Raw genomic sequence first — 129,498 nt, forward strand, 5'->3', positions numbered from 1 at the left:
ATATCAATAATCAGTTTATTCTCTCACCTGGAGTTACTAACACAAACCCAGAGCTAGAGTGCAAGGCTTTCTGTGCCCAATATACTGCAACTGTGGAGGGTCAGAAAACTCTTTTCTCCAGTCATACAATACCATATTTAAATACTCCACTATGGTACTTACTAATACAATCCTACTATGGTATCCTCAAAGCATGGGACTCTGTGCTGGATCCTGCAGATATTATTCACACACATATCACAGTCACCATGCTTATTCTCTTCTGGATGAGGACTGTGCCCACTGTTCCTTCACTAGCTGACATCAGCTAGCTGGCCTTGCCAGGTCTGCTTGCTTTCTTATTTCCCTGGTGACATCTCTGACAGTGGTAAACTGTTTCAGACCCCTGGAGTTATCTCTCATGCCAGGAGCCAGCCACAATGGCTATGTTCTGCTTCCCTGTGTCCAATCAGTCATTCCATCTAACTCACCAAAGATGCCATTTCTTGGTATGATGCAGAGTCCCTCACTGTGTTATGCATGCTAAGGCACCATATGTATGCATGCAAGGCTCAGGGCAGTATGCATGCTACTCATTCCTGGGGTCATATTCCTCTATTTATTACTTTGTTGTCATCAGTCTATTTCTCTGTTCAATACCTATTTACTCAGATATCTTTCTTTGGTTCTCAGTTCTCTGTTCTAAAGCATGTCCCATCAGTGCATCAGTGGCTGTGCATCTTTGATCAATGTGATCAGACTTGCTGATCAGGTTTTGATTATAGTCTTTTTATTTTTAGCATGTCCTCTCATAATAGTATTGGCACATTTAGGGCCAAGTGCTGGGATCTCACATGCAGCCTAACCCCTCTGGTATTAATCTGTTACTAGGCTATGCACTCTGCTTATTGTTACTTCAGTTTTAGCATTATGATAGCTAGATTTCTGTGTGCTCTAGTCCTATATTCTGTTACATGCTTACTAGACTGGAATGCAGTCCATATATTCACAATTTTCACAATTTTACATGCCTGAACATGGAGAGAGCATGTCAGTGGTGTTTGTCATATTGGGCTTTCATTGTTGATGCAGCCTTTTTGAGAGCTGTCTGGGTTTTTTTGTGGATTGTTGCCATAGTGGCAACAAAGTCCTTGGATGTAGGTGTGGTGGTTCGATGTTGGTCCATCTGTGCAATATGGGGGTGTCAGCCATAATTGATGAAGAATGGGGTTTTTCCTGTTGCAGAGTGGACTTGGTTATTGTGTTGAAAGGTGGCAAGGGCCAACCACTCAACCCAGTCATCTTGCTGATAGTTTATGAAGAGGCAGAGATATTTTTTGACCTCTTGATTCACTCATTCTGTTTGACCATCTGTTTGTGGATGGTATGTGGTCAACATGTTTCTTTTAATGTTTAGGAGTCTATAGAGGTCATTGAGGAATTTGGAGACAAATTGTGGTCCTCAGTCAGAGATGACCACCTGGGGCATGCCATATTTGGCATACACTTTGTTGCATAGGATCTTTGCCTATCCTTCAGAGGTCAACTCTGTTGAGCAGGCAATTGGGATGATGGCTTTAGAAATCAATCACTGATGATTATGATAGCATCATAGCCATTACAGTCTGGAAGCCCAGTAATCATGTCCACTGAGATGTGGATTCATGGTGCTGACAGGATCTTGTTTGGGTGGAGAGATGCAGCCTGGGCTTGTGTAGAGGACTTTTCTCATTGGCAAACTTCACAGGCTTTGACATATGCAGTTATATCATTGCCCAATTTGGGCCACCAATATTCCCTCAGTACCAACTCCTTTGTTTTGGTGATGCTGGAGTGACCGAGGGTTGCATGGTTGTGGTAAATGGCAATGATTTCACCTTGGAGAACATAGATCCACCTGTCATAGCAAATTAGCCCTCCTTCCTGTATTAGTCTCCATTCATGATTAAGAGAAGGGGCAATTCATTGGTCTCATTTGTGGCTGTCCCATGTTGCACTTTTGATGCACTCATAGATCTCCTCCTCCATGGGCATTATCATAGCTCTAAAATGTTCAGGTTTTAACAATGTTACTCTCTCATTGTTGTCCTCCTCCTGGTTATGGTCTGATCATCAGCTGAGGAGGTCAGCTTTTTTGTTTGCTGTCCCTGCCTTATGGTGCAGCATGTATTGATATTGGCTGAGCTCAGTGATCCATCTGGCCTGTCAGCAATTGAGCTTTTGGAGTTGTCAGAAGTATCAAAGGTTTTGATGATCAGTCCAAATTTCGAAGACCTTCACAGCTCTAATCAGATAATGCCACCATTCCTTCAAGGTGAGCATGATAGCAAGAAGTTTCTTATCATAGATTTCATAATTCCACTCTGTGATGGTGAGAGCCTTGGAAAGAAATGCCACTGGTCACCATTTGTTGTTCTGCTCTTAGGATAATACAGCTCCTATTGCTCCCTCACTGGAGTCTGCCTCAACTTGGAATCTCTCCTCTTGGTCCAGAATGGTGAGAACTATATCCTCAGCTAGTCATTTTTTGAGGTTGTTGAAGGCAATCTGCTGTGATAGTCCTCACCCCCAAGGAGCATTCCTGGTTAATTGCATTATGAGGCAGATGATCTTGCTGTAATCTTGGATGAAGTGCTGATAGAAATTCATGAACCCAAGAAACAATTGTAGTTCCTTTTTCTTGACTGGTACTGGCTATTCTGTTACTCCAGCTATCTTGATGGGGTCTATTCAAATGCTTCTCTTGCTAATGATGACCCTGAGGTACTTAGTCTTGAGTACCTCAAATTCACACTTCTCCACCTTAAGGAACAATTTGTGCTTCCTCATTAGGGCTAGCACTTGTTGCACTAATTTTCTGTGCTCCTCCTTAGTTCTGGACATGATTAGGATGTCATCAAGATAGATGGTGATCTTCCCAGTGGAGATGAGTTTCTTGAAAATATCATTCATCATCCATTGGAAGGTCACTGGTGAGTTGGTGAGCCCAAAAAACATGACTGTGGGCTCAAATAGTCTGCAATTTGTCCTGAAGGTGGCCTTCCATTTGTTCCCCTCTTTGATGCAGATGTTGTTATAACCCCATCGAACATCTAGTTTGGTGTAGTATCTGGCACCACAGAGCTTGTCCATTAATTCTGAGATCAGGGAAAGGGGATAACAATTCTTGATTGTCATCTTGTTAAGCTTTTGGTAGTTCTGAATGGATCATAGTTTACCATCCTTCTTTTTGATGAAGAAGAAAGAGGAAGCCATTGGGGACTTCAATGGTCAGATTCACCCACTGGACAAGTTTTCATTGAGGAACTTATTGAGCTCCTGTTATTTGTTGATTCCAAGGGGGTATGTTTTACAGTCGAGATTAGCATTGGTGTTTGAGATCAGCTTAATTGCATGATCCCATATTTTTGGCTTTGGCAACTCATCAAAGCTCTCCTTCTTGAATAGGTCCTTGAAATCTCATGCCTACTCTAAAACCATTTCCTTGAAGGTCCTCTCCTCCTTTTCTTCATTTGCTTTAGTGGCTAGGTTATTAGCATGATCAATGGCATGGATGTGAATCTTATGCTGCAGATCAATGGTGAGAATGATCTCTCCATCCTCCATCTCTTCATCCCATTAGTCCTCTGGATTCTCATCTGGTAACTCAAATGGTATTTTTCAACATCAGCATCTGGCAAATGTGATCCTTCCCATCTTCCAATTGATTAATGGGTTATGATGTATTAAACAATCATGGCCAAGAAAGATCTTCTTGGTTCCCAGATCAGTGATGGCCAAATCGATCTGCTCAGAATGATACCTGATTGTCAGTTGAAGTTCAACAAATTCAGTGATTAAGCCAGCCTGATTCTTGGTCCCATTGGCATTATAGATGGGGATTGGGGCTGCTGTTGTCCTTTTTGGGAGTTAGTGCTTGTTGACAAAAGCATGATTGATTGAGCTCCCAGTGCAACCACTGTCAATCAGAGCGGTTATAGCATGGACAGATCAGATTGTGAGGGTCTTGATTTGAGCTTTGGTGATTAAATCTCATCCAGGGGTTTTGGATTGTCAGATGAACTTTCATGGTCTATGGAGCTCATTGAGCTATTCTAGGGTCTGACATCACTCAGCCTTCTTCATCCCTTCTATTACCTCATCAGTGACTTCTTTGTTTCTTGTGCAGTGAACTCAGTTTTGGAGGACAGCTTTGGCTGCTAGCTCATTCCTGGCATCCCTAATTGCTCTCCAAGTCCATTCAGTGTCAAATGGTTTAAGCCATGTGTCAGAGCCTTCTGCCCTGATTTGGCCTGTAGGCAGTTGAGTGTCATTTTGCAATTCTTCAGTGTGTGGGATTAATAAACATGGTATATTCAAATGTGTATGTAATGCATGCATAGGCATAACTACAGAGACTGTTTTAGTCTGACTAGCAGCTATGAGAGACACACCATGAAGTCCTTGGCCAGGTGCAGTGGAATTGCTCACTGGCCAGCCACATCTTTTACTTCCTCAATCTTTGTTTCCTCTCTGAGTCCTTCTTCTTCTTTCTGCAGCTCAGCAATCTGGGCTCAGATGTCTTCCTGGGTTTGCTTCTTCTTTGGGCAGTCCTTGGCCATATGGCCCTTCTGTCTGCAGTTAAAACACTTTCCTTCCTTCTTCATATGATCTATATCCATTGGCTTGCCTGTTCTGGTGTATGTCATGCCAGTTCTGGTCTTTTGTGTGCTGTAGGCCATTGAGGGTTCTGATGATTTCCCAGCAGTTGTCCCTGATGATTTGTTCAGGGTTAGTGGTGTTGACTTTTTCATGTAATCTTGCAGCATTGTGGATTCCACTTTCTGCCTTTGTCGCTTCTTATACATTTTGATGATCTGTTTCTTCCACTCATCATAGCCACTTGGCATAAGGGCTTAAATGCCAATTGCTGAGATCATCATAATGTAAGAGGAGGGGACTCCTCACTTGAGGGCCTCCACCATTCTTCTGTCATTGGCAGTGTCATCCCTTATCCCAGTGAGCTTGGCTAATCACTCAAGCTCATTGAAATAGTCTGTGGCTGCCTTATCAGCCATCTTGTACTCCTTGATCTTCTGTTTATGTACCTCCTGTACTGCTGGGTCAATGAACTTGTTGTGAAGCATCTGCTTGAAGACTGGCCATGAGGAGTATCAGTAATGCTTCCGAGTCAATGATCAGAAGTTGGGCAAAATAAGAATCCACCAGGTTTTTGCCTTTTCCTCAAGGTAGGAGGCAGCAAAAACAACCTTGTTCATGTCTGTCCTGAGGTATCCAATGTAGACCTCGAAATACTGCTTGCAGTCTACAAGGAATTGATTGATACTGTCTGAGGCCCCTTTAAAGGGGCAGGGCTTTTGTAAGAGGTTGGGACAGCATTGAAGTACTGCAGCATCATTTGGCAAGGCACTCATTGGATTTGGCCATTCTGAAAATGGGAGCTGCCACCACTCTTGAGGTGGTCTGGGAAACAAATAGAGAGAGTTGTCATCAGTGACTGGGCTTCTCCATGGTATTTCCTCTTTTCGGATGATGATCCCATCTCAGATTGTAAATCCTAGTCAGACTGCTTCAGGATCATCCCATACTGGTTCTTTTTCTGTGCCACTACTTGTGGCCTCATCAGGTGGTGGCTGGACTGCCAACAACCAGCTTCCTTTGCCAGTCCAGGAGTTTTGGTATGAGGCTGGTGGTGTTTTTGGCATTGCTCAGGATTGAGAGAGCCGATGATATGCAGGCTACATGTCCAGCCCTATAATTTGCAAATTCTGCATAACACACTAGAATATGCTAGTAACTGAGAATCATTAGCCAGTAAAGGACTATGGCTGAGGCTCCAAGCTGATAGTCATGCTAGTCACCAATACTAAGTCCAAAAGGGACTTTGTAAAATAACATGGCCTAAGGATAAAAATCCTAAGTCAGGTTTGAACTTAGAAAAGTTCAGCACCACACCTTGGAAAATACTAAGTCCAAGTTGGACTTAGAAATGGTACCTCAAATGGGGCCAATTCTACATGCCACTAAGACAAGTATATTCTAAGACAGCTAGAGGTATAATACCATAGCCAGTTGTGGAGTATTGAGTAGAGATGGCATCATCCAGGAGCAGTAAGAAGTGAGACCCAATGATCTGTGGCTAGCACTGTGAGTTTTGACTCAAATGCCTAAGTCCAAATTTCCTAGGTATCAGGTGACCTAAGGGACTTAGAATTGAGAGGAATAGAGTGGATAGAACCGGTTGACCAGGCCTGACCAGGCCTGATCAATCGAGCTACTAAGAATAACTCAGAGGATTAAAACTTTGAGTAGACAGAAAGGAGTTAGGTACCCACAGGCACTGTAGGCTTAAAATAAAGCTGTGCAGTGGCCAGGCAGGTCTGGGCAAGCCTAGGGGAGTCCAGGAGTGCCGCCATTCCAGAATAATGGCGTGATTCCGCTTTAAACAGGAGAAATATTGTTTTGAATGCTTTATTTATAGATTCTGTATCTGTTGTTGGTGTATAAAAGAAGGGAATGGGGGGAAAATAGCAAGCAAGCGACCCACCCCCACGTTCAGGCCTTCTAACCCACTGTAGCTAGTCCCTGGGACAACGGATTTTGAGTTCTGCTTCGACTTAGTGATTTATTTAAGTTGCTTTGTCACTTAGAGAGGATTGGATTGGAATAATAACTGTATTTTGGGTTTTGGATTAATTTGGGTTCCAAACTATAAGGGTTTCAGCATCAGAATACAAGTTCTTCGGTTTTGAGGACTGCTAGCCAGCCAAGAGTGCAGCTAGTCAAGCCTAAGTGCTTGATAAACTTAGTATTTGGGTTTCAGAGTTCATTGGATTTTGGAATATTCTAAGTTGATTTGGAGTGCAATTTGGCATTGATTCTAAGTCCTAATTATACTTAAACATTGCTATAAACTACTCTCACGAGTATTGCATCTTTGAAAGCAAGATAGAGTTGAATAACTGTCTTTATTGACTGTTTCTTTGATTTTATTTAAGACTGCAAGAGTGCTTCTATCATACTTGAAACAACCAACCTCAACTGTATTTGGTGATTGTATATTGAGTGGTTAGGTGTTGGTGATTGAGATTTCATTCCTCATTCGCCTCTCTTAGTCACTTAGCTGTTACCAAGCACATCAATGTTTTGCAGGATGTGTTGAATGTGTTGAAACTCATTGTAGTGTCTGATGGCCCAAGCAGTGATTGAATGGTGTCTCTGGCACAGCTGGATGATCACCAATAATCCCAACAATTTTCTGACAATAGAAGCAAGGAGTTTGAAGAACTTGTAATTGAAGTTCAGATCTGAGGAATTGATAGAGGGCATTCAGTTTTCTTCACACTAATAGGTGTGAGGAAAGAGAAGATAAAGCTTTGAGCTAATTGTTAGGCCCAAGTCACATGTGACTAGTAACATGTGATAAATGACTGCTACCTTGTCTTTGGATACAATGATCAAGTTTAGTGATACTGGTTTTGATGCAGTCAAGGCATTTGCAGGTTGCTCAAGATGAAGTGGTAAAAATAAACTTTAGCTCAAAGCTGGGGTTTACCAGCAAGAGTGAGCCTTCTTAAATACTGTACAAGTCCTGTGCTAAATATATTACTACTAATTGTATGTTGCTTGGTCCTTTATGCTCTTTGTCCTTGAGCATTGCTATCATTTATAAAAGGATGATTGTGTGTCATCAGGCAACACTGTTGCATTGAAAGACAATGACTGACTTGGCTGTTTGTGATGATCAAGCCTTGTCTCACAGTCCTAAGCGCCTGCTCTAGCACCTTAACTAAGCATAGATAGGGGTCAAAAGTAAGAAAAAGAGTGATAAATCATAACATTGAGGGTTGTCATTGCATTAGAAGACAATAATAGACTCAGCTTGTTTGTCATGACTAAGCCTGTTCCACAGTCTCTAAGCACTGGTTTAGGCACCCTGACTAAGCATAAATAGGGGTTGAATAAGGAAAAGATAGAAAAATCATAACATTATCCTCTTCTTAAGACTATCATTCCAATAGCTTAATTCAGGGATAATTCATAGTCTCAGATGGCATCATCAGCATTTATATATTTTCATTGACCCATTGATTAGATTCAGGGCTGTAGCCCTTCTAATTAACCAGATAATTGATGGTTGTCATTGTTTTCCCACCATGTATGTGAACTTTGCATAGCCAATAGTTAAGTACTTGATTGATCTTGTAGTGTTCTTCATCATCAATCAGTTCAGATGCTAGTGGTGGAGGTCATTCTTGATTTGGGAATCTGAGAGCAATGAAGGGTGTGAGGAGCATTTCATTAAAAACATCATGAATTTTCCATCTGGTAGGGAGATGGAATTGATACACAGAGGCACTCACTTTTGCTGTGATGGTGAATGGGCTAGTGTTTTTGTTGGTGAGTTTTTGCTTGAGTCTTGAGAGGTGTAGGTTGGTTATGTCCAACCAGACTTTATCATTGATGTTATAGGAATGAGCAGGAGTCTGATGTTTGTCATATTGCTTCTTTATAGCAGTTGCTGCCTTTTCAAGCAGGGATCAGATTTTATCATGGATTTTTGACATTTCCTGTGCAAAATCATGTGAAGTGTAGGTTGACATGAAAATTCATTCTTTGTGGGAGATGTTAGGGTGTCAGCCAAAGTTGATAAAAAACAGAGTTTTCTTAGTGGCAGAATGTGTTATGATTTTCTTATTCTTTTCACAGTTTGACCCCTATCTATGCTTAGTCAGAGTGCTAACACAAGCACTTAAGACTGTGGAATGAAGCTTGGTCATCACAACTGAGCCAGTCAGTCATTGTTTTTCAATGCAATGGCATTGCTTGATGATGCACAATCACTCTTTTATGTACAGTAGTGATGCTCAAGAACAATAGACACAAAGAGCTCAGCAACTCACAATAGGTAGCATTATTAATAGCCATAACTTGTATAGTATTTAAGATGGCTCACTCTTGCTGATAAACCCCAGCTTCATGCTAAAGTTTATACACCTCATTCTATCTCAAGCCAATCTCTCAGGTCTTGTGTTGCTACCAAGTCCAGCAGTACAGTGGATCCAGTTGATCACCCAAATACAAGATGATATCTGCCTACCACATGATATTGCTGTTCATATGACACTTGAGTCTAACAATTAGCTCAAAGCTTTCCCTTCTCTTTCCTCACATGCTATAGTGTGAAGGAAACTGAATGCCCTCAGTTACCTCATCAGACCCAAACTTTGACTGAGAGTTCTTTGAACTCCTCTTTTCCATCATTGGAACATTGTTGGGATTATTGGTGATCATCCAGCTGTGCTGGAGACACCATTCAATCACTGCTTGAGCAATCAGGCATTATAACAAGTTCTAACATATCTGACAGATTCTATGAAATGTGACCTCCGACCTCCCACTCTTTGACATTCCTGAATCCCAAAGAACATCTCACCAGCCCCTGGTCAGCCCTCTACCAGAAGTCAGGCCTAGCAGCATACATCAGGGGTGTGATCAAGAAGAAGAAAGACACTAATACTCCCTCCTCCCTGACCAGTCAGCAGAAACAGCAATGATTGCCTCACAGAGTTTAGGAACCCTTGGCAGCAAACCCCCATCTCTAACCACAAGGACAAGGACCTTCCAGCAGACTTCTTTCAGCAGTCTCCCTCTTCCAACCATTTCAGGACCTCTCAAACCCCTGAGATTGGTAACCATGCCAGAGATTCCCTCAGTCCTGCTAGGATGGCTGCAGGACCCCACCATGTGACACCTTGAAGCCAGTCTCATAGCCCTGCCCTGTCTGTCCACCACTCAGTTGGAACCAGCAGCAGGCTGGGGAGGTCACCCTCAGACTGGCTCAATGACAAGTGATAAATCTGAGAAAACAGAAATGAGATCATTTATCAACTTTTCCCTACATGAGACCTCAATGTCACATTCAACTATGATGAGGCCCTCTGACAAGAGGAACAAAGACAGCAAAATATTTTCTAGCCACCCCAAAGTGAGCTTGAGGAATGTCTTGTCCTTCAAGGCCAGGCCAGAAGGGTGGCTGAGCATGACTGCCAACATTGGGAGGAGCAGTGAGCCATTCAAAGGGCTCAATTGGTGAGGATTGACATCTCCAACTGATATGAACTCTGGCCCAAGGTCACATCCATACTTGCACCAGTCCATGCCAACTGCTCCCTCTCAACCCTGGTCTTCAGGAAACCTAGTACTGACTCCAACCCCTGGGACCCACTCTGTTGGAGAAATGCAGAAGTCCTCACTGCCAACAAAGCCAGAGAGAGGAGCAATGAGACTCCTTCCTGAAGCAATGCTCCAAAGTCTCCCCAGTGCTCTCTAACCCTGCAATATCCCCCTCTCTGAAGAACCTCTAGCATCGACACTATATTTGGTGACAACAAGTCTGTCCTTGGGCACTATGGACTATGAGTACCTGGGACTGCCTATGTCTCTGCCTGAGCACTCTGAGGGTTCCTCAGGAGTCAGATGGTCAGGCAGCTCCTCAACGATGGGTACAGAAGAAACATCCAGCTCTATCATGAGCAAGTGGAGGTGGCAAGAGCAACAGGGGGAAACCAGTATGACTCTAATATTGGAAGTCAGCTGGCTTCCACCTACCTCAATGCTTCTGAATTTTTGGGTCCTACAGCTGGACCTAGTACCCAGCCAGGACAGTGGGTCGATGGCATGACTGCAAGAGGGTATGGTGACATGCCCTCTCCATGTTCAGGCATGTAAAATTGTGAAAATTGTGAATATATAGACTGCATTCCAGTCTAGTAAGCATGTAACAGAATATAGGACTAGAGCACACAGAAATCTAGCTATCATAATGCTAAAACTGAAGTAACAATAAGCAGAGTGCATAGCCTAGTAACAGATTAATACCAGAGGGGTTAGGCTGCATGTGAGATCCCAGCACTTGGCCCTAAATGTGCCAATACTATTATGAGAGGACATGCTAAAAATAAAAAGACTATAATCAAAACCTGATCAGCAAGTCTGATCACATTGATCAAAGATGCACAGCCACTGATGCACTGATGGGACATGCTTTAGAACAGAGAACTGAGAACCAAAGAAAGATATCTGAGTAAATAGGTATTGAACAGAGAAATAGACTGATGACAACAAAGTAATAAATAGAGGAATATGACCCCAGGAATGAGTAGCATGCATACTGCCCTGAGCCTTGCATGCATACATATGGTGCCTTAGCATGCATAACACAGTGAGGGACTCTGCATCATACCAAGAAATGGCATCTTTGGTGAGTTAGATGGAATGACTGATTGGACACAGGGAAGCAGAACATAGCCATTGTGGCTGGCTCCTGGCATGAGAGATAACTCCAGGGGTCTGAAACAGTTTACCACTGTCAGAGATGTCACCAGGGAAATAAGAAAGCAAGCAGACCTGGCAAGGCCAGCTAGCTGATGTCAGCTAGTGAAGGAACAGTGGGCACAGTCCTCATCCAGAAGAGAATAAGCATGGTGACTGTGATATGTGTGTGAATAATATCTGCAGGATCCAGCACAGAGTCCCATGCTTTGAGGATACCATAGTAGGATTGTATTAGTAAGTACCATAGTGGAGTATTTAAATATGGTATTGTATGACTGGAGAAAAGAGTTTTCTGACCCTCCACAGTTGCAGTATATTGGGCACAGAAAGCCTTGCACTCTAGCTCTGGGTTTGTGTTAGTAACTCCAGGTGAGAGAATAAACTGATTATTGATATCATTAAGAGTGCTGTGAGAACTAAGCGAGGCATTGAAGCTCGCAAAAGACTTGAGCCCAGTTTGATAACAGGTTTTGGATTGTGCTTTAATCTGAGAATAAGAGAGTGGTGTCTGAAGGACATCATCTTGAGTTTTTGAGGTATTCGTGATGTGTGATGCTACAGGTGGCAGAGGTTCAAACCCTTTGGTCTGTTGGACAGTGTTTTATTGTGTTTTGTGTCTCTGGATTGTATAGGTTTGAATCCTGTGGGTCTATGATCAGTTTGGAAGCTGGTAAACAGAGATCTGTGCTCTTTGGCATTTGTGGACATGTTTGTGACTGGTTTCTTTTCCTTAGAGCATGAAGCTTTGAGTTGTGTATTGTGTGTGTTAGGGATTTGAGTTGATCTGAGCTGTGCTTGGGACCATTTGAGAGTTTTGAAGGAGTGTTTCAATGTATTGTATTGAGTTGCAGTACCCTTTGCCCTGAGGCCTGGCAACACCTGTTGCCACCTCTTGTTTTGATAAAACAAAAAGCTTTGGGACTTAGAGAGACCTTGGATTGTTGTAAGCATGCTATTACTGTTCACACACTGTGATCCCATTAAAGAAGACAATTATATTTGTTGATTGCTACTTTTATCACATTATAATCCCCCCATGAACTAAGAGTTTTGTGTGTGTGTTAGTGTGAGCGTGGTCAGTGGATAATGCTCTGCTGGATCCATTTTCACCTTGCACATGCTCAGATTCTCTTCACTGCTGCCCTTCTCACACATACTCTGTAGGTGACAAGGTGTGGCTCGATACAACCAACCTTCATCTTCTGCACCCAAAACACAAACTAGCTGACAAGTGTACTGGACCATTCTCAATCGTATCCAAAATAGGTGCAAGCATCTATAAACTCAAACTACCAAACACCTGGAAGGTCCATGATGTCTTCAACAAGATGTTACTAATGCCCTATGTCACACCTGCATTCCCAAACCAAGGACAGCCCCCCCCTCTGCCACCTGACTTGATCGATGATAAGGAGCACTACGAAGTTGATCAAGTCTTACACTATAAATTATGCAAAGTCAAAGCAAAAGGGGGAGGTACAACAACAACTGTGGACTACCTGGTCAGCTGGAAAGGATATGGGCTGGAATCCAATCAATAGGTTAACAAAAAGCTAATGAACACTGATGATGCCATTCATGACTATGAATTATCTCTAAATTAAGCCATTGGGATGATGGTCTTACTGAGGGGGTAATGTTATGATTTATCACTCTTTTTCTTACTTTTGACCCCTATCTATGCTTAGTCAAGGCACTAGAGCAGGTGCTTAGGACTGTGAGACAAGGCTTGATCATCACAAACAGCTGAGTCAGTCATTGTCTTTCAATGCAACAGTGTTGCCTGATGACACACAATCATCCTTTTATAAATGATAGTGATGGTCAAGGACAAAGAGCACAAAGGACCAAGCAACATACAATTAGTAGTAATATATTTAGCACAGGACTTGTACAATGTTTAAGAAGGCTCACTCTTGCTGGTAAACCCCAGCTTTGAGCTAAAGTTTATTCTTACCTCTTCATCTTGAGCAACCTGCAAATGTCTTGACTGCATCAAAACCAGTATCACTGAACTTGATCATTGTACCCAAAGATGAGGTAGCAGTCATTTATCACATGTTACTAGTCACATGTGACTTGGGCCTAACACTCAATGATGCACAACAACTCTTTTGTAGACAGTAGTGATGCCCAAGAACAATGGGCACAAAGACTCAGACAGACACAATAAGTAGTATTATATTTATCTCAATGAACAAATAGTATATAAGTAAGCTAGCTCTCACTGTATATCTCCAACTTCAAGCTAAAGTTTATTCTTACCACTTCATCTTGAGCTGACTGTCTACAGGCCTTGCAGCTTTTGATCAACAAACACATACAGTGAACTCTGATGTGACTGTATGAACTCAATACAGCATCAGTTTATCATGTGTCCAGATTATGTGCAACCTGAGCTTAACACCTGAAGAGGAGATAATATCATGATTTTACCTTTAAATTGTGATCTGCCAATGCTTACCAATCCTGACTTTACAAAGGATGACAATGCTATGATGACACTATAACTACACCTTACTCATTGGCACACAACAGATGGGTGAGAACAACACAACAACAGTCACTGTCTCATGTCTTTGTCATAATAAGAACTGCAGCATACAGAAAACTCACTATAATGATGGCATAGCAGAATAATAATGACAAACAAAAGCAAGGGCACAGTCATTGTCATCTAAATGATGAGTAGGAGACATGGAAATCAGACAATAGTCACCTGTAGGGCAAAAGGTTCTCTTGACAGTATTTAAGACAGTAGCATACATCAATGTACTCCAGTCTCAAGCTAAGGTTTAATAAACCTACTACACACTCTCTGATTACCTGGTGTGAGTACCCTCACCAAAATGGCAGACTATCTCTATCAGCTTCACTCTTTCATACTCTTAGCACACATTATCATCACTTATCTCATTATCCTCATCATACTCTTATACCAACAACAAACCCTCAACCAGAACCCAGGATCAGACTCCAGCAGTAGCAGTGCCAATCATTTGTCAGTGTTTGATAGAAGCATAACAATAAGATTAGATAGTCACAATTTAGGGGCAAAAATCATGACAGACCTGGCAAATATAATGGGATGCAAACAATTCATACTGGAAGGCTCTTTTAGGCAATGAAAGCCAGGAGGACATGCTAGGATCATGAGAATCAATACCAAGGAGAAGAGAAGTCCATCAAGGATGCAATTTCATTCTAACAATGAATGTCATTCCCTGCTAGCATTCATGATCCCCCCAACAAAAATCTCCCAATATGATAATTATCTGTTTCCTGCTGATACTGAAGAGAGGGGGAGGGAAATTGGCACCAGGTTTGTTAAACTTCAAGTGAGACTATTATATGGATACTAATCAAGCATCAACCTGGATACCTTTTTCTTGAAGCCAGCCATTTTTGAAGCCATCTGTATCATTACTCTGAAAATTTACTTATTGATACAGCTATCATGTTTTGTAGAGCAACCATGCTATGGCATGTTCACTACTACCTATTAATTTGTGATTGAAAATGGCAAGACAAGAATGGGACCATCTTGAGAGTGTGACAGACATAGCCATTTTGGGTTTTGTTGCCTGCTATTAGGGTGTGTTCACCTGAGAAATATTCTAGCAACAAAAATACCATCACAATCCCTGAGTTTTTGCTCAAAGACAGACCCTAACTATAATGATCATGATGGCAGTAACATTCTTCAAAGTCCACAGTTGCAGAATAATAACATTCATTTGTGCCACCTTGTTGATGTCTTATAGATGCTCTATTTCTTGCTGATATATTTGGAAGATGATGTTCATTTTGCAATGAATTCAAACAGCTTTGCTTCATCTGCAGCAATGGTCATCTATAGACAATGGATAAGCAGGATATTGTGAATAGTAGACAGGAAATACCCACCTCCCATAAGTCCTAGAGGTTGTGATGCTTGCTCATTGAATTCTCCTGTCAATGATATAGTCAGTAACCATAAAAAGTATTGGGCACAAGTATTACTAAATGATGGCCTGGTATTCTGCCAGTGGTGTCATATTCTTTGTATTAAATGACTCCTCAGAAGCATGCTGGGCCATAACTTGGAGTGACTGAAACATCAAATCAGCTGTTATACACTTTTCCATGGCTTGACTGACCTCTGAATTGATATTCTGTTAGCAAGAACCAATGCATATTATTGCCTGCTCACTGATCATGACAGGGTTCATTCTTAAACAAGATCAGCATGAAGGGACTAATAGAGTGTGATTGCTCACCTTCAACTGTAAAAACAAGGGTGACCAGCCCCTCCATACATTTACCTCATCTTTGGGCCTGGAAACCTTCTCTAGCAAAGATAAATTGTGCAGCAACAGAGAAAAAAAAAGGTGCTGTACACACTAGGCATGATCATAGATACTGGAGACTTGATGCTATGAATAGCATAAATATCTGATAACTAATACATGAGGAGATGAAAAAAAGTTCACAGTCTAGAGCTAGATACCAAACAAATGCCATCTGTGACAAATTTATCACCAGCCTCCTTCTCCAGTTGCCACTGAAATCTCAAGGCCCATGAGTAATATCTATCTGGTGATGTGCTGGGCAACTGTACCTGGTGAAAAGTTGAATATATTTATTTTTTTCTACCAGGTTAGTCATTCTATGTCACAGTAAGAGATAATAAGCAAGTAATTACCTGGTGAAGGGCCAACTCCCTCAAAGGGCATCACCTCAGTATCTGGTGGCAACTGGGGTACTAGTGGGCCTTGCAATGAGCAAGAGAGATTCCCAGGCCTGGGAGACTTGTATGATCAGTATGCCAGTAAGGGCTGGGCAGAGTCCAGTCATCCAATTGGGCTAGCTGCAAATGAGCTCATATCTGCCCAACAACTGCATATGAGCTCATACTTGCCAGACTGTGCAAATGAGCTCATACCCATCCTGTGGCTGTAGATGAGCTCATATCTATCAGAGAATGAGTTTAGCCTCTTAGGCTGCATCAGCAAGCATATTAGTCAGTAGTCATTTATGTTAGTCAGCTATGGGTAGCTAGAAAGTATAAATACCAGGTCATATATAGAGGAAAGAAAGGTTTCTGACCCCCTCTGAAACACTACCAAGCAAACAGTAAGGGTTGTGTTAAGAGCTTTGAGTTGTAGACTCAACTTGAATAGTATTGTGGTGACCAGGTCACTTTGTTTTGTGCAAGAACCCCAGAAAGCAACTGAAAGTTTGTGTCAGACAGTCAGAATGGACCTGAGACAGTTCAGAACAGCCAGTATTTGTGTATAAGTCACAACCAGGCACATTGTATCAGTCCAGAAACTGCACCAGGCAGACCATTTGAGATAGATTTTGTTGTGTTCAGTGACACAGACAACTTTGTCCCAGTAAACTTCAATATATATATCATTGAATCACATTCTATTGCACCCTATCAATGTTACATTCTCTATATACTGAGAGTCCAGGTGTTACCATTCCTCCCTTAAACCACATGGTGACTTGGTGTTAGTGATTTCGTGGTGTGCATCTTGCACATTGCTGATTCATTTTAGTGCCACTTCTCAGCATTTCACTGGTTGTGAGATGATAAGCTACAATGGCAGTAGTAGACTTTAGGGCCTTGATTGCCTGCAGATCACAAGCTCACCTAAGACATTGAAATAATGATCCCATACCACTGGGAACAAAGGAGCAACGGAAAATTGATGGCAAAACATGTCCGCCACTGTCTGCAAGGCCACGTCCTCGCTGACGATTAGATACATCGAGCTCTTAAATTGACTTTCGTCTAGTGTTGCCGTGTGATCGAAGTATGCACCAGAAGATGTCGCCAAATAGGACCAAATGATCACTTATAGCAAGCGAAGACGGTTTTTCACAAACGACAGCGACCATGTCCGGGACAGAGCTGGGGGACGACTTCACTCACCCAAATCCGAGCTTTGTTAGCGCACATCGCCGCTGTCGTGAGGTGGAGAAGGACCTCATGGTCCAGGTCTCTCGCAATCCCTCCGATATGGTCTTGCGGAAACAGCTCGTCAATGTTCGAATCATGGGTCATCTCCTGAAAGTCGGTCCTACAGATGCAGCAAAGTCTCATATTTCCACCACCATCAATAGCGAAGCTACTGATGAAGCTCTCATCGCCCGAGGTGCATTCTATGATAGGTTCTTCATCAGGACATGTTGGTTGTATCTTTGTTACCAGGTCATACGCTGACACTTGTCTCTCTAGTTCGCAGGGTGAAGGGTCCTACCCCCCAGGAATCTACTGATCACTCGCGCCCTTCTTTCCGACAGACTCTGGCAGAAGTGCAGAAACAGCTTCAACGTTCTCCATCTGACCATCAAGAGGCGAAGAAAAGCGTGCGTTTTGCCTTCGCCTGAGCTTAACAAGGATATGCGGTTAACCAGATATAACCCCTTCAGGCCTTGGCTCGTGACAATTATCGATGTCTGTTGTCCGGCACCATGGACTTGAACTCATACTTAGATCACGATGAACTCCGAGCACAGTTACCGGAAGGGATGGTACCACTAACCACCTAGTGTGCCCACATCTTCTCTGAGTCCACGAACGTTGGTATGGATGATCCAATGAAGATATTTTCATCGTGTTCTGTTGTTTCATCTGACTTACTCTGTCCCAAGAAAGACTACGCTGCGAATGCATGGACTATCATCAAACATTTTGGATTCTCGAACATCCTCAAGGACCTTGAAGGCGGAAATATCCACAGATTGGAAAACATCTTGACCCTCCAATACGATCTTCATGTTCATTTTGACAATCTCGCTCTATGGTTGGAGCCCACAGTACGTTTTCCCCATTTCCTCCTTTCCCGGCTAACTAATTCCCAAGATATTGAAAATCGCTACAAAGTCGGCACAACGATGGATTACATTTTTGAGTTGAGGATAGTGCCTCGATTTGTTGATTTCACATCTACGCGAAGTGACTTGCCACTACCGTCGAAAGAGTACTTGTGTATACATGCCGCATGCTGCCGTGTGGCGCATATGTCCGGCGCCGTAGAGTATCTCAACTGCCTAGGGGATGATGATCCTTTCAAGTCCAAGGTACGGAGCTATGATCCCGTAGGTTCAGATTTTGGGGATGTCTTGGCAGCGCGGTTGTACGAAGTGAGCGAGATTCGTTCGGCGGCGTCTGTTGGAGCCTGAAGGTTTTATGGTTCATTTTCTAATTGTACTATTGTTCTTCTATAAAAACTGCGATGTATTCTCCGAAGTGAGGGATCACTGCCATGAAAGAGCAAGATGGCTTTGGTACGAGGCTCGAAACGAGGAGACCATAGTATAAAACACGGCGAAAGAGTGAATTTAAAACAACATCCTGATATCCGATACCGAATAAACTGCACAATCCGCAAGGAAAAATGACTGGTTAGAAATGTATGGGTGAGTAAAAAAGAGTCCATGCAAAGATCCAGAAAATAAATGGAAACAACTAGTCACCGCCGAACAGATTAGACTGTCTAGGCTGGGCAGCTCCAGGCAGTGGCGGCGGCAAAGGCATAATAGCTCTAAATGGATCCTCGTCGACGCTCGGTTCGCGAGAATGTCCACTCACCTCACGAGGAGGCGGCCACAAGGGGGGAGAAGAGACGGATGCGAGGCTGATCGAGGCACTGATGCTGGCTTGTTCGGTTCGTCCCTGTACCTCGTCGTATTGTCAAACTCATCGTCGAGTAGATCGACGGCCCCAGCGCGCTCGCCCTCCGACCTGATCTGTTTGATGGTCTCCTTGAACTCGATGCGCCTCTTCCGGGTGCGTTTCTGTATGAATACGACACCGAGGGAAAGGAAGGCGTGGTCGACAGCAGAGGTGGTGACGCCAGCGATGAGAGCGGTGCGGTTTATGTTTCCGGAGCCAGAGTTTCAGTCAGAGGTGGCGAGAGCTGTAGGTATGTTGGTAGTACAAATGGTGAGCTGGCCTGATATGGAGGTCCATGGTCGTAGTGAGAGATATCGTGCTCGAGTCAGAGGTCGTGGTTGTGTCTGTGTGGAAGGTGGTGGGCGCAGTCGAAGATGTTGTTGTGGGTGAGAGAGACATCATCGAGGGAACGGTAGAAGTCGTGGATCATGCGGATGGCATCGCAGACGTTATGGAGAATGTCGAGCTCAACGTGGACGTTGTAATAGCGGAGGAGCTGCTGCTAGTGGTTGTTCTGTAAAAAGATCAGCGCCAAACTCGATGAGAAGACGCCGCGCTCGTAACTGAAGTGACCGTCCCAGTGTCATCTGTAGTCAATACCTGGCCTGCGACAGCGGTAGTCCCAGAAGCGGGCTGCCCCAGCACCGGATGGGGGGAAGGGATTTAGTATGAGCTACGCCTGCCCAACTTGTGTATAGCAGCCGGAGCCACAGCTATTCAGAGAAAAATCGGCAGCAACCAGGGCTGGTGGTCACAACAAGGAAAAGACGCGTAGTTGATGGCGGACGAAAAGTGGGCAAAGTCGCAGCCAAAATTGGAAGGTCCGCGTATTAAGCCACTTGGCGCTCAACATGTCCCTCACTCGCACTGTCTTGCTCCCGGACGGCGCGATGAGCTCAAGAACGGCTGGGAGCATGTCAGTTGAAATACTGATATGCACTGGACAGTGCGTGTGAGGAGGCAGGACTGCATAAATCCACGTGGAAGTCGATTTGGCCAGTTGGTAAGTGATTTGGCTGCATATTTCGTTCTCGTGGTAACGAATTCGTTAGGTACCTCAGGCATAGTGGTAGCCCACCTAGAACAGCTTCAAGGCCTCGTATACGCTCCCTGGCGCTTGCGAGACAAGCCATTAGCTGTGGATGGAACCGACGACTTTTTTCTACCTCCCCAGATGCACGTCGAACCCATCAACTTTCTCTGGGACATCAAGCCTCCCAGAGACAATCGTTCATGCACCAACAAGCATATTTCTTGTAGCACTGACTGTTGTTGCTGTCCCTACAGCCTTCGTTCCCTCGCTGCTGCTGCCTTTCCCCGAAATTCCGGCCATACAACTTGTACAGTGACGACGACTTTCCCAGGACTCCCAGCCCTTCATGGACGGTATTCCCTTCAATAATACAACCCACTGCGACTGATGCGACCGATAATATGGTTCTTGCTCTCATTTTTCTGTCGCCGCCATTGTCTCTTCCCAGATACCTTCCACAACCAGGACTATGGCCCCAACGACTTTCTCCAGGGCATCAAGCGCCCTAGGACCGGTTACCCTATGACCATCAGCACCGTACCGTGCCACAGGGGCTATCGTTACGGTCTCTGCTATCTTCGTATTGCTGCGTCGTGCTGGTTTTGGTGTACTGTGCCTATGTAGGTCCTGTCTTATCCGACCTGGCTTTGCTCGGATAACGACCCCACACAGCTGTACTTTCAGTCCTTCTCGCACAAGCATTTCTTTGTGCATGACGAGCCAACATAGAAAAGATTCGCGCGAGTCAGCAGCCCGCCCCTCCTTCTCCTCCCAAAATCAAGATGAACCTCCCCACGTCGCTCCTCGTCCTAGTTCTCTGCACCTGTTCTAGCAGCCTACTTTACGGTCGAACACCTCGTTCTCATCCCTCGAAGACCTCGCCTCCTCCCACCGCGCATGGATCACTCTTATCATTATCCCCATTATCAGCGACGCCGCCGAACACACCACAGGCATCGTCGGGGCGGGGAGAGGCCAGCTCGATCTGGGGATGCACGTCGCAGTAGGGAGTTCTGTGCAGATAGCGCTAGGGGTCATCCCTGGGGCTCGTGTTGGTGGCGTGGGGGATGGATGGGTAGGCCCCCCCTGGGTATGGCGTTCGATGCGGTACAGACAGTGGTGCTCTTCTTTGCGGTTCTGCTTGGAGATGGGAGGAGTCATTATTTGAGTGAGGTGGTGCTCGTGGCGGTGTATGCGTTGGTGGTGGTTTGGTTTGGGGACGTTCCGGGGACGGGGGGTCGTCGTGCAGGGTGTCGAGGTTGGGTGTGGGGTGTAGAGGCCACTCTCGTGTATCTCACTGATCGTCCTCGCACGATTTTTATATTGTCCTCCTATCTCTCTTCTCGACATGCTTGCCTTGCAACATGGCGTATTTTCAATGCGCCTTTACTCTTTCTTTTTTTCGTTCACCGTACATCCTCCTTCTGTGCCGTCAAGATGAAACTTCATTTTTCCTTTTTTTGTTTGTGAACTTGAAATGCCACGCGGACAGTCGCACTTGTACTTTCATGAGAAAACATTGCATGAAGAATCATCTCGTGAGTATTTTTATCGGTTCTTACAATTGCGACATGTACTAAAGTCCCACTCTGTTCGCTGACTAGAGCGACGTCTAGCATCAGTTCGTGATTATAGCATTATTCCAGCAGCTGAGCAACCTAACCATGGGATTTAACAAAAAAATGACACGGGAAACAGATCCCTTTCCTTGACAGATAATTTGCGCGAGTCGGAAGTGAGTCCCACAATTCTTCGACGCTCGAGTTGCTTACAATCATGGACAGAGGATGGGGCTGGATTTAGGTACAGCGGACTAACAAGATGCTGAATCCATTGAACGGCGATCGTGGTTTTCGTATTAGTATAACGTTAAATGATGCTGCAGACGTGAGTGAATACGGATGTCACTAGATTCTCTGACTCTGGTTGAATACTATCCCCGCTGATATACCGTCTCTAGATCAACGGCAACTATCGTATATACAACAATACACATCAGTACAAGATGACATCTGTAGTCGAAACATCTTATGAATCTATGTACAAAGAAAAGCATGTGCGACAGTTGTCTTTATGTTTTGATTTTAGAAATTATATAGCTCGAGATGAAGCGCGAGACCGCTTTTCCGAAGCTTCTTCAAGTCCTTTTCGTCTTCTGATTCCAAACCATAAGTCCAATTCTCTCCTAACATCCTTAGATCAAGTTCAATGAGAGTGCCGGATCCAAGACATGAGTATCAGTAATGCTTTCCAACGTGATGCCAAGACTGCTCCGGGAAGGGACCAGAGAGTAGCCAGATTCCCCATCCACTAGTACAGCCTCTACCAGCTGCTCTACCAGAAATAAACTACACAACAGGCTTGGTGCAGAACAATAGTGAATCAAGCACTAACATATTGACATTCCATCAAGTTGTTTTAGAGATCTTTGTGAAGAAAAAGTTGGGGAACATTCCGATCGATGGAAGGAGCCGAGGATATCATTGGATGAAGGAATGTCCCTGATTAACAGAGACTTGACATTCAGTGCAACAAGATGGAAAACACGTTTGGATCATCTCCATGGATTCAAAAAAAGCAGAACTTTTTCCACATCATTCGGATACTAGGAATCGAACCCCAAGCTACCGCGCACACTCACAACACTCGGATGAAAAACGGTAACGTCAGCCACTACACCATATCCAATACAATAAATACGTGACTCCATACCCAAATCATTATCCTCCCAGTAATGAAATTTGATGGATAATTCCCCTAGATTGTCAATACAACCATCGTTGAAAACGATCTCATGGCCGTTTTCCGACTGGCGCCGCGTCTCGCCTGTCAGAAGATCAAAGGAGAACGCGGAAATTGGAGAAGACTGAGCGAAATGTTAAGGGATCGTGGAGAGAAACGCACTAAAATTGGAAGGAACAGCGGTATTCCCTCTCCCGGGATACATCAATCCCACTTCCTTCGCAATATCTCACTATTGGACCGCATCATGAATTGCCCATAAAGATAAATACGCGAAATCACATACCCCGGTGACATTGTCACATTTCCTTTCTTGCGGCTATATGTTGTCTCCTTATAATTCTTCGTTAATCTCTCTCTCGATATTCGATGCTTTGATATAAGCAGCAACCGACGGTTCGGGGTTTCCGGTCAATTCGTCGACATAATTGTGTTGTGGCAGCATGACATACAGACGTTCGGACAGGACGGAAGCTTAAGTGCACCTCATACACATTGGCAAGGGTCCATGAGAAACATAGAGCTAGCCCTGAGGGGGTTCAACAACAGCAAAGAGGCAGCAACCAAAGACGTACCTACGTCAGGCCCAGCCATCAACATAGTTAACTACTGGACGTCCTTCTTGTCTCCCGAGTACGGACCGCATCTATGCTGGGGGTCCTAGCCTTCAGGTTAGGTGGGCTACGCATTGGGTCATCAAGCCATTCCTAGGCTCCCGAAAGATATGAGAGGGTTGTTCGTGGATCCATAGCCTAGTATACTTTCAAGGAAGATAAATATGATGAGGCCTGAGCGTCAGAGAAGAAACAATAAAGTGAGGTCCCATGTCTGGCTAAAGAAGAGGTGTGGTACGCATCAGTCCCGCAGTACGTCTCCTACCAGCATGGACGCCGCATATGATCCCACATCCTCCCCATTAGATTTGATGCTCTGATCGTTGCAGCAAACTAGGTCCCGTTAGGCAATAAATTTCTAGCTAAAAAAAACGTACCCAATGGAAATATTCCGAAACAATTTCCCTTTGCTCATACTAGAATCGTTGGCGTTCATCGTAGCAGCCATCAAATCTTCATCGCTAGCCCCTGGCACGAAGCAGACCGAAAACATTCCTCGACAATGAGAATGCGCAACGCTATCCTTTATAAATTAGCCATGAATAAAGCCAAAACATAGCGCTACGTACTTTTGGGCTAACGTTCTATCATTCCTGTTGAAGACATACCTGTGGTGAATCAAGAAGGTAGGTAGAGTAATCTTATATTTCGGGCAACGAAGACCTACGGCGAGGAGTCGTGATTATGTGGCCATGGGGTGATCGCTCAACAATTCTGGAACTGATTTAAATCCTGCAGCCGGCCAGCTGAATAGTTGGAGCGGACATTTCCCAGGCTTCGTTTGAAGTGGTATATCACGTTCGCCCAGTGCCGGACTACCATCAAAGTCCTTTTTCAGAGGTGAGACGGCAGTATTTAAGGAAGAAAACGTAAGATAACAGACCAGAACATCGTACTCATGACTCATATATCCCCTTAAACAGGTAGCGTGCGCTTGGAACGGCGGTATCATTGGCGCAGAGCGGCAGATCCTTAATTCTGCGGACGGGGAGTCGCCATTCTTGCCCGCATGTTCGTGATATGTTGTCAGACTCTTGACCGGTGGGTAGTCTTCGCGTCTCGTAAAAGTGGATGTTAGAGGTGGAGGGCGGGTCCTCTGACTTAACGGCATATTCAGCATCATAGTATTGCGAGGTAAGGAGGATAATGGTAATGGAGTCGAGCAAGAGGGTGCTCTCCCAGGTTGTTTGTGGACGGGGAGGACGGGAAGCTCCCAGTGTATTACCTGATGTTGTATCTTAGGGAACCGAAACAAGTGAACGCATAGACTCCGGCTCACGATGATGGATATCCAGTCCCGCGACTCTGCATATATCCTCCCGAACACCCGCAGACTTCTATGCCACTTGATATCCTCTATCTAAGCCACAAAATACCTGGTAGCCATTGCAGAATAAGAACGCCTAGTACAAGACGATGTTGGGTTCGGACTGAACAGCCATTGAACCAACGCACCTCTGCCGGATCCAACGAGCTACACGCCTCGAGCTTAAAGTTTGATCTTGAGGGTTCGCACAGATTTCTCTCGGGAATGGTGAACTGTTTCATACCAGAAGGAACTGATGTCTCCCATGTCTCGTTTGTTGACCCCCGCTTCGTCGCTATGATCACATCACGCCACGAATCCGGCGCCCTCGTGAAACTCAAGCTAAGCATAGTCGGTTACGAGTGGAGTTCTGATTTGGATTCCAATAACAAGCATAATTTAGTGAAGCTCAGGGCCACCGGTCTAATGGTGCGCTTAACTCTTCTGCGAGGTTTCTACTAAAGAGTTGTTACCCATTTTCTTATTGTATGTAGAGTTTTGTAGCGATGCTTCAAATGCCAATGTCGTTTTGTATGTTGCATTGACCCTGATCGTTGTATAAAATTAGAATAATGGCCTCCGCCGTCAGTCCAGACACGGCCACTGCTCTATTGACACGACACATGTATAACCAATTGCAAGATATGTCAGACTTTCACTGCCGTCTCACTGGAAGATGGTGAGAGAATATCCGAAAAGTTCTCAGAGATTGAGCGTCTGGTTAGCTCGAGCTCTAGCGGTGGTACTCCATGAATGCCATTCGTTCGATGCGAATTGAGGAGCTTCAGCATGAGATAGGTTATTATGTACTTTCTCGCCTTGAGTGATCTTCTCCCCATCGTTCACATCGACAAGCAGATGTCGATGGGAAGGACCGAGATTTGCATATGCGCAGGATAGAAGTCTTTCTATGGATAGCCGGTCAAATTTGGAGTTATGAGTTGGATTCGGATGACAAGCATTATTTGGAGAAGCTCAAGGAAACGAGAAGCACCGGACTTCGATCTGCGTATTTTCTGAAACTTTGCTGCACATGTTCTTTGTACGTAGAGTTTTATAGCGATGTTTAAAATGTGAATACGGTGAGAGAATACGAGGAAATACCTAAAATGCTGAGCATCTGGATATTTTTCTTCACTGTGGACTATTCTGTGCATCGTTGGCTTTCCTCCTGAGGTTCAATGTCAAAACTTAAAAAGTTCATATTTCCGAGACTGTGAACAAAGGATGGAGGAAGCATCCGACTCGCAGAGACATAGTAAAAATAATTCAGTGCGATCCTATGTCACTTTTTTCACCACTAATTGACATCAGATGCACCTGCACAAACTTTTGAGCAACCATTCTAGAAGGACTGCAACCAAATGCACACCCATCTCGGTTTCCACATGCGTCCACATGTGCATGCCATTATCGGCTATCTCTCAGTCATCTGGTCCTGTGGGCCAAAGTGTTACACACTTAAAATTCTTTCTGTAGGCACCTACCGATAGACGATTGAACAGCGCGCAGAGGAACGATATGTAGGCCAAATCCTTCAGGCCTCTAAGCACCTGTATCGACGTGTTTGGTCCCTGATATCGAACTTAGTAGCTCGGCTTGGAGGTCTATAAATTTCAGTAATCGCCGTTCCTCCTTTACACATCGAGATGCATTGAGATTCCGTTGATATATGTGATACGTGTTATGAAAACCTGGACATATGAGCCTGATTATGTGAACTGAGAAACGAAAAGACACCCACACTGACAGGAAAATATCCATGCCATAGTACTCCGTCACATCTTCGCTACGATGATCCGCTGCACCGTTCGGCAAAGACTATGAAAGCGGTGGACCCAGTACAAGGTCTTTCATGACGCTGAGTCAACAACTACGATTTAGTCCACCCCTGGGATGATTCGTTATTGAAGGAGCGGAGAGGAAAGCGCACTTAGAAATGGAAGACACACACTAATTTTGGATGAACATTCGACTACGTCGCCATGAGTCGTCGACTCCACAGAATACGACGGTTTAGTATAAATGTGGCCATAAGAACTTGGGTGCCACCATTGCCTGCCAGTGGGAGAGGAGAGAAAGTCGACGACTAGAAAATTCGATATTGGTCGTATCGGAAGAGAGAGTGGCATCGGGCCATGAATATTGACCGGGGGATAAATTCCAGTACACACTGATGAAGGCCATTTCATACGAGACAAGGACTGGGAGCGAGGAAATTCGATAGTGGTCATAGAGGGAACTTGAAGAACTGTACTCGGACCGTGGGATACCAACGGAGAGCATTTATGACACTGTTTTGTTGACGGTGCTTAGAGCAGCCATCGAAGCTATGTTTAGTGGTGGAGAGGTTCGAGTTGCATAGTACCACAAATTAGAACCCTCCTGTCATGAAGACGCCGGAGGAAGCATCCGGTGAGGACAAACAGTGAATGGCAAGTGCTCACTGATGACAGGACCATCAAGAATAAAAGACCACAGATACGTACTAGGAGGGCCAGCAGATCTAGAAAGAAGGAATACTTATATTGGGTGTGTGTGTATTTAGCTGGTCGTTGAGATGGGCTGCCCCCCGAATGAATCTGAAGGCAATGAGATGGTTAAGTTAAGAACGATGGTCTGAAGACACTGAAAATGGCTCTATCTTGAGCGAGAAACCTAGTAACATTCACTGAGAGTGTTCGAGCTCGTATCGTCGGTGTAGCTTCCTTGCCTGAGATCAGTATTGAGCAGAAACGATGTGAGTTGGACGAGAACACCGCGATGCTGCATTTCCTGATGATGTATATAAGTGTGAAGTCACGATGAGCAAGCAATGTAACTCACGAAAGGAGTCCTGTGACTTTGTGGCTATCCTCCGGATAACAAGCGATACGTGACTAGACATCTATGGCTGGATCCAAGGTAATATTGAGTTTGAAATTGGAGGCTCATCAATGATCTAACACACTGCGTTCATACCAAATGACCTTGACACAAGGCTTGAGTGGGTTTCCCTAGGCCCTCTCCTGGCAGAGCTGACGGACCTATGCAATGGTTCCGTATGGGGGATAATTCATGCGAGCACGAAGAAGGGAGTCGGGCATGAGCAGGAAATACCTCGCTTTCTTGTATAGCTTGCACATTTCCCTGCTGTCACCAAAGAGTGAAATCGATATATTGAAAATAGCTTGCATATGAAGGAGTGAGGTGGGCAGTTACAAGTCTTCTATTCCTGGTCATACATATGGTTGGCTCATTAGAAATACATCATAACTCCTTGCAGAGATGGAGCACAATGCACATGTCCAGTGGCATATCCAGGGTTCTGCCCAGTGTCAGGGACATTGAATTCTTCTAAACAGTAGGTGTCAGAGCATGCTCACTAACAGAGCAGAACATACATACTAGTCGATGGGATCTGCCTAAGCTGTCAAAGAGCGTCATCCAAAGAGTGCCATATGCTCCGATGTGGTCCAAAACTGGGCTCGTTCAAAGTCATCAATTTGTGAGGCATGGAAGACAGGACATGTGGAGATCAGCTTCGCCCACCGAATCCGCGCGCTTCTCAGGATTTTTTGTTTGGTAATATCGTTCAGACTGCTATTTACAACGCTTGAGAACTTACAATGAAATCAATAGGCTTTTTGACCATGGCTACCCGCTCATGTACTCCATAACTTGAACCACTCACACCGCTTCCGCTATGTCTCCCTTTCTTGGCACGCTAATTGACATACAAAAGCAATATTAGTTCAAGCCCATTCACTGACGACCATGGATTCACTGGCGACATTTTGTGCGTGGGAACACTTGACAAGTCTCTGCCATGAGAATCTCCTGCACGTTTCTTTACTGTAGCTATCATCGCGTCTCCCTTCTTTCGTTCGCCAAATGTTCTTCCATTCTTTTGCTATTCTTTTTATTCTCCCCTTGTCACTTCCATCGTCTTAAAACCAAATAGCCACTCACGTACGCACTGCCATGACCACTACTCCACTCAAGTAATCTCCACTCAAGTAATTACTCCTTCAGAGTCTGTACCGCATCAAACACTATACCATGTCCATTCCGATCAATATTTTCCTATAGACTCGGGAGACTTTTACAGAAAACATTCGCCAAAGCAGCGGTCTACTCCAGTACGATCCCTCCTTGGTACATCAATGACGATATATATAAAACCGCGTACACAGCCTCCGCAAGGCTTCCAATCTTTGGGCGTTTACCTCTGAGATATCAAACGACGCCGGAGCACGGAGCGTCAAGCTCTCCAACCCCCCATTCTCAACTCTGTGGGACTCCAGAAACCGGACGACAGCATCTTGGCAATTAACGATGCTATCCCCCATGGCAGACGCATCGATCTCGACAGTTCGAAGTCGAGAAAGGGCAGTCAATTCGGTAAGAATTTCAAGGACGCTTTGAAGGAGGGCGACATTTTCCAGCCCTTCGATCAAAGGCTCCTCCAGATTCTCAAACTCATCCGCTCCGAGAAGCCCCTCACAATCATCCGTGGGGGCCTGCACAAGAACCAGACGCTTTAATGAACATCGTGATCTACGCACAAGGCGCGTAATGCTGTCAGATAGCCCACAAGCGCCACCGAAATTGATTCGAAAGTGCTCAAGAGCAGGTAGAGTGAGACTATTGAGCAGAACTGTGATTGTGGAAGGATAATTGGTATTGGTACGGCATGTCCTGGGGAATACGACGTCCAATGAAAATGATTTGAGGGATGTTGAATGTACGGAATTAGGTACGGGATGAGATGGGTCGAGAGGAGAATGCTTAACATGTTGGAATGCCACGGTGCCAAGGTTGGGTGCGAGCCTGATGAGTGCGAGAGCATCTTCGATGGAGAGAGACCCAGTGACTACCACGGAGTTTATTTGTGTCCATGGAATGATGACGCGGCCGGGATGCAGAAAAGGTCGAACATTTTCGACAATAATCCGACGAAGGCTGGTAGCATTACGCAGCAACGGGACTTCCTCGCGCATTCTGGTAGATCCGTATTCGCTCAAGTTGCATTGGAAGCTAATCAGGGCATCCAGAGGCGGGTCTACAGTCAGGAGATTATCCTTGTCCAAGTCCAAGTGTTCCCATCGATACGATACCGATATTAATATGAAGAGGAATGACTGTGGAATCGGGCCACGAAGTCTGACTCGGAGAGGATGGTTGGCGGAACGGCAGACATGCATGGCAAGTAGCCGTGCTGCCCCCAGGTGTGGACGATCATTCTGCGACCTATGGTTCCAGGTGGAATCGCTTGAGGGCGAAAAAGTCAAGTCGATCTTGGACCACATTCGATGGTACTTCAGCAATACGTGCCTCCAGTTTAAGCAAACCATGCCAAGCTTCCATTGGTACGGAACACCAAGTCGCTGACTCCATGAGTATGCCTCTGAAGGGACGGAATATGAATCCTTGGTCACTCTCATGGTGTGTGCAAATATTTCGCATAAGACATCAACAGGCAAACGACGAACGGGGTTCAAGACGTCGTTACAGCGCTGCATGTTCCAAACCAGACTATCCCGCTCCTGTAATAGCACATCCAACTTTGCTTGCGCATCGGCGATACGTGCCTCAAGGTCGGCCAAGCGCGGCTCACTAGCCCGCTGTGTTTCTCTGAAGAACGCCTCTTGCGCCTCAGACGGTGGTAAATTGGTGGAGAGAAGTGCTTCAATTTCAGGATCTGGAGCAGGTCGAACCAACGGTATACCTGCACACGTAGCACCGCATTTTGAGCAATTATGAGGCATATCGACTACAATCAGGGTGATTACTATTGTGTAAGCATTGACCTAAACGACATATACGTACAGCTGCTATGTGTTTCCGGCTATGGTGTGAAATTGTCTCGATATTGGGAAACAAGACGGGGAGGCTGGAAGCAAGGAGTGCTGTCCACGTTGCGTCAACGAGGCAAAACGAAGTGCGCTTCCCGGACCCGGTTTCGGCAATCCTCGGCAACGCCTCAGATAAGGCAGAGATCTGCAAATCGTGAATGTTTTGTGGCTAACCCGCACGACCGAGAAGTAGACTGAAGACTGAAGAGAAGAGCATCGTTACGCAGGTGATTACCATCGACTGACGGGTATCATTGGTGTCATCGTAGGTCCCGAATACAACGATCGTAATCATTGTAATCTCAAGTGCAGTAAGTGGTATGCTCGGGTTTCTGATCAGCGGCACGAAGAAAGAATTGAACCGAATTGCCTACAGTTGATAAGAATAAAATTTGTGCCATGGGAGTCGTAGAAAATGGTGGTTTTAAGCAAGGCGACCCTTTCGGCTGGCCGGCACATCGACTGAAGAAGTGGTCTTGAGCTTCGCTTTTCCTTTTGTCCTTCAATTGAAACCGTTATCGCTGACACAGTGGATTAGTTCCTCAAGTATTATCATCCCTGCATTCTCGACCAATATATCAAGCCAGCCGCGCTCGCCCTCGCACTTGTCAACAAATGCCGTCACGCTTAATAATCCAGAGCTCCGCCTTCCAATAATTGTTGGAGGATATCCGCATCCTTCTGGAGTTCTACGGCATTCGTTTCAGTTTCTTTTGCAACTCTCAAGACAACAGACTCACGAAGGACCGTCTCCATCTCCCTCCCCTCTTCGTTTCTACAGGCCAGAATCAACTACTGAGGATTCATCCTAGCGAAATGTTTCGACGCCTCGAATCCTAAGCCGATGTTTGCCGCGACAACAACGGTCGCCCGGTTAAGTCGACTGAACGACCGGAGGCATAATCCTGTTTTGTTCAGCAAAGAATTGTTCATGAGTCTTAGGATCCAAGGTGAAGGTAGATGATAATCCTGTTAGAGGGCAGCATGTTATAGCAAATCTGTGACAGAGCAAGCCAAATGTACATGTGTGCTCTCCATCTCATTAGCATCCATTGCATAATGCTGCAATGATGACAGTTTTGATAAGGAGTTCAGTTTACTCAGCAGTCACCAAAGAGTGCCAAAATTGATATACTGACAATAGCTTGCATATGAAGGAGCGAGGTGGGCAGTTACGAGTCTTCTATTCCTGGTCATACATATGGTTGGCTCATTAGAAGTACATCATAACTTCTTGCAGAGATGGAGCACAATGCACATGTCCAGTGGCATATCCAGGGTTTAGTCCAGCATCAAGGATGTTGAATTCCTCTAAACAGTATCTGAGTAGAACGTATGTACTATTTGATGGGACCTGCCTAAGCTATCAAAGTGTGCCATCCAAAGGGAGTCATATGCTCTGATATTGTCCAAAACTGAGCTTGTTCAGTCATCATTTTGTGACTCATGAAAGAGAAGACATGAGCAATTGGACTGTTGCTTGAGAAACAGGAGAGAATGGCCATTGGCACATCATAAACAGCTCAAATCCACCAGAATAGGTTGTTTGAGGTTGAAGGTCATGACTGGACCAGGAGACATGTGGGTGTGAAACAGACAAGGGAAAATAATGGCATGGGAGGTAGGCCTAGATGATTGGACTTTGTTGGAATAGAGGGTGACACCATGGCACAAGGAGATACTAACATTCATTATGTTTTGAATCTAAAGTGAAGGAGACTGCTATCTTAAATGATGGTGATGGTCAGAGACACTGAAAATGACCATACCTTGATTGAAATATGTGGTGTTATTCACTGAGGACTTTTGTGCTTATTCCACTGGATCTTCATCTTGTGGTAGAGGCATATGGTTGATATAGATTCTTCAGATGGTATTTAGGGTGGAACAGAGATATCACATTATTGTAGATGATGATATCAGGATGCTCCAATACTGATATTCCTAGTCCTCAGCAACACATATAAGGCCAATGGTGATGACAACATAAAGTGTAACTCACAAAGAGATACTCAGCCTGAGTTGGACTATATAAATCTTCTCAAACTCCCACACAGAATTGTCTATGTCACTTCACATCCACTGTCTGAGAGCAGAACATAAAAGCCTGCATTGACATAGAACAAGATGGCATCTAAGTACAAGCCGATATTTAGTTCAGAATCTGAGGATAGATATTGATTCAACACATCTCTGCCAGATTGAATAAGATAGACACTCAGACAGCCTATGCAGATTTCCCCTAGAAATGGTGGCCTATTTTATGCCAGCATTTAATGGAAGTACAGATGAGGTAAGCAAGAGTCATTTTTGTACAAGGAGTGCTTTTGTAGGATTTTAGGGAAAAGGAAAAGAAACCAGAATACTTGATTTACTTGCCACAGAGGAGAAGCTTGTCTCAAGACAAATGTGAAGTAGATAACCCTCTGGTAGCACCTAATACCATGATATTGAAAAAGAGAAGACCATGAGTCTTGAGTTGAAGCTTGTATCTATGGATTTTTGGGTTTAAGCCAGCAAGTTTCAGAGATGCTATAGTCCTCTAAAGTGGTCTCTTAGAATGCACATCAGGCAAATTCTTGTGCAGCATGCCACTGGATAGCATCATCTCTCCTCCTGATTCACTCAGAACCTCTCATCCATAGCCTGACAGGAATGTCAGAAGTCCAGCAAAAACTAAATGAGTGAGCACTACTCACAATACTATTCAGAGCACTTGCATTATATAAATCTCCATCAAAATGCCTCAACAAGATATGTCAAGCCCATATTTTGTTTCACTTGGCTACTAAAGTTGGTATAATGACATCGGTAAGCTTATAGCATTCTGGTAGGGTCGATACCTCCAGACCAACAATGCAGAGCAAGATTTCATTGTACATGTCATTCTTGTACCATCCTTCTCAAAGTGCTGATAGGGGCTTTGGGTTGTCTGGATATGGGATTATCTGGGAAGAGGCCTTCTCATAACTCACTGTTGTAGCTATCTTCATTCTAGGGAGCATTGAGAAAGGAGAAAAGGAGAGCAGCTGGGAGATGAACACTAATCTGCCATTCTCTGTTGATGGCCAAAGGAACTTGAATCTGGGGAGCTACAGACCCCTAAGTTCTATCTGAAAAGCAATTGGCAAAGCAAGAGTGTTTACAAAAGAGTGTATATCCTCCATCCAGGAATACATCAAATCATCTCAAGAGAGACCTGTCTAATGGCTCATCAAATCAACAATTGTACTTCTTGCAGACATGACAGGAACCCTTAGCTCCTGCTTGAGGTTGATATCTGTGGTTCTGGTGTTCCAGAAAACTCTTGGAGCAAGTATTTTGTTGAAAATAAGAAGGCCAGTCACAAGAACACTGAAAAGCTGCTCAGAATTAGTTGACCAATGCACCTTGGAATTAGAACCAATGCAGAAGAGTGTATCTTCCAATACCTTGCTTCTGCCCAGCATCATGTACCCATATCCTTTCATTTCAACCTGCTGCCCACCATTGTTGCCACCCTTTACAATAGCTGCACCTAAGCCTCCAGGAGACTTGCCATCTGCCAATATGCCTTCAACATGGTTTTGCTGGGGAGGAGATAGGAGTTCATTGTATTGACCAGAGTTGATAACAGTATAATACTCTTTCTCTTGGTTGATGTTGATCCAGAAATTCTTTGAAGTATTCAAGCTTTGACTCATCAGTGTATTTATAAGACTTATAACAGGTAAATCAAGGTCATCACTGAAGAAAAATTCTCTGCATGTATCATTCCACACTGAAAAACAGAACCCAAAGCCCTCATGGTCCAATAATGATTATATACAGATCCATCATGATTCAGCATCTCAATAATAGCTGAGAGCTTCATCAGAGGAATGAACAGTAGATGGAAAATTCCCATGCACATCTATGAGAAAGATGGGCCAGGTGATAGCACCCAACTGCTGATCTATTGAGCACAGCCACCTACTTGTACTTGGCAGATGATGAAAAAGGAAAGTTTATGACAGGCTCATTGTAAAGGCAGATTCCAAGAGTAGAGAGTGTTTTTGTAGACCTCTCTGCTCCATCCACAATGATGGGCTGCTGGTGCCATCTCTGTTTCAATGGTGATCTCAGGCTAAGGCTCATTCATAAGAGACATCAGTGCCAGTGTCTCAGCTTCATTGTCATCTCCATCCTGCACCCCCAGGTGAGATGAGCTCCACTCTCTCACTGTCATCCAATCCCTAACCACTCATCCCAGGCACTGAGGCTCTGCCTCTTCTTTCTGTTGTCAGCAATCCTTGTAATGTAATCATAACCATCACCTGTGGCAAGTGGCCATCACCAACACAATGCCGACAGAGCAGACAGTCTATGCAGTGCTCATAGAGAATGGCTATATCAAAAATGGCATCATCAGAGTCAAGATTGACAATAACAAGAACATGGTAGACCTCTTAAGGGAGATTGGAAACTGGTACAACTCTATACCAATGCAGAATGCTCTCATCTGGCTGGTGCATGGACTCTTGTCATTGTATCTTGCTTAACCTCCCCTTCAGCCAAATGAATTCCTTTTCTTTGGGCATTCAGCTCTAGAAGCTTTAAGAGCCTGACTGGCAGACTGTAAGCTCAGTGACATCACTACACCTACAGAGTATGATCAAACCATCAAATCTATTGTTGAGATGAGTCAGTGTCAGTTGGATGTGCAAATCAAAAAGACACATATAATCATCAAGATTCAGCCACTGCTCATGTGAGCTAGACCTATATTGCCAGAAGAGGCTCAGCTCAACAACTTCATAGGGATGCTTGCTCAAAGTCTGTCAATCTTTCTTTTATAAGCACATTCCAAATCTTGATTTTTCATATTCAGAGTACAAACATGTTGTCACCAGTGCCAGAAAGTGTAAAAGTCCATCAGTCAATGCTCAATCCCAGTCTTATAACATCTATCAGGGCAACAAGTTCCCCATTCTGAATGGACATTACAATGCAACCACATATGGACAAATGATTGTGCTATCTATTGAACTCTTTCATCCTATATTTGCTCAGTTTTGCACCAACCTTGCAGATACAGAGATTATCATCCCTAAAGATGTTGTTTGTGATACCATGAGCCTCATGCATTCCAGTTCTGCCATCCAGATCTCTGAACAACCACATACCCAGCAGTCTTGGATGTTGCTATCCAACATTCTTAACCAATCCTTTCATCAGACCATTAACTTGGATTGTATATCAGTGGATCACATCTATTTGTGTGGAGACACAACTGTCAATGAAATGGCTGCAGTCATTATCATAGAGGAGAAAAGTGAACTTGAAGCCAGTGGATCAGAGCCCTCTGTCCAGGGTTTCTTCTCCTACCAAATTCTGGGTTGATGCAACTGTAGGCTTCTTACATCATCACATATTGCCACCCTCACTGACTGTACTCTCTCACACTGCATTGGAAAATTTATGAAGGCTGCTGCTGTCTCTGTTTTATTGTTGGAGTGGCAGGACTGTGGCTGATAGTATTAGAAGCTGTGTTCACCAGCCAGGTCATTGTTCAATGTCTTATGGACTATTTGTGGCTTGGAAACAGTTGTGTTTGCAGCAATGACCATGTTCTTTGCATTGCCTGCATACTCTATGCCCTCCAAGGTTCAGTCAAAGAGTTTAAAACTTACTATGAAAACCTGAAACCTCAGCCTCTCAAAGAGAACAAGCTCCATCCTCATTTTTTCCTCTCAATCACCTCTTATTGATTCAATAACAAGGATGTCAGCTTCATCTACAGTTCACTATTGGAATTGGCCAAAACATGTGTGACATTTTTAGCCACTTTGGATGGAGAGAGACAGAAGAAGATTATAGTCAAGTTCATCTAGCATTATGGTGAAGAAGCACACAAACTTTTAGTGGAGCTTTGTCTGGTGCTGGTGCTTCTCTATGTTGGACCAATCGATAGGTGCAGTGTCTTGTATGGCAAGCTACAGATGGTTGTCATGGAATACATATAAGGTCAAACACTCATGCATGCCTATAGCAATGAATCTCTACTGAGGGACATCAAGATGGCTGTCAAGAAGGGTGTTGACACACTTCACAATGAAGACCTTGTTTTTGGAGATCTTCATAGGCAAAATATCATGATTGTAGATGCAACTGACAAAGAGAGTGGAAGTGATAGGGTCAGGTTTATTGATTTTGACTGGGCTGGGAAGGCTGAGGATGTCAGGTATTCTCTTCATTTGGCCTCTTACATATGTGATATCTCTGGCACATTGGAGTATAATCTCATACAGAAAGATCACAATATCAAGATGCTGTGTGCTTTGTGACATCTAGACTCATGGTAGCAGAGTGGATGCACTTGCCCTGTTGTAATATGATGTACAGTCAACTGTGTAATAGCTCATACCTGTATAAACCCATACTCTATTATAACCCATAATTTGGAGCATTGACTGACTTTGTTTGCAGAAAAATGAGGTCTATAATCTTTAACTCTGTTATAACCTATAGTATTTTTGGAAAATCTGCTCTGTATAAACCCATATAGTAATGATATGTTGTTTGATTACAGGTAGCTAATATATAAGCTTTTATCAACCACTGACATTAATGATATATTATTCTATTACAGCATCTGTTCTGTTCTGAACACATTTTCTATTCACCATGTCTGTCTATCTATCTTATTAACTCCAAGAGTACTCACCATCTTGTTCTTCTGGAACTCAATAATATTCATTCTAGAGTAGATATTCTCAGCATAAGCTTTAAACTGCTTGAACACTGCTAGAGCATCACTTTTGTGTTTCAGAAGAGAGACACTCTATATGTCAGATGTAGCACAGATGAATGTTATCCAGTATTGATCACCTTCTGAAATTGCAACTAGCATTTGATCTTTAAGATTACTGTAGACAAGTTCAAGAAGATGTGTTCCTCACTTTAAGAGATCATTAGGGATGTTGTGACAATGCTGTTTTTCAGTGAGACATGGGGGACATATTAGATAAAATAGGGGTTCTGGCTTTTGCTTCATTCCTATAACTAGCTGTTTTATATATATTCATTGTATTGTGTCAATGCTCTGATGACAGCATCACTTGTGTGAGAATGTATCATCTGTGCAGCAGATACTTGTCAAACTTAAGTTTGCTGATTCAGGAAAAGATTGTATAGTTGTATTGATATAACCAATGTTGTTGTTGGTCACAGTTGCAGTGAAATGAACTCTATCATCTTGACATAAAGTGATGTCTGATCTAACAATAGAGATTTCAAACCCTTTTTTAGAAGTGAGATAGTAAGATGTTAATAGATTGTTGTATAGTACTGGTACATGAAGAGTATCAAGGAGCTCAACCAATGCAGATCTCTCTCTCTCAATCTCTGGCTCCAGTATAACTGTCCCAGTCCCTTCTGAGTAAACAACTGTATTATCTGCAAGATGAACTGAGACAATATGCAGAGCATACAAGTTGAACCAGTGATGATGGAAGATCATATGATGAGATGCATCTGTATCAGTATTCCAATGAGATATGGCAGAAGATAATAGATCAGTATTTGCTTGGCTAGCAGTCTCCTTCTTTGCTTCAGTAGAACTTGTAGCTTCCTTTTTGCCAGTCTCCTTTTGCCAATGTCTTGCAGCTATATATTCTGCTGCATGCTTCTGATCACATTTGAGAGAGCACTTCTTGGTCTCACACTCTCTCTCACTGTGGCCTTCATGAAAGCACCATCTGTATGTAGGCTTTGTGCCAGTTGGCATCAGATCTGTAGGTGATAAGAATGTGGTGGCTTTAAGAGCAATATAAATGGAAGGATCACTAGCACATAGCTTTTGACTGTTCTCCATTATAGTATGCAGTGCTAAGGCCTTTAAGAGTAAGTTTGTCAGAAAGGAGAATGAGTAATATGACAAAGTTGCTATATTCAAGCTGATATAAAGCACAGATCAGAGCTATGATGAGCATTTCTTGCTGCAGTCTAAAGTGAACTGAGCAGAGAGCATGGATACAACTCATGATTTGTGGACTGTAGCTGATAAGATCTGAAAATGATTCTTCTGTCTCCTCCTTGAGGTTGAAGAAGCTGTTATAAGCAACAAATTGAGTTGTCAGCTTCTGTTGCTGATAGAGTGTCTTCAGAGTGTCTCACATCTGTTCTGGATTATCAAGACACTTTTCAACATGCATCTTCAGTGACTCATTATGACAGAGATAGATTTGTTGCAGGCAGATTATTATCACCCAGTGAATAACAGCCAGGCTGAGTATGATGGTCAATTGCTTAAAGGCAGTTGACTGTCAACTCAGAACAAAACTGTCTATGCTTATATAAAGTTGACATCAGATGCTTGTGTCATTCTGCAACACTCCTCCTCAACACAATACTTCTTAGAGTTCAAGACCCAACAGCCTGATCATGTGAGTCATCTTCTCCTTTCTCAAGGCTTTGTGAAGATGTCAGCAGGCATGCCTTTTGTGTGAAGATGTTCAATATGTATGTGCCTCTGCTCAACCTCATCTTGTAACCAGTAGAAGTGGAGGTCAAGATGTTTGACATAACTATAATGGTCAGGGTTGCAAGCAACAGAGAGAGCAGACTGATTGTCAATCAGCAGTGGGGATGGCAACAGATGATGGAAACCAAATTCTGTGAACAGATTTTGCAGCCACAGAATTTTCTGTCCAACAGAGACAGCAGCCACATATTCAGCCTCTGTGGTCAATAAGGTTACTATAGATTGTAGCCAGCTCATCCAGCTGGCTGTGCCTGTGCCCATCTTGACAACATATCCCAAGGTTGAATGCCTATTATCTGGGTTTCTAGTATGATCTGCATCTGTGTACACTTTGAACAGCTCTGGGTTTGTAGTATTAGGTGAATGTCAATTTTAGGTCAATTGTCCTCTTTATATATCTGAAGAGATGTTTCAGGGTCTCCTAATGCCTCAATCCAGGGTTTTTGCTGAACCATGATAGAATGCTGACTGCAAAAGCTATGTCAGAATAAGTGGTGATGGCCAAGTATGCTACAGAGCCAAGGATCTGGAGATATGGGATGTGCTGCATGGTTTCCCATTCCTCTGAAGTAGCAGGGGACATCAAGCTGGATAGCTTAGTGTGTGAATCAAGAGGAGTACTGACACTGTTACAGTCAGATATTCCAGTACATTCTAGGATTTTTTGGATGTATTGTGGTTGAGAGAGTGTGAGTGTTCAGTTTAGACAGTCCCTGTGTATTTTGACACTGAGGAGGAATAAAGTTGGACCTAGATTGTGAAGTTTGAAGTGCTTCTTGAGATCATCAACAATATGCTATGCAGACTTCATAGACTTTGTGGCAATTGTTACATCATCAACAAACACAGGGATGATAATTTGAGCATCATCTCTCTTGTACATCCATATGCTGTGTTCACAGCATACTCTGTCAAAGCCTATCTTGGTCATAGTGCTGTGGAGCTTTTTGTGCTATTCATGCTCAGCCTGTTTCAGTCTATAGATAGACTTGAAGAGATGAAGCACTCAGCTCTTATCCTTTGTCTCAAATCCCTCTGGTTGTTGAAGATATACCTCCTCTTTCAGATCACCATTCAGAAATGCTGATGAGATGTCCACACTCCAGAGCTCCAGGTCCTCAAGTGCAGCAAGAGTGAGAACTGTTCAGATGGCTGCCCATTTTAGAGTAGAAGAGAAGGTTTCAGTGTAGTCAAAACCTGGCTGCTGTGAGTACCCTTTTGCAATATAGCATGCTTTGTAGCATTCAATGGATCCATCAGGGTTATGCTTCACTTTAAAGACCCATTTTCCATCTATAGCCTTTTGTCCTAGAGGGAGCTTCACAAGCTCAAAGATGCCACTTTTCTGCAGTGCATTCAATTCCTGCTGAGCTGTCTTATACCATTTTTCACTTTTCTCTCCTGGCCAAGTCATTGCCTCTGCAAGTGTCTTTGGCTCATTGTTAAATGCAGATGCTTAGTTTTCCATCTCTACTGCTGTCTGAAATGTGAGCTCAAGAGCTTCTGTATATGTGATATAGTCATCATCATGCAATACAAAAGTCATTCCTGCAACAACATCTGTCTCAGTAAGCTCTGGCTCAGCAGTGGTTTCATCAGTGGAATCAGAGACAGGTTTATCTGAGTCTGGTGAGTTCATTGCATTAGTGCCAGAATGTTTATGGCAAAAACCATGTCCAGTGTTTGAAGATGGAATTATAAGGCCTTTAGAGTTGTATTATAGCTTGAAGCATGCCCAAAAATGTGAGAGTGGTGAAGAGGGTGTAGGAAATGTCAGAAGACTTGATAGTGGAGTAAGAGGTGATCCTAGAGGTGTTTGCATATCTGATAGAGTGGATGGAGCTGAATTAAATGGTGAGAATGATGATGATGAGAGTTACTCAGATAGCAGAGATGGCTTATCAGTAGATATGTCCTCTCTCCCTTGATGAGGCATTGTTGCAATAGGTATAGCAGTATCTGTGCTGTTATTTCTGTTTATAGGAGGTGTATCATCACTGAGAGGATTTATAATATTTCTGTAGTTTCCAGGAAATACATGCTCATTGAATACAGCATGGCTGGAGGTGATGAACTGCTGTGTAGAAGAGTTCCAGAATAGCCAGCCTTTTACTCTCTCTGGATACCCAACGGAGATACATTTTTGAGTATGTGACTCTAATGCTCAATGTCTTTTTCTTCATATTAGCACATATTCAAGGCATTCAAACACACAAAAGTGAGATATATCTGGTTTTTGATGATTTGAGTCCCATTCTGTGAAGGGTGTAGTGTTTGAAAGAGGATCTGTGGGAATGTGATTTCAGACATGAATGAATACTTGGAGAGCAAGGTTCCAAAATGATGATGGGAGATGTGACTTATTTAGCATGACAGTGATGGCCTCTGCAATCATGTGATTGGCTCATTCTGCTGTGCTATTCTGGTATAGTTTATTGGGTTCAGTGTGTCACCTTTTGATCCCATGCTCAGCACAGAAGTCAATAAACTCCTTTCTCATATATTCACCATCTTTGTCTTTCTGAAACTCAATGATTTTGAGTCCTCAATGGGTATTCTCTGCATATGATTTGAACTACTTGAAGGCATTAAAGGCATCACTTTTATACTTCAGAGATGTGACAGCCCAAGTGTCAGATGCACTGCAGATAAATGTTATCTAGTAGCAATAGCTCTCTGGAGTTGTGACAGGTATTGGACCTTTGATATCACTGTATACTTGCTCAAGAAGATGTTTCTTCCACTCTAAGGGGCCATGAGGAACATTGTGGTGATACTGTTTGCCAGCAAGGCATGGTGTGCAGATAGAATCAGTTGAAAGACCTAACTCTCACTTCATTCCAGTTACTGGCTGCTTTGTGTGCATGTGCTATATAGTGTCCATGTTTCAATAACAGCAATGTCTATGCCAAAGTGTGTTGTCCATCTGGCAGGTACTTGTGGAGCTTGAGTTTGCAATGATAGTGGCCAATTTTGAGAATGAATATGTAGTAGCATTGACATAGCCAATATTGCTCTCATTTACAGTTGCAGTGAATCAAACCTTTTCACTCTGGCTGAAAGTGACATCTGATTCAGTGATTAAGATCTTGAATCCCTTTTCCTGTGTGAGATGATAGGATGATAAGAGATTACTTTTCAATGCTGATACATATAGTGTGTCAAGAAGTTCCACTGCTGAGCTTTTCTCCCTCTGAATCTCTGGCTCCAGTACTACTGATCTAATCCTTGCTGAATAGATGACTGAATTGTCTGCAAGACAAACAGGAATGACATGTAGAGCATAGAGTCAGAACCATTGTTGGTAAGGAGTCATATGATGAGAAGTGCCTGTATTGGTATTTCAATGAGATACAGCAGGTGATGATAAATCAGTACTTGCTTAGCTAACAGTCTCCTCCTTTGTCTCAGCAGAGTTAGCAGCTTCCAAATCCTTCTTTTCAGCCCTCTTGTGATGATGCTTCTCAGCAGTATGGTTGGCAGCATGTTCACAGTCCTGTTTAAGTGAGAGCTTTTTGGTTATACACTCTTTCTCTGCATGATTCTTGCAAAGACACTATTCACATTTTGCAGCAGCATTGGTAGCTGGATTCATGGCTGAATGGAAAGGTGTGGCTTTAAGAGCAACAGAGACTGCTGGATCACTGGCATGCAGCTTCTGATTGTTTTCTTCATTGTGAAATGCAGTGTGGAGTCCTTCAAGAGTGAGCTTATTGGAGAGAAGAAATAGTGATATGATAAAGTTTCCAAATTCAGGCTTCTGGAGTGCACAAATCAGAGCTATAATGAGAAGCTCTTCTTCTAACTGCTGGAGGCCAAAATGAGCAGAGCACAGAGCATGGATATGACTTATGATTTGAGTGCCCTGACTGGCAAGGTCTGGAAGTGACTCTTCTGTCTCCTTCTTGAGATTGAAAAAGCTGTCATAGGCTACAAATTGAGTCACTGGTTTTCTTTGCTGATGGTGTGCCTTTAATGTGTCTCACATCCTCTCTGGATCATCAAGGCAGCTCTTGACATGAGCCTTCTGGGATTTATCAAGGCAGAGGTAGATCATGCCAGCAGCTAATATCTGAGTCTCCTTCCAGCCCTTCTTCTCCTGATATATTGGCTTCTCAGAGTCTGCAAACTCTGGTTCAGGGTCACAGCCAATGGTGATAAGGTACTCATGGTGAGTTTTGAGTAGGGCTAATATGTTTTCTTCCTACTTGCTATAATTGAAGGCATTTATATTGTTGAAGCCCTTTTTGATTGTGTTGAAGGATGGCATGATGTATGTGATGATATTGTTTCAGTAGTGAAGTGACTGATGGAGAGATAGCAGGGCACAAGCAAGATGCAAAGATGAAAAAAATGAAATAGACCTTAAAACACAGGGCTCATAATCTGTTGCAGGCAGGTTATTATCACACAGTGAATAACAGCCAGACTGAGTATGACAGTCAATTGCTTAAAGGCAGTTGGTACATATGACTACTACTCACCTGAGTATGATGGTCAATTGCTTAAAGGCAGTTAACCATCAACTCAGAACAAAACTGTCTATGCTTATATAAGGTTGATATCAGATACTTGTGTCATCCTGCAACAAGATTGTACTAGCAGATGACATCTTTGTTTTTTTTCACTCTTTTCAATCTTTTTTTTTTCTGATATGTCAGATAGTTGAGATCAGCAAACTCTAGTTCAGAGTCTTATCTGATTGTGATGGGATACTTATGCTAGACCTTCAGTAGGACTGACATGTTTTCTTTCCATTCACTATAATTAGAGCACCCAGGCAGTGAATAGAGTATGCTACTCATCTGATATGATGGTCATTGCTTAGAAAGCAATTGACTGCTCAGGAACATTATCTCAAGTTTATATAAGTTAGTCATACTTGGTGAAGTATAGTATTGTCTCACAACAGCTATATGCAATAAAATTTGAGTGCCATTGATCAACTCTCTCTTAACAATTGGAAGACAACTATGCATCCCTGATATATCCAGTAGCTCTATGTCTTCAGGAAGCTTGAACTCAAAGTTATGGAGAATCTCTACAGTGACTGATTTGATCTCCATAGTCCTGTAGACTTTGTAAAACTATAAACAAATTCAATGGCAAGTATGCTCATGCAAATCTCCAACTGAACTCCATAAATCTATGCCAGTTTTTGTGCTCAATAGTGAAAGGCATGCTTTTTACCCAAGGCATACATGGATGCCTGCATCTATTGCAGTGGTGAGTCAAGGTTGAACTGTAGATAATGGCATACTCACTGAATGTCATTCTAGCAAAGCAATCAGTGTTTAGAGAAATAGATAAAAAGAAGGATGCACATAAATTTGAGTACATGTTGAGAGACAGTTGCCTCTTCTCTGCAGAATTCAGAAATTGACTTGGTGTTACAATTTTTCTCACTTATTTCCTTATTTCTCCTCAACTAACCCCTATTTATGCTTAGTCAGAGTGCCAATCCCGGTGCTTAAGACCGTGGGATCAGCTTAGTCAGCACAACAAGCCACATCAGTCATTGTCTTTTGATGCAACAATGACACTCAAGGACAAAGGGCACAAAGACCAGGACATGTACAATAGGAAGTAGTATAATTATCACTATAAATGAACAGTATATAAGTAGGCTAGCTCTCACTGGTATAACTCCAGCTTCAAGCTAAAGTTTATCCATACTATTTCATTCTTGAGCCTCTTGTCAATGGCCTTGAAGCACAATGGTCAACAGAGCATATCAGTGGACTCAGATGTGACTGTATGAATACAATACAGCATCTGTTTATCATGTGTTTTGATCACATGCAACTTAGGTCTAACACTTGGATTCCATTGGTTAGTGTTATCACATCAGACTGTTGGAAGGCTAAACACAACTGAGATGAGCTATAACAAACATTGACAGAATCAAACCATATGCTGGTTATAAGTATACAAGGATGCAGAGATAACTTGTCTTTTGGAGATTGGAATTTCAGTAGTGACTCTTCCATTAGTGGTCATAATGGGCTCTGACAATAGAAGAATGTCTTCTTAGTCTGCCATTTGGTAAATATATGAACAAATGGATGTCTTTGAAGTAATCAGCAACTGATATTCCCTGTTTATACCATGCCCATGAACAAATACAGTGTTGGCAAAGAGCTAATCTGTATTGAGACTTTCTATTGTACAAGCACAGGTTTGACATGTGAAGTTCATGACAGATATATATTGTTTCCTGACTGGCAGTCTGTTTATGTGTAGTGTAATATAAGTATACACAACACCTTTATGACAGTGTTGAGAAATGACATGGAATTATAATCATTGGATTTCAGCATCATGTCATTGTTCATCTGGAACTGTTTGATCTCATCTTGGATCTGCTTTTGGTCATCAGAGTGATAGCTCAGTTTATACAGAAGCAAAGTGATCACATTCATGGTGGTATCATGACCAGCCAATATGAAGACACTATTTGATAAAGATGTTAGAGATGAATTTTCATCAATGAGATGTTACTTATGCCAACTGTGATTTGATTTCATCATTACTCATTTTCTTCTTATCTTCATTGGAAAGATAGGAAAGCACTATGGTCTACAAACCCAAACTAAGAATGAAATACAAAGGATGATTATTCAGGATGAATCTCATCCAGAATGTTTACAATATCCTTTTCCTCAGGGTTCTTACCATTGGAGGCAACTGTGATCACTCAAAATATCTTCAAGAATCAGCTCTGTTTGGAGATGCTGTTGAAGTTCAACATCTGGTGCATTTTCTTGGAGGGAACCAGCAATAGGATGTTCAATACAGAATCTTGCAACAGTCTCCAAAGAGCTATGAACAGAAGATTGATGACATGAGGATGCATCTATGAATCCATACTGACAGTCATGGTAAGGTACTGCATGAGGCCAGTCTAGATGAGATGATGACTTACACTGCATCCTTAAGAGCATCCATCAGCTCCATCTGATCATCATTCAATACTTTGAATCAGAAGAAAGCTGGTATGCAGTCAGTTCTTTTGTTGATGAGAAAAGACACATTGGATGGTATAGTCATTCCAATTATATCAAGCTTGACTTTGCTTGTCTATTCAACTGCATTCAGCACACAAGAGCTATTATTGAGTTTCTTGTTCAATTTATCCATGAGCTATAATGATATCACTGTCTGTATATCTTCATAGTACAAAAACAGATGCATCAGGAAAGCCAAAGATTGAAAAATGAGGAGAAATTTCTGCATCTGAGAAGCAGAAAATAAACCATTCAGGATCTTCTGGTAATGTTGATGGACAGTCCCTTTTCAGAGGATGTCACAGACCTGCTTGGAGATTGGAATACAAGGATAGACATTAAGAAAATCAGCAATCATGTCAATAGAAGATGGTGTATGTCAAAGTATCCTCCAATGTGATATACAGTGCAATATTGTCAGTACCAAGTCATCTTCAGATCACTGACAGCATCTTGTTGACAAATAACCCACTTGTATCCTGGTATACAGGTCAATTGTTTAGGATTTTATGTATAGCAAAGACAAGGGTCACACCTAGTAGAAATGATGGTCATGGTGGACCACAAACCTTTCATAACTTTACACCATAAATGCAGAACAAGGACATAGAGCAGATACATTGTGGCTGGAAGAAAGAACAGTTGGAAGGCTGTCATTGTTGATGAGCCCACTGACAAGTCCATTCAAGATGAGAATTGGATGTATAGCCTGGAATGACATCATATACTGTTATCAAAGTCATCAAATGTGGCCGCTTGGTATACACAAAACTTTTGTCAAGTGATATCCCATGGAATAATTGCAATGACAAGTCACATGTCCAAGGTAGGTAGCAGCATCAAGCCACATAGGCTGGCTATATGGAGTGTGAACCAGGATATTGGACCGCAGCCTAATGATAGATATAGATCCGGGGCACAAGTAGGTCGTACTGCGTAACAGCTACCCTATTGTGACATCATAAAGGTTAACCTGTCGGGTTTCATCGGACCAGTGATGAGTTCAAGTTGCCGATCGGCCGACCCTTTTTCCGCTGGGACCCACCAAACTCACTTGTGCTTATATTTATTCTTGCTTTAACCATAAGTTCAGGAAACCGGCAAAGGAGGATACTTCTCACTGATGTTTTGTAATTTTTATTCATAAGAAACAGGGACAAGGATCTCTTCGGCGCCGCTGCTACGATAGCCATTGAGATCTTTTGTATTCATAACTGCCGGTGTAGGCACAAGTGTGATATATTGATTTGCTAACCAATAAATATGTCCGCGCGGAAGCTCGCTTGTTTACCCGTCCCTAGACGATAGGTCCTCTCTGCATCGGATAAGATGTTAGGCGCCGTAAGAATGCCATATCACTCATCGTACGCCGCATACCGCTGTTTATAGGGCACTTCTCAAGCTCTCGGCGGCGCGGTGGACACGAACCGAAATCGAATACCTAACCCTCCCTGGGCGCAATGAAGATGATCACCTTTCCATGTGTAAATTATAGATACATAGTGCGAATGTACATCACTTTATTACACCTTCCAAAACCATACTTCAGCTCTCTCCCGCACTGTATCACCCTTCGGAGGATCGACGCCGGGACCAGCACCCCAAATCCCGCCGGTCAAGCCAAACCCAACACCATCTTCCTCAATCACAAACTCGGCCGTAATGAGCTCGTCTCTCGCCTCCTGATTCACCCAGAACCCGTCATCCGTAGCCTGACAGGAATGTCAGAAAGTCCATGGAAAATAAAAATGACTGAACCGCTCTACTCACAATACTATCCAAAGCACTCGCATTATACAAATCTCCATCGAAATGCTCCAACACGATATGTGAAGCCCAGATTTTGTTCCACTTGGCTACCAAAGTTGGGATAGCGAGGTCTATCGCGCCTGGGAGGGTCGTATAGACTTCGTCGGTGAGCTTATGGCATTCTGGTAGGGTCGACGACTCCAGACCGACGAGGCAGAGCAGGATTTCACCATACGCATCATTCTTGTACCGTCCTTCCCAAAGTGCTGACGGGGGCTTTGGGTTGTCCGGACGTGGGATTATCTGGGAGGAGGCCTTCTTATAGCTCGCTGCTGTAGCAGCCTTCATTCTAGGGAGCATTTAGGAAGGAGAAAGGGAGAACAGCAGGGAGATGAACACTAACATGTCGTTCCAGTCGATCCGCTCGAGACCGAGAACCTTGTCTATGATACCGAACTTGACAATGTTCATGATCCGGTCGCCGTATATGTCATCGTTTGAGAATACCGCAACGCCAAGATTATCGAAGGGAAGTCTGGCTATCTGTGTGTGGAAACCTATAGCAGATCATAAAGAACGTATAAAGGAAGAAGGGAGAGCCAATCTACCTGGTGCAGAGCCTCCATGCTGGTCAGAACTATGATTATGGTCAAGCCTCACGCGTGAAGATACAGAAACATACTTCAATCAAAGCTGGGAGCACACGTCAATTTGGCGCTGAATAAAAAGCAAATGTCGCTTACTATGCCCTCGATATGCCATAATAGCTTGGCCCCCACCATACACAACAGGAGATAAGGTTGGATGACTCCTGAGAGCGGTCAAGTGGGACTAAAAGTATGAACAGAGTGACCTACATTTGTCCATGAACCACAGTGACCCCGGTGGCCGCCTTCTTGATAATTTCAGGTGGTATGACAGACTCGTGAGTCAAAGGATTTCTGCCATTCAGTAAGAGTGTCTGTAGCCATGTTACCTGAGGAGTAGATCAACAAATTGTGGCTGACACGATGGGTACTCGGCGTACAGCATCTCTGGCACTCATAATCACGCCACCAGCACCAGATAGCACTGTGATTGAAAACCTTAGTTGACTCGTGAGAAGAAGTATCCATGCACTCACGCGATCCGTCGTTTCCATCAACCGAAATCCAGTAAGGCATCGAACGCAATATACCTTGTCCAAACAAATCCTCCGTCCTATTGACCTGATCCCGCGCTATGCCCTCCGCCAAGTTCCCGCTCTCCAACGCGACGTTTCCGGAAAAAGTAGTCGAGCTAAGACCTAAAGGATCGAATATATGTTCCTTGACATATTGCGTGTACGGTATCCTGGACGGCAGCAGGACAGTCGGCAAATACGACAGTAATGTGTACATATTGTTGTTGTACTGCCATTTATCGCGAAACTCTGTCGACGGCCGGAGGAACTTGAATCTGGGGAGCTACAGGCCCGTAAGTTCTAGCTGAAAAGCAATCGGTGAAGCAAGAGTGTTGACCAAAGAGTGTATATCCTCCGTCCAGGAATACATCAAGTCATCCCGAGGGAGACCCGTCCGATGGCTCATCAAATCAACAATCGTACTCCTTGCGGACGCGACAGGATCCCTCAGCTCCCACTCGGGGACGATATCCGCGATCCTGGTGTCCCAGGAAATCCTGGGAACGAGGCTTTCGTTGGAAATAAGAAGGCCAGTCGCAAGAACATTGAAAAGCTGCTCAGAATTAGCTCACATTACCCTGAATTAGTTGATTAATGCACCTTGGAATTAGAACCAATGCAGAAGAGCGTATCTTCCGATACCCTGCTCCCACCCAGCGTCGCGAACCCGTATCCTTTCGTTTCAACCTGCCACCCGCCATCGTCACCACCCTTTACAACGGCTACACCTAAGCCTCCAGGAGACTTCCAGTCCGCCAATACGCCTTCAATGAAGGTGTCGATATCCAGGTCAAGCAGCCTATTCGCCGGTTGCACCTGAAAAGCAGCCTGTTTGTTTGCAGGTAGACTGTAGATCACAACAATCACAAGAGGTGTTAACGCTAGAAAGAATAGGATCCTTGAGTGCATTTCGTGTTGGACACAGAGGGAATTTCGAAATGAGTCAGTTCTCCATTACGTTAAGTGGTGATGCCGTGGTAAGGGTCGGATTTATTTATAACCGGCGTCAATTGGACGAAAAAAAAATGAAAACGATGTGGAACAGGTGCGTGAATAATAAATATGCTTGATCCGAAAGAACATGATGGTGATAGCAGAACAAGAGACGAGACGACAGCGGCAAATAGCGAGATGACAATTTGTGGCTCAAAAAAGGCATCTAAGGATCCTGCCATTATCAATGTCAACCAAAGGTCTAATCTGCGTAGATCTAAGTACGCGTTCTCCATAAATATATAGGGATATCCAGTTATAACATCTCTCTATCCTATAGGATCAGACTGCCCATTGATAATGAGCCGCAGGGGATTATGAAACCGCGTGGAGTATAATGGCGATTGAGTCAGAAAGAACGATCTAACAGGAAGACCGTTCAAGTTGAACCTAACTTCAGTCATGCACGAAAGATTCGGAACGAAGTGCCGGCCTGGAAATTCTATCGTTCGACCCACGAACGAAACGAATATGTTCAACGGTTGATTTAAATAAATAATCAGGACAATCCTCACGACTTAGTCGAGTGCGCGAAGGTCTTGCAGGTAGCCATGAAATAAGGCCAACGATAAGAAATGTGGTTCAAACAGATTCAGTATTTAACTGGTAACGAAAGACGAAGTGGTATGCATGTCCAAGTACGTGCAAGATTTGATATAACAATTAAAAATTCCCTGTCTTGCAACGTTTCTTTCACGAACGGTCAAGTGGTCGACTGCTTTAAGAGTGCTGGACCCTGAAGTGAAATTCGTCACTCGGTCAAAGAACGTGTGCATAGTAGCCACGGGAAACTCACTGGATAAACCACGTTTGGTCACTAGCAATACAGTCTCCACCATGCGCATTCTGGGTGGATTGGCAGTTCGGAGCCACCCAGTCAATGACAGAGGCCTATAATGGAGATAGAAAGCATTGAGCCAATAAATTACAGCAAACAAAAGACCCCATCCTCATACCCAGTCAGTACGACAGTACTCCAGAACCCCGTCCGCTTGATTGGCAAAGAAGGTCTCGCAGCTGTTATAAGTCATGACAACAATATTATCGCCAGCGGTCTGGAAATTTGTTAGAGATCTGCACGGCATTGATCCAGATTGTGTGCATACCCCGTTATTAACATCGAAGTAGGTTCCTATTCAACGGTGAGCCCAAATACCTTCGTAAAATCAAACAAACACGCACCAGTATTTTCACTGTCATAGCGGAGTGCATCAGCAATGACATGGCACTCATTAGGATCCGGGCCACCCCCACTGGGAGTGAAACAGGAGGTGTCACCTGCCCATTTTCATCAATCAAAAACTCCCACACAGAAAATACGCAAATACACTTACACTCTGCGCCACAGACATTGGTAGCACCCGAAGCTTGGCGGGAAGACAAGTCGCTGCGCTTAGCGTGAGAGATCTCGGGGCAGGACACAGTCTCGACCTTGACGTTCTTGTCCACTCCAATATAGTACTCGCTGAGCGTGACCTGCCCTTTGCAGACCTCTTTAAGGTGGTGCGGTCAGGCAACAGCAATGATGATCCCAACAGGATGCATACCTGACAAGACAGGGCTGACGAGTGCCAAACCCGAAAGGAGAAAAGCGAGAGAAAAGTACATGTTGGACGTATCGAAACAGAGGGCGAATTCGTTCGATGGGAAAACCTCAACTCAGCTATAGTGGTTTATATATTCGTGTCCCGAGTTCCAGGCGCCTCCAACTCACCAGACGGTTCCCAGCACGGATAGAGGAGACCGATATGGTTGAGAATAGAGCATCAACTCTGCGCCACTTTACTTATGCCGAACAACCACATGTATGATGAAGCCCTCGAGTAGGCGTACTCGTGACTCGAGCTAATGGTGAACGCGTGGTAGGGTTGCCTGTAGAATGTATAGATTCATATCCGAGGGTCATACGAGCCCGACGGCTCCAAGGAACATCCAGGGCACAATTTCATTGTACAGCCCGCCGCTGGTGTAACTATTACTACTGGTATGTTGATTTTTCCTTTATTCATGTCAGCATTCCGCACCGTCCGGAAAATGAAGAAGTGCCCACAGATCAGTGGCTACTAGTATTACTACAGCACTACTATACAAGTCTGTACAGTGGTATCAGTCCGAAAAAACGCCGACGAGGGCAAGCCTTCCTCTGTTAATATGAAACCAAACAATAGTCCAAGGGAATATAAGTCAAAGTATAAGGGTATCGAGACGCTCAATATGAGGCCTTGATTAGATCAGCCGCCTTTTCAGCAACGCCATACAATCCTGCAGAAAGATGAGCACTGATATGCAAAGGCACAACCGAAGCGTCGACGACGCGAACGTTAGAGGTATCGTAAACCTTGAGCTGAGAGTCGACGACACCTTTACGATGGTCAAATAATGAAAACAAAAAATGAAACATGAAACTCACCGCCAAGACTTCTCTTCATCATAGCCAATGTTCCAATCGGGTGCGACACTGCCGTGAAACCATTCGTAATCCACGATCTCCACTCCTCGTCACTGCCGCGGTCGTCATCGTTAGGAACTGAGTCACCAGGGATAGATTCGCCGGTCGAGAGGTCGCTATACAATTCGTCAGAGTCACAAATCAATTCCGGCCTCAAAACCCCGCTGACCTGAGTGGAGGACTGGCAAGAATAGTGCGAGACAGCCGGGAGCTGGCAATCTGGACATCGAGGTCCCAATCAACGGAGAAATAGTTCACGTTAATTGCCGGCTGAGTGAATGGGTCTGTGGTCTATGAAACGTATTAGTAAAAGAACTCCGGCACACTTGGAAAAAATTGCGCATACCGAGATTTGGACGGTTCCTCTACTGAATGGGAGTAGCTGCCACTCATCAATACCAAGAGCACTTTGGAGAACGTCAGAACCAATGGCACGAAACTCAAACATTATAGCTCACGCTGGGTACCCAGTATCAAAGAAAAGCTCAACGATAGGTGCTGATGTACAATGTTAATTACCATACAGATCTCGTATGAAAGTCCAACTTACCGTTGTGGTTTATGATCAAATCAGCTTGGATGCTATATATCTGTTCCAAAGCATCTGCACTCAACGCTGAGCTTGCTTGGCTGCTGGCCCAGGATGACAGATTAGACTGGATCTTGCTAACAGATGCTGCTGCTTCGTCGCCAAATACCTGATAGATATTGGGGTAGGCAATGGCATCCGAAGGTCCACGTCCTCCATCGTCAAAGTTACCGCCAGCGCCAAGGGAGTTCATTGTCTGGTATTAATAATTAAGTCATGCCAAGGTATGAGAATGATGGTGACAAGCGCCTGCTCCTGAAGATTTCTGCCGACAGTCTTGAGATCAATGAGTGTATCGACTCCTAGAGGTCCCAGGACATCGGAGTCGCCGATTCCAGAAAGCTGAAGGAGCGCAGGAGACTAGGAATGGTGAGTCAGTACGGTAGATATCGTTAAACAGAAGAAGAGAGCAAACCTGGATGGAACCGCATGCAACAATGACCTCCCTGTTTGCAGTGGTAGTGTATCTGGTAGACCCTCCACTTGCGGGAGCAAATTCAACACCAGATGCAGTCAAGAGAACACTACTGGTGTTTGCCCAATTGATCTTAGTAACCTATCATGGCGATTACAGAGAGTTATGTCTTAAGAGCAATGCAATAACGTACCTGATGCTCAGCAAGGGTAAGCCAATTGGATCGTACACTTTCGACGGGGGTAAGGTATGCCTGAACCGAAGAAGAACGATGATCACCGTCATGCCAATTGATGGTCTATGTATATCATTAGCAATAACGAGACGAGGTCAAACATTATGCTCACCAAAGGTGTGATTGAGACCGCGTTGGCTCCGCCACCATTGAGACCGGGGGAATGGTAGATGCCAGTGAGATTGACGACTGTGTTGACAAAGTCGCCCTGCTGAGGTCCACCGTACATCTCGTCGGGGTACGTCACTTGGACAGGTCCGTTGTATCCATGGTAATCACCGTTGAATTGCGCACCCTTTGCAGATTGTTGGTCATTAGGCGCGGAGAAATCCTCCGACTGGGCGGGCAGATTGGTAAAAGATTGGTAAGCAGAATGAACCAAAATGGGTACCTTTTTCATGTAATTAAACATCCCTTGCCAGTTCCAGCCCACATCGGACTCATCGTCTTCCAAGAGTAAGGACCATGCATCAAATTGCGCGTCCAAACCACGTGTATAGTGTCCGCCATTGATTGAGGAACTTCCACCCAGAGTTTTCCCCCTAGCCCAGCCTGAATAATTTGACAGCCTGAAAGGAAAAGACTTACCCACGAATAGTCCTGCCATCGTCTGTCGACCAACTCCAATCCAGTTCGGTGCCGAAGGCCTGAGAATAAGCATAGATATCGTAGACGCGAGAATCGTCACGATTATCTGCTCCGGCCTCGATAAGAAGAACTGTTACACCGGAGTCTTCTGCAAGTCGCGCGGCCACTGTTGTTCCAGTAAGGCCAGCGCCAACAACGATGTAGTCAAAGGATTGAGCATCGGCTTCAGAGGCATCAGTAGTGACTCCAGAGGCGCGTTTGGTTAGAGGAAAAGTGAAAGCATAAGATACTAAACCAAACAGTGTAAGGGAAAGAGAACGCATAGTGATGAGGTTCCAGACGCGACAAGCGCCCATTATTGCCAAGTTTATATAGGTCAAGAGCTTTGCAGCACTCACAAGTAATCCACCATTTCATTTCATCGCTTAAAAAAAGTTGTTACACCGAGGTCGAAGTAACGTTTCAGCATCGAACAAATTTCCACCACGGTATGAAGACGCCGCCGACATGAGAAAAGCCGTTTAGTCGTGTCAATAAAACAAATAAGAGTAATATGAGGACAGATGTTGCAGGAAAGCTTGCTTTGGCATATAAGCCAAAGAAATAATGCGCTACCACTACGAGACCATCAACCGACAACGGGCCGACTATTGAAGCGGAGCCCACTTGCCGGTTCGGCAATTCATTCCGTAGATTTGCCGCATGTGACGGGTTCCTTGTACCCTGTACTCCGCTATGCACGGCCTGGTGTCGTGATCCATGCTTACCGCGACAATGGAGAGTGGTGCCGGGGCTCTCGCTCCCCGTAGCCCAACCAGTGTTAGCACATATACTTGTAGTACAAACTCTTGATTAGCTTCATTCTCAGGGAATTGAAAACCGCAGTGCATATCTCCCGTCCCTCACTGGACGTCCACCCAATTCTGTCTTCTTGGTTTTGCGTTACATATTGTCAGAAACCATTATAACACCAAACTTTATGAGGGGGTGTGTTCGGCTGTTCCCCTTTCTTTCAGGAGATTTCCACCATCATATCGGGCTGGTAACATCAAACGTTTGTTACGGTTCTGGACATGGATACACAATTGTCTACTGGCTGGCAGAAATTTGATAATTGAATTGTCCCTAACCTTCATTTCTGGCGCGTGGATCTAGCCAGACTTTCGGGGAATCTAGGGGAACTTCGAGACCACTGGCTTTGGCCAGGCGTCGGCGTCGATCTCGACCATAGACCAGTGCGCGGTCCTATCCTGCGACCCCCCGAGAGGCTGTTCCAGGCCGCCTGTCCTCACATCTTTGCTGTTATCGACCACCACGGGCGATCAGGACCACCCTACCTTCCCCTAGGTGTGAAAAGAAAAAAAAAAACAATCTTCGGACGAGGTGCCTGACATTTCTTCCTGGTAGAATTCTACAAAATTGGTATCGGCCAATCATCTCCAGTCAGCCGCCGACGCGCTACTTCACAACGACTATCCGCATTCCCCCGACTTCATTCTCGGTCCCGACAGAATAATAACAATACACTTACGAAGAGGGGAAGACCCCGGAAGATCTCCACAAATCACGGTTGTATTGGCGTTGCTAGGTTGCAGCGCATTACCCTCTTGGAAATCCCGAAAAGCACGCGGATCGACACTAAGAAAAAAACTGGCGTATATCTTTTTTTGGGGTCTGGACGACATGTGCTAATGATCGGGAAGAGACAGGGATTTGGAAATAGCGGAGTAGGAAATGCAAGCAGTGATTGAGGATCCTCATAGCGAATAGGTACCTTCAGCGTCTCTCTTGACCCAGGAAGCTCTTCGAAATCAAGGCGACACTCAGTCGTCTTCATCCGGCACATGTCGTACAGCAGGCGTCGCGTCGGGCTTTTTTCCCGATCGGTCAATCGATCAAAGAAAATGCTCAATTCAAATTTGATTACGCAGGGGCGTGATTTTCCTTGAGGAAGAAAAGGCAATTTGAAGGGATTGCATTAAGCCTACATCATAGCAGAAAGTGCGTAAATTGCGTGATTAATGTAGTTGGGACTTGGGGTAGTCTGTCATGGCATAGTATTCCTACTATGGTCAAGATACACAATCTAACAATAATTCATCGAAAGGGGATCGTATCAGCGCACACTAACAGTGTGTAGAAAGACGGTGGATTAGTAGAACGTAAAGATACGTGTCATATTATACTTTCATAGTAGTAGCTCAAGAAGATAAGTAAATTAACTCCTGTTCCAATACCACTATGCTCCCGTTCGCGATGAATACGTCAAAGTCATGGATTCATCGTCATTCATATACGAAGCCTGACTAAGGACATGCGACGGAGGTGGGGTCGTATTACCAAAATGGTAGGCTTGTGTAGTTGTCGGTGGAGGTGTGAGATCGTAATGGTAGTTAGTAGAATGAGGGGAGGTTGATTGATACACATGCGGAGGCGTAGTTCCGGTCCTGTGAAACGTAAGGGAAACAGCAGAGGAAGGGCTACACATGAATTCATCAGATATGTACAGGAAACTAATGCGGTCATACGTACTTTGAATCAGGTGAGTTCCTAGACAAGCCTGCGATGCCGCGCGGATGGATGAAACCTGTCTGTGGTCGCTCGTCATCTGATAGCGATAACATCGGTCGTCGAAGATCAGCCATCGGTTGCGAAGACGAAAACGCCTGAGAGGGCGCGGAGTGAGAGCTCAACGGCACCTCGGTCCCATCGGACGGCATCTGATGGCTGGACATCGTGTCCAGTTCCAAATTCGGTGGGCGCGGTTTTGAAGAGCGGGATAGAGATGGTCGACGATTATGGGAACGATACTTGGAGGCACCAACGGGGATGGGACGAATTTCTGTCGTTATCGGGCGAGTAGACTGTGCAGGGGAGGATGCCGTGGTCGCGTGGGATGTCGATGGCGAACCAGAAGATCCAGGGCGGCGCTGTCGGGAGCTTTGATTTTGGGAAGATGATGGCGACGCGCCTTCAGATGAAGTTGCAGGCTTTTTGGGTTTGTTAGGACCGCGCACGCGACCCTCTGGAGCGTAGCGGCAAATGAGACCTCTGGTAAGACATCGTTTGCACGACGGGTGTTCGCCACTGCACTACATAGTTGAATGTCGGTCAGTGAACAGACAGAAATGACGACGCTGAAATACCTTGGCCTTTCGTGTCCGGCACTTCTCGCACGCTTGTGCGGTGCGTAAACGCGGGTGCTCTGGCGTGCGATAAAAAATTCCAGTCGAGGGATCGAGAGACCCGGCAAACGAAAGACGAGTATCGGTATTTGATTGTGTCTGATTTGCTTGATGGGAGGGTGGCGTGAGTCGTGGGGGTGGATATGAAGATTGCGTAGGGTAAGCACTGGGCTGGGTAGGGTAGTTGGAGGAATTATGAGCGAAGGGAGAAAAACCACTATCAACAGTGTATTGCTGGGCTGTTAGATTGGAGTCATAGGAATCGTAACGAGGGGCCCAACTGTTTGGCTGGGCCGAGGGCTGATACGTGTGTGGCTGGAGAGGTTGGGTCGTATGGAGAGGGCGCTGGGACTGATATTGTGAATGAGAATGGTGGGTAGGATGGCCACCGCTATGAGGGTCATTTCTACCAGCATGAGAACTCGCCTCTGCGTTCGAGTACACCCCAGACAACTCTTCGAATCCAGCGTTCCACGCCTCCAAATTCGAGTGACCGAAGTTCATGGCTCGAGGTGTCGAGTTGTGCATAGGCAGATTTGTAGAAACACTGAGCAAGGTTCAGTACAAAGGAACGGCCATCGCAGTCGTATAAATAAACAATAATTTAGTCCAGAGCACTTCATCTAGATGGACAACACATACTTTCCGAGTTCGGGACGGCACATACCAGATCGGGCAATGCAAAATTTGATGCTAGATCCGCAAACCAATCACAATTGTGCCGCTGGTCCGGCTCGGCGACAATAATGATACCAAAGGAATTCATGCAGTGTTTTTCGACTCTAAAAAGCCATAGTCAAATTCTACAGAGACGAGGTATTTCACTGAGATCTCCATCATTATTATGGATTTGGTACTTAATTTCCTGACACCGATCTGTTTTCATCGTCGGGACAGGGGCGAAGACGACGACAGAAGACCGTAGTGAAAAGGTTAATCCTCGTGAGATAAGGTCAAGCCAACCGTATCTGAAACATGAGAATGATACATCTAAAGGAATAAAAAATGTAGTCGTGCGTATTGCACGGTTCTAGTTCACCGTGTCGAATTCCAAATACAGTCATCAAGTTGAGGCGGAGTAAGCCCACGCCCTCAAGTATAAAGACAACGTGTCGGAAGAATGAATAATGCCTTCGAGGTTGCCATCAGATACAGACCGTGGTATCAGGCTTCAACCTTTCGGAGGTTGAGCTCCGAACTTTCAAGTTACCGGTCATGCCGAGTAATGTCCCAGCGAGGTAAATCCAAATGGCTGTAGAATCAGGTACGTATATTGACGATTTCGCGGGAGGCTGTTAAGCTAGTTAGTAATAAAAAAAAATTACCCATTCGGAGGCACCCGCGATCACCAATTCGTCTCCGTTGACCATAGTAAAAATACGAATAATATATGAGCCACTGGCACCAAGGGCGAAGAAAATAGCGTTCAAAAATGCCCGTGCACCCGAAAGATGTTGTATGAGACTTGTATACTCTATTCATACGGCAAAAATTCAATGGAGGCAGCAACTCACGTGTACGCGACTGAACCCATGGATGGAACTGGAGACACGGATGCTATCATCACGTTTTCGATTTTATATATTGTTGCGATCGGACTGTCTGTCTTTATGAGGATCTTCAACGTAGAGATAAGCCACTGAAACAATCTTGAATTCGGTCTGGGCCATCAAAACTATAGCATTCAAAAGTTTCGCGTTTTCTTTTTTGCCCTCAGGATCTGTGCTTGTGGCGTCATATATAGCCCGTCCAAGTTTCGAGGTTCTGTTATTGCCAAAGAAAGGGAAGACCCGCTTCAGGAAAGTCCGAGGAAACGAGTAGCATAAAACGCATTACGCAAACTAAGAACTCCTTCACTCGTCTGTGAGCGACTAAACCAAGCGAGATGAGAAATCGACACCTCGGTGAGCTCAATAGTGATCAACAAACTCTGAATATTTGAATTACGGATGGGGACCAACGAGAACTGCAGTATAATCCATATTCGGGTAATACTTGCCTTCTTGCGTTCGATGAGATCTCGGTTGAAGAAGTCTTAGGACTAAATCTTACCTAGCCTTAGATTGAGAGAGATACTCGGCGACTGAATGACAGACTGTAAGGAAGAACCCCCAATCCGAAGTACCTACATCCAGCCCAAAGTAAATCATAGAATAAACCTGGAAAAGTGACGCACATATCTTTGCAAAAAGTGAACATTCCATCAGGTCGCAAAGAAACTGTAGATAGGACTGACCTCATAGATACTGCGGGCGTACAGTAGGGTGTTTGTAGTAAAAATAGACTTTGAAGTGATGAAGCGACGAAGATCAAATTGGTCGGGGTCGAGGACTCGGTGCACACGGGAAGAGCGAGCAAGGAACGACACATAGGGCGGCGAATACAGGTTCGAGAAAGTTGGTCTTTGGGAAAGGAAATTTTGGGGATCGCTGCTCCCGAAAGGTGACCGTGTGCTGTCCTTCGCAGAATGAATTGCCAAGACCGCCACCGGCGTGTATTATAATTATTGGCAGACCAGTCCGCCCAAGTTCCATCATGATAATAGAGATTCCAGAAAAGGGTCGCTTATGGAATAGAGAAAGCGTGTCGTCCGTCGGAGGTACCTTTTAGCGAAATTTGTCGTCGAGGAATTTGAGGTATTCCTTCACATGTTTTTGTGCCTTGCGAGCCTACTACCCGGCTTCTTAATAAAGTGAACTTACACTTGACTGGAGTGGTGGCCAGTCTGAGAGTACCCCGTTTATTAGGTATTTCTGCGGCGCTGCAGCGTAACTTCAGTATTCTCTTCGCAATAACAGAAAAGAAGACTCTTAGAAGAGTGCGTGCTTACCGGGCACATCAATGACCACAAGGCTATGAATCCACGCTAACGTCAGGAACGAAGTTGCCGAGTCCATGGGAAGAATAGACGCGAAATCCTATTACGCACGCTTACAGCGTGGACGAAAGTGCTGCGTACATGTACGTGAAGATAATGCCTGGAATCGATCTCAAGACAGTTTAGCGTCGAGTCAAATGAATATGGTTGGAGACGGGGACCTCATCCATCCACCGTTCGTTCGTTCGTCGTGCACTGAAGGGCGACAAGGAATGATGCTCCACCCATTGAAACTCAATCTCCGTTAACCACGAAGTGTTGAGGATCGATGTTCGTCGATTGGCTCATAGACAGATCGCAAGTGTTGACAGTGGGCTGTGAAATGTGAATGACTTGGTTAGCCTTCTCGTAAAGAGTAGGTATGAGAAGCTGACTAAAGGGAATGATGGCAAGTCAGGACTGAATAATGGGATAAGGTTTAGTCTTGAATGACTTTGTGCTTTCGGTAGCGTCGTCCGATCAGGAAACAAGGTTTTCGACGCAAAGCCGCGGATGGAGTACAACCTGCGGCAAAAAAAAGATGACCTATGAGTGGACTAGAAGACTTAACTCTGCCCTTACCTGGCAAAAACTGCTCCATAGGGTCACTGATATCAGTTTTCGCCGTGTCAGAACTTTGTTTCAGACCGCGATTGCTGGCTATATGAAGAAACTTGTGAGTCTGAAGACGTTTTGGAAGTCGAGACAAACGTAGTCGTTGTGACGTACCTAACTTGCTCCTCGGCAGGTATAGAAGTACCGTGACTGGCGCGCACGTTGAAACACCACTGTGAGAAGGCCCATGTTCTGGGAATGAGTATAAGGGCTGGCAGTTTACGATCTTGAGCATGTCCCAGGAGCTAAGTTGGCTTTAGTCCTACCTATTTATTCCAAAAGCGCTATGCCACTCTGGCCACCAGAAATAAAGTCATTCTGCAGCCTGAAGGAGAGACTCAGCAATTATGACCAGCACCTCCGCTGGCAGAGGTTAGATCCAGAGATATTGCAATGTTACGATGTGAGAAAAATCATTAACTTGATGGCATTGTACCAGGCTGGTTGTTGCGATAGGATGTGTTGGGATTTTGCCGGAAAGTTCTAGAAAGGGCAATCCGGCATCATGCCGAGAGTTGATGAGTAAGCTCGAGAGAAAGAGAAAGTTGTAGTAAATTCTACATATAAGCCTGGAGAGTATAAATACAAGCTCTGTAGGAGCTGTAGAATAATAAGTTCATTCTATCTGGTCTTAACAGCCTTGAGTCTACCCTGTGCAACACCCAGGATTTCCAACAAGATGCATGGCAGATCTAGGAAAATGAGTTTACTTTTGTAAAGATTGGTCTTGTAAATGCATCAGCAAAAATTTCAACTTTTAGCCTGATTTCTCAAATCATGACATGTCACAAAATCAAGGATAGCCTGGAATGTGTATGAAGAGAAATATGGTGGACAACTTGGCCTGGGATCCTGATATGGACTGAAAATGCAGCAGGGGTTCCTAACACAACCAAATTGGCCGGGACCAACTTGAAGGGACATACCTGAGCACCATATATTATGGTCATCACTTTTCAAGTCTCTCTTTCATATTGTCAGCTTGTGATCAGGCCTTACAGCTGACAGCAACTTTGAGCAATTGGAGGAATAAGCCTGATACAAGTTGACAATATGAAAGAGAGACTTGAGAAGCAATGACCATTATATACAGTGCTCAGGTATGTCCCTTCCAGTTGGTCCCGGCCAATTTGGTTGTGTTAGGAATCCCCGCCGCATTTTCGGTCCATATTAGGATCCCGGGCCGAGTCGTCCGCCATGTTTCTCTTCATACACATTCCAGGCTAGGAGGAGAGAAGGAAAAGTAAGTGCGGCAGTGACCCAGAAATATCAATATGTCTCGAAAGCTCAGATACAGTCTCACCTTGCGGGGGATCTCACTGTGTGTCAGAACCCTTTTATCCGAACCTTGGTGTTTGCGTGTGCAGCATAATTTGAAGGCGAAATGAAAAGGCATTCAATTGAACTCTCTCTGATGCTGCAGCTGCCAGCGAGGAGGTAGCATATCACTATCACGGCAGGTGAAGGTGACTGACCATCGGCAAAGAATCACAACAATATACATGTCATGACAACGGGCACAGGGATAGAAGATACTCTCTTCACGAATTATGTACGTGACTGGTCGGCCTTTGTCGGGGACTGTTGTTCATCATCTTCGTCAGACAAAGATAGGCACAGATTACAAGGACAGGCACAACCTTTCCACCGACCCTTTTGATCCAATGCAGCAAGACCGAATCTTCCTCAAAATGCCGAGAGACGAGCGTGCCTGTATCCCAAACGACGGCTCTTGCATTCAGGAGTGCACACATGTTTCTCTGTGAGTCCAAAGAACAATGACCTTCTCGGAATGGCCGGAGTGCTTATTCTTGGTATAGTTGGCAACTGATTGAAGGCTCGATTGTATACGCGTGTATCCATCCAGCTTTTCATGGACGGGAGCAATGTCAGTTACAGTGTGCATACTACACTCAGAAACGACCTGCCGTGCGTAACAGATTCGTTATTTCAGACGAAATGTTTGTTCGCCAGAACACCCGGATAAGGTCTAGGCGGTGCCGAGCTCGTCCAATGCTCTCGTCAAAGTTTTGTTAAATATTCATCCCCGGACTCTACCCACCCTTATTGTGAAGACTGCCTGCGCACCGGGGGGCGTGTTTTATGTTCGCATGTTCGTATCCCAATGCGTACTTTGTATTTCGTCGATGGTTGATACCTACTATCCGCAGCACTATCGATGACGACTGCCGACACGAGGGATGGTGTGGCGCTGGATATTGCTCCCTGTCCCTGCAAGGTGGTAGATTCTACCAGATTGAACAGATCTGGACAGGTCACTCTATCAGGGACCATACTAATTGATCGTGTGCCTTGGCCCTCTTACGAACCAAATCTACGGAGTATCTACGAGCTGAACGCCGTGATGTCAGGGCTTTTCACCGCGAGAATTTTACTTTCTTTTCTGCTGTTCCGCCACGTTCCTTTCTCTTGTTCGGAACGGTGACCCTGACAAGTTCCTGACACGATGTCTGTAAGTCCGCCGAAGACGGTTTCTAAGAGGTCTCAAGTTCTCTTTCCAAAGTTCGCAGGTCATACAGTGCAGTAGAATTTGTTCAGGGTAATCCATTTAGACGGGGTGGTGGCAACAAGAGCACTGCACTTTCGAGTCCTCTTTTAAGTTCTCTAATCTTTCTGACCACTGTGAAATGTCATTCGACCTCACTGCTACTGAAATTCTCATTCCCAACCAAGGCCTCTCATGTTTGGGTGCGAATATTGTTATCTGCGCGGTCCTAGATGATAGCAGATGGCTAGCAGCTGAATCATGGGAGCTAACCCGAGGACTCGTTACTAAAGGAGTTTGTTTTTAAATCCGCCTAACTGTTCCTTTGTGCAACCAAGGCCACGAGTCTAAATTTCCAGGCTTCGGGCATTCTGTGCAGTCACTTCACTCAGCTCACCCGGTGTTAGATAAAAACGTTAAGATACGGGTTCAGCAGAGGAGCATGGATAGGGGTCAATGCGGAATCAGTGGCGGTGTTTCCAAACATTTCAAATTTCCTCTCCTTCCGTCTACCACGACCTCCTGTTTCTCTTCATCGTGCGGTGACGTGATATATTACAAGGATTCATATATCCACCTAAACGGTCACTTTTGACGACTGTCTCCAATGTTCGTGGAATTAATGCCATCGAATCCGTGTTGGCAACCTTTTGAGCGGAATGCTCGCAGTCTTCGCCGTTTCCGTATCGCGGCATAAGATGTTACAAGGGGACTATCTGAATTCACCTTTCCTCATGTTGGGCATGGATCCCTTCCATACGGTGAGTGAAGCAAGGATTCTGGCTCCTTTGCTTTGTTTCTAAAATCCTATAGAAGCACCTGCTCAGTACCAAAATGGCTCCCGCCTGCATTGTCTTTACCTATTAAATGGATCACCATTTCTGAGGGAAATGTTCCCGTGCCTTTTGTCTTCGATGTCGTAGAGGTGTGTTGAACCGATATCTATTCTCAAAATCTGAACCCGACCCTTCTTGTACTCAAGAGGTTGTTACTCTGTCATGGCTAGCAGATCTCTGATATCCTGGTCCAAGACAGTGGATACGAAATGGCATTGGGAGTTCTAGAGGATATATACGCTTTACTGAGTCGTGGGGCCGGGTCTCTCTTCGTGAGCTACGCTATGCCCTCGTCGTCGCCATTAGTCTTATCTACACCTTCAGGACAGCACTATTGGGGTGTTGCGGAGTCTTCATCTTTGTATCATCTTGGTGCCCGCCGAAGAATCTTTGTCAACAACAAACCAAGGAGCCGGTGGTCCGAGCTCAAATGTTCTCAGTGAAAATTCCCGGCTGCTTCACTATTGCCTCCGCACGGTGAGAAAGTAACGAGTTTAGCTTCTTTTCCTCTTTCTAAAAGTACTTGTGAGCAAGTTTCAGTGTCGGACAGGCTGCTGTTTCCGGGGGAATTCCGCGCGAGGCTTGCGTCTAGTTCGTTTGATAGAGCAGAGGCGCGTTGAACCAATGGTTGCTCTCAACTTCCGAACTGAATGTCTTCTGGTATCCAGACATCGGGTTACAGATTCATTGTCTCCTAGTCGCCAACGTAGGATCCGAAGTGGCATTGAAATATAAGCTTATTTGTGGCTGCCATTTTCAAATAGGTCCTGACTTAGACGTCTCGGACTGAAGATTTGTTGGAGCCAAGTGATGCCAAGAACAAGACGCGGCGTAGCAATGAATGAATGCGTTTTCTTTACTCGCAAGGTGTATTCCTACCGTTTTCCCTTCGCCGAGTATAGTGCTAAGTGATGCTCTGAAGTGATGTGTGAAGTTCTTACCAAAACCGTTGTCATTGCAGCGATCGGCTGCGTTACGCAATGGATACTAGTGAGACGGCGAGCGCACACGTACGTTCGGCTAGCTCTGCCATAGTTCTGCCATAAATGCTGCCCTCTAACAGGATTATCATCTACCCTTTCAATGGCTCTTAAGACTCATGAACAATTCGTTGCCGACCAAAACAGGATTATACCTCCGGTCGTTACAGTCGACTTGACCGGGAAAACGGTCGTTGTTGTCGGGGCAAACATCGACTTAAGATTCGAGGCGTCAAAACATTTCGCTAGGATGAATCCTGAACGATTGATTCTGACCTGTAGAAACGAAGAGAAGGGAAAGGAAACGGTCCTTCGTGAGTCTGTTGTCTTGAGATTTGCAAAAGAAACTGAAACTGGTGCTGTAGGAATCCAGAAGGATACGGATTATTCGAAGGCGGAGCTCTGGATTATTGACCTCGCGAATTTTGGAAGCGTGACGGCATTTGCTGACAAGTGCGAGCGGCGAGCTCCGCCGGCTTGATATATTGGTCGAGAATGCAGGGATGCCGCCTTTCGGCAGGTATAATGTCGTCGAAGGTTGGGAGACCTGTTTGCATACCAACAACCTCGGTCCTGGATTATTAGCCATTCGCCTAGTCCCGAAGATGATTGACAGTACTCGGAGATTTGGGGTATACCCGAGAATCGTCGTTGTCGCCAGCGACGTGCATTATTGGACGACGTCCGAGGAGGTGGTCGAGTCTCCCAACATCCTTTGTCAAACTGTCGAGAGAAGAGTACAACACACCAGACTGAGCTCCATTAACCCTTAACCTCGTTGTACTGTTCTGAGTCTGCTTTCAGAATCATGAAACGACGATATTTTGATCCAAAATGTATGATCTACCTCCTAGATTGATCTGAATTTCTCTCAGTGCTTAACGTACCCTTCGCTCGCGCCTTTCAACAACGCCTCCCTTCCCCTCCTTCGACTATCACTGTCAACTCCGTCAACCCTGGGTTCTGTATCTCGAATTTTCGCTACCCCAGGAGTAACAAGAGGCTGCCTTGGCTTTCACAACGGAGGAGGGAAGTCGACAGCTTGTGTATAATGCCATCGAAGGGGCAGACGACGAGAACAAGCTTCGAGAAACGTACATATCGTTCTCAGAGGTCGTGGAGGAAAGCGATTTCGTGATCGGCGAGGAAGGGAAGGTCGTACAGGACAAAGTTTGGGTGAGTACCTTAATCGGTTAGTGAGGTTTGGAACTGATTCTGTGCTTTTCCAGTAGGATGAAATGCTGAGGATCTTGGGAAAAGGTGTTGAACCTAAGGTTGCGGTTGTAGCTTGCGAGTACTTGACAGACTAATTCCCTATTTCCACGTCAATTGAAGGACGAAAGGAAAATCGAAACTCAAGATGACTTCTTCAATCACGGACATCGATGTTGCGGCCAGCCAAAAGAGTCGCTTTGCTTAAAACCACCATTTTCCACGACTCCCATGACACAGCTTGTATACTTATCAATTGTTGGCACTTCAGTTCAGTTCTTTCTTCGTGCCGCTGATCAGAAACCTGAGCGTACCACTTAGTATTGCACTTGAAATTACAATGATTACGATCATTGTATTTGGAATTTCCAATGACACCAATTACACTGTCAGCCGACGTTAATCACCTGTGTAACGAGACTTGGTCTACTCGGTCGTGCGGGTTGGCCACAAAACATTCACGATTTGCGGATCTCTGCCTTATCTTAGGCGTTGCCGAGGATTGCCGAAACCGGGTCCGGGAAACACACTTCGTTTTGCCTCGTTGTCGCAACGTGGACAGCACTCCTTGCTTCCAGCCTCCCCGTCCTGTTTCCCAACATCGAGACAATTTCACACCATAGCCGGAAACGCAAAGCCGCTGTACGTATATGTCGTTTAGGTCAATGTTTACACAATAGTAATCACCCTGATTGTAGTCGATATGCCTCATAATTGCTCAGAATGCGGTGCTACGTGTGCAGGTATACCGTTGTTTCGACCTGCTCCAGATCCTGAAATTGAAGCTCTTCTCTCCACCAATTTACCACCGTCTGAGGCGCAAGAGGCGTTCTTCAGAGAAACGCGGCGGACTAGTGAGCCGCGCTTGGCCGACGTTGAGGCACATATCGCCGATGCGCAGGCAAAGTTGGATGGGCTATTACAGGAGCGGGATAGTCTGGTTTGGAACATACAGCGCTGTACCGACGTCTTGAACCCCGTTCGTCGTTTGCCTGTTGACGTGTTATGCGAAATATTTGCACACGCCATGAGAGGTGCCAATGATTCATATACCGTCTATTCAGATCCACACCCGTTGAGTCAGCGGATTGGTGTTCCGTATCAATGGAAGCTTGGCATGGTTTGCTTAAACTGGAGGCACGTATTGCTGAAGTACCCTCGAATATGGTCCATGATCGACGTGACTTGTCCGTCGCCCTCATTCGATTCCTGGGACCATAGGCCGCAAGATGCTCGTCCACATCCGGAGGCAGCACGACTGCTTTCCATACACGTCTGTCGTTCCGCCAACCATCCTCTCCGAGTCAGACTTCGTGGCCCGATTCCACAGTCACTCCTCTTCATCTTAATGTCAGCATCGTATCGATGGGAACATTTGGACTTGGACAGGGATAGTCTCCTGACTGTAGACTCGCCTTTGGATGCCCTGATTAGCTTCCAATACAGCTCGAGCGAATACGGGTCTACCACAATGCGCGAGGAAGTCCCGCTGCTGCGTAATGTTACCAGCCTTCGTCGGCTTATTGTCGAAAATGTTCAACCTTTTCTACACCCCGACCGCGTCATCATTCCATGGACACAAATAAACTCCGTGGTGGTCACTGGGTCTCTCTCGAACGAAGATGCTCTCGCACTCATCAGGCTCGCACCCAATCTTGCCACCGTGGCATTCCAACATGTTAAGCATTCTCTTCTCCACCCATCTCACCCCGTACCTGATTCCATACATTCAACGTCGCTCAAATCATTTTCACTGGACGTCGTCTTCCCCAGGACACGCCGTACCAATACCAATTATCCTTCCACAATCACAGTTCTGCTCAATAGTCTCACTCTACCTGCTCTTGAGCACTTTCGAATCAATTTCGGTGGCCCTTGTGAGCTATCCGAGAGCGTTACGTGCCTTGTGCGTAGATCACGATGTGCATTAAAGCGTCTGGTTCTTGTGCAGGCCCCCACGAATGATTGTTGGGAGCTTCTCGGAGCGGATGAGTTTGAGAATCTGGAGGAGCTTTTGATCGAAGGGCTGGAAAATGTTGCCCACCTTCAAGGTGTCCTTAGAATTCTTACCAAATCGACTGCCCTTTCTCGACTTCGAACTGTCGAGATCGATGCGTCTGCCATGGAGGATAGCATCGTTAATTGCCAAGATGCTGTCGTCCGGTTTCTGGAGTCCCGCAGGGTTGAGAATGGGGGGTTGGAGAGCTTGACGCTCCGTACTCCGGCGTCGTTTGATATCTCAGAGGTAAACGTCCAAAGATTGGAAGGCTTGCGGAGGCTGGGTACGCGATTTTATATATATCGGTCATTGATGTACCCAGCAAGCATCGTACTGGAGTAGACCGCTGCTTTGGCGAATGTTTTCTGTAAAAGTCTCCCGAGTCTATAGGAAAATATTGATCAGAATGGACATGGTATAGTGTTTGATGCGGTACAGACTCTGAAGGAGTAATTACTTGAGTGGAGTAGTGGTCATGGTGGTGCGTACGTGAGTGGCTATTTGGGTTTAAGACGATGGAAGGGACAAGAGGAGAATAAAAAGAATAGCAAAAGAATGGAAGAACATTTGGCGAACGAAAGAAGGGAGACGCGATGATAGCTACAGTAAAGAAACGTGCAGGAGATTCTCATGGCAGAGACTTGTCAAGCGTTCCCACACACAAAATGTCGCCAGTGAATCCATGATCGTCAGTGAATGGGCTTGGACTAATATTGCTTTTGTATGTCAATTAGCGGTGACAAGAAAGGGATACATAGCGGAAGCGGTGTTAGTGGTTCAAGTTATGGAGTACACGAACGGGTAGCCATGGTCAAAAAGCCTATTGATTTCATTGTAAGTTCTCAAGCGTTGTAAATAACAGCCTGAATGATATTACCAAACAAAAAATCCTGAGAAGCGCGCGGATTCGGTGGGCGAAGCTGATTTTCACATGTCCTGTCTTCCATGCCTCACAAATTGATGACTTTGAACGAGCCTAGTTTTGGACCACATCGGAGAATATGGCTCTCTTTGGATAACGCTCTTCGACTGCTTAGGTAGGCCCACTAGTACTTATGTTCTACTCTGTTAGTGAGCATGCTCTGACACTTGGTGTTTAGAAGAATTCAATGTCCCTGACACTGGGCTAAACCCTGGGTATGCTACTAGACATGTGCATTGTGCTCCGTCTCTGTGAGAAGTTATGATGTACTTCTAACGAGCTAACCATATGATTGGACGGGAATAGAAGACTTGTAACCTCCTGCCTCGCTCCTTCATATACAAGCTATTTTCAATATATCGATTTTGCTCTTCGGTGACAGCGGGGAAATGTACAAGTTATACAAGAAAGAGGGCCTAGGGAAACCCACTCGACTTGTGTCAAGGTCGTTTGGTATGAACGCATTGTGTTAGATCATTGATGAACCTCCAATTTCGAACTCAATATTACCTTGGATCCAGCCGTCGTCCTACTCTGGCCTAGCAGATTTCTGATCTCCTAGGCCCGCTGGATAAACAGGCGTCATCTCACTATATGGAATACAAATGTCTAGTCGCGTATCGCTTGTTGTCTGGAGGATAGCCTCTTGACGAATTCTAGAAGTCGTAGTTTTCAATATGGACTGGGTCGAGGATGGTGTTCTCCGCTTTCTGGACTGGGATCGTACGAGATATAGCGCAAGGTGACCAACCAGGTACATTTGCCCAAGTCACACAACAGGGTAGCAACCGGCAAGGAGGCGTGAAGGGGAGAAGAGGAGTGATAAGAAACTCTTCATGCTGTGTAAATCTGAGTCAGTATGCACAATTATGTTTTGTCTTCACCGCAAGGATTATTGCATTCACTACGCTATCTCGCTACGTAGCCCAGAACTCACTCTAACATCAGAGTTGTAGCGTTGCGCTGGTCCGGGTGGAGATGAAGACATTGGAAGTGACTAATTCAGTATTATGGTTAACATTGTCGTCAGTCAGACTAGTCCAGGTTCGCGGGCTTCTATCACGCACCTGGATTTACGTTGAGAATGAAGATTCTTTCCCCCTTTAATGTATGCAGCCTTATTGAATGCTATCGACAGCTAAAAGTAATATTGATGCCTGAAGGGAGTAAAGTAGAGACGATGTAAATGCTAGAGTCTTGCAACATCACAGTGGACTAGGATTCAGACAGGTGAAAATGACGTCCGGACGTGCCCGGTCCCAGTAGGACATTCTGTCCAGATGGACCTGTCTTCCCTTCCTACGACTCGGATTGTTTTCCATTAATGAACCTACATCATGTTACAACAGGGCAAGTGCACCCACTCTGTCAACGTGAGTCTGGATGTCACAAGGAATGTAGCATCTTGATATCGTGATCTTTCTGTATGAGATCATACTCCAACGCGCCAGAGATGTCGCGTATGCAAGAGGCCAAATGAAGAGGATACCTGACATCCCCAGCCTTCCCAGCCCAGTCAAAATCAATAAACCTGACCCTATCACCTCCACTCTCTTCGCCAGTCGCATCTGCAATCATGATATTTTGCCTACGAAGATCTCCAAAAACAAGGTCTTCGTTGTGAAGCGCGTCGACACCCTTCTTGACAGCCATCTTGACGTCCCCCGGTAGGGATTCATCGCTATAGGCATGCGCGAGTGTTTGACCTTGTACGTATTCCATGACAACCATCTGTAGCTTGCCATATGAGACGCCGCACCCATCGATTGGTCCAACGTAGAGAAGCGCCGGCGCCAGCTGAAGCTCCGCCAACAGTTTGTGTGCTTCTGCGCCGTAATGCTGGATGAACTTGACCACGACCTTCTTCTGCCCCTCCCCATCCAAAGTGGCTAAAAACGTCACACATGTTTCGGCCAATTCCAGTGGCGAACTGTAGGTGAAGCTGACGTCCTTGTTATTGAATCGATAAGAGGTGATTGAGGGAAAAAAACGAGGATGGAGCTTGTTCTCTTTGAGAGGCTGGGATTTCAGGTTTTCATAGTAAGTTTTAAGCTCTTTGACTGAACCTTGGAGGGCATAGAGTATACGGGCAATGCGAAGAACGTGGTCGTCGTTGCCAACACGACTGTTTCCAAGCCACAAATAGTCCGTAAGACGTTGAACGATGACCTGGCTGGTGAACACAGCTCCTAATACTATCAGCCACGGTCCTGCCACTCCAACAATGAAACTGGGACAGCAGCAGCCTTCACGAATTTGCCGATGCTGTGTGAGAGAGTACAGTCAGTGAGGGTGGCAATACATGGTGACGTAAGAAGCCTACAGTTGCATCAGCCCAGAATTTTAGGTAGGAGAAGGAACCCTGGACAGAGGGCTCTGATCCGCCGGCTCCAAGTTCACTTTTCTCCTCTACGATGACGACTGCAGCCGTTTCATCGACGGTCGTGTCTCCACACAAATAGATGTGGTCCGCCAATGTACGATCGAAGTTAACGGCCTGGTGAAAGGATTGGTTAAGAATGTTGGATAGCAACATCCAGGACTGCTGGGTACGTGGTTGTTCAGAGACCTGGATGGCAGAGCTGGAACGCATGAGGCTCGCGGTATCACGAACGATATCTTCAGGGATGACTATCTCTGTATCCGCAAGGTTGGCGCGAAACTGAGCGAATACAGGATGAAAGAGTTCGATAGGTGGCGCAATCGTTTGTCCGTATGCGGTTGCATTGTAACGTCCATCCAGAATGGGGAACTTGTTACCCTGATAGGCGTTATAAGACTGGGATTGGGCGTTGACCGACGGACTTTCGCACTTCCTGGCACCGGCGACGACAAGTTTGTACTCTGAATATGAAAAATCAAGATTTGGAACGTGCTTATAAAAGAAAGATTGACAGACTTTGAGCAAGCACCCCTATGAAGTCGTCGAGCTGAGCCTCTTCTGGCAATATGGGTCTGGCTCGCGCGGGCGGCCGCCGAATCTCGATGATTATATGTGTCTTTTTGACTTGCACATCCAACTGACACCGACTCATCTCAACAATAGATTCGACGGTTTGCTCGTACTCTGCAGGTGTGGCGACGTCACTGAGCTTGTGGTCTGCCAGTCGGGCCCTCAAAGCTTCTGGAGCTGAACGCCCAAAAAAAAGGAATTCATTTGGCTGCAGAGGAGGTTAAGCAAGGTACAATGACAAGAGTCCACGCACCAGCCAGATGAGAGCATCCTGCGTTGGTATAGAGTTGTACTGGTTTTCAATCTCCCTTAAGAGGTCTACCATGTCCTTGTCGTCGTCAATCTTGACTCTGATGATGCCATTCTTGACATAGCCATCCTCTATGAGCACTGCGTAGACTGCCCGCTCTGTCGGCATTGTGTTGGTGGTGGCCACTTGCCACAGGTGGTGGTCGTGATTACCTTACAAGGATTGCCGACAACAGAAAGAAGAGGTAGAGCCTCAATGCCTGGGATGAGTGGTTAGGGATTGAATGACAGTGAGAGAGTGGAGCTCACCTCACCTCGGGGTGCAGGACGGAGATGACAATGAAGCTGAGACACTGGCACTGATGTCTCTTATGAATGAGCCTTAGCCTGAGATCGGCACTGAAACAGAGACGGCACCAGCGGCCCATCATCGTGGACGGAGCAGTGAGGTCTACGAAAACGCTCCCTACCCTTGGAATCTGCCTTTAGAGCGAGCCTGTCATAAACTTTCCTTTTCTGTCATCTGCCAAGTACAAGTAGGTGGCTGTGCTTAACGGATCAGCGGTTGGGTGCTATCGCCCGGCCCACCTTTCTCGTAGGTGTGCATGGGAATTCCCCATCTACTGTTCATTCCTCCGACGAAGCTCTCAGCTATTATCGAGATGCTGAATCATGATGGGTCTGTACATAATCATCATTGGACCATGAGGGCTTTGGGTTCTGTTTTTCGGTGTGGAATGATACGTGCGGAGAATTTTTCTTCAGGGATGACCTTGACTTACCTATCATAAGTCCTATACATACACCGATGAGTCAAAGGTTGAATGCCTCGAAGAATTTCTGGGTCCGCGTCGACGAAGTCAACTCTGGTCAATACGATGAACTCCCGTCCCCTCCCCAGCAAAACCATGTTGAAGGCATATTGGCGAACTGGAAGTCTCCTGGAGGCTTAGGTGTAGCCGTTGTAAAGGGTGGCGATGATGGCGGGTGGTACGCTGAAACGAAAGGATACGGGTACGCGACGCTGGGCGGGAGCAAGGTATCGGAAGATACACTCTTCTGCATTAGTTCTAATTCCAAAGTGCATTAATCAACTAATTCAGGGTAATGTGAGCTAATTATGAGCAGCTTTTCAATGTCCTTGCGACTGGCCTTCTTATTTCCAACGAAAGCCTCGTTCCCAGGATTTCCTGGGACACCAGGATCGCGGATATCGTCCCCGAGTGGGAACTGAGGGATCCGGACCTCCCTCGGGATGACTTGATGTATTCCTGGATGGATGATATACACTCTTTGGTAAACACTCTTGCTTCACCGATTGCTTTTCAGCTAGAACTTAGGGGCATGTAGCTCGCCAGATTCAAGTTCCTCCGGCCATCGACAGAGAACGGCATGTTAGTGTTCATCTCCCAGTTGTTCTCCTTTTCTCCTTCCTGAATGCTCCCTAGAATGAAGGCAGCTACAGCAGCGAGCTATGAGAAGGCCTCCTCCCAGATAATCCCACGTCCGGACAACCCAAAGCCCCCGTCAGCACTTTGGGAAGGACGGTACAAGAATGAAGCGTGTCTTGCAACGATGGTTCCACTACTCACACTTGTGCTCTCTCTTGTCGCTAGTGCGCTTGCGAGCCCAGCAACCGCCAGCTAGACGAGGCCTGCGGAGGCATAATAATGAGATTTTTTTCCGGACCCCAGGATTCTGGAGTACAAAGCAGTGAACGCTTGCAGAAAACCAAATATCCATTCGCCGCGGAACACATAGGGAAAGAGACACAGTGAAAAAAATCGACGTGTTCGTTAATGCCCGCGTCACTTTAGAACGCAGCCGATCGGGAGAACTCGCGTTCAATGGTGGGAGAAGGAGAGAAAGGAGCGCCAGGGAGTTGGAATGGAAGGAGCGCGCTTTTATACTCGTCGGGAGGCGGACAAGGGAACCACGCATGATGATCGGGACGTGTCATGAATGTATGGTAACTACGTCATCCAGACAGACAAGTAAAGACTTCGTTATGCAGAGATACTCTACATCCTTGCTTTGAGCACCTTCAGCGTAGCAGAAGGGTCCAACACCGAAGCCGGATACGGCAGCTGCGTCGTCCGAAGATGCTCACTGCCTCCATCGACGGCCAGTATTTGGCCCGTTACAAATGAAGCAGCATCGCTGAATAGAAATATCGTCGCGTTGCCGACATCTCTGACATCACCGGGACGTCCTAATGGATAAGGGCTATCTTTGCCAGCCACGGACGCTAAACGGGCCGCGCCCTCTGTGTTGGCTATGGGACCGGGGGATATGACGTTCGAGCGCACGCCATGCGGACCTTCTTCGACGGCAAGAACATTGGAAAGAGCGTCTACACCGGCTTTTGCTGCTGATACGTGAGCTTGGTAGGGAGTCCCTGCGCGAAGCTCTTAGCTGCATACAGAATAATGGGTACGTCAAGAACGCCCACCGTTGTAATGGAGCGTCGCGCTGGTCATGATGTAGGAGCCCTTGGAAGCACGGACATGAGCAAGTGTCGCTTTGATCGTGTTATACGTTCCAATCTAATTTGAGAGTTTACGTATGAGATTACATTGGTAGGGAGGGAGAAGGGGCGGGGCAGCGTACAGTGTCTATTTCCATCACGGTTCGGAACGCATTTTCTGATAGACCGGATATCGGTGCTAAAAAGTTGCCGGCGGCACCTGACCGGATGTTAAAGAGAGGTCCAGTGATGATGATACAGCGATTGAACACACCACAGATGACAAAGTCGATGCGGCCGAATTTCTCTATCGTCTTCGAGACGGCCTCTTGAAGGGCCTTTGGTTGTCTGACATCTGCCTGCGTGGGGATGCAGACTTGACCCGTCGCCTCTGAAAGTTCCTTCGCAGCCTGTGTGAGCCGGTCAAGTCTACAGATGTCACCAACCACTCATTAGGAAACAGATCCGAACTTGCAAAACTCACTTGCGTCCAACAATAGCGGCGTTGGCTCCATGACGCATCTATGATTTCGTCAGGTTATAAATCGAAACACCTGGTCCTGGTAGATGTGTTACGCACCACAGCTTCCGTCATCGCCCGACAGATTCCGGAACCACCACCCGTACAGAAGAGCACTTTGCCCTTGAAGATATCATCTCGAAAGATGAGTGCGGAATCTCCAACGGGCGCGATGTATGCAGAAGGCGCCATGCTGGCCACTGATCAAAGAAAGCCGAAGTAAAAGTATGTTGCTTTCCGGCTAACAGAGAACCCGGTCCGGTGAAAGGGAAAACCCCAGTGTCTCTTACCGTAAGCCAAATGTGCGGGCATCATTACAGCCATTCGCATACAGGGTTGACATGGACAATCTATGGTAGTTTTGACTCCGAGATGGCCATAAACTTCCTGTCCAGAGTCCGCCAAAACCTCAAAGTTTAGATGGCTATCTCCACACGCAAGGGAAACACATGCAAATGGCTTTTCACATGGACAACAAAAGAGGGGGTACGCTTTGCGGAGAATTAGGACGCGTTAGTTTGCCGTACGTCAAAACTGGACCAATAGGATTACAATTACAAAATGGTGGGATCTGGTAGAGGAAAAAGCATAGCAGGGAAGAGCGCGTATAGCATGAAGAGGCAAAAGAGTTACACACTTTTCTCTTCTTTTTGCTGGAAAGCTACAGCTTACCTCCACCGAACGCGCTTGCCCGCCGTCTTTACATAAATCTCTTTTTCATCACTGTCACAGTTGTGTCCTTCAGCTGGCTTAAAGCCTGGCGTTCCCTAGGCTGTTTAACTCGAACTGTTCAAGACAAAGCGGCAACAATGAGAAGCTAATGAGAAGCAAAAAACAGGAATTATTCAAAGCCAATCGCGACTACGCATCGCATTATTGGATACATTATGATGGATCTGGTCAACCGTTAGTGCTGCTACCTTCAAAAATAAGTTAATATCGGGTTCCAACTAAATTCGAATCCTTTTAGCATTCTCCATGCCGTCAGTGGCTTATTCACAGGTACGTTCTCTCTACCGACCTGCGATCATTCAATTAAATGCAAATCTTGCAGTCAACATACCGTACGACCTCCATTCTGGCCATCTCCGCATCCACGGTATCTGTATCCGCAGTCGTGTCGTCCGTCCTTCGTCTCGCCTTTACGCTAAAGACAACGCTAGGATGAATGCCGTTTCATTCATCACCAAAGGAGAGGGAGGTTCTTCTCTGTTTTGACCTCATAGCACGCCAAGTCCGCCGTTATCAGCATTCGAGGCGGCAGCAGCGTAAAGGCAGTATCGTTGATCAAGCAGGTTACCACAGGGCTTTCTCTCTTCGGGTGCTATGGTGCAGTCTTACTTTCTGGCATGCTGGGTTGATCAACGTGATCAACGTTCAAACTCGGATTAGTGATATCATCCTTCCACAGATGTACGCCCCACAAGACTGACCGAGGTAAAGGATCTTTGGTACCTATCTTCACTAATGTTTTACTTATTCCGTTGAAGCTTATTAGCTGCTGTACCGAAATTCGCCAGCCTCGGACTCACTGACATTACTACTTGCGGGGACATTACTACTTGCGGGTGCATTACTAATGGCATAACATTGGACACACGATTTCGTCGGACGACATCCGGTCTGCGTAACTTGAAGGGATAAGGTAAGTTCATTCATCCATCCACGTCGTACACACATCCACCTCACCTACAGACTCTGCCGAATTTCGGCCCGCCCTTTCTCGCGCTATCTAAATCGGACATGAACGATCCCGCACCGTTGTGAAGGTCGGACCGATGAGATATGTTTCAACTTCCCGTGACAAGATCATCAACGCTTGTCTTCTAAGGTGAATCCGCCACACCCCGTGGCTTGCATTTTACCGAATTCTTGGGGGTATCCGCCAGGGGACGTTCTGAAAGTCGGGCCGATGAGCGACGTGACAATACGGCTCTGTGTGTCCCGCTGAGCAGATAAAGGTATGTTGAATGTTCGCCGTCACCTTATTTTTCTCACTCATTGCATAGTTCACATATGCTCAACAAGACTAGACTAGAGTCTTTTGAAGGGTAACTAGAGGCCCCCGTGACAAAATGCGCAGCCCTGTTGAACCTGATAGTTCTTTTGTGCATCTCGCCGTTCTCGACGAAGGTGGGGTCATTTCTGTTTCCAGCCAGAAAAATATTCAAAATCAGCTAGTCCCATCAGAACAAAGCAAGATCATTTGATTCATCATAACGAATAAAGATGGAAACCGTCTGTTAACCGTCGGAGGGAGATACTAGGGAAATACGGTTACAAGGCGGCTATGGGTTTCGCGTGACTGCGCTCAAAAGACGCCAAAGACGCAGGTATCATTGATACTAAGGGACATCCGTAGCCTGTGGTTGTGATTCTTCTCCGTCTGACCGGAGTTAAGTGGAAAGGGATGTCCTATTGATGAGCGATGAGCGACGAATACGGTGGTGGTGGAAAAAGGCAGCAGCACTCGTACGGCACATCGTTCTTCCGCTTCCGGGGGACAGGACTGTGGATCCTTGTAGGTCCTATTTTCCTTTTTTTTAGTGGCGTGTTGAAGCGTGTTCTTCTAGAACCAGCCAGCCTTCTTCCCATGTTTTTGCCGTGGACGGCGGAACGCCCTTCGGCTCCTACGAAATCATGGTCACACTCTATGTGGTTGATGAACGTAAGCTGTTGAACATGTTACGGACGATGCCAACCTAACCCTTCGGTCGCCTGGACAGTACTTCAGTCAAGGCTTTGTCGATTCAAGGCGAGTTCCAACGCCGGGAACATAAGAGCCGATGTCGAGATACGGATTTTTGCTCCCAATAAGACCTCCGTCCTAATAGAGCCAGTGCTATTATCCTCATTTATTGGAGTATTGGATGTACACGGTCCGTAAAGCAGCGCAACGGGGTGCTGTCAGTCGCTCAATGTCTTACTGGCGGATTCTTCCGCCTTTGACGTGTCCCGCTCCTCGCACGGATGACATGCCGCCGTGCTGCATGCCTGGCGCTCATCGCAAGCGTCGGTTCGCGCTTGCGCGCCACTGATCGTGACGACAGTTTTCCCACCCAACTCTGACTGCGCAAACAGTTATACCCAAGGCCCGTAATTCCCCGCGGAATGAGATGGATGGTCCCGCGGATGATCCACAGTCCCCAAGTGATAGTAACAAAAGGGAGAACAATGCAGTGGCACCGCCGTTAATCCAGTCATCTTGATCGCGCGTACGCGCCATGTGCCGTAGTCATGGTATTGTTGAAAGGAACGGACAGAATCTGCCTCGTGAAGAAGGTGACCAAGTGGAACCGCTTGAAGCTTGAGGCCTGACAAGCTTCAGAGACTGGAACCACCAGCTCAGCCGCTCAGGTAATCTCCATTTTCCATCTTTATCCACGTTCGGCGAGCTGAAAGAATGGCATGGATTCCTACAGTCATTCAAATATGCAGTGCTCGATTCCCTCGCAATGATTGAATAAATCAAATGGAGAATTGATGGTCCATTGAATCTCTACAACCAATCTTGGTTCGCTTTGATCGGGTTCTGTTTAACCCGATATATCTGTCAAAACCGCCCGTCCACATCGGCAGCTCTTGAACTCGCAAGTTCCAAGAAATCAAAAAATCGACAACTGTTGTAATTTCGTCGAGAAGATGATGAAGCTCGATTTCCGATTTGGGTCGTCTTTCCATCATAGGACCTTGTGGGTCCGCTTTTCCCTGTTCTTCCACTCCTACCATCACGGAAAGCCGTGCAGGACAATTATAGGCCCCAGCACTGTCTACATAACATCATTACTCCAAATGATGGTGCATTTTCTTCGTGATACCGTTTTCGTCGAACTGTGTTCCCGGCGATGTCATGGGTTAGTCCTCCGTGTCTTCCATGACACTGGGAAGGCGGACCGCACAAACATGAGGAGGCTGGGACGTAAATTGAAAGGTCAATGCGACTGACTAAGGTCTGGCCTAGAGAAGGAAAAAAAAAAACAGCCAAGCTGATGGGCCACGCCTCGTTCCGACTCGCGCCGACATATCAATGTCCCTTGAGCCTTGCGGATCGAGAACGGGGCGAGCCCCAGAACAGGGAGAAGGGCGGGCGAGTAGAAGAGGCGCAGCGAAAGGTCAAAGCGGGGGTGTGAGTGGCGGAAGCATTTCAGGCGCCACCTCAGGGCACCGTCCAAATCTAGCTCTTCTTGGAATGTATCCATCACCACCTATCACCCACCGTTGAAATTGTCTTGCCAGATGCGTATGACAAGGGTCAGTCCTGCCTGCTTACTCGGTGAGTGGACAGTCTATTGGAACGATGAAACATGCCGACTTAACCCTGACAGTATTGGCAGATGCCGTTAGCGTCAGTTTGAACTGCAAGACCATCGAGACGACGATACTCCGTCCTCATTCGTGTGTGGTACAAAGGCGAATACCATGAATGCAAGACGCCAGTACACACTTTTGCAGGCGCGATCAACAAGGACCATAGAGCCTGCCGCCCGCCCGCCTTCGGAACGATGAAGAAGCGGTCAGAGGCGGCAAGGCAGGATGGGTATTTCCAATTTCGTGACGACACGATTGTGAAAACACTATTTCCTATTGTCAAGATCGAATGAACGCCACAGATTTCGAAGCCCTTAATCAGTGGCCGTTGGGGAAGCATGGTGAAAAGGTACCGGGTTACTTTGTATTTAATGGGCACGCTCTAGTTAGAAATTTTCTCGTCTCTCTTGAGTCCTCCTTACTCTCCTTCATATTTCCCTTCCTTCCGCTCACCATGAATTCTTTCCTCTTTCTTGATTGCATTCTCTTCGTTGCAGGCATCTATTTTCTTCAACGTATAATTTCCAAACGACGCTCCCTACCTCCTGGCCCTCGCGGCCTTCCTTTGATTGGCAATGTCTTCGACATGCCCTCCGACCGCCCTTGGCTGACCTTTGCTAAATGGGCAGACACCTGGGGTGCGCGCGCCATCATTCTCTTTTTTTCACGATACTAAAGTGGTGCAACTTCATAAGGCGATGTCTGTTCACTCTCAATGTTCGGCCAATCCTTCATCGTTCTTAACTCTCATCGCGCGGCCTATGCGCTCCTCGACAAACGAAGCGTCATCTACTCTGAACGTCCCAAGATGGTGATGGCTGGAGAGCTTATGGGCTGGAACGACATAATCGGTCTGGCTCCTTACGGAGAAACTTTCCGTTCGCACCGTAAACTCCTTCACTCCGTTCTCGGTAGCAAGTCGGCGATTCGGACTTTCTACCCCATGGAAGAGCAGGAGGCCGTGAACCTCATGAAGCGGCTGCTCGATTCACCAGAAAAACTGCATTCGCACATCTCACAGTAAGTGTCTCCGCTCCGTTTTCCTCGTCGAAGCGGATGTTGACCCGTTCGCCAGGGACGTTGCGGCCCTGGTGCTTCGCATCACCTATGGTTACGAGGTGAAAAGTGATAACGATGAAATGGTGGCGCTCGTAAACTGCGCGATGGAAGAGTTGTCAGTCGCTTCCACGCCAGGTCAATTCCTAGTTGACATTATTCCAATGTGTATGGCTGCCCTGTTTCTCGCCCTGACAAATTATTTTTTGACTGTGTCTTTCTTTCAGTGCGCCATATTCCTGAGTGGCTACCTGGAGCAGGCTTTCAGTCGAAAGCCAAGCAATGGGCGCAAGATTTGCGTAACATGATCAACGTGCCCTTTGAAATGGTCAAGCAGAACATCGTACGTTTCTACGTGCTTAGGTTATTCATGACAGTGTCTGACTCGGTTAAACGATCTAGGCCAACGGTGAAGCTCAAGAATCTTTCGTTTCAAACCTGCTTCTTCAAAATGACACTAAACGTGTGCAGGAGCACGATCTGAAGTGGGCGGCTGGAGCAATCTATGCAGGTCCGTTACTTTGAATATTCAGGTAGTTCCCTCGCTAACGCCATTTCACGATAGCGGGCGCCGACACAGTACGTTACGCGTAACACCGCTGGTGGCTTACCGATGGCTGACCCTCTTCCCTGATAGACCGTCGCAGTCCTCGACACATTCTTTCTTCTCATGATGCTTTACCCTGAAGTCCAGAAGAAAGCTCAAGCCGAGTTAGATTCCGTACTTGGAGGCGACCGGTTGCCGTCGTTCGATGACCAGGAGGATCTACCGTATATCAATGCTCTCTGCAAAGAGCTTGTGCGATTTCACCCTGTCGCCCCGATAGGTTTGTGTGATTCTCTCGCATTTTAGTCGTCGACCTACTCAACTTCCGCCAGGCATTCCTCACGGTACCCTTGAAGACGATGTTTTTGAGGGTCATTTCATTCCAAAAGGATCCGTCGTGTTTGCCAACATATGGTGATTATTGCAGGATCGTATCTCCGCCTTCATTTATTAACATTCTGTCTCTTAGGGCAATGACACATGATCCAGAAGTGTACAAAGACCCGATGACTTTCAACCCTGAACGTTTTCTTGGTCCCAGTCCCGAACAAGACCCCAGAGAAATTAGTTTCGGATTCGGTAGACGGTATGTTGCTACATGCCATATTACCGCCGTTCAGTTGGTTGACGGGCTGTCTCTTTTAGGATATGTCCAGGCAAGCTTGAATGTCCTCCACGGGTCATTTCAAGATATTGATATATTGCTCCCAGGACGTCTGCTGGCGCAAGCTACTATGTACATTGTCTGTTCGATGGCGCTCGCCTCATTCGACATCTCAAAAGTGAAGGGTGACGAGCCCGTGTTTGACCCCACGCACGGAAGTGTCAGGTAAATGCAAATGGTTCGTTCTCGTAAACCGTCCCCCCATACTCACCCTCACGAAACAGTCACCCCGCACCCTTTAAGTGTAACATCACACCTCGGTCAATACGAGCAGTGGAGCTTATCGCACGGCACGACTTCTAATCCTGCCTTTTTTTTTTTTTTCCTTCATCGGTGTCTGTCGTCCACTCGCTTAATGATCCGGCTTCTCCGCTGTATAATACTCAGACCAAGGGCCGTACTAGTATTATCATTTCTCATTTATCGCAGGGCGCGTGTGTTATAGCATCGTGTATATTATCATAGACTACGCATTCATACATACATTAGCCAATTACTGTACAAGTTTCAAAGGCCGGGAAGGCTGCACATAGTTATGAGTGTTCTGTTACTTTGTTTAATAACTAGGATGAGCTCTTCTTTTCTGGAGAGGAGAGGCTTCGCTATTGTGTGCACTACTACTGCTAGACTGGCATCCGGATACATGAAGCGGGTTCATACTCGTTGCTAACTGCGTTCCTTCATTATGTACTTACGTATACTGCGCCGTGGTCTTCCCGTTTCGAGAGGCCGTTATCTGTGCGCGGCTTGGAACGGAGGAAACAGATGTCGGCTCTGCTAATCTACATCAAGCGGGCACGTGTTATTTAGGGCAGCCCGCCACTCAGACTGGGACTTTTCATTTACCACACTTCGCTTCTTCATCGATATCCGTTTACCGGCTTTATCTTCACCACGGGTCGCCGACTCCAGCTCACGGGACCACCATTAACTTGCTACTCCCAGTTTCCTTGACCGATGAAAACTGGATATATGCGCCTTCCATGGATTGAGTGAAGCCTTCGCGGTCGTCGTAGGAACGTCACTCTTACCTTGGAATACGACGAGCTCGCATGTTGTTGAGCCTCGAAAAATCATCTCGCTATCCATTTTTTCGTGGCTAAACCTCGCATACCGTTGAAGCGGATGAGAGTAATAAGTGGTATTGGGCGTTGACACGGACGGAAAGGGAGGGAGTCATTGCTAATGGAAGTAGTACGACATGGCCATCTGTGAGTACCACAATCTCTCAGTAGGCGTCGGTCGTATTGAGTTATTGCAGCACTTTCCCGGAACTATCATCTAACAGCGTCTAGCCCATTGAAAGTTTCTCAAACTCAGCTCGCTTCGATGAAGACGTCGTTCCAGTGAAGCATTCCTGATAAACAAATTGTATGCTTTTTTCTTGCTCGTGTTATTACGAGTTTGACCGTTCCCACAGGTAGAGAGCCTCTCGAATGTCCCGGTTGTAGGGATACACAAGACGACTTCGAAATAACGATTACTGGTCTTACCTTCTCGACCCTTCGTTACCGCTCTCATTCCACCACTCGTGTCGGCAATAGCATTCTTGTGTACGTCCCTGCATCCATGCCAAAGGAGGTATCTGATTCTCTTCGTTTTCTTCGTTAGATGCATGTTGGGCTGCATGTTGCCAATTTCGAGGCGCATGCACTGTGGGTTATCTCGACGTATACCGACGATAGACAGAACGGAGCCTCACTACCATCTTACCGATCTGGCCCCATGAGATCGCTAACAAGAGGGCGAAAGGCTGAGAAATGTAAGCGTCAAGCCTTCATTCTTGAAATTCCGTTGGTCTTACATTCTTTTAGGTCTTTTCTGGGTCATACAGATTCTTTGGCTGGTCCAACCCCTGCAAGAAATCTCTGATGTACTTGTAACATTGCCGGACATCCTACCTGTAGCATGAAGCTCGGGCAAATCATCGAATCAACCAATATTAGCCCTTCAAGTCCATAACCCCAAAACGTTTGGACAGGACTGACTGCAAACCTTTGTTTGCTGTCGATAGGGGCCATGTTGAAGTAGTCGAACGTTCACGTCAACGTTGCCATAGCGGAAGGCATCCACGACGACGAGTTCCTTCTTTTCTTCCCAGTTCGCGCCTGAAGGCTGCTCCAATATCGATGTGCTTGAGCATTGACCCTTGCGTAAAGTAAAGGGAAGCCTACTAGTATTAAGGGGGTGATATACGTAAAGGAGCATGTGACAGTGGTCGGTGGTCGCCGCTGTTTCAGAACAACAAAGTTTCATGCCACAAAGTGGAGATGGGCGTCTCTGCCTTGAACCATAAACGATTGGTGGAACAGGCATCACCTTTCATTTACTTGCTGTCATCTTCTGGATGACCATCAGGTTCTCCCGTGACCTCCTGATATGCTTGATTAATCAACTAATGGCTTTTTGACTGGCCGCGACTGGCCGCTGCTTCTCAGCCTGCAAAGCGCTACCCCAAATCGACATCCTTTTCAAGTTGTCGGTGTACTCTGGAACCCTCAGGTCATTCTTCCCCTCTCTTCAGCCGCCAAAATGCCATGTTAGCTCTGATCCTTATTCTTCCTGGCCACATCACTTCCTTGCGACAGCCCATCGGCAGATTCTTCATGCAGTTGCAGCAAGCCATTCTTGACAGCCTGAGATATGATGTTTCTGTCGCGTATCTTGCGTTCCTATGAATTACAATCAGTTGCATTCATGTCTATGTTGTACCCTGGATGTATGCACCTCTTATCCCACGAGAGCCGAAGCCCGAGGGGGGGCACACGCATGGGCATCTGACGCGGTCATGGCAGTTGGCTGGTCATTGGACCACAGGTGTCGTATCTCATATCAGCGACTGGTCCGAGAACAACGACGAACCCGAATGGGCGGCACTTCTTGCCTTCTCTTTTCACCTTCTTCAGTTTTCGCCGCACTCCTCGTCGCGTGCTGGCTTGTGACTATGACGTAACGATTTAGGTCAGGTCCACGAGGTTTTGGGTACCATTGCAAGTTCCAGAAATTGCGCACATCCAATGCAGAGGTATGTTGTCTGTTTTTTTTTTTTTGTTTACAGGACAGCTTAGAACACATTCCTTTTCCAAGTATCACCGACATTACTTGTATATGAAGAGCCTTGACTGGCAGATTTGTCCCGTTCCGCTTCTTAGAGGCTCTGGATGAGGTTCTATGCTGATGTTCTTGAACATATGATTGATATCTTTTGTGTATCTTGGGTGCATGAAGGTCGGCTCTCGCAACGACAGGAATCTCTTAATCTCGCTAAAGATTCTTGAGCGCCCATGTCAAAATAGATACCGTCACGAGTGATTTTAGCTACCGACTTCGGCAAGGAACCCGCTTAACTCCGGTGAGACTGTTCGTTATTGATGATGATTCAATAGAAAGTCCTTGCTTTCCCGAAACTCTCGTTATGCCATTCCTAGCTACCGGCCTCCTTATACGGAGTCCAGAGCCACTATCGATATGGTCAAAAACACGTGTAGAGTCTACAATAAAACGCTTCACATGCAGTCCATTCGTTCCTCACTCTTCCTCCATCTCTGCCTAACTTCGTGTCGCCTTAACTTCTCGAGGCTATAGGCGTCATCAGTATGCCCCGCTGCATGCGCGTTACCTTGTTCCCTGCACCGCAATCAAACTGGCAACCCGAAGTCACGCTCGAGGCTCTGAGTGAGCCTGAGCTCGTCAATCTTGATGGCCCGCAAGGATTGAGCCCTATCTGGTATGCTCCACCAGGTCCTCCACGCACGCCTGGTCCGTTTGGTTCCTTGACTTTGTGTACTCCGGTCCTGACTGCTGCTACTGCAGATGCCGACATAGATCCGCCTCAGTTGACCAAGATGGAGATCACACGGATACGATACAGAACGGGAGGCAGGCCGAGGGAAGAATACGAGATGACGGAAGAGGAACTTTCAGACATGTTCGCTGGCACCAATATCCACACTGAACGGGGATACGAGTTGGGAAGCTCATCATCGGACGGTTCCCCGGCGAATACTTCCGGACCTGAACACCGTGAGTTTGCATGAGCACTTGATGCTGGCTGATACACTCCCTCATTACTGGATTTTCTCACAGCGCCGCGGAACCTGTTGAACAATAGCCTGAATACTGTATCAGTTCAGTCGTCTCAAGAGGATTCTGCTCGAAAGTTGAGCGATAGCAGCAGCAAGAGAGGTGATTAACTTATTACTTCTGCTACACTCTTCTGATTCTGAATAAATTATAGCTCGAGGAAACGGACGCTATTGTCCTTATCATTACCATCCTTCCTTGCGTCAGCATCACCGAAGCCGATGATGCACAATAACTCCCGTGTTCTGTACCGGCCCTCTACTCCTGTATTACCCCGTGTATTTTCTATTTAAATGTGTTGTACTCGACTTCTCAGGTTTTGACCATGAGGATGACTGATTAATTTTATACGCTTGGAGGAATACCGGGAAAAAGGAATTACAGTGAGAGAGATCTCGAGTTCAAGTGACACGAGGTCGCCGGATATCCCGGTTCGCCTGTATTTAAATAAAAAGGTTTCAATGGTTTTTTCACTCCCATCTTTCTCATCATATTCTTGTATTCTATGCGGACTGCTAGTCTAGTGGTGTGTCAACCATCACATTATGTTTGGCGTACTCTCTTTTCTGATAAGATTTCTCCGCGCTGCATCAAAGTCTCACTTCACTGCTTAAAAGAGGTCAATCGACATCTCCTCTCATTACCAGGCAACAGTATCTTCAAGCACGCCGGGAATCTCGACGCCAAGGAACCTGCCCAAGCTACGCTTTGGATCCTGGGAGTCTGACGTTCATCTAGATTGACTAGCTCAGGTTCTTGAGGTAGTCAATCTAGATGAGCTCTGGAGTCCCAATAGAGCTTGCAATGGAGACCTTTATGGTTAGTCCGACACGATGGTGCTGCATTTATTAGAAATTACGTGAACGGTACGCGCTTGTATTATGTACTTCCTACCGTTGAAATCGTTTACGTAGATTATGAAAGCTGACCGCATCTTTCTTTACTATCATTTCGAGAGGAGGAAGAGGACGAAGCCAAGTCTAAGGTATGTGTCATGTGGAGACTATACATTTCTCTCTTGGTAATCTATCCCTAGTGTCTGCTAATATCGAACGTAAACATGTACACCTTTCCATTTGTAATTTTTAGATACGTAGTGCGAATGTACATCACTTTGTTACACGTTCCTGAACCATACTTCAGCTCTCTCCCGCACTGTATCAACCTCTTGGAGGATCGACGCCGGGACCAGTACCCCAAATCCCGCCGGCCAAGCCAAACCCAATACCATCTTCCTCAATCACAAACTCGGCCGTAGTGAGCTCGTCTCTCGCCTCCTGATTCACCCAGAACCCCTCATCCGTAGCCTGACAAGAATGTCGGAAAGTCCAACGAAAACAGAAACGAGTGAACCGCTCTACTCACAATACTAGTATCCAGAGCACTCGCATTATACAAATCTCCATCGAAATCGAAATGCTCCAACAAGATATGTGAAACCCAGATTTTGTTCCACTTGACTGCGAAAGTTGGGATAACGAGGTTTATCGCACCTGGGAGGGGGGGGGGGGGGGGGGGGGGGGGGGTGAGTGTAGACTTCATCAGTGAGCTTATGGCATTCTGGTAGGGTCGACGACTCCAGACCGACAAGATTTCACCATACGCGCGATAACGAAAGGGGGGCGAGTTTCATTAAACCGCGATTGGTTGTCAAAACCTTTTTTTTTTTTTTCACCTGTCCGTCAAAGTCAACTTAGCCCGGATGATGATGATGTTCCGCTCCACCGAACTGAACTGAACTTGGCCGAGCTTGTTTTGCGCCTCCTCCTCTTCCCCCTCGTTGGGCACCATGAAACCCCAGGAAGCTACTGCCACTGCCCACCCTATTTTCTTGAAGTGCGGATAGCTGGTATGATGCCATCACCATTTTTGGTGCGAGAACAATCAGTGGAGATTGAATATTGACGTGTCGCGTTTGGTGGTACGGGTGGGTTTAGTTACACCAGTTTCATGTAACTCGAGGTCGGCAGCAGCCTCTTAACGCAATACCAGGCCCAGTTTCAAGGGTTATACATACATACCAACCCTCACAAACACCGTGGTTTCTTTCGAATCCAGCAGCCTCACGGAGTTTCACTCCGCCACCGTACCTATTTTAACAACACAAGGGTTCAATGTCGAGAATTTGATGACACCATATTACTGGTTAATGATCAATCAATAATCAATGTATTACTACGTGTATGTGAGGGGGATGTCTAGTCTACAACCATGCAACCTATTATTACAATGTCACGTACTAGCCGCAACAGATAATGAGCGATAGCAATACAAGAGTGTGCCAAATAACGAGAGAGTGAGAAGGTCATGGTCGTGAGCAGACGTAGAGGATATAAAGTGTAAAAAAGATATCAACACGCAGAAGATATAAACCATGGACTAGCATGGCCAAAACAACACGAACTAGCGTGAGCAAAAGACGCAGACTAGCGCGTTAATGCCTGTGAGAAGAAAAATCCAATCCGCGCATGATCCTAGATACATGGCGGGGTCTCTTGGCGACGGTTTCCCTCTTGGTGAGTACGGCGGTACTGTTGGTATTCGTGCGCTTCCTGAGCTTGCAGCCTCCCGTTGAGCCAGATGACGTGCTGCTGGACGTGGAGGTAGCGGACGCAGACTGAGTGGCGGAAGCGGAAGCGCTGGAGCTGCCGCCGCTGAGGTCGACAACCGCTGGGCCAGGGAATGTGTAGGAAGCAGTCGTATCATCGTAGACCTTGAAAACTGTTAGCCAGACCACAAGTGCGGGAAGAAAAGAGACGTACATCGATCAGAATACCAGGATCAGTGTCGCTGTAGGCTCCAGGCAATTGAACGAGATCACTGCTGGAAGGAGTGCCGGTACCAGAGCCACCAACTTTGAGCTGAGTGCACGACGCGTAGAACTCTGCGCCCCCTTCTGTCTGAGCTAACTGGAGCGCAATTATCTCGTGGCGGATAATGTAGTTGCCGGGAGCGAGGTTGCTTGGGATGGTCACATTGGCAGCGGTACCAGTCACTGGAGTAAATATGACTTTAAGAAAACGGAATATACAGTTAAAATAGTATACGCACTGAGAGCGGCTTGCCCCCATGTGCCATCGGTCCTCCCAACTTCGTCAATCTTGAACCATTCCGTACCATTTGTATCGTAGTCAGCACATGACGAACTGCCGCAGTTGGTCATGTAGGTCATCATTGGTCCGACATTGTGGGGCCACTAAGAGAAAAATCAGCGGATATACCGAACTAACAAAAGTCATACTCACCGCCGAGCCACTAGCACCTGTCCACAAGAACTCAATGGTGCTGCCAGGATTGGCGTCGGCAACTTGGGTGCCAGCGGTGGAACCTGGCCCACAGGTAAGGTCGGAATTCGTCGCGCCCTTAACGGGATCCTGAGTAGAGATTTCGCGAGTGATCCCATCGGTACTGCCAGAATCGACGGTTGGACCAGTGTATTCGGTACCATCGATGGTCACCTTCTGCACGTATCCGTGGGCGGCGACATAGGAGGCGGCAAGCAAGGGGAGGAAAAAGGAAGCCTTCATCATTATTGTTGTTGACCGGTGAAAAGGAAGATACAAGGTCAGTCAGATGCTCCCGAGCGAAAAGACTGTAGGCGTGGAGGAAGGAGGGAGGAGGGAGATGAGGGCTGCAGTGGGGACGATAGATGGGGAAGGGAAAAAAGTCGAGGACGAGATCATTCCGCTTCAGTCTTTATATACTTTTCCGTGCATCAATGACATTTCCCCATTCGGTGTTAGTATTGTCTATGCTTCCTTCTTTGTATTCTTACGCCCACACCAGCACAGCATTGTCAGACCATCTTTTCTTCAACTGTTCCTACGTACTCCTCTTGTTGGTCCTCTCTTTGGGTTTTTGTTGCGAGAACCTCGCAAAATTCACATCTTATCAAGATGATCGGCGACTCCCTTGTGCTGCGGACTGACTCTCACACCTACTCTCACATGTTATTTACCTTCACTACGTCTTTCACCCCAAACTTGTGCGGCCGATGTGCGCCAATTACCTACCTCGCGAACAGTGCACTCGTGCTTGAGCTTCCCCTACTCCGTTCTTTTCATTCTCCGAGTTACTACCCTTTAATACGATCAGGCGTTCATCTTCTGATATTAAAACATGTACGGGGGACCCCCCGTGCTTTCATGATGATCATCGGATACTCATAGCAAATGTTAGCCGCATTGTGACTGGCTACCAGTCCTTTGTTAGTCATCCAAGAATCATGGTGTAGCGCTCCGTCGGCTAGGGTTGCCTAGCGTACGAGTCCAGGACACTTGTATGAGGGCTTCCCTAACGACGGGTGATTTTCAAGGCACTTGTATTCTCCCGACGTCAAAGTGGACTACTCCACCAAGACTCCATTACGGGCTCGCTGGCGAGTAACAAGACAAAACTACTGCGAACAGTTTACAACTCAGCGCCCGTTACTTACCTTGTTCAGTGTGCCCTGTGGTGGCGGTTCTCTTCATCACCGACGTCTATCCGCGTTTCAAAGGGCTGGCCCTTCTTTGCACACGGACGAACAATACAATACATTCCATCATCATCTGCTAGCGTACCAACCACGAGTATCGGCCCATTTTTGAAATTATGAGTCTTTTATGCATCAAAAGGTCCCCTTGCTGCAGTTGTCACCTGTGATTTTAGACAATTTTTCTTCCCGACCAGTCCTAGGCTCCATGTGAATCTTTGATCCTTGAACAAACAGCGCCTTCGTATATTTTTTCTACTCGTCCGACGGTTGATCGGATGTGAGCTGATCTTAATACTAGAATTCCGAACTTCCCTGCCCCGACATCTATTTTTGTTTTCTTCTACTCCGAGTCTATTTTTGTTGTCATCAGTGTGTTATGACATTCTCTCGTTCTTTTTCCCATCCACCCCCTCGTCCCATTATCAGTAGCAGAGCACTTCTGTAAATGAGGAGATGCTTTCGCTAGAAAATGATACTTTCAGCGACCGATCAACGAGCCATTCTTTGCAATGGATCAGACCGGAGCGTGGTGCTGCGCGCATGATGGACGTAGGCTTCAACATTCTACGGAGGACGGAGCACATTCATGGACCGGTATTCACTCAGCCGTTAGTAGTACCGTGCGGAAATGCGCATATTTTGCTATTAGGTGAGGTATCATATAACTGACGTCAGGTATGCATCAAGTGTCGGTGTCGGGGAAAATGTAATGTTGTGCGATCATGCTTCGAAACAATTACATGCACTTTGAAATAGGAAGCGGTAGTGGAAGGAACATGCAAGAACGAGACCGGAATGACATATCCATACGGCCATATCAGTTGCTCGATGAACAGTGCTCTGGTCTCATATTATCATCACACATCTAGGTGTATGTGGATTCTGGGTTGTTCGAACGTCGAATGCGGGCATTGTAATTGTCGCCGGCCGAGTGATCACGATACGATGAGGGTTGCTCCGAGTTTCCACAACGGTTTCTCTGGCAACCAGATATCGCTCGCGAGATAGAATCAAAATACCGACTTCGGGTGAACTTGGAGGTTGATATATATCAAGGAAGTATTGCGCCTATGATACTTATGTACGTCAACTGTATGACAGTCGCTGGAACAGCCGTACCTCCTTTGACCGCAGTATATCATGGGTACTAATGCCATGCACCTTGCCCTGTGACGAGGGTCCGAGTCACCTTTACGACTGCGATGCCTCAAGGAATCTTCCAAGCAGAACGGCTTAATCCCAAGATAGTGATAAGACAATGGATTATGTACAGCCAACCAAAAAGCCATGCTGTGGTGTGGTGATATGTGGCACAGAGTGCTCAGCACAGAAAAAAAATTGCCTCAGTCTATAAATATCACAAAAGGATGAAGCTTTGACAACTAAACACATACCCTTGTTATGTGTGGGCTGCAAATATTGATCATTCAGAGGTCATGTATTGCCTTCATCTTTCACACCATGGCTATATGCAGTCAGTGAAAGAGCAACAGTGATAGCAGGTCCTGGTGAGCAGCTCTCTCTATTTGAGAAAATGATCTTGCATGAACCACAGTTTGTCTCCTGTTATTACACTCTTCTATCATTTCCCATATCACATGTTCTTTCTTGCTATACATGTATATCACCTCCTGGCCCTATCAATCAATATATAAGCTCACCATAGTTACCTGTACATCTCAGTTGTTTCACTCTCACTGTGGCTGAGGTGCATATACCTCACAATGTCTGCTAGTATCTTACTTACTACTCATTTACAGTTCTCACATATATTCTTCATATATTAATAATCTGTATCCTTCTGGAGTTCTACAGCATCCAATTCAGTTTCTTTTGCAACTCCCAAGACAACAGATTCACAAAAGACCACCTCTATCCCCCCCTCTCTTCATTTCTACAGGCCAGAATCAACTGGTCAGGATTCATCCTAGTGAAATATTTCAATGCCTTGAATCTTAAGCTGATGTTTGCCCTGACAACAACAGTCACCTGGTTAAGTCAACTGAGTGACCAGAGACATAATCCTGTTTTGTTTGGCAAAGAATTGTTCATGAGTCTTAGGATCCATGGTGAAGGTAGATGATAATCCTGTTAGAGAGCAGCATGTTATAGCAAATCTGTGACAGAGCAACCTGAACATACATGTGTGCTCACTGTATCACTAGCATCTATTGTGTAATGCTACCATAATGATGGTGATATGCCAGGCAGCTATACCAGATAGGAGAATGAGTATATTTATTGTTTTTCTACCAAGTTAGCTATCTTGTACCCACTGTAGTAGGATATAATAAGCAAGTGATTACCTGGTGGAGGCACAATTCCCTCAGATGTGACATCTCTATGTCTAGCTGAGACCAGAACACTAGTGGACTTCTCTGTTCTGCATGTGAGGTTCCCAGGTCTGAGAATGAGGACTGTTATGCACATGCCACCAGCCTCCATATCATCTCAACCAACCACAAATTCAATCATCAAGTTCCACTGGACTCCATCCATTCCCTATTACCTACTAATTTCATTTTACCATTATTATTTCACATCCATATTTCACATTGTGGTATCTAGACTCTGAATATGATAGTGAACAGTTGACACTGGAACTCAATGGACTCTGACTCAGAATTAACTACTAATAGTATATAAACCATATACAATTGTTGTAATTACTTAGTTCAGATATCAACTTGGATAGCCATCTACACTTCATGCTCACTTCAGCTCCTCTTTATCTCATCCATCAGATTCTGCTCTAAAGGATATTCCTCTTCACTTCTCCAATGGAACTCCATTCTGTTGATCCAAATCCTTGGGCCTTGACTCAAGAGTGATGTTGCCAATAGCTTTGTTGACATCCATGCACTCTGCCAGTCCCTGTGCATGCACTCAAGCCTAATCAATTGGCATGTTCCTAACAGTATATTCAAACTCAAACCCTTGAGTCAAAAAAATTTTCATTATGTCCATCACATTCACCCAACCCACAGAAGCTGATTCTGAACAAACCCAGCCCAGCCACTCCAACATGTTTTCCATGGAAGATATCCTGGCCTCTGCTTCAAAGGAACAACCAGGCCTCTTCAGATTGGCCTCTGGTGATGTGCTTGATAATGGCTAAGCAACTAAGAGAGGCAAATGAGGAATGAACTCTTAAACCCCAACACCTAACCACTCAATGCATGATCACCAATACAGGTGAGTTTGGGTGGTTTGAGTACAATAGAAGCACTCTGCAGACTCAGATAAATCAAATATGAAGATATAAAGGCAGTTTATTCAAGGCAAGTTTGTGTCCTAAGATGCAATACCTGCAAGGGTGGTAGGAATACAGATTTATGCAGCATGAAGGTTTCTTATCACACCTCTTCTCCTCTTCATGCCTCCTTGCCAGTTGCTACCCTGTTGTGTGACTTGCATAAATGCACCTGATTGGTCACCTTGCACTGTATCTTGTATGATCCCAGTCCAGAAAGCAGAGAATACCTATGAACCATCCTCAACCCAGTCCATATTGAAAACTACAACTTCTAGAATTTGTCAAGAATTGTTCTTCAGTATATCCTTGTCTTATCATGTCACTATCCTTTAAGATAGTGCATATAGTTAATTCTTCATAGTGGCTTCATGCAATTTACCATTATCAAAGTCTATGAACACTGTTCCTGTACTCAGTATCTCAATATTTGGATAGGTATTTAATGGCCTTGCTGTTGCTACACCCATTCTTTGCATGGAGAGAATATCCACCTTATAATTATCATGCTCTTCCAAAATTATGCTCAAGGCATACCTTACTGGCTTTGTATGGGTATTCAGGGCCTTTTCGTTAAAGCCCACAAGGGTGGCCATTTGCGCCTGATATTCATGTTCGATAACTCTGACTTTAACTATTCGCTTCGTGACCGGTATGAGCAACATTTATACTACCCGGATGTACTTGCGACTGCAAAGTAACCCTAGAATCCATTCACCGGAGTACGGAAGCTCTAGATGAAAGGAGCAAATCTTTGCGCCGCTTTCATGACTATGGAGGTCTGTTGATGAAATCATAATTTGAGGAGGTTTCAATGTTGCAAATGCTCGTCCCCCGGCATCGTGTCCTGAAGAGGCGTATTTCTTCAGTATTCTTAGCTGGTATTTTCTGACAGAAGAGATGAGATGGCCCAACGGAACTAGGAATCCTTCTGCAAATGAATGGGCGCAGCAATGGGATAGTCCAATTTCAGGAACAGAAAACTCGTCGTCGACGCTGACTAACGGGCAGAGATAATCAATGCAGTCTCCACATGGTATGGATGCTCCTAGAGATATCTCGTCTGCCGGTGACGATGTTCATGCGAAGAAGGTCAGCTTCGGTAGTATCATTCAGGTTGTTATTTACAACGCTTGAGAACTTACAATGAAATAAATAGGCTTTTTGACTATGGCTACCCGTTCATGTACTCCATAACTTACACCACTCACACCGCTTCCGCTCTGTCTCCCTTTCTTGGCACGCTAATTGACATACAAAAGCAATATTAGTCCAAGCCAATTCACTGACGACCATAGATTCACTGGCGACATTGTGTGTGTGGGAACGCTTGACGAGTCTCTGCCACGAGATTCTCCTGCACGTTTCTTTACTGTAGCTATTGTTGCATTCTCCCTTCTTTCGTTTGCCAAATGTTCTTTCATTACTTTTGCTATTCTTTTTGTTCTCCTCATGTCACTTCCATCATCTTAAAACCAAATAGCCACTCACATATGCACTACCATGACCACTACTCCACTCAAGTAATTATTCCTTCAGAGTTTGTACCGCATCAAACACTATACCATGTCCATTCTCATCAATATTTTCCTATAGACTCGGGAGAATTTTACAGAAAACATTCGTCAAAGCAGCGGTCTACTCCAGTACGATCCTTGCTTGGTACGTCAATGACGATATATATATAACCGCGTACCCAGCCTCCGCAAGGCTTCCAATCTTTGGACGTTTACCTCTGAGATATCATACGACGCCGGAGCATGGAGCGTCAAGCTCTCCAACCCCCCATTCTCAACCCTGCGGGACTCCAGAAACCGGACGACAGCATCTTGGCAATTAACGATGCTATCCCCCATGGCAGACGCATCGATATCGACAGTTCGAAGTCGAGGAAGGGCAGTCGATCCGGTAAGAATTTCAAGGACACCTTGAAGGAGGGCAACATTTTCCAGCCCTTCGATCAAAAGCTCCTCCAGATTCTCAAACTCATCCGCTACGAGAAGCCCTCCCCAAACATTCGTGGGGGCCCGCATAAGAACCAGACGCTTTAATGCACATCGTGATCTACGCACAAGGCGCGTAATGCTCTCGGATAGCCCACAAGGGCCACCGAAATTGATTCGAAAGTGCTCAAGAGCAGGTAGAGTGAGACTATTGAGCAGAACTGTGATTGTGGAAGGATAATTGGCATTGGTACGGCATGTCCTGGGGAAGACGACGTCCAGTGAAAATGATTTGAGCGATGTTGAATGTACGGAATCAGGTACGGGGTGAGATGAGTAGAAAGGAGATTGCTCAACATGTTGGAATGCCACGGTGGCAAGATTGGGTGCGAGCTTGATGAGTGCGAGAGCATCTTCGTTCGAGAGAGACCCAGCGACTACCACGGAGTTTATTTGTGTCCATGGAATGATGACGCGGCCGGGATGTAGAAAAGGTTGAACATTTTCGACAATAAGCCGACGAAGGCTGGTAACATTACGCAGCAGCGGGACTTCCTCGCGCATTGTGGTAGACCCGTATTCGCTCGAGCTGTATTGGAAGCTAATCAGGGCATCCAAAGGCGAGTCTACAGTCCGGAGACTATCCTTGTCCAAGTTCAAGTGTTCCCATCGATACGATGCTGACATTAAGATGAGGAGGAATGACTGTGGAATCGCGCCACGAAGTCTCACTTGGAGAGGATGGTTGGCGGAACGGTAGATGTGCATGGCAAGTAGCCCTGCTGCCACCAGATATGGACGATTATTCTGCGGCTTATGGTTCCAGGAACCGAATGGGGGCGGCGGAAAAGTCACGTCGATCATGGACCACATTCGAGGGTACTTCAACAATACGTGCCTCCAGTTTAAGCAAACCATGCCAAGCTTCCATTGATACGGAACACCAACGAGCGGACTCGACGAGAGCATCCCTGAATTGACGGAATATGAATCCTTGGCCACCCTCATGGTGTGTGCAAATATTTCACGTAAGACGTCAACAGGCAAACGACGAACGGGGTTCAAGACGTCAGTACAGCGCTGCATGTTCCAAACCAGACTATCCCGCTCCTGCAATAGCCCATCCAACTTTGCCTGCGCATCGGCGATACGTGCCTCAAGGTCGGCCAAGCGCGACTCACTAGTCCGCCGTGTTTCTCTGAAGAACGCCTTTTGCGCCTCAGACGGTGGTAAATTGGTGGAGAGAAGTGCTTTTATTTCAGGATCTGGAGCAGGTCTAACCAACGGTATACCTGCACACGTCGCACCGCATTTTGAGCAATTATGAGGCATATCGACTACAATCAGGGTGATTACTATTGTGTAAACATTGACCTAAACGACATATACGTACAGCTGCTATGTGTTTCCGGCTATGGTGTGAAATTGTCTCGATGTTGGGAAACAAGACGGGGAGGCTGGAAGCAAGGAGTGCTGTCCACGTTGCGACAACGAGGCAAAACCAAGTATGCTTCCCGGACCCGGTTCCGGCAATCCTCGGCAACGCCTAAGATAAGGTAGAGATCCGCAAATCGTGAATATTTTGCGGCCAACCCGCACGACCGAGAAGTAGACCGAAGACTGAAGAGGAGGGCGTCGTTACGCAGGTGATTACCATCGACTGACGGGTATAATTGGTGTCATCGTAGGTCCCGAATACAACGATCGTAATCATCGTAATCTCAAGTGCAGTAAGTGGTATGCTTGGGTTTCTGATTAGCGGCACGAAGAAAGAATCGAACCGAATTGCCTACAATTGATAAGAATAAAATTTGTGCTATGAGAGCCGTAGAAAATAGTGGCTTTAAGCAAGGCGACTCTTTTCGCTGGCCGCCACATCGACTGAAGAAGCGGTCTTGAGCTTCGATTTTCCTTTTGTCCTTCAAATGAAACTTTTATCGCGGACACAGGGGATTAGTTCCTCAAGTATTATCATCCCTGCGTTCTCGACCAATATATCAAGCCAGCCGCGCTCGCGCTCGCACTTGCCAACAAATGCCGTCACGCTTAATAACCCAGAGCTCCGCCTTCCAATAATTGTTGGAGGATATCCGTACGTTGTACTACACCATGACGCAGAACGGTTGTATTGTTGCAGAAGATGATAGTCGGTGCCGTTGGAACCACTGGGCCCGGGCTCCAGGTCTTCCAAAAGATGCTTATTCAGCTGAACGGTCACATGATGGGACCCACTGCAAATAGCCACCAGGCACAACGGGGGGTTGACTTGAACTCTAAATTCCAGTCTGGAACCGCATGTCCTTCGAACGACAGAGACTCCTCCAGATGGTGAGAGGAGAAACAGCTACAAGGCCGGATCGCGAGTCCTTTTTCCCAACTGCAAAGAGATGGGTCGTCGTCGGAGAAAGGAAAGGGTATGGAATGAGTGAAGCACCCTTTTTTTTATATGGGAGCCGCACAATGACCGAAACGCGTCATAGAGAGAGGATCGTCGCAAGAATTGCATCCATGGTTATTAAGAAGTAGTGAATCCAAGGCGGTCGGGTTTAGGTGATTCATTCAGATCCTCCCTTTATCTCATTCCCCGTGCCGCAATTATATAGCATTTGCATACGAGTACGTTTACATGAAAGTACAACATTAGTCTATAGCGACCGTTTCCATAAAGCAATGATAAGCTTCTCACATCCCAAAATAATACAATCCATCTGAAAGTCATGAAAAATATGAAAATGTCCCTGATAAAGCAAGGAAGGAAGCAATAGCAATTCCTTACAGCTCACACCAATCCCTTTTCACCCCTACAATCCATTCCCGGCATTCATGCATCGACCTCTGCCTTTCTCGTCAGTAAGAAGCTCGCTTCAAAAGAACCAAAACTAACCTCTCCGATACCCAGGACATTCTGGATATCTAACAGTATGCCCTCCGCTTCCTCTTCAGCCTCCTCTCGCCACTTATCCTTGTACTTGTCACGACTGCTGACCTTCCGGTGCAACAAAACATCCAAAACGGCCTCGCTTACCGCTGACACTGAAAGAAGGGATATCGGGAAGTTGAGGATGTCAGGCTCTATATAAACCGTAGCATCAGAGCACGAACGCAAGGAAAGAGAAGAACGGACCTAGTATACAAATCATCAAAGACCTCCAGGTCTCTCTCAACACCCAGCTCCATTCACCTTCGTCTGGAAACAATTCACGTAGCGAGGGCAGCGCATCTAACAACTCATCGAGGACACCTACTGGCGTCCCGCCAAGAACGTAGCCGACGGCAGATAGAAGGTCAGCTTGAGCATCCTATAATGGAGATCAGTGCGACAATAAACAGAATGTGAGCAAACATACATCCAAATCATCAAATCCTATCTCGTGCGGTGCGAGGGCCTGCAAGCTGGAAGCATATACAGGGAGGAGGGGTGGGAGAAAGTCCCGGTGATACTAGAAAAGGCATCAGTGACGGAAAGAAAAACCGAAGATACAACAGCGCCTACCTTGATGCTAACGGCAACGGCACCGACGGCCATATCCCACACCGTATCCTCGAAACCATCACATTTCTTTGCGGAGGGATCCCGTCCCCATTATCGCACCTCCGTCAGATCACACAGCGATGCTGGCTTTGTCATCCGAAGCCCAGGCTAAACGTCGGTTACAACTGTACGTTTTGCGGGAGCATCAGCGTCATCAAATATGGGAACTAGGATGCCGTAATCAAACCTCCACATTTGATGATTGGGAGAACGCCATCGGCATAGGCCAGAAGTTGCGGCGGAAAGTTGTAGGATGGATTCTTGAGGTATGTCGATCATTGCTAATGAACACCTTTTCACTGATGAATCGTAGGCCACCTTGCGACGCCATGAAGGCGAAGATCTACACGACCAAATCACGGCCCTCTCTACCTCAAGAGAGACTCGGTTTCATGCGGCATATCTCTTCCTTCTCTTTTTCTTCTGTTCTGGTGGGGCAGAAGGAGTGGACGTGTAACACCGAACCTTGAAGGGAGAAAAAGCTCCGGTGGTAGATGCACATAGTTGTTCCTCTGAACAGGCACAGGTTCCGGCGATGATGGTGCTGTCGGTATCCAACCGGGATCAGGGGGTGAGTTCCCGAGGTGAGGAATATGAAAAGTGCCAGTCGGTGTGATGATGCGCGTCTAAAAGGCTATATGAGTCCCGGTTCCGCAAGATATATATGATACGGACATATGTGCTTGAGGTCGACCCAGAGCTGCCGGATGAGGAAGAAGACAACAAAGTGTCAGCTCGGAGTGATTGCGCGCGACGTAGGCTTGCTGGCTGGGAAACTGAATATGAGCGGTGAGTTGGTCGGGCCTTCTTCCTCGGAGAAGGCATATCATGATCCTTTCGTTCAGAACGAGAGCGCTTCCAGCCTCTAAACCTTCATATAACAATGAGATCTGAAAAAGACAAGGCTTTGCTGACGTACGTAGGAGTCGTTTCATCGGTAATGGTAGAGCATCTGATACAGACAACGTCAGTACGAACGCTAGGAAAAATAGGTGCAACACACCGGCTGCGACAACTTTGAATCCTTTTGGGACTACGAATGTCTTCAAGAGCGTCTTCCCGTGGACGTTTTGTATTGCCTTCTGATCCTGGCGAGAAATAGATATGCGAAGCAGGGCTCACGGCTGAGAAAGAATAATTGCGATCCATGCTGGGTGTAGCGGTAGGGAGAATATTTTGAGGAAATGAGCGTAAAAATGAGTGTTCGGTAGACGGCTGTCGAATCATGGAAGTACAAAATCCGGAGTGTCTCTTTTCCTCCATTTCCAAGAGGTACTGGAGGGCATCAGAGAAGTCGTCGCACCATGACGTCATCTGTGATGAGGAACGTTGTGCTGGTGCAGAAAAGTCGTTGCCATCGGATTCTATCGCACCGTCGTCTTCATTAGATTCGGAAGATAGTTCGTCCTCAAGGCTTCCAGACTCTTCTTTGATAGAGCCTAGTGATTTCGTACGGGACCGAGATAGAGGAATCCGGGAGCACCGCCAAGAGAACATGGAGGGAAAAGGAAGAATATGCAAGTAAGGAAAAGGAAGAAGGCTGGTGTGACATGCCGTACGCGTCTCGCTCACGTGATAGTTTATCAGCGCGTCTGTTATCTTATCTCCCCGGCCGGTATGCGTTCGCGGGGCTTCGGGACGGTAGACCGATAGCAACTTCAACCACGACCGAACGCGATGTACTAGCACGACCCACCATGCCCATATTATGCAATATCGGTAACATCTTAACCATATGCATACCTCAGAAGATATTCATATGTCAGCAGAACATGAATACCGAACGCTTTACACCAGTCAGGGAAAATCTACGAGTTTATGAGTGAGCCCTGAGCAATGAGTTGAGGATCAGTTGATAACTGTTCGCAGAAGAAACATAATGTGCCTTTACTATCCAATTTTGTAGGAGACCCTCGGAATTTCAGCCGCTCTATATGAGGGGAGGACCGAGCACAATATTTGGTGTGGTATGTAATGCCAATGAGTGAAGAATGTGATGTCGCGGACATTTGGGACGCTGGAAAATAGCGCAACACCCTCATGGAGCACGAAAGCTACAGAAAGCTTTGTCTCGGCGCCTTCAAAGTCAAGCCCGAAGATCTGCAAGGTCTTGATATTTGGCAGCAACGCCAGACATCTCGCCAAATTTTGTGAGTGTGACTGACACGGTCCTGAAATGTTTCAGATAATATCTGTCAAGGACGAAATAAAACATACTCCACATAGATAGCGAGGCTTGGATCTCTGATAGAGACGAATCCAGCGTGTCGTAACAATTCTGCCACTACTTCATGACCATATTTCCCAACCAAAGAATGGTTTGGACGGCCGTCATTCCGGAGGTTCTACTGGTGCAGGCTCCCAGATGCGTGTGAACCGCTCGAAGTAAATACTTGGGGATAAAGCAGGGTCATCGGGCCAGGATATCGGAATAGACGGCAGGTTGCAACATGACAGTAACGGTCCGTGTTAGTAGATGGATCCGATGCAATTCAGTCTATTCGAAATTCGGACCGAGGAGCCGAATCTCCTTACTCACCCACATCCATCAGCCCCAGTATGGAGGGCATTGAAGCACTTGTTTTTGATGTCTTTGGCACCGTTGTCGATTGGCATGGATCTGTATGCGCGGAACTAAAAGATCTGGGACAAAACCTGGCTTTAAACGGTGCGTTATGAGGACTAATCACCATCTTTCGCATGGTCGCTCGAACACTCTCTCGCAGCCGACTGGGATGCCTTCGCCACCGAATGGCGGAAAGGATACTTGACAAATACGTGTGCTCCCCCCATTCAATGATTTATTTACCTTCCCTGATAACTGATCCGTATAGATCCCGTATCGCCCGCGAAGGAGCCGGCAGCGGTCCTTTGAATGTTGACGTTCTGCACAGACAGGTGTTTTTCTCCTTCTTTGCCCCGGGCTGCTGCGCTACGAGAGCTTACATTGTACCCTTGCTAGATTCTGGACGACATGCTGAGCTCGCCACGCTGGGCGCCCGTCGGTTCGAAGCTAGACGAGCAGACAAGAGCTCACCTGAACCTCGTCTGGCACCGCCTCAATGGCTCGTACTCGACGAAATCAGTGCCGCTGAGGAATTGCACCTGACCCCCATTTGTCTGTATAGGATGGCCTGATACCGTCGAGGGCCTCTACCAGCTCAAAAAGCACGTCATTCTCACGACATTATCCAATGGGAATGTCAGACTGTTGGTAGACATGGTGGGGGGTTTCTACTCGACTCACATGGCTCACGTACTCACGAGGGCTTCGCAGGCGAAGCACGCGAACCTTCCTTGGGATCTGGTTCTGTCGGCCGAGCTGTTCTCGTGCTATAAGCCGTACGTCCCCACGCCCTTCAAAGTCAGGGTTCTCGCTGGCTCGGGCTGACGCGCGCTAATTAGGAACCCGGAAGCTTATCTGGGCGCTATCAAACACCTCTCCGTCCCACCGGAGAAGTGCGCTATGGTTGCGGCCCACATCTACGACCTCCGCGCCGCTGCGGCGGTTGGGATGAAGACGGTCTACGTCCAGAGACCTGGAGAAGCTCCTGAGAATGTCGTGGTCAAACCAAGTTCGGAGGGCGGCGAAGTTGACGTTGTGGTGCAGTCTTTTGTGGAGCTTGCTTCTCTGTTCAGCGAGACGCACTGAATGAATGTTACCATGCCGTCAGGTGTGATAACTACACGCTTTGCTTTCACTACGGTCGGACTCGGAACGTCAGATTAACGTTTCGGTTATTGTATGGATCACTTGTTTATCGAGTTCCTGTACCATGTTTTGTAGGCTTCTCTGCCACTAAGGCTCTAGTACTATGTCTACCTCCCGTTCTGTTTGTCAGTGTACCTGAGAATTCGGAAGATCATTGTGAAAAAATTTCCTCATTGATCTAGGTTCAAGCAGGTGGATGTTGGATGATGCATCATCATCGTCTTCGCCAAATTTGCGCGACTCGGGCCTACCACAACAACGTTGGTTCCTCGGGTTATTTTTATGATTAATATTGTCGTATAGCTAGCTCAAGTTGACATTCATCTGTTTCTTTTTCGATGTAGTGGAGTGGTGCATGCATAAGTGATCTCGATCCAGTGAAAAACGTTGGACAGTGTTAGTTGTCGATCATCTCGATATTCAATTTTTCAATCGCTACTAGCGACACTTTCCCCCCTCCCCAAGGTCAGATAATCCACATAAAGCGATTGTATATCTTTTACAACAGGATTACGGTAACGTAATCAGCCTCTTATAGGCCTAAGGTAGGTAACGAACGGTCTATATGCAGTGGGTGCTTGTGAGTACAAATGATTGGGCCAGTAAAGAAAACAACAAATGAAAATCCCTTAACGAAAAAAAAAAAATGTCTATTCCGACTTTTCCCAATGGTTATAGCTCATCGCGGCGCGATCCGTACTCATAACACGGGCATATTCCAGGAACACTCTGTAGCCGTCAGTCAGCCACGGACCCGGCAGAATAATGAGACTGAGGATACGAACCTATAATTATACGCTGTCATATCCTCCTTTCTCCAGAAAGTGTGACTCCAATCCCGGCCTGCGGAAGCAATCTTTCTTGCGAGATCATCGTGGTTGTTGTCTCCTTTCAGATCGCCATGGAAGAACACGAGGGTGTCCCAAAGATCGGAGTAGTCAACTTGTATGGGGATGTAGTGGACCCAGGGCATGAGCCTGTCCGTAAACCTGAACGCAGAGTGAGTTTAGCTAGGCACGGCACGGTGGTCAGAGAGAGTCACGAACCATTCGGGATAGATAGTCGACTTGAAGATGAGGGCGTGAGAGGACATGAGCCGTTTAAAACGCCCGGACCATGCGTTGCCGTCGACCTACATAGAAGAGATTGATTGAGCAACGAAGGAAAACGGAAACCCAAACACGACCACTGACATCAAAGATATACTTGTACCTTGCCTGCTCCGTCTGTGACTGCCCTTTCGTGAACTCGTACAACGTGGCCAAGACCTTGCAAACCTCAGGATCACACTGTCCAGGATCGTTCGAGAACGCCATGTCGAGCATCGCCGGCCCGTACCTCGCCTTCGGAACCAACTGGCCCTTCCCCACTGGGTCATCCTTCGAAGTCGGTGGAGCCAAAATCTTCACGTTATCATCCATGCCTTTCTCGACCCAGTCCATCATCCGTATGCGTTGCGAAAGGGGCCACTCCAGGTCCCGATTGTGATAGATCCCCGTCGTGCGGCCTCGCCACTGCAGTCGATCATCGGTCTTCTTCTCCCATACGATGTCTTCCTCGTCGGAGAGCTCTCCCAGCCAGCTGACCATGTGCGCGATGGTGATGTCATGATGCAGGAGAGTCTGGGAGTAGGCGAAAGAGGGGAACATTCGGTGGGAGGGAACAGGGCCTTTTCCCCAGGGGAGGAACTGGCCGTGTTCGCGAAGGAGGTGTGGATGCAGGCAGGGATCCATTGTCTTTCTGTGGTCGAAGACGAAGGTTTTAGGAGCGTCTGGTGGCGGGGGCGGCCAGGATACATTGAAGTTGAAGTCGATGGGATCTTTCCAGGCGGGCGAAGTTGGGTCGCAGCCTGAGATCCATCCGTGATACTTGATAGGAACGACGGGATGCTCGACATCGATATCTGTAGACAGCGTTAGCTTGGCAAAGGGAAAAAATAAAATAAAGCAGGATGACGTACAAGTCCCTGCACGAGCGTGTTCGAGGGCTTTCTCCCGGAGTTCCCAGTCCGTAGCATGCTCCGGATTGTCATGCGGCTGGAAGACGGCGCGGAAGGGTGGCAGGAAATCGTCGACGTCTTCGAGTAGTTCACTAAGCATGCGGGTACCATCAAAGACGCGGTCGTGAGTACTGGAGTCGCGGATGGTATAGTTGACAAGTCCGGCACGGTGTCCTTCCTCTTTACCAAAAGTAAACGAGTCTTCGTGACCCTCCCATTCTCTGACGATCCTGATTAGATCGACCGGGTTGACGCCCCAATAAGGCTCGAGGTCTCGGTATATCTGGTCGTACTCGTCTGGAAGCTGAACGTTGTTCTTCTCAACATATTCCCACCTACGTACACACACAAGCTTAATTGCGAATAAGTGAAAAAAAGGGGAAGCGCTCACCATTTATCGAATCCACGAGGAGGAGCTCGCTTATATCGGCGCTCGTATTCGATCACTGCCTCGTTGAGAGTCTTACTCGCACGCTGCAGCTTGGCTTCCCACTTCTTCTCTGAAAATTCGATGAGCTGGTAGATAGGATGCGGGCCCTCTGGATTCATTTCAAGCAGCCCGTTCGACAAGAATTTGTGCATGGGCAGACTGCCTGTTTCAGCTGCGATCTTTTTGTCCGCTGCGTTGTGCTGCAAGTTTCCTAGACCTCCGAAATTCCCCCACGAATGGTACACGGGTTTGGCGTGTTCTACCGCAACGGGTTCGATGAAAGTCTTGAATGTTATATTAGTGGTATGCGATCCGTAGAGATTTGTCCAGAATCCGCCGGCAATAATAAAGAGAGTAAAGACCGTGATGATGGCCACTTGCCGCCCTTGGCTTGCCCTACGATGAGTTGGAGTAACTCGTAGCATACTGAACAAAAAACGGAGGACAGATGGGAGGGAAAGGGGGAATGAGTGTTAAGGGGTTCTATCACGCCAAATTAAACTGAAGAGGGGTATCGTTATTTACGGAGGCCATATCCGGAGCAATTTTATCATGACAGCGCGGAGTATACTTAGAAGGCAAGGCGCGTGTCTTGTATTGTAAGCCTTTGATGCCCCGTCAGTGTCACATAAAACCGAACGGTTCCGTTACTGTTCGATTATCGTTCGAAAGATTTTGTGTGGTTGGGCGCGACAGCCGATGATTACCATGCTAAGGCCTGTGCAGCACTCCTAAAGCAGTCGTGACAGTCTACTGCGCACATTAGTTGCCTGTCAAATCTTCCAAATGTTTTACTAGCCTGTTTCTTCCGCAAAACAGAACTGGAAAAGAAACTACCAAAAATGGATGCAGGACCCGTGGACTTGTGCCTTCTTTTCCTTGTTTCGGCATCCCGCTTCAAGGTACGCACTGGGTACGCAAAGCTGCGCTCAAGTTCTCAGCGGCTGACATTTTACTATCAAATCAGGATCATCCAGGCATGAACAGGCATGGACGAGACTCGGAATTGAAAGTGTACGCTGCATTCCTGCCTCCGTGTACACAGTTCGATAAGGCACCTGAGGATTACGATGTTTCCCTGGCGACCACGACGTCGATATCCGTGAAACTATCAAGTGCAGATTGAAAGGATTCGTTTATTCCTGAACTCCTTTCTCCGCGATGTCGGTGATAACTAACAACAGAGTGAGATGACAGTATCTGGGTGAATAGGTAAGTAAAAGGGTCCACGTAGATATCAGGGATTTGGAAGTTGATTGGTAACAATCGCAGTCCTGGGCCGCCAACGAGCGATGAAACGCCGCCATCCTTCTCCTTCTAACAGGACGGCGACTATATGTCTTAGAGGCCTTCCGTTCAGTACTACTAGTAGTACTACCTGTAACTTACAGTAACTTGTGGTGTAACACAGGGATGGGTTTGTTTTCATATGCTTCTGCGCTGTTATCGAATCTTGATTTGCTGCCAGACACGGCAAGACTTCGCTATCAATGAAATACCGAAATTTTGAAGCTCTGCCACTTTTCCTTTTGAGATCCTTGTTCCCTCTCATTTTTATCAAATTTTATGGCGACGATAAACCGTTCCTTAGCAAATAAAATGAGAACCGAGCTTGGCCCACTCATTTGTTTGCATTCTAATATGCTCTTCATCGCATCAAGCTTAGTTCATAGGCGGGCCGTACATTATTTCACTCCGTTTAATCAGTTTCTTATCTGCATTGTTCACATCTTAGCCATATGAACACCAGGCGCGCTGGCAACTTCCAAGTTGGACGCGACGCGGCTCAGATCATGTGAAACTGATGTCATTCGAAGATTGCATCAACTAGGGGTTACAGGACAATGCTTAAACACGAATCATCATCTTTGACCCCAGGAACTGGAGAATTCAACATATCCTAACTAAAGGAACCTCCAAAATGCCTTCTATCACTTCTCGTTTTTCTCATCTGCGGATGATAAGTGTTAGATACTGATTCACCTGAACGAAAGGTTAGACAGGTCTGGGACCAACCGGACTGGTCATGTGATGCCCGCAAGATGGAGTGGCCCTGCCAACAGAAACAAACTCTATGATTTTACCAGTCACCCGCGTCGGTAGGCGTTTTTCACCTTCTCACTAAGACGCCTCCGCGACTCGACTTTGGCTGGTCGGGACCTCGCTGGAGACAACAGCGATGTCCGGATCCTCACTGTCGAATTGGGATGGTAGTTTAACGGATCAAAAACACTCAGATGCAGACCATTCTTCACTTCAGGGGCCAAATAGTGCCAACGCCCTTGGTTATTATGGATCCATGTCGCGTTGTCATCCCCCATATAATGGTATCGAGGGTACTTTTGTCACTGTCAATGACGTTGTGCAAACTGTACCTGTTAGCGGGATCAACGAGGCACGTGGCGTCCCTAAGTATTTATTTTGATTTCTCACGTCGCGTCTAGTCGCAATCATCCAGAAATATTTACAGCGCATCGTATCCTTCGTATAGTTATTTGACGGCTTCACCAAGTTTACCCTCTTCGTGGTACTCACCGGTAATGCCCTCATTTTCGTCCTCCCGTCACCTGGACTCAAGTCGTCGTCTAGTTCTACCCAGCCACCACGCAAGTCGATCCGTCAATATATGATTCACAAGTAGCAATGCAAACGACCAACTTTCCTGCCGAGGATAATTGCTTTCTTCATAATGACGAAGAAGCTGCGAGCTTCATTCCGCAGGTCTGTCTTCCTTGTTTTTTTTTTCCCTCTGGAACAACTAGGATTGCTTACCCGATGTCGGATAGAACATGTCATCGCATGCAGCAGACGATGTGGTGGCCATAACGAAATCCAATGTACGTGTCTCGTAACACCTTAGACACGCCCTTATCCAAAGTATAATAGATGTCTGCCTCATTCCTCTCTCAAGATCCCCAGGACTCATCCATTCAAATTCCCGAAGACCGACTATCGCAGTCACTATTCACTCCCGAACCTACTTCACCTTTTTTTCTGTCGCCACTCTTCACTCCCGAACCTACTTCACCTTCTTATCTGTCGCCACTCTTCACACCTTCGCCCCCTCCGAAGCGTCGTCGAATTCTCATGTCCCACGTTGCGATGCCACCCTTATCTCATCACCAGGATGCCAGTAGGACCGTGACAGTTTCAAGGGGCCCTAGGGAAGCCAAAGCCAAAGCAGTAGACCTCATACGAGAGCATCAAATGCTTCGCACCGCTTACCAGGAGGAGGAAGCCCAGATGGTGAACGGCCCTTACAGCAGTAGCTTTCGTCCGCTCATGATAAAACGCAAACGCCCACAAAGTCGAACGTATAGCTCTCAGGACGAGATCTCAGCGGTGGTGCAACCAAGTCCAAGTAGACAAGCCGAAGTTAGCTCATCACCCAGAAACCGGAGTGTACTGTCAATCGAGGGTATGTCTTCGCCGCCGCCGCCGAGAAAGAAGAGAAAGAGGGATGAGGTGCTTATTGGCGTGGACGAGTATAATCCGTGTCCAGATGTGAGCGGGAGGGCGAGCGTTATCTGGGATCTATTGCCGAAGAAACCAATGGTCAAGTCAAAGCCTTCCAAGCGAATGGAGTCCGTCAGGTCGCGAACACACTCAGTTGAGGCACGCATGAAGTCAGTCAACTGTCGCGCGAAGACCATCGAGGAGTCTCTCAGCCCCGACCAGGAACCAGTCATGACTTTCTCAGTTGACTACGATGATACTCTGGAGCATGTGCGCCCCATCGATGCCCGCGAGGGGATCTATGAATACTCCATGCAAAACGATAATCCCGATACCGTTACCGAAGAAGCTTTGTCTATGAACCTGCAGTTCGTCCGGAGACGGCTGGATGGCGATACTGTTGCCAAAGATATAGAATGGCATGATCCTGAGGCAGAATCGGGACTTGGAGTCGACGTCGGGACTTCCCCACCCCCGCCTATGTCTGCAAAGGCCAGAGGCAAACAAAGAGCCGTTCCCACCGTCCCTGCAGAGGACATCTTGCTTTCTCCGGCATACGATATCGATACGAACCTCGACAACAATTATGTATACCTCGAAGACGATCATTCCGTCTCCCATGATCCCCACACAGGTCTATCGGAGCCACAAGTTGGTCCTGCGATGTATTTTCCCCTTGTACAACATTTTCCTATTCACAATTCAGCTACTTCTTTCCCTTCCTCGACGTCGTTTCAAGCAAAGGAGCAGCTACTTAGTCCCCTCCACGATTCTTCTTTCCAAGGCAATTCGCGTTTGCAGGATTCCACTCTTGGTTTGCGGTGCCATCGGTTAGAGGACTCAGAACTGTTGCACAATGGTACTATCGACCCGTCTCTTTTGAGTGGTTTTGAGTTTATGGACTATTCGTCGCTGTCATCGTCGCCGTGGGGATCTCCTCCCAAGAACAAGTCGCTGTCGCCGTCATGTCTACCAAACCCACCTTCCACTCCCGTTCAAATTGAAGCAGAAATGCATCCTTTACCATCTCCGCAATGTCCCACCGTCACAGCGGACCAGCCAAAATTCCACGGTATGCTGGGTGAATCGGAGATGTCGGACTTGACTTCCCTTGAAGACAGCAGTTGTCCGTACATTGATCCGATCCCTCTCGAACCTCCTCCATCGCCAAAGCTGAAAAAAACGTTTCCAGTGAAAGTGGGCCCTCCCGTCCGGGGGAAGAGATCCGAGTGGCCTATGATGGACAAGGAATCCTTTTGCCATCAGTGCAGAAACCGCTCGTTTCGAGCATCCGTGTATTGCGGGTGCGGGAAGGCATACTGTGTCAGGTGCATTAAGATAAGGTGGGGGTCGATCGTTCTCAGCAGATGGGTGGCCCATTGACTTCTTTTCAGGTACGACAATTTGGAATTTGATGCCGATGCGAAAGATTTCGTTTGTCCGAAGTGTAACAATACGTGCACATGTGATATCTGCACCAGGGCTAGAGGCGAGGTGTATCATTCAACGAGGGTTGATTCCACCAAGCGGGCACTGCCCACAACGCGTACAGTGGAAGCGGATCGCACGTCGGTTTCATATTCACGTTCTGGGCGAAAATCACTCAAGTCACGGAGGGCTAGGGACGCTGAGGGAATGTATACGGAAGAACGTAGTGCAGATCACAGCGCACTTTCGTCGCACGTCCTTGCTCGTACACAGCACCAGCGCCAACGTCATGTGCAACAATGCGACCCTCCACATGTTTCTATCCTCGGTGGTCGGACTACTATACCTCCGCTCAGTGAACGTAAGCAGGGTCCAGTGAAATTCTGGGGTACTATCTACGGGTTTTCTGGGGAGAAAGTTGGGACGGCATATACCGCGGAGGATGGGAGTTCCAATACGCTCTTGGTCCAGCGTTCCAGAGTGTTCGCTGGGGAGATTCAGCCTGTCTGGGGGCTAGGTACCAATCCGTTGTTGAGAGAAGTGGATCCTGCGACCAAAGTGGTGAACAAGGACACTCAGACGACTCGGAAGAGGAGGTTCGTCGGACAGCAGGCGCCCTTGTTTATGCCCTTTCGGACGATAGATTCCTCCGGAGTTATGGAATATGGGTCGGATGCGGATGCTGATGGAGATGACGATCCTGAGTGCTAGGGAATAGGCTCATGCCCAATGACGAACATCCTGGGTTTGAGTGGCGGGGGGGGCGAAGCATTGGATCTTGATAAGATCGGCTTGATTGATGAGGACGTGACGTCGGCTGCTATCATGGCTCTGAAGCAGATTGGCGTGAACGCGATGGTTTCTACAGAGTAGATGCGTCGTTCGTCAGTGGAGTAGTTTTGGTTATTCTTACGATAAATGTATCTATAAAGTTGAAGTCCTCTTTGTAGCTTATATCCAAAGGATAAATGTACTATCGTATTGTTCAATGGCCATTGTATTCCTAACTGAACCTTTGGACAGTGTTTCCATCTTGCCGATGCCCGGGCCAGAGTGTAGCAATCGACCCTATTTGGCATATTTGACTGATTCACTCAGCCTTCCACAGCAACTGAGCACATTGTGTTAGGTTATGTTACGCCGCGTTGGCTCCGTGCGTCATGCGGGGGGCAGTCAAGCAAGATCACAAGGGTGTTTGTTCGGCTGCCGCGCGCGTTTGTTGACTTGTCAGTGCCATATTTATCTCTTGTTCACTTTTCATCATTCGACTCTAACGATACCCCCATAGCACTTTTACTAACCCCCCCTTCCCCCCCAACTATTGCTCATGTATGCCGATATCAGGTCTTTGACCAGAGAGCTCGCTACCGTCATCAAACGTGGATCCGAACGTGTTCGCACACGATCGTTGTTGGTTTCTGGTAAGTTGTCCTGTACTCAAAGTAGCCTCGAGTGTTCATCATGGCCATGTTAGCTGACCGCGACTCGATACTTTTGCAAGTCTGTGACTGGGCTATCACTGGTGGACAGGACGCGTCGGTCCAGGAGGACGTTACGGTGAGTTAGTTGGTCATGTCAGTAGTCGCTGGGTGTCTTTGCTCAACTCTTGTCTGTTAGAACGACACGGAGGTGGTGGAAGTTCCATACGTTTGCTCCGAAGACGATGGCGAGTCTGAATCTGATTCACAGACGACTTTCGACGTATGTTGGATTGCACCTTGCAGCATGTTTCTTGGGCTGAAAACGATGTTTTTTTTTTTTTTTTAGTCCCTTGAGAGCGACGACAGATCCACCCTGTACAACAGCTCTTTCGACCAATCGGGAAGGACATCCCCCGATGCCAAGCACAGTTTCTTTGACCACAGCCATGGTTCTGTAACCGCCACTCTCCCACGATCTCCTGTTGTTGCACAGCGCGAACGACGAACCCACACCCACACCCACACCTTCGATCTGAAAGCAGCTGCAGAGCTCGAAGAGCAGGTTGATATTCTCCATCACCAGAATGGTCAGCTAGAAGAAGAGGTTCAACACGCGTTGGAGCAGAGTCGAAACGAATATTTGGTCCATTTGCGGGTGGAGCGTGCTAATTGGAAGGGCCGGTTTGATATCCTGAAGGAGGCCGCGAACGAGATCGAGCTGAAACTGCACAGCTCCGAGGCTGCGCGTCTTCGTCTGGAGCAGAGGCTGTTGGACGCCGCCAGGGAAAGGGAGATGTTGCAGGCACAGCTTGAGGAAGAGCAGTCGGAACAATCCCGGCTGAAGCGTCGTCTTGCCGATACCCACACTCAGTTACGGCGGAGATGTTCTGAAATGGAGGACCTGGTGGTTCGGATCAATGCTGCCGCCGAAGAGACATCCTCCCGTGTGGCAGCGGAACGAGATAGTGCGCTAGCGGCGAACGTGATCGCGCGTCATGCGATCTCCGTTTTGGAGAAGGAGAAGGCGGAGGGTAAAGCTTTGGCTCTGGATATTTGGGATGAGTATGAGCGTGTTCGGTCCGCGGAAACGAGCGCTCGGGTGAGGGAGCAGGAAAGGGACGATGCTCTGGCGTTAGTTTCCGATCTTCAGGGCCAGGTTTCCGATTTGAACGAGCAGCTTCAAGCTGCTCATGGGAAATGCGAAGTGCTGGAACAAGAGGTACTTCAGCTACGGCACGAAGCCACTCGACAGGAGAGGGAAGCAGAGGAGGAGGAGGAGACGAGACGGATGGAGGCTCAACGTCAGGTGGAACTGGAAGCGTCGAGGAAGAGGATGCAGCAGATGCTGGAGGAAGAAACACAGCGGAAGCAGCAGGCTGCTGAGGAAGAAAGGCAGAAGAAGGCAGCGGAGGAACGCGCTATCCAGAACGAACGGGAGGAACGAGAGCGTCGAGAGCGAGAACGGAGAACAAGATGGCGCGAGGCGACGACGGCAGAAGAAGAACGATGCCGTAGACGAGACGAGGAGAATTGGAACCTCTCGCTCGGTCAACTGTGGTCCTACCAGAAGGCGATAAATCGGTTTTTATTCGTCTTGAAAGAATTCGAGACGACCCAATTCTCCGAGTCTAAACCCCTGACGCCCTCGGGAGTGCCTTGGCCTGTTTTGATCGGTCCGAACCGATTTTATGTGGGTATGTTGGAGGATTGGACGCTGGCCGACAAGTTCTTTGAGCGTGCGAGGAGATCTCTTCCTTTTGATGCGTACAGGGATCTTATTTCTAGGACTCGGCAGACGTTCCATCCAGACCGGTGGAGATCGAGGAACTTGTTGAATACGGTGATGGACGATTCTCTTCGTGCTGTTATTGAGGACGCCGGTAATAAGGTTTCGCAGGCCGTTAACCGTAAATATCAGGATCTCTTGGATATGTCCTAGACCTCTCTTCGTTACAAGCTTTGGTTATCAGGCTAGATATGACCCTTTAATTGTTATCATGCATCTCCTACTAAACATATGTACTTTTTTACATTTACACATACCCACGACACGATATGATTATGATTTTTTACTGGCTTGCATGATTAAACTTTTTTCAGTCACGCGATTCGAGGGCCGGATGGTCGGCCCGGTAGCGTCACAAATCTGGACTGCAACCGTCACGGCCACTTGCATTGAAAGTCCATGTATACGTCGTAAAATCGGTGTACGAGACCAATGCCAGTAAGCGCTACTTTATCTATTGGTGTCTCCTTTTCCTAAATATTTTCCTAGTTGACAGAGACCCGTCTTTCATATTTTGCGACTTCCATGTAACTTTACTGTGAGCAGAATTTACGACATCTCATTACAGTTACTAAGGAAACATTTATAGCCTGTCCAAAAGCAACATTCTGGAAGGATGGCAGATACACTGCTTGCCATTTTGCTCGTGACGACCTCCGCAAAAGAGGCGAATCTCGTGTATCAGTGGCCCGCAAATCCTGAGTCTCTTCCAAGATTGAGCCGTCCATATCCAGAGAATACTTCGGACCTTCGACTCCGTGCGCAAATCAACGAGTCCGAATATGCATGGAAACGTACCCAATCCGTGCGCGACAGGTCGACTTCCTTGACCCGTTCATCATCTCATCCTCCTTCGGGAAGGAACTCGCCAACCCAAGATCTAGATTCTACATCCGCCAAGGATGAATACAACGCCCTCTTCGGATACTCGTCATCCTTCCTAGCGGGCCTTCTATGCCCCCAGAGGTCCATGTGCCACCAGAAATGCGAATTGCTTGTCGACGATCTCGCTTTTGTCGGGCACCCTGTCTGCGATGACGCGGATGGTGAATGGCACTTCAAACCCGAGAGCCCCGCTAGAGGGAGGGAGGAACGAAGTCCAGGGTCCGATGTTGAGACAAGCCCAGTTTTACAGCAAAAGGCGCCATCCAAGTCAACCTGGCTCCAGACCTTCAATTTTGTAATTGTCCTCGACCTACCGCATCCTTCGTCCTCTACGTCGGGAAACTATCTGAAGTACATAGAGATTGTGTACGAACAGATCGTTTTCACGATGACTGCCGTCCTTTTTCAAGAACAAGTCCTACACAATTTCGTCGAGGAAGAATGTGACAAACTGGGTTCGCTCAAGGATAGCTGCATGGCAAAAGGTTAGTTTCCTCTCGTTCCTGTCTGCCAGCGTCTAAAATTACAGATATTAGGAGAACCATTCTCAAACTTTATGACCCAGGCTTTGGAAGTTTCATCTATAGCGCCGGCCATGAAAACGCTTTACGAAGCTGTCAAATTGTCTTCGATGGCCTACGTCGCGATCAATAATATTCCTCTGGAGCTGCAGCTTCCGCCATTCCTGGATCGAATCCTCTATACTGAAGACGACGATCTCCATCAGCCCGAGGACGAAGAATGGCAGAGTTGGGGACCTGAAATGGCTTTTGGCTGGAAACTTCCGGCGTTGGCGCCTTGGAAAAGTTTGCTGTTGTTGGATGACTCCCTGAACCTCAGAACACCTCACATCGACGGCAACGATCACAACTTGATTGAAGGCCTTGTAAGATTTATGGAGATCGCTTCGATTACACTTTCGTGAGTTTTCAACTTTCATTGATAGATACGCTTTTTCATGCTAACGGTCATATAAAGACTTGCCGACATGGGTACTCTGTTAGACTGGGACCTGGAGACGCAGTTGTTCCCGACCGTTCGCTGGCTCGTCCAGCATCGGCGAGCGAAGGTTGTCGACATTGTACACACCGGATTGAAGACTTTGTTCATTCTTCCCCCGAAACTCCCGGCACCGTACGTGATGCCAATGTCTTTCCGAGAACGTGTCTGACATGGTTTGATGCAGTATATCGCAACTGTCGGAGGAATTCGAGAGAGAGTTTGCCCAACAGCCAGTTTCTTCTCTTCCCGAAATACTCTCTGCGATATCGACCTCATCTGGTACCCAATTCTTCGACGTCGTTGTCCAGTCCAAGGCCCTCATACCGTCGTATCAAAGCGTGATCTCATGGATGCTCCAACGCGACCTGCTCGTCACTCTCCACCTCCGCGTACGCATAGTCGCCACCAAGGAGCTCAAATTACGCGTCAAGCATCGCATTGAGAACGCCCGGGCGAAGAAGGCCAACAGAAGCCTGAGCAAGCTCTCCCAGGAAGCCGACACGGACTCCTCGTCTCCTATTGCACCGGGGATGATGTGGCTCTCTTTATCGCCAAAGGCTGCGCACGCGTATTCACGACGCCGTCTATCTCCTGAATCTGAGAGGGGCCAAGTGGAAGCTGACGACCCAGAGGAACTCGAGGAGGAGCAGGAGCAGGAGTGGGATTCTGGATGGGACGCGAATGACGATGATTTGACGTCGTCCATAATCAAGGACCCCAGTCGTGCGACGCCTCTGCAGCGACAGTGGCTCTCAGCTATGTCGGAGGGCAAGGACGCGCACATCGCTAAGCGATTTGATCAGTAGGTTCATTTGCCCGAGTCAAAAAAAAAAAAAAAAAAGGTGGCCATCGTGCTGACGTTTGTTCCAGCATCAATCAGTATTTTGACGGGAAGCGTACGGACGATGAGATCTTGTATCGCGCTGAAATATCGCGCAAGCAGCTTCGTCAACTGCTCCACCATTACGACGAATATGTGAGTTTCCATGTTTGGCGAACAGCCGAAGACTGACTACCTACCCAGCTTCAAACTTTCTTACACCCATCATAATATCGCCAGGATTATATATCGACAGTATCAATGTCTTTTATATCTGTACACGAATTATGAACATGCAGCAGTTACCTCCCTATACACATTATACAACAATCAAGCGTCTGGCCAATAATGATGGAAAAAAAAAAACTGTCAAGAAAATCTCAAGCCAACCATCCACGACAATTTGACGCTCCACACATGCACCGATTCCTTCCCTTGCGCTTCTTGACAGCTCTCGACGGGCAATAGTCAAACGTGAACTCGGTGCCGGCGAGTATTTTCTTCTTCGCCACAAAGGCAACATAAGGTGTCCTCATCTGCAGAAACAGCGTGAATTATCAACACCACGAAGGGCAGAGCTGATGAATAATACCTCAAAGATGGTGTCATAAACGACTTGATATATCTGCAGCGTCGGATCACAGGAATGACTGGGGAACATGTTTGTCCGTCCGTGTCTGGTCCCAGGGTGCATGAACACTCACTTCAAGAACCGCGTCCAGTTTCCTTTCGCCATCGGGTGTCAGCCAGCCCAAACTCGAAAGATAAGAGAGGAAACGTATCTCACCATACAATGTTGAATCAACGCTGTAAGTCCCTTCCTCAGGCTCGCTCCCGTCTTCTGTGAAATCCAACGCAAAGGTAAATGACTGGTCCGATGACTTGTTGGCTACGGTCCGAGGCCTGTAGGATACCATTAGTACACGAGCAAGCAACGGCGCATGTACATACACTAACAACCTGCATCACAGTGAATACACAGCAGCAAGAGTCGAGATGGCGACCTACCCTGTATACAGCCCAATAACCCTCCCCCGCTCCACATCAGCTGACGAGCGAACACCCCAGCCATACCTTTCTGTCTTGAACACCTCGATAGGGACTTGACGAGGACGCTGGGCTGTGCGGTTTATACAGCTTACATCACAGCGGCAGAACTGGAAGCATATGAGGTTAGGTGTCTCAGCCGAATAGAGCTTTTGCTAACCCTGTTGCACTCGATAACAGCGACATGACTTTCCACGTTGAAGGTGAATAAACCCTGTGAGACGCTCAGTAAAAGAGGGGTAGCCAGAAAAGAGCATATTTCCCACCCTGGAGGAATAAGCGAACACTTGAACCTCTTCCCCGTTTTGCTTGACCCTCCTGACTTCGGAATCAGCCTGGCAACCGCACGCAGATGGGTGGGTGCACGTTCTGCAGATGCAGACGGTGAGCAGTGCGTCGTCGACGTCGGGGATGCCCGCACCACTGAGAAAATGGTTGATACATCACTGGAAGAAGAAGAATGGTTACATACCGAACGTATTCCCTTTCCAGATACGTGAAATCCATGGCCAGCTCGGGCGTTTCTTCGTCGTCGACTTGATTAACGAACGTGATGGAAGCTGCTCCTGCTTTCGCTGCTTCGAGGGTCCAATGTCGTTGCAGAATTTCGCGCTGTGAAAGCCTTGATAAGAATTGTGTTAAGCTACTCAACAAGAAGGGATTTATGTGAACTTGCCTTTGTGGTAGCTTCTCAAGACGTTTCCTAGGCCGCGACGAGGATGCTTCTGAGGCTGTCAACGATCGCTTTCGCTTGCTATCAAACACCGTGAATAGGGTTTGCGAGGCCGGAGTCTGTGTAGCCAAAGGTCGCGCAATTGAGACGAGTTGAGCAGGTCCGGCGCTGGTGACGACCTCGAAAGAATGAGAGGCTCCGATCATTCTTGCCTGGGAAGTACGTATCGATGCAGAAGAGAGTTCTCGGATGTTAAGAGAGCCGTCTCGCCTTGTGGACCTATGTGGGAGTAACCGAGTGGCCCCGTCTTCGCCAGCGGACGCTGAAGACGTCGAAAGCATCCTGTAGTCACTCCATGGTGCTTCCCTCTCTTTCCCCTTCCTCTTGGATGACGACGATATAGTCGACGCGGATGGCGAGTGTGCTCTTTCCCCTGAGCCTGGAAGTCTGTGTCTGGACAGCGCCGGGTTGTTGGCTGTCCTATTCCTCAGCCTAGACGAAGGGGGAGGTGTTGACGGAGGGTCTGGTTCAGTGTCCAGAGACCCAGAGACGTCGGAGTCCTCGCCGTCCGTGTTTTCAGGTGAAGAGTGCTTTTGTAGCGGAATGTTTTTATCAAAAAGTAGCGCCGCCAATTTCTCTGAAATCGGAATGGGTTCATCTTTTGTTAATGCGATTTTCTCCTCATATGCCTGCGCCCGCAAACGCCTCCGGGTATTCATGATATCCGTAGAAGACCAGATCTGAATATCTCGAGACTCCTGAGCCATCCTTTGTCGCTTTTGTTGCTGTCGTGCACTGTATGATTTCAGATACGGGAGAGGTATGTCTTTCTCGGTATACGTGTTACTTGTTCCATCTTCTCGCTTCCATGTATCTCCGCGAATCTGTGCTTCATGAGCATAGTATGAATGAAAGAGAACCGTAATACGATTCACCTCTTTCCTGTTCAAAACAGATTAGTATAATGTACATAAAGGAAAGATGAAAACCACGCACCTATCCTCACCGTCGTACCCCACGTGAGGCCAGTTGCCGTGCTCATCTGCGCCTTCAGCACCATCGAAATTTTCTTCTGGAGTCTGAGAACGCGACCAGAGATACAAGGGGTCGTTGTCAGTGTTGCTATCTTCCTCATATTTAGAAGGAGTAGTCATGGTGGGAGTCACAGTCAACCTAGTCCCCTTAGGCAGATGAAGCCAAGACAGACCGGAACCCTAACCCTAGCTCGAGTCAAGGTGCAACGAATGAAAAAGTAAACGTCACTGTCACGAGCACAAACGACACCCAAGGCCGACGAAATGGAAATAGCTAAGAGAAAAACGTGAAGATGGTCAGTTTTACCGCGTTGTTTGGGGCATTCTGTTTACCAAAAGTAATTTATAAATATCTGGGCATACCGGTGTAGATAGTAAGCATTTACAGTGGCTTGGACAAATACTACTAGTACATGATTGAAAACGAAATACGCTCGTTGGCGGAGATGAGACTAAAAGATGCAGAACTTACAAGGCGTTAACTGCTTGAGATACCTTGTTTCCAGCTGCTTCCAGCGAAGAACGGACCGAATCATCCATCACAGACTTCAACAGATTCCTCGACTTCCATCGGTCGGGGTGGAACATCTGTCTTGCCCTCATTACCACCTTCTTATACAAGTGCCTCTCCAGATGGCGCCTTATAACTTTGAAGAAGCCATCCACAGCCTGCCAGTCATCAAGATCCGTCACCTTGAATTTCCGAGGATTAACCAGCACAGGCCAAGGTATACCGGCAGATGTCAACGGCTTCGATTCAGAGTATTGAGTCGTCTCGAACTCGTCCATCAGGAGGAGAAAACGTTCGACTGCCTGGGAATCCGTCCAGCTTTCGAGGTTCCACTTTTCCTTATCCCTCCTCTGGCATCGCCGCTTCTCAGCCTTTGTAGCCTCGTGCCACTTCTGCCGCTGCAACCTCTGCTTTTCTTCATACTCAGCCTGAGCTCGTTCTCGCTCTAGACGAGCCTGCTCTTCCATCATCGTCCTGAGTCGTTCCTTCTGTCGCTTCTCGTCCTCCATCTTGCGCATGGACTCAGCCCGCCGCTTCTGTTCCATCTCTCGTTCTTTCTGCTCCTTCTCCTCTCTCTGCACTCGAGCATCTTCCCATAGAAGCTTATCCCTCTCGAGCTCCAGTATCTTGCATCGTGAATTGACGACACATAGTTGTCTTTGTAGACCGACGACCTCTTGTGCGTGTCTGGCAGTAGCCGCCCGAACCGTACGGTTAGCCTGTGCGATCTCCCGCTCCCTGTCCTCCCAGTCGCGGCACAACACTTTCACCTGCTCCTTGGTGCTTTGCAGCGCATCATGAGAATCCAGTAATTGTGATCGTTCCTGCTCGAGCTGTTGCTGGCAAAGTTTCATCGTCTCAACCTCCAAGCCTAGCTCCACCAGCTTCTGCTCAAGCCCATGCTTCTCGTCGCAAACTGCCTGCAGGGCTGTAGCAAGATGTTTGTCGGGGTTCTGTTTCAGATTGGATATCTGCAGTCGCTGACTTTGCAACTCCAGTTCGGCGGCGTCATTCTGACGCTGAAGCTCGATGACTTTCTCCTTCAGGACTCGAACATGATCGACATTGCGTTTGTCCGATTGCTCGCGTTCTTCCTTCAATAGTTGCCGAACGGCGATGAAGTCCGCAACGGATGGAGTTGGTGGCTTATCGGCAAACTGATCAGCATGGCTCGACTGTTCGCGATCAACCTAGGATCTTTGTCAAGGAGATGCGGTAAACAAATCTCATTACAACCTACATCGGTGAGTCTGCATTCATTCTTCTCTTTGAAGTCTGGATCTCGACCCTGTTTCGCTATCCTTTCATTATCACCATTGGGAGGAATGATATCTATTCCAGACTGTTCCTAAGAGGAAACGGGTCAGATATCGACCTGAATGACGATGCAAATCAGATATCACCTCAGCTGCTGCTTGAGACGTTTCGTCTAGTCGCTCTGGCGGACTGGCAGAGAAAGACAGAGTGACGTCGGATGTCCCTGAAACAGAGCAGATGACGCCGGATTTCATAGCTCTTCTGGCTAGATAATTCTCTTGTCAGAGCAATCTACCAGAGGACGATGTAAATCTAACCAAGTAGTATCGAGGGAAACTTGATGACAGCGCATCGTGATTCTTCATCGAACACAATGGTCGCTAACTGCAGAGCAGATCTGAGATGCTCTGCAGTGATAGCAGCAGGAAGATCGTGGAGATATAGTACAGGTTCCTTCAGATGGGCGCCGGAGGACATCGTCGACGTCTTGAGGATTATGGGCTCACGCAAGGGGGATATGCGCCTGGGAAGTGCCCTATATTATGACATCGGCCACGATGGACCCCTCGAGGCATTGAGGCATCGCCAGGTGACCTTGAGCGCTTAATAGAACATTGAGGTTGGGGTTCAAAGGGTATTTCCGTGGTATTGGATTGGATGAGAATAGGAACCGAAATGGTTGTGTCTGTTCCTAAAGTGTCCCACCATGACCGGAATCAAGCTCATACTACTCATCTCATCTATTACTGCTCTCAGCGAGTGCTCAGACGCGATGGAAAGGGTGCATTTTGATAGAATCGGCTTGCTTGAACCTTATAGCCCTGTAAGCAGGTCAGCGTACAGTATCCTTGGGAGGCTACTTACCACTTACCATCAGGTAATGCTCTCGTTCTCTCTGCATATACACAACCTGAAAAACGTTGCTTGGATAGGCGATCCTGCCTGCAATGTTACGTAGCACAGAATTGAAGCAAGAGAGCCTGGTACGGAGTCCACTCTATAGAATCGCCTTCTAATAAGAAATAATTGCCATAAAAGCGATACAGGCGTACAACTCACAAATCAATTTCACTGGGCCACTGGCGGCTGGTGACTGGTCCAGGTCCTTGGACCGTGCATGTCAACAAAAAGAACAAATGTAAGCGTTTTTAACGATGCTGTTGGCGGGTTCTGTGCTGCGCACCATGAAGAATGGAAGAGACCGTGATCGTTCCAATGCAAGATGCCCTGCGCGATGATGGCGCCTCTTCTTCCTTTACCACTATCACCACTGTCCTTCCCCTATGGATCCACCAGTTTGCATCTTTACAACTGGCCTTTCGTGTCGTCATGTAATGCCTGGCGAAAGCAACGATCGTAATGGGAGCATGACAGCTGACCGCGACTTAGAAGACGGGTATAAAAGGGTGCTGGCAGTTGGCTATATGCGTCTTGGCTATGCGCTTTCTGACGACGCCGGGGTGCCCAGAGCTGGCTCGGATATCTTGGGAGATGTGATATCGAGCTTTCAAGAAATATATCTTCTTATCCTGGTGCGAGACGAGCCTTTCTTCTCTCATGTTCGGTCTAACTTATGTATAGGGTACATATTGACGTCGCTGCATGAATCCACGGATGGACTGATGGCCCGGCTAAGCATGGTCGGATCCTACTGCAATGCCTTTGGGCGAGATATCGAACATCTCACGGTTGAGGTTACCTATGAGTTCTGTGCGTGTTCCCAATATCTGCTCTTTTCCACGTTTTCACTATCCTCAGCCTCCACGTCAACATTTTCGATACTTTAAGAACTCAATACGCGATACCCGAGTCCATCATCGCTCGCCCTACGTTTGAGGGAAGGAAACACGCCTCGGACCTCATTTTCAACTACGCGGGCATCTCTATTTGCGTTTTTGATTACCCGGCGAGCAGAGCCGGAAGGAATGCCTCGCTGCCATCTACACCACTTCCGCCAATATTAGCAGGAGATAGTTCTACGGCTTTTGATGGGTTCCCTCTAGTATTCGAGGACCAATATCTCCAAGTATGCCGTCCTTTATTACTCCTGGACACTTACCAATATTACTGCAGCTCATTTCGACGCTACCTTTGGATGCGAATGTATATGGCTTGGGTGAAATCATCGCCTCGTCGGCTTTAAACGGGACACTAAAGGGACAATACAAGCGATGTGGGCGCGTGATCGAGCCGAATCTGTGGATGAGAGTCTGTAAGTTTGTTTCTTCATATTCTGGACACTTGGTGACGAATATGTAGTTGTGGCACTCATCCGTTATATCTCGAACATCGGTTGGGTGGTGAGCCTGCATCGCATGAGGTCTTACTCCTTAAGTTAGTAAAACGTCTCTCCGTGAACGTTCTGAACTTATCTTTACTAGTGCCGCTGGAGGAGATATTCTTCTGTTTACTCCCCAAGACTCACTGCTGTCCGTTCTACAATACCAGTTAATCGGCGGAGTTCTGGACTTTCACTTCTTTTCCGGTCCGAATCCTCAAGACGTTGCGCGACAGTACAGCGATCTAGTTGGTCGGCCTCCGTGGCAACCTGTGTAGGCTTCTGGCTTTCACTTATGCAGGTATGCCTGTATTCGTGGCGTCAGAACCAGCCGTTGATGACGCAAATGGGGATATCTCGACATAAATAATGCACAAATGCAAGTTCAGAAGATGAGAGAAGCCAACGTCCGTTTGGAAGGTAAATAACCGTTGTCAACTTAGGAGCTAGTGCGTCTTTATGATGTCCTCCTTAGGTATTACTCAATTAACCATTTTTCCTCAGGAATCTTGTCATCAGAAGTGTCCGTCGAATTATGTTAAAGGCTCACTTTCTGATCTTTCATTACAGACATCCCTGTCGTCGACGCAGCCATCGCCAAACAGGTCAATAAATCCGACATGGTGAGAGATCACTTCTGCAATGTTGCATTTTCTAACAAATCTGACAGTACCTTCCTTACGCCTTCGGTGTTGCTCAGTCTGTCAAGTTCTTCTGTCATGCCCCTTGATGCTGACAGAAGCCCCAGGGGTATCTTCATGACGAATCCAGACGGCTTCGAATACGTCGGCCAAGTATGGTCCGGATACATGGTGCACTACCGTTATCCCCTCCAGTCGTGGTTGGCTTGCTGACTTGTTGACAGGTTTTCCCTGATTGGTTTCGGAACAACACCCAGCAGTGGGTGGCGGACAGAGTCACTAGGGAACTGATCTTTGGAAGGTGTCCACTTTGCCGGCATATGACTTGACATTTGACATGAACGAGGTCAGCACATTCTTTGGTGTACGTCTGTCATCCTTGCTTGTCTGCTGATCATTCAATGACGTTCACATAGCGGAACGAGTGCTAATCTGACAAACACTAGTGTCCCGTTCATTCTTCCCGGCCAACCCGGAAATCCTATTTTAGATTATCCAGAATGGTGAGCATTGGATCATTTAAGGTTTCGCGTACAGACTTCTATGAGCGAATGCTGATGATGAGATTAGTTACGACCGTGCAGCTTATGCTCCCAGTGGAAAAATAACTGTTAACGGAACATCGACTTGTACGGTCACCATCAATCAGACTCTCAACCGTTGAGAGATTGATCTCACACTCCGTCGTATACAATCCATAATGGTGCATCACGATCATAATATGCCTTCTGCCTGTACTGAACGGCTTGATTAGGATTCGGCAGACTGTCGACTGATAGTGTTGCGACCAATGCGACGCACGTAAACGGCATAGTCGAGCCCACAACTTGTGGGGCTTGATGGAAGAGAAAGCTACCTACCAAGCGCTGAAGGACAGCTTACCTGGAAAGGGGCCGTTCGTCATCAGTCGATCGACTTTCACTTCCTCTGGCAAGTGGAGTGGACTGGTCACTGGGTACAAAGATTTCCCTATTACATGTTACTCCGAACTGATGTGATTACTGTATAGCTTTGGCGATAATCACTCTCTGTAAGTATAGCAGCCTTTGCTATCGTGCCTGAGGTCACTGATTTGAGACGCACAGATAGCGATACATGTATTACAGCATTCAGGGTATCCAGCAGTTTCAGTTATTTCAGACACCTTTTGTCGGTGCCGATGCCTGTGGATTCAATGGTGTCCCATAGGAACATCTTATCACCATGACGACTGACGCATCTAGATAGACGGGAACACTGATGAAGAGCTGTGTAATCGGTGGATGCAGTTAGCTGCATTTCCACCATTTTATCGCAATCAAAATATCAAGGGTGCAATCTCTCAGAAACCTTACCGCTGGGACAGCGTCGCCAATTGCATCGAAAACCGCTATAGCCGTTCGTTATTCTCTGTTACTTTATTGGGTAAGCGGTTTTTTGGTACCGGACTTGCTTCTTTCCACACACTGACCTTCTCGTTTCAGTACACCCTGTTCGCGAACGCATCTCTGTATGGTACTTCACCTGTTTGCCCGCTCTTCGGATTTCCGGATGAGCAAGAGCTGTTCGGTGTTGACAAGCAGTTCTTGATTGGACGGGACATTTCGGTGACGCCCTTATTAGAACCCAACGTCTCTATTGTTGATGGTGGGGACTGTACACCAGTGTCCATACGTAAAGTGTACTAATGGGAATATGGGAGTCTTTCCCGGACGTAGTAGTGTCGTATGGGGGGACTGGTACACCCACGAGCTCGTTAATGCGACATCGGGTGGTAACACGAGTCTTTCGGCGCCGCTAGGACATATCAACCTCCATGTTCGCGATGGAACGGCTATTCTCCTCCACGCAAAAACAGCGTACACCATCGAAAAGACCCATCAAGGACCGTACTTGTTACTTGTGTCTCTGCCCTCGAACGGCATCGCCTCAGGCTCGGCTTACATTGGTGACGATGTGACTGCTCTGCCAACTCCTAATACAACGTTGGCTTTCTCTGTTTCGGAGAGTAGGTCAGTCATTACACCTGTTGGGAACTTCAATGTGTCGCGGAGGCTTTGTTCTGTTACGGTCTTGGGTGTGCCAGCTCGGCGCAGCGCCGTGACTCTTGGCGATCAAGCACCGTTGTGGGTGTTTCAAAAAACTCTGCAGAAACTTTACTTGATGGAGTTGGACGTGGACCTCGACCACCCTGTCTTTCTTTAGTGGTGATGAAGTCGAGACGATCTGGCACTAGAATACAATCGTAAAGAACGTTTCACATCAAACCTCGACGGACTCGAAAAACTGGTTAGTATCTGTATCTGATGCCCGTGAATTGCTTTCTGACGTCTATGCTGGATTCGCAGCACACAGGGATTTCTTTTGGTATCGACACCTGATTGACAGTTTCCGCTTGAACCCTGTAGACTGTAGTATACTAATATGCACCTTGCCTTTCTAATCTTCTTATCTAGCGAGTGATGATCTGGACTGGACCTCGTCCTCGCCGCCCAGAACATTTCTTCTTCTTTGCTGTTCCCATGATTCGAGCTCGCAATAGTTGAGTAATACATTAATAATCATGACGCATTGGCGATGATTCGAACTACCGCTCTGACTCCCACCACAAATCACAATGGGCAAGTTCTACGACGAAATACCTGGATATGTTATGACTATGATCAAGAAACAGCAAATGTTTTGGGTGGCCACTGCTCCATTAAGTGCTGATGGGCATGTCAATCTGTCATCCAAGGGCGTTGAAGGGACTTTCCACATCATCGACTCTCATACGGTGTGGTACGAGGACCTCAGTGGAAGCGGTAAGTCTCCACTCCACGTCTACTTTACCTAACATCTCTCATCATTACTCAGGTGTGGAGACCATATCGCACCTTCGCGAAAACGGAAGGATTACCATTCTATTCAATGCTTTCGAAGGTCCACCGAGCATTGTCAGACTATTTGGGAAAGGTCCGTAGATTTTTTTTAAAAAATGCTGTACCAGTGTGAATGAACGGTTTTCTTCTGTGTAGGAAAATTTTACGAATTCGGTACACCCGAGTACAACGCCTTTATCCGCCCCGAGACACGTCATCCTGGATCTCGTGCGGTCATCGTAATCGACGTGCACAAAGTTGGGACGGTAAGTGCATGCATGCTATTTCCGTTTTTTTTTTTCCCTTGGGTGTGCTCAGAAGGCGTCACGTCAGTCCTGCGGCTATGCCGTTCCATTTTACGAGTTCAAATCGCATCGTACCCGGCTCCTTGAATACGCAGCCAAACGCGAGCTTGCTGATATTGAAGCCGAAGAAACGGAGAGCCCGATATGCGAGCCCCCTCGGCCGGATAATGGTTTGAAACGGTACTGGATCAAGAATAACTTGACGAGTATCGACGGGTTACCTGGGATGACTACCGGGCAGGATTCTACCGACAAGTTCCAAACTAGGGGAAGGGTGTACAAGAAGGATAATGAGAGCGTATCGATGAGAGGCTACTTTAGGCAGGTGGATATGAGATTCGTTCTGGGATTTTCTTTGGGAGTGGCGGTCATCACCACTTCAAGATTTCTCATTTAGTGGTCGACGGAAATAATGTAATTTTATGAACATCGTGGAGTTGAATACAGTGTACGTTCCGGTGATCCAAGTATGTGAAACAAATAATACAAACCATATGTGCGATGGAAGTATGCTCGTGTGGGAAAAAAAAAAACTGTCTAAGGAAAAAGCAGGAAGGATTACAATTCTTGTTGCGGACCCGAGACTTCGTTTGGAGCAATTTCCAAAGGCGAGAGACTGGGCGGTGCGGGAGATGAACTAGAAGCATTCCCAAAGGCGCGGCTTGCGAATGGGTAAATAAACAAGGTCGTGTCGAAGTGTTGCTGATCCTTCCTGAAATCGTCAAATAGTATTTCTCGTTCTTCTTTTTTTACCTCCTGGTACCATTGCGACATTATGTCCTCTGTGCTGAGATACGGAACCTGATTTACAACGTCAAGAAATGTCGATAAAAGAATAGGAGGATATCAGAGAATGGCTCACAAAGGACTCTGGCTCGGCCCACGAGATGTCGGTATCAGCTTGAGTGTAATCCCACGAAGGCTCGATCCAAATACTCTTAGCCTGGACGTCACTGAAGTCCGAAGAGATAAAGCCATTGCGACCATCGGCCATGCCGCATAGCAAAGATGGAGGAATCAACTGGAACTCTCTCGGGTCCGCAGGCCATGAATACGAAAGCTCTTCCGGCTCGAGTAGTTGCATTGGGATGGATGAAACGTCGAAGGAAGAAGGATACGCCGAGGACGAGGAATGATACGTCATGATGCGGCTCGGGCGACGCTGCAAGTCGTCTCGAGTTTCAAAGACTGGTCCAATTGGGACATCATCCTCGTCTTCGTGATGGACAGCCGGGGGGGCGGCAGGCACAGAACCAGGAGGAGGACACGAGGAGGAGCGGCGACAAGGTAGGCTGTGACAGATGGCCGAGTGCGGAGCCAAAGGTGGGTACTCGCCGTTTTGCCTGGATCGCGAAGACCGTCCTCGATGCCCCGATTCGGCGTACCCCATCGTGTGGGCCTTCTTTCTGGCGACCCTCGGACTTTTCCTGGGCTCGTGCTTGTAGTCGGGATAAAGAAGGGCGTGTTCGGTTTTCTCCTGCCCTGTTAACATGTTCCAAGGTTGCTGTTGCGGAGAGGTCATATCGTTCCACAGAGAACCAGCGATGCGAGATATGTTGTCGTTTCTTTTCGATGGAAGGAAGGAATTTATTTTGGCGGACAAAAGTCGCGACGAAAGAGAATGAACGCGTTACGTGGTAGAGGGATATGTCCCGTAAGCTGCCTCCGGGCGTGGGACCTTTTTTGGTTTTCTTTTGAGGGATGTGGTGGCACGTTTGAAAGAACGTCGGAAGAGGAGACGGGGGTAATCAATGTAGTGGTCGGGGTAGGCGTGGGAGTTGGCGAGGGGTACGACAAGAAGAGCGAAGGTTGGTAAAACAAAGATATGAGGAGGAGGCGGAGGCTCGGGATCATAGACTGTTCGAACTGAAGCACAGATGGACACCCCCCCGTTAAACGATGTAGAATCAGGTCAAAAGGACGCCGTTTATAAAGAATCCCCAGGACGTCAGAGTGGAAAATAAGGATGGCCAATGTGCCTTTGTTCGAGTGATCGCTAGGACTGTTTGCCTATTTGAGCACGTTTCCCGTGGACCAACGGAGGGCTACATCCGTCTAGACAATGATTATCCACTGATTGTTGTTATGGCACACCGACACTTTAACACCAAGAAGATCGATTCCAACGTGGGGGCCTTAGCCTTGGATCGACTTGACCTTTTGAGCACTAGTGAGCACAGGAAATTTGGCACCAATTTCAATCGAGCACATCTCCGATTAGTAAAAAACAACGTGTTTGAAGGACGGTCAGATTGACGATGAAAAGAACTTTCACGTTGAACGTCCCTCTTTGTCCGCTTAATATAGAATGGGCCCTAAAGACAAGAAAAATGTGGAACCGAGAGTGGTCTCGCAGCACAGTCGGATGCAGCTGACGGAATCTTTCTGAGAAACTGGAGACCTCATACAGTCTGCACAGAACAGAGTCCACGGCGTTCCGGAATATAAAGGTAGATTCACCTTCAAATCACGGCCGCGCGACGCCAGTGTTGACAGACAGTGTCCGTTTCATTGTGGATCAATTTTGAATTCATTAAGGGTCAATTAAAGGAAAAGAACCTGCCTTGAGTAAGTGGTCACACTTAGTACGATAAAGCCCCTG

The 129,498-nt window shown here is 46.6% G+C and overlaps 40 protein-coding genes across 40 annotated transcripts; 20 read left to right on the plus strand and 20 right to left on the minus strand.

Annotated features, from left to right (window-relative positions):
• Positions 1-17,203: 17,203 nt before the first annotated feature.
• BT62DRAFT_1050811 (uncharacterized protein) lies at positions 17,204-18,755 on the plus strand (the record flags this gene model as incomplete). Its single annotated transcript, XM_043178523.1, is given in 4 exon segments — positions 17,204-17,502; positions 17,553-17,676; positions 17,740-17,841; positions 17,860-18,755. The coding sequence occupies 4 exon segments, from the start codon at positions 17,204-17,206 to the stop codon at positions 18,490-18,492; spliced, it is 1,158 nt and encodes a 385-aa protein (XP_043033818.1). The 3' UTR covers positions 18,493-18,755.
• A 244-nt stretch (positions 18,756-18,999) lies between these two features.
• On the plus strand, positions 19,000-19,539 carry BT62DRAFT_938136 (uncharacterized protein). Its single transcript, XM_043187469.1, has one exon. It carries the CDS (start codon positions 19,281-19,283, stop codon positions 19,503-19,505), a length of 225 nt encoding a protein of 74 aa, XP_043033819.1. The 5' UTR covers positions 19,000-19,280; the 3' UTR covers positions 19,506-19,539.
• Positions 19,540-20,824: 1,285 nt separating this feature from the next.
• On the plus strand, positions 20,825-21,813 carry BT62DRAFT_629008 (uncharacterized protein). Its single transcript, XM_043181675.1, has 3 exons — positions 20,825-21,556; positions 21,623-21,753; positions 21,803-21,813. Exon 1 carries the CDS (start codon positions 20,916-20,918, stop codon positions 21,486-21,488), a length of 573 nt encoding a protein of 190 aa, XP_043033820.1. The 5' UTR covers positions 20,825-20,915; the 3' UTR covers positions 21,489-21,556; positions 21,623-21,753; positions 21,803-21,813.
• A 1,802-nt stretch (positions 21,814-23,615) lies between these two features.
• On the minus strand, positions 23,616-25,030 carry BT62DRAFT_1012826 (uncharacterized protein; the record flags this gene model as incomplete). The annotated part of the gene is made up of 9 exons (XM_043177978.1): positions 23,616-23,688; positions 23,752-23,892; positions 23,944-24,037; positions 24,140-24,203; positions 24,258-24,432; positions 24,476-24,599; positions 24,654-24,711; positions 24,751-24,777; positions 24,830-25,030. The coding sequence occupies 9 exons, from the start codon at positions 25,028-25,030 to the stop codon at positions 23,616-23,618; spliced, it is 957 nt and encodes a 318-aa protein (XP_043033821.1).
• Positions 25,031-28,548: 3,518 nt separating this feature from the next.
• On the minus strand, positions 28,549-30,855 carry BT62DRAFT_938138 (uncharacterized protein). Its single transcript, XM_043187470.1, has 2 exons — positions 30,492-30,855; positions 28,549-30,435 (listed from the first exon to the last, which is right to left on the minus strand). Exon 2 carries the CDS (start codon positions 30,428-30,430, stop codon positions 28,823-28,825), a length of 1,608 nt encoding a protein of 535 aa, XP_043033822.1. The 5' UTR covers positions 30,431-30,435; positions 30,492-30,855; the 3' UTR covers positions 28,549-28,822.
• A 2,865-nt stretch (positions 30,856-33,720) lies between these two features.
• On the minus strand, positions 33,721-34,200 carry BT62DRAFT_1050827 (uncharacterized protein; the record flags this gene model as incomplete). The annotated part of the gene is made up of 1 exon (XM_043178524.1): positions 33,721-34,200. One exon carries the CDS (start codon positions 34,198-34,200, stop codon positions 33,721-33,723), a length of 480 nt encoding a protein of 159 aa, XP_043033823.1.
• Positions 34,201-45,691: 11,491 nt separating this feature from the next.
• Positions 45,692-46,684, minus strand: BT62DRAFT_924110 (uncharacterized protein; the record flags this gene model as incomplete). Its single annotated transcript, XM_043184578.1, has 5 exons — positions 45,692-45,842; positions 45,946-45,994; positions 46,124-46,163; positions 46,475-46,506; positions 46,597-46,684. 5 exons carry the CDS (start codon positions 46,682-46,684, stop codon positions 45,692-45,694), a joined length of 360 nt encoding a protein of 119 aa, XP_043033824.1.
• Positions 46,685-47,497: 813 nt separating this feature from the next.
• Positions 47,498-50,025, minus strand: BT62DRAFT_938140 (beta-lactamase/transpeptidase-like protein). The gene is made up of 11 exons (XM_043187471.1): positions 49,539-50,025; positions 49,276-49,491; positions 48,900-49,221; positions 48,804-48,847; positions 48,634-48,752; positions 48,520-48,587; positions 48,459-48,469; positions 48,385-48,403; positions 48,180-48,333; positions 47,798-48,125; positions 47,498-47,739 (listed from the first exon to the last, which is right to left on the minus strand). The coding sequence occupies exons 1-11, from the start codon at positions 49,845-49,847 to the stop codon at positions 47,551-47,553; spliced, it is 1,779 nt and encodes a 592-aa protein (XP_043033825.1). The 5' UTR covers positions 49,848-50,025; the 3' UTR covers positions 47,498-47,550.
• A 340-nt stretch (positions 50,026-50,365) lies between these two features.
• Positions 50,366-51,572, minus strand: BT62DRAFT_938141 (uncharacterized protein). The gene is made up of 7 exons (XM_043187472.1): positions 51,479-51,572; positions 51,266-51,424; positions 51,114-51,209; positions 51,038-51,063; positions 50,888-50,986; positions 50,728-50,822; positions 50,366-50,667 (listed from the first exon to the last, which is right to left on the minus strand). Exons 1-7 carry the CDS (start codon positions 51,537-51,539, stop codon positions 50,652-50,654), a joined length of 552 nt encoding a protein of 183 aa, XP_043033826.1. The 5' UTR covers positions 51,540-51,572; the 3' UTR covers positions 50,366-50,651.
• Positions 51,573-51,978: 406 nt separating this feature from the next.
• BT62DRAFT_957123 (alcohol oxidase) lies at positions 51,979-54,717 on the minus strand. Its single transcript, XM_043188397.1, has 12 exons — positions 54,208-54,717; positions 54,011-54,161; positions 53,732-53,956; positions 53,578-53,682; positions 53,385-53,525; positions 53,213-53,329; positions 52,931-53,165; positions 52,839-52,878; positions 52,727-52,787; positions 52,550-52,671; positions 52,342-52,496; positions 51,979-52,292 (listed from the first exon to the last, which is right to left on the minus strand). The coding sequence occupies exons 1-12, from the start codon at positions 54,561-54,563 to the stop codon at positions 52,141-52,143; spliced, it is 1,860 nt and encodes a 619-aa protein (XP_043033827.1). The 5' UTR covers positions 54,564-54,717; the 3' UTR covers positions 51,979-52,140.
• A 53-nt stretch (positions 54,718-54,770) lies between these two features.
• Positions 54,771-56,175, plus strand: BT62DRAFT_1080944 (uncharacterized protein; the record flags this gene model as incomplete). Its single annotated transcript, XM_043179620.1, has 5 exons — positions 54,771-55,012; positions 55,367-55,554; positions 55,615-55,934; positions 55,978-56,093; positions 56,139-56,175. 5 exons carry the CDS (start codon positions 54,771-54,773, stop codon positions 56,173-56,175), a joined length of 903 nt encoding a protein of 300 aa, XP_043033828.1.
• A 74-nt stretch (positions 56,176-56,249) lies between these two features.
• On the minus strand, positions 56,250-58,068 carry BT62DRAFT_629245 (uncharacterized protein). Its single transcript, XM_043181676.1, has 4 exons — positions 57,803-58,068; positions 57,354-57,743; positions 56,740-57,299; positions 56,250-56,687 (listed from the first exon to the last, which is right to left on the minus strand). The coding sequence occupies exons 1-4, from the start codon at positions 57,806-57,808 to the stop codon at positions 56,447-56,449; spliced, it is 1,197 nt and encodes a 398-aa protein (XP_043033829.1). The 5' UTR covers positions 57,809-58,068; the 3' UTR covers positions 56,250-56,446.
• A 1,119-nt stretch (positions 58,069-59,187) lies between these two features.
• On the minus strand, positions 59,188-60,289 carry BT62DRAFT_1012833 (uncharacterized protein; the record flags this gene model as incomplete). Its single annotated transcript, XM_043177979.1, has 7 exons — positions 59,188-59,263; positions 59,340-59,394; positions 59,445-59,475; positions 59,522-59,551; positions 59,629-59,850; positions 60,095-60,153; positions 60,223-60,289. The coding sequence occupies 7 exons, from the start codon at positions 60,287-60,289 to the stop codon at positions 59,188-59,190; spliced, it is 540 nt and encodes a 179-aa protein (XP_043033830.1).
• Positions 60,290-62,093: 1,804 nt separating this feature from the next.
• On the plus strand, positions 62,094-63,252 carry BT62DRAFT_1080947 (uncharacterized protein). Its single transcript, XM_043179621.1, has 7 exons — positions 62,094-62,107; positions 62,162-62,301; positions 62,351-62,416; positions 62,469-62,626; positions 62,685-62,793; positions 62,859-62,977; positions 63,036-63,252. Exons 3-7 carry the CDS (start codon positions 62,372-62,374, stop codon positions 63,166-63,168), a joined length of 564 nt encoding a protein of 187 aa, XP_043033831.1. The 5' UTR covers positions 62,094-62,107; positions 62,162-62,301; positions 62,351-62,371; the 3' UTR covers positions 63,169-63,252.
• Positions 63,253-65,289: 2,037 nt separating this feature from the next.
• On the plus strand, positions 65,290-66,383 carry BT62DRAFT_983163 (NAD(P)-binding protein; the record flags this gene model as incomplete). Its single annotated transcript, XM_043189754.1, has 5 exons — positions 65,290-65,500; positions 65,552-65,619; positions 65,654-65,903; positions 66,062-66,135; positions 66,189-66,383. 5 exons carry the CDS (start codon positions 65,290-65,292, stop codon positions 66,381-66,383), a joined length of 798 nt encoding a protein of 265 aa, XP_043033832.1.
• Positions 66,384-66,827: 444 nt separating this feature from the next.
• Positions 66,828-68,863, plus strand: BT62DRAFT_938149 (uncharacterized protein; the record flags this gene model as incomplete). The annotated part of the gene is made up of 2 exons (XM_043187473.1): positions 66,828-67,040; positions 67,097-68,863. A coding segment is annotated over exon 2 (1,609 nt), but the record flags the coding sequence as incomplete, so codon positions are not given.
• Positions 68,864-70,518: 1,655 nt separating this feature from the next.
• BT62DRAFT_629687 (uncharacterized protein) lies at positions 70,519-72,902 on the minus strand. The gene is made up of 5 exons (XM_043181679.1): positions 72,836-72,902; positions 72,526-72,781; positions 72,219-72,480; positions 71,643-72,163; positions 70,519-71,584 (listed from the first exon to the last, which is right to left on the minus strand). Exons 2-5 carry the CDS (start codon positions 72,688-72,690, stop codon positions 70,706-70,708), a joined length of 1,827 nt encoding a protein of 608 aa, XP_043033834.1. The 5' UTR covers positions 72,691-72,781; positions 72,836-72,902; the 3' UTR covers positions 70,519-70,705.
• Positions 72,903-73,298: 396 nt separating this feature from the next.
• BT62DRAFT_629619 (uncharacterized protein) lies at positions 73,299-73,988 on the plus strand. The gene is made up of 2 exons (XM_043181678.1): positions 73,299-73,602; positions 73,650-73,988. Exons 1-2 carry the CDS (start codon positions 73,330-73,332, stop codon positions 73,869-73,871), a joined length of 495 nt encoding a protein of 164 aa, XP_043033835.1. The 5' UTR covers positions 73,299-73,329; the 3' UTR covers positions 73,872-73,988.
• Positions 73,989-74,355: 367 nt separating this feature from the next.
• BT62DRAFT_629494 (NAD(P)-binding protein) lies at positions 74,356-76,014 on the minus strand. Its single transcript, XM_043181677.1, has 6 exons — positions 75,569-76,014; positions 75,473-75,510; positions 75,263-75,417; positions 75,132-75,208; positions 74,974-75,067; positions 74,356-74,919 (listed from the first exon to the last, which is right to left on the minus strand). The coding sequence occupies exons 1-6, from the start codon at positions 75,698-75,700 to the stop codon at positions 74,543-74,545; spliced, it is 873 nt and encodes a 290-aa protein (XP_043033836.1). The 5' UTR covers positions 75,701-76,014; the 3' UTR covers positions 74,356-74,542.
• A 314-nt stretch (positions 76,015-76,328) lies between these two features.
• On the plus strand, positions 76,329-77,275 carry BT62DRAFT_1012840 (uncharacterized protein; the record flags this gene model as incomplete). Its single annotated transcript, XM_043177980.1, has 8 exons — positions 76,329-76,414; positions 76,479-76,510; positions 76,563-76,709; positions 76,744-76,921; positions 76,952-76,959; positions 77,007-77,076; positions 77,147-77,153; positions 77,204-77,275. The coding sequence occupies 8 exons, from the start codon at positions 76,329-76,331 to the stop codon at positions 77,273-77,275; spliced, it is 600 nt and encodes a 199-aa protein (XP_043033837.1).
• Positions 77,276-77,687: 412 nt separating this feature from the next.
• BT62DRAFT_1080953 (uncharacterized protein) lies at positions 77,688-78,521 on the plus strand. The gene is made up of 3 exons (XM_043179622.1): positions 77,688-78,029; positions 78,086-78,171; positions 78,235-78,521. Exons 1-3 carry the CDS (start codon positions 77,937-77,939, stop codon positions 78,323-78,325), a joined length of 270 nt encoding a protein of 89 aa, XP_043033838.1. The 5' UTR covers positions 77,688-77,936; the 3' UTR covers positions 78,326-78,521.
• Positions 78,522-80,270: 1,749 nt separating this feature from the next.
• Positions 80,271-82,386, plus strand: BT62DRAFT_983166 (cytochrome P450; the record flags this gene model as incomplete). Its single annotated transcript, XM_043189755.1, has 11 exons — positions 80,271-80,454; positions 80,512-80,836; positions 80,892-81,040; positions 81,100-81,215; positions 81,275-81,383; positions 81,438-81,451; positions 81,510-81,699; positions 81,752-81,833; positions 81,889-82,005; positions 82,081-82,248; positions 82,308-82,386. 11 exons carry the CDS (start codon positions 80,271-80,273, stop codon positions 82,384-82,386), a joined length of 1,533 nt encoding a protein of 510 aa, XP_043033839.1.
• Positions 82,387-83,284: 898 nt separating this feature from the next.
• On the plus strand, positions 83,285-83,995 carry BT62DRAFT_924122 (uncharacterized protein; the record flags this gene model as incomplete). Its single annotated transcript, XM_043184579.1, has 4 exons — positions 83,285-83,294; positions 83,504-83,664; positions 83,695-83,845; positions 83,898-83,995. The coding sequence occupies 4 exons, from the start codon at positions 83,285-83,287 to the stop codon at positions 83,993-83,995; spliced, it is 420 nt and encodes a 139-aa protein (XP_043033840.1).
• Positions 83,996-85,468: 1,473 nt separating this feature from the next.
• On the plus strand, positions 85,469-86,345 carry BT62DRAFT_938154 (uncharacterized protein). Its single transcript, XM_043187474.1, has 3 exons — positions 85,469-85,842; positions 85,897-86,268; positions 86,321-86,345. Exons 1-2 carry the CDS (start codon positions 85,680-85,682, stop codon positions 86,118-86,120), a joined length of 387 nt encoding a protein of 128 aa, XP_043033841.1. The 5' UTR covers positions 85,469-85,679; the 3' UTR covers positions 86,121-86,268; positions 86,321-86,345.
• A 1,930-nt stretch (positions 86,346-88,275) lies between these two features.
• Positions 88,276-89,799, minus strand: BT62DRAFT_957133 (uncharacterized protein). The gene is made up of 4 exons (XM_043188398.1): positions 89,412-89,799; positions 89,218-89,362; positions 88,929-89,161; positions 88,276-88,879 (listed from the first exon to the last, which is right to left on the minus strand). Exons 1-4 carry the CDS (start codon positions 89,694-89,696, stop codon positions 88,601-88,603), a joined length of 942 nt encoding a protein of 313 aa, XP_043033842.1. The 5' UTR covers positions 89,697-89,799; the 3' UTR covers positions 88,276-88,600.
• A 6,574-nt stretch (positions 89,800-96,373) lies between these two features.
• Positions 96,374-97,470, minus strand: BT62DRAFT_630041 (uncharacterized protein). The gene is made up of 3 exons (XM_043181680.1): positions 97,233-97,470; positions 96,572-97,176; positions 96,374-96,519 (listed from the first exon to the last, which is right to left on the minus strand). Exons 2-3 carry the CDS (start codon positions 97,169-97,171, stop codon positions 96,496-96,498), a joined length of 624 nt encoding a protein of 207 aa, XP_043033843.1. The 5' UTR covers positions 97,172-97,176; positions 97,233-97,470; the 3' UTR covers positions 96,374-96,495.
• A 1,190-nt stretch (positions 97,471-98,660) lies between these two features.
• BT62DRAFT_910846 (uncharacterized protein) lies at positions 98,661-99,371 on the minus strand (the record flags this gene model as incomplete). The annotated part of the gene is made up of 4 exons (XM_043183816.1): positions 98,661-98,911; positions 98,964-99,138; positions 99,187-99,279; positions 99,333-99,371. Coding segments are annotated over 4 exons (558 nt in total), but the record flags the coding sequence as incomplete, so codon positions are not given.
• A 92-nt stretch (positions 99,372-99,463) lies between these two features.
• BT62DRAFT_630110 (uncharacterized protein) lies at positions 99,464-101,036 on the minus strand. The gene is made up of 5 exons (XM_043181681.1): positions 100,375-101,036; positions 100,291-100,323; positions 100,047-100,242; positions 99,559-99,997; positions 99,464-99,496 (listed from the first exon to the last, which is right to left on the minus strand). Exons 1-4 carry the CDS (start codon positions 100,866-100,868, stop codon positions 99,740-99,742), a joined length of 981 nt encoding a protein of 326 aa, XP_043033845.1. The 5' UTR covers positions 100,869-101,036; the 3' UTR covers positions 99,464-99,496; positions 99,559-99,739.
• An 873-nt stretch (positions 101,037-101,909) lies between these two features.
• Positions 101,910-103,240, plus strand: BT62DRAFT_976004 (haloacid dehalogenase). Its single transcript, XM_043189217.1, has 7 exons — positions 101,910-102,039; positions 102,098-102,149; positions 102,206-102,269; positions 102,334-102,456; positions 102,520-102,594; positions 102,649-102,713; positions 102,777-103,240. The coding sequence occupies exons 1-7, from the start codon at positions 101,931-101,933 to the stop codon at positions 103,021-103,023; spliced, it is 735 nt and encodes a 244-aa protein (XP_043033846.1). The 5' UTR covers positions 101,910-101,930; the 3' UTR covers positions 103,024-103,240.
• A 394-nt stretch (positions 103,241-103,634) lies between these two features.
• BT62DRAFT_1080961 (uncharacterized protein) lies at positions 103,635-106,064 on the minus strand. Its single transcript, XM_043179623.1, has 6 exons — positions 105,474-106,064; positions 105,044-105,417; positions 104,277-104,986; positions 104,130-104,215; positions 103,869-104,072; positions 103,635-103,812 (listed from the first exon to the last, which is right to left on the minus strand). The coding sequence occupies exons 1-6, from the start codon at positions 105,935-105,937 to the stop codon at positions 103,734-103,736; spliced, it is 1,917 nt and encodes a 638-aa protein (XP_043033847.1). The 5' UTR covers positions 105,938-106,064; the 3' UTR covers positions 103,635-103,733.
• A 1,314-nt stretch (positions 106,065-107,378) lies between these two features.
• BT62DRAFT_630204 (uncharacterized protein) lies at positions 107,379-110,477 on the plus strand. Its single transcript, XM_043181682.1, has 5 exons — positions 107,379-107,907; positions 107,957-108,049; positions 108,102-108,233; positions 108,299-108,349; positions 108,399-110,477. Exons 1-5 carry the CDS (start codon positions 107,692-107,694, stop codon positions 110,349-110,351), a joined length of 2,445 nt encoding a protein of 814 aa, XP_043033848.1. The 5' UTR covers positions 107,379-107,691; the 3' UTR covers positions 110,352-110,477.
• A 925-nt stretch (positions 110,478-111,402) lies between these two features.
• Positions 111,403-113,604, plus strand: BT62DRAFT_630215 (uncharacterized protein). The gene is made up of 6 exons (XM_043181683.1): positions 111,403-111,622; positions 111,685-111,817; positions 111,871-111,953; positions 112,014-112,097; positions 112,164-113,185; positions 113,220-113,604. Exons 2-6 carry the CDS (start codon positions 111,724-111,726, stop codon positions 113,392-113,394), a joined length of 1,458 nt encoding a protein of 485 aa, XP_043033849.1. The 5' UTR covers positions 111,403-111,622; positions 111,685-111,723; the 3' UTR covers positions 113,395-113,604.
• Positions 113,421-113,642, plus strand: BT62DRAFT_832662 (uncharacterized protein; the record flags this gene model as incomplete). Its single annotated transcript, XM_043182409.1, has 1 exon — positions 113,421-113,642. A coding segment is annotated over one exon (222 nt), but the record flags the coding sequence as incomplete, so codon positions are not given.
• A 314-nt stretch (positions 113,643-113,956) lies between these two features.
• BT62DRAFT_938166 (uncharacterized protein) lies at positions 113,957-116,651 on the plus strand. The gene is made up of 8 exons (XM_043187475.1): positions 113,957-114,041; positions 114,093-114,141; positions 114,193-114,973; positions 115,025-115,409; positions 115,467-115,622; positions 115,675-116,292; positions 116,361-116,466; positions 116,515-116,651. The coding sequence occupies exons 3-8, from the start codon at positions 114,220-114,222 to the stop codon at positions 116,539-116,541; spliced, it is 2,046 nt and encodes a 681-aa protein (XP_043033851.1). The 5' UTR covers positions 113,957-114,041; positions 114,093-114,141; positions 114,193-114,219; the 3' UTR covers positions 116,542-116,651.
• On the minus strand, positions 116,563-119,184 carry BT62DRAFT_1080965 (SET domain-containing protein; the record flags this gene model as incomplete). The annotated part of the gene is made up of 10 exons (XM_043179624.1): positions 116,563-116,846; positions 116,903-116,935; positions 117,015-117,213; positions 117,262-117,270; positions 117,319-117,467; positions 117,518-117,571; positions 117,624-117,780; positions 117,830-117,969; positions 118,030-118,972; positions 119,027-119,184. The coding sequence occupies 10 exons, from the start codon at positions 119,182-119,184 to the stop codon at positions 116,691-116,693; spliced, it is 1,998 nt and encodes a 665-aa protein (XP_043033852.1). The 3' UTR covers positions 116,563-116,690.
• A 176-nt stretch (positions 119,185-119,360) lies between these two features.
• BT62DRAFT_938171 (uncharacterized protein) lies at positions 119,361-121,625 on the minus strand. Its single transcript, XM_043187477.1, has 4 exons — positions 121,150-121,625; positions 120,979-121,097; positions 120,816-120,923; positions 119,361-120,765 (listed from the first exon to the last, which is right to left on the minus strand). Exons 1-4 carry the CDS (start codon positions 121,307-121,309, stop codon positions 119,533-119,535), a joined length of 1,620 nt encoding a protein of 539 aa, XP_043033853.1. The 5' UTR covers positions 121,310-121,625; the 3' UTR covers positions 119,361-119,532.
• An 829-nt stretch (positions 121,626-122,454) lies between these two features.
• On the plus strand, positions 122,455-125,935 carry BT62DRAFT_983171 (uncharacterized protein; the record flags this gene model as incomplete). The annotated part of the gene is made up of 15 exons (XM_043189756.1): positions 122,455-122,537; positions 122,591-122,858; positions 122,906-123,044; positions 123,168-123,382; positions 123,716-123,922; positions 123,976-124,010; positions 124,168-124,254; positions 124,322-124,410; positions 124,506-124,564; positions 124,600-124,685; positions 124,761-124,781; positions 124,858-124,928; positions 124,979-125,097; positions 125,215-125,377; positions 125,433-125,935. 15 exons carry the CDS (start codon positions 122,455-122,457, stop codon positions 125,933-125,935), a joined length of 2,145 nt encoding a protein of 714 aa, XP_043033854.1.
• A 143-nt stretch (positions 125,936-126,078) lies between these two features.
• Positions 126,079-127,383, plus strand: BT62DRAFT_957155 (uncharacterized protein). The gene is made up of 4 exons (XM_043188399.1): positions 126,079-126,534; positions 126,587-126,685; positions 126,748-126,857; positions 126,925-127,383. The coding sequence occupies exons 1-4, from the start codon at positions 126,348-126,350 to the stop codon at positions 127,291-127,293; spliced, it is 765 nt and encodes a 254-aa protein (XP_043033855.1). The 5' UTR covers positions 126,079-126,347; the 3' UTR covers positions 127,294-127,383.
• Positions 127,384-127,454: 71 nt separating this feature from the next.
• On the minus strand, positions 127,455-128,780 carry BT62DRAFT_997837 (uncharacterized protein; the record flags this gene model as incomplete). The annotated part of the gene is made up of 2 exons (XM_043190684.1): positions 127,759-128,780; positions 127,455-127,697 (listed from the first exon to the last, which is right to left on the minus strand). The coding sequence occupies exons 1-2, from the start codon at positions 128,416-128,418 to the stop codon at positions 127,455-127,457; spliced, it is 903 nt and encodes a 300-aa protein (XP_043033856.1). The 5' UTR covers positions 128,419-128,780.
• Positions 128,192-128,780, minus strand: BT62DRAFT_957158 (uncharacterized protein). Its single transcript, XM_043188400.1, has one exon. It carries the CDS (start codon positions 128,748-128,750, stop codon positions 128,484-128,486), a length of 267 nt encoding a protein of 88 aa, XP_043033857.1. The 5' UTR covers positions 128,751-128,780; the 3' UTR covers positions 128,192-128,483.
• Positions 128,781-129,498: the final 718 nt, after the last annotated feature.

The sequence above is a fragment of the Guyanagaster necrorhizus genome (assembly GCF_019112545.1).
Source record: "Guyanagaster necrorhizus MCA 3950 unplaced genomic scaffold BT62scaffold_51, whole genome shotgun sequence".
Classification (NCBI taxonomy): Eukaryota; Fungi; Basidiomycota; class Agaricomycetes; order Agaricales; family Physalacriaceae; genus Guyanagaster; species Guyanagaster necrorhizus.

Bases quoted from the DNA above. Each gene is read 5' to 3' on its own strand.
- BT62DRAFT_629687 (XM_043181679.1), bottom strand. From the start codon at position 72,690: ATGCCGACAGAGCGGGCAGTCTACGCAGTGCTCATAGAGGATGGCTAT. The intron at 72,481-72,525 runs GTGCGTGGACTC...CCTCCTCTGCAG, and splicing joins AGGATGCTCTCATCTGGCTG to CCAAATGAATTCCTTTTTTT. The intron at 72,164-72,218 runs GTCTGTCAATCT...TTTCATATTCAG, and splicing joins CATAGGGGTGCTTGCTCAAA to AGTACAAACTTGTCGTCGCC.
- BT62DRAFT_957123 (XM_043188397.1), bottom strand. From the start codon at position 54,563: ATGGGCGCTTGTCGCGTCTGGAACCTCATCACTATGCGTTCTCTTTCC. The intron at 54,162-54,207 runs GTAAGTCTTTTC...AGGCTGGGCTAG, and splicing joins GATGGCAGGACTATTCGTGG to GGGGAAAACTCTGGGTGGAA. The intron at 53,166-53,212 runs GTCACCATCATT...TATTAATACCAG, and splicing joins ATCTTCAGGAGCAGGCGCTT to ACAATGAACTCCCTTGGCGC.
- BT62DRAFT_1080953 (XM_043179622.1), top strand. From the start codon at position 77,937: ATGAGCGACGAATACGGTGGTGGTGGAAAAAGGCAGCAGCACTCGTAC. The intron at 78,030-78,085 runs GTAGGTCCTATT...TCTTCTAGAACC, and splicing joins GGACAGGACTGTGGATCCTT to AGCCAGCCTTCTTCCCATGT. The intron at 78,172-78,234 runs TGAACGTAAGCT...TCGCCTGGACAG, and splicing joins GTCACACTCTATGTGGTTGA to TACTTCAGTCAAGGCTTTGT.
- BT62DRAFT_629619 (XM_043181678.1), top strand. From the start codon at position 73,330: ATGAGTCAAAGGTTGAATGCCTCGAAGAATTTCTGGGTCCGCGTCGAC. The intron at 73,603-73,649 runs GTGCATTAATCA...AATTATGAGCAG, and splicing joins GCATTAGTTCTAATTCCAAA to CTTTTCAATGTCCTTGCGAC.
- BT62DRAFT_629245 (XM_043181676.1), bottom strand. The intron at 57,300-57,353 runs GTATTTCAGCGT...TCAACTATGTAG, and splicing joins GCCGGACACGAAAGGCCAAG to TGCAGTGGCGAACACCCGTC. The intron at 56,688-56,739 runs GTACGTATGACC...ATTCATGTGTAG, and splicing joins AGGAACTCACCTGATTCAAA to CCCTTCCTCTGCTGTTTCCC.
- BT62DRAFT_938138 (XM_043187470.1), bottom strand. From the start codon at position 30,430: ATGCCTCATAATTGCTCAAAATGCGGTGCTACGTGTGCAGGTATACCG.
- BT62DRAFT_957158 (XM_043188400.1), bottom strand. From the start codon at position 128,750: ATGATCCCGAGCCTCCGCCTCCTCCTCATATCTTTGTTTTACCAACCT.
- BT62DRAFT_938141 (XM_043187472.1), bottom strand. From the start codon at position 51,539: ATGTACTTTTCTCTCGCTTTTCTCCTTTCGGGTTTGGCACTCGTCAGC. The intron at 51,210-51,265 runs GTAAGTGTATTT...GAAAATGGGCAG, and splicing joins CAATGTCTGTGGCGCAGAGT to GTGACACCTCCTGTTTCACT. The intron at 51,064-51,113 runs GTGCGTGTTTGT...ACCGTTGAATAG, and splicing joins CTATGACAGTGAAAATACTG to GAACCTACTTCGATGTTAAT.
- BT62DRAFT_630110 (XM_043181681.1), bottom strand. From the start codon at position 100,868: ATGTTCTCTTGGCGGTGCTCCCGGATTCCTCTATCTCGGTCCCGTACG. The intron at 100,324-100,374 runs GTGTGTTGCACC...TGTCTGTATCAG, and splicing joins ATTCAAAGTTGTCGCAGCCG to ATGCTCTACCATTACCGATG. The intron at 100,243-100,290 runs GTACGTCAGCAA...TGTTATATGAAG, and splicing joins ACCGATGAAACGACTCCTAC to GTTTAGAGGCTGGAAGCGCT.
- BT62DRAFT_938166 (XM_043187475.1), top strand. From the start codon at position 114,220: ATGGCAGATACACTGCTTGCCATTTTGCTCGTGACGACCTCCGCAAAA. The intron at 114,974-115,024 runs GTTAGTTTCCTC...TACAGATATTAG, and splicing joins GGATAGCTGCATGGCAAAAG to GAGAACCATTCTCAAACTTT. The intron at 116,467-116,514 runs GTGAGTTTCCAT...CTACCTACCCAG, and splicing joins TCCACCATTACGACGAATAT to CTTCAAACTTTCTTACACCC.
- BT62DRAFT_629494 (XM_043181677.1), bottom strand. From the start codon at position 75,700: ATGGCGCCTTCTGCATACATCGCGCCCGTTGGAGATTCCGCACTCATC. The intron at 75,418-75,472 runs GTGAGTTTTGCA...TGACATCTGTAG, and splicing joins GCCGCTATTGTTGGACGCAA to ACTTGACCGGCTCACACAGG. The intron at 75,209-75,262 runs GTGTGTTCAATC...ACATCCGGTCAG, and splicing joins CATCGACTTTGTCATCTGTG to GTGCCGCCGGCAACTTTTTA.
- BT62DRAFT_938154 (XM_043187474.1), top strand. From the start codon at position 85,680: ATGCCCCGCTGCATGCGCGTTACCTTGTTCCCTGCACCGCAATCAAAC. The intron at 85,843-85,896 runs GTCCGTTTGGTT...CTGCTACTGCAG, and splicing joins AGGTCCTCCACGCACGCCTG to ATGCCGACATAGATCCGCCT.
- BT62DRAFT_629008 (XM_043181675.1), top strand. From the start codon at position 20,916: ATGGATCACTCTTATCATTATCCCCATTATCAGCGACGCCGCCGAACA.
- BT62DRAFT_630204 (XM_043181682.1), top strand. From the start codon at position 107,692: ATGTCCGGATCCTCACTGTCGAATTGGGATGGTAGTTTAACGGATCAA. The intron at 108,050-108,101 runs GTAATGCCCTCA...GTCGTCGTCTAG, and splicing joins CCTCTTCGTGGTACTCACCG to TTCTACCCAGCCACCACGCA. The intron at 108,350-108,398 runs GTACGTGTCTCG...AAAGTATAATAG, and splicing joins TGGCCATAACGAAATCCAAT to ATGTCTGCCTCATTCCTCTC.
- BT62DRAFT_630215 (XM_043181683.1), top strand. From the start codon at position 111,724: ATGTATGCCGATATCAGGTCTTTGACCAGAGAGCTCGCTACCGTCATC. The intron at 111,818-111,870 runs GTAAGTTGTCCT...TGGCCATGTTAG, and splicing joins ACGATCGTTGTTGGTTTCTG to CTGACCGCGACTCGATACTT. The intron at 112,098-112,163 runs GTATGTTGGATT...TTTTTTTTTTAG, and splicing joins ATTCACAGACGACTTTCGAC to TCCCTTGAGAGCGACGACAG.
- BT62DRAFT_938140 (XM_043187471.1), bottom strand. From the start codon at position 49,847: ATGCACTCAAGGATCCTATTCTTTCTAGCGTTAACACCTCTTGTGATT. The intron at 48,848-48,899 runs GTGAGTGCATGG...TTTCAATCACAG, and splicing joins TGATGGAAACGACGGATCGC to TGCTATCTGGTGCTGGTGGC. The intron at 48,588-48,633 runs GTAGGTCACTCT...GACCGCTCTCAG, and splicing joins ACTGTGGTTCATGGACAAAT to GAGTCATCCAACCTTATCTC.
- BT62DRAFT_630041 (XM_043181680.1), bottom strand. From the start codon at position 97,171: ATGCCTCATAATTGCTCAAAATGCGGTGCGACGTGTGCAGGTATACCG. The intron at 96,520-96,571 runs GTGAGACTTCGT...TCTTAATGTCAG, and splicing joins CCGCCAACCATCCTCTCCAA to CATCGTATCGATGGGAACAC.
- BT62DRAFT_938136 (XM_043187469.1), top strand. From the start codon at position 19,281: ATGGTCGTAGTGAGAGATATCGTGCTCGAGTCAGAGGTCGTGGTTGTG.
- BT62DRAFT_976004 (XM_043189217.1), top strand. From the start codon at position 101,931: ATGGAGGGCATTGAAGCACTTGTTTTTGATGTCTTTGGCACCGTTGTC. The intron at 102,150-102,205 runs GTGTGCTCCCCC...TGATCCGTATAG, and splicing joins AAAGGATACTTGACAAATAC to ATCCCGTATCGCCCGCGAAG. The intron at 102,457-102,519 runs GTGCCGCTGAGG...GATACCGTCGAG, and splicing joins GCTCGTACTCGACGAAATCA to GGCCTCTACCAGCTCAAAAA.
- BT62DRAFT_957133 (XM_043188398.1), bottom strand. From the start codon at position 89,696: ATGATGAAGGCTTCCTTTTTCCTCCCCTTGCTTGCCGCCTCCTATGTC. The intron at 89,162-89,217 runs GTGCGTATACTA...TATTTACTCCAG, and splicing joins ATGGGGGCAAGCCGCTCTCA to TGACTGGTACCGCTGCCAAT. The intron at 88,880-88,928 runs GTACGTCTCTTT...ACAGTTTTCAAG, and splicing joins ATCCTGGTATTCTGATCGAT to GTCTACGATGATACGACTGC.
- BT62DRAFT_938171 (XM_043187477.1), bottom strand. From the start codon at position 121,309: ATGTCCTCCGGCGCCCATCTGAAGGAACCTGTACTATATCTCCACGAT. The intron at 121,098-121,149 runs GTTAGATTTACA...AGAATTATCTAG, and splicing joins GTTTCCCTCGATACTACTTG to CCAGAAGAGCTATGAAATCC. The intron at 120,924-120,978 runs GTGATATCTGAT...GTTTCCTCTTAG, and splicing joins CGTCTCAAGCAGCAGCTGAG to GAACAGTCTGGAATAGATAT.
- BT62DRAFT_957155 (XM_043188399.1), top strand. From the start codon at position 126,348: ATGGGCAAGTTCTACGACGAAATACCTGGATATGTTATGACTATGATC. The intron at 126,535-126,586 runs GTAAGTCTCCAC...ATCATTACTCAG, and splicing joins CGAGGACCTCAGTGGAAGCG to GTGTGGAGACCATATCGCAC. The intron at 126,686-126,747 runs GTCCGTAGATTT...TCTTCTGTGTAG, and splicing joins TGTCAGACTATTTGGGAAAG to GAAAATTTTACGAATTCGGT.
- BT62DRAFT_1080947 (XM_043179621.1), top strand. From the start codon at position 62,372: ATGACAACGGGCACAGGGATAGAAGATACTCTCTTCACGAATTAT. The intron at 62,417-62,468 runs GTACGTGACTGG...CATCTTCGTCAG, and splicing joins ATACTCTCTTCACGAATTAT to ACAAAGATAGGCACAGATTA. The intron at 62,794-62,858 runs GTGCGTAACAGA...GATAAGGTCTAG, and splicing joins ACACTCAGAAACGACCTGCC to GCGGTGCCGAGCTCGTCCAA.
- BT62DRAFT_1080961 (XM_043179623.1), bottom strand. From the start codon at position 105,937: ATGCTACGAGTTACTCCAACTCATCGTAGGGCAAGCCAAGGGCGGCAA. The intron at 105,418-105,473 runs GTGAGCGCTTCC...GTGTGTACGTAG, and splicing joins CCTCGTGGATTCGATAAATG to GTGGGAATATGTTGAGAAGA. The intron at 104,216-104,276 runs GTCAGTGGTCGT...TCTTCTATGTAG, and splicing joins GGTACAAGTATATCTTTGAT to GTCGACGGCAACGCATGGTC.